Genomic DNA, 142,531 nt, shown 5'->3' with positions numbered 1-142,531 from the left:
GAGGGGGCAGTTGCCCAGGGCCCCACGCTCTGAGGGGACCAACCCGGAGCTACGCTACTGTAACTGTATCGGCCTGCGCAGCTCGCCGATACAGTTACATTCTGCGGCAGAGCAGGGAGAATCGATCTCTGCCCAGCCGCTATGGGGCCCCGGTGCCAGCAGTGGGCCCCCTGCCCGTTATCAGGAGGAAGAGGCTGCGGGGATGTGCTGCTGCTGTGGGGAGGTGAGCTGTGCTGTGTGCCTGCGTGTGTGTGTGTGTATGTGGTGCGGTGCTTTGTGTGTGTGTGCGTGTGTGTGAGAGGGGTGGTGGGGAAGGACAATGATATTAGTGGGGGAGGCAATGATGCGGGTGATGGGCAATGATGGTGGGGGAGGCAATGATGGAGGTACTGGGCAATGATGGTAGGGGAGGCAATGATGGAAGTGATAGGCAATGATGGCAATGATGGGCAATGATGGTGGGGGAGGCAATAATGCAGGTAATGGGCAATGATGGTGGGGGAGGCAATGATTGAGGTAATGGGCAATGATGGTGGGGGAGGCAATGATGGAGGTGATAGGCAATGATGGCGGTAATAGGCAATGATGGTGGGGGAGGCAAAGATGGCGGTGATAGGCAATGATGCAGGTGATAGGCAATGATGGTGGGGGAGGTAATGATGGTGGTGATAGGCAATGATGGTGGGGGAGGCTATGATGGAGGTGACAGGCAATGATGGCGGTGATAGGCAGTGATTGGGGGCAATTATGGCGGTGATAGGCAGTGATTGGGGGCAATGATGGAGGTGATAGGCAATGATGGTGGGGGAGGCAATAATGGAGGTGATGGAGGTGATAGGTAATGATAGTGGGGGAGGCAATGATGGAGGTGATGGGCAATGATGGAGGTGATTAGGCAATGATGGTGAGGGAGGCAATGATGGAGGTGATGGGCAACGATGGAGGTGATGGGCAATGATGGAGGTGATGGGCAATGATGGTGGTGGGGGAGGCAATGATGGAGGTGATGAAATGTATAATGATGGTTGTGGGGGAGAATGATAGGGGTGGTGGGAGAGAAAGCAATGATGGAGGTCGTGATGAGGGCAATGATGGGGTGGAGAGGGGTGTATTGTACTTTATGAAGGGGCTACATTATATTCTGTGGGGGGCAGTAGCGTAGCTACCGGGGGGCAGAGGGGGCAGTTGCCCAGGGCCCCATGCTGAGGGGGTCCACCCGGAGCTACGCTACTGTAACTGTATTGGTCTGTGCTGCGCGCCGATACAGTTACATTCTGCGGCAGAGCAGGGAGAATCGATCTCCCTGCTCTGCCACCAGACCGCTATGGGGCCCCTGAGCTAGCTCTCTCCTGTAAACTGGATACAGTCCAATTTCTGTACTCACTCTGTTGGTGGTTCTCCATTAGGTTACACTCTGTTGAACCCACTGCTGCCACCAGTTGTCACGGGGTCCTTCTCTGATACCACACAATCAACAGAGCGAGGGAAGTGTGAACAATCTCAAGACCTTTATTGTAGGCAAAACTAAAAGGTCCATAAACAATCAACCACACTGAGGATACAATAGTCCAGAACACGAATGCAGTTCAGTAACAGGATAAAATGTCCAAGAAGATGAGAGTCCAATAATGCAGCAGACAGAGGATAAAAATGGTCCATATGCTTCCCTTTCTCTCTGACGTGCTGTGTTCACACCATCCTCACCACACAGGAACGAACTTTCAGCTCCTGTCCTCCCCAGCCCCCTCCTTATGTCCAGGAGTAGTCAGACAGGTTGATGTGGTTTACAGGCCTCCCAGACCTGACAAAGGTTCCTCAGGGATTAAGGCACTACAGGGGGTCATCAAGAGGCATAGATACAGTCAGGCTGCAGACAGTAAGTGAGCTAATTCAATTATCAGCCTTTTGGAAGGTAATTGAGACTCTAGACAATATGGGGAATACACGGAATGATGCAGGGCATCAAGAGAACTATATGAAAATCAGTAAAGTATAAATATACACAAAATGATACCCACATAACATATCACACCATCACACTGACACTACATTGTTGCAGCTCCCTCCAATCTCGTCACTGAGCACTGGTTTTAAGTTAGATTTAATAAAAATACACACCCCTCCATCTTTTCTGTCTTTCCTGTCCTTTCTTCAGTGAATATTATATCAGTTCACATTATTTGTGGCATCTTTGTCATTTTCTCATTGATTTCAAAGCCTTACAATCATGTAAAAAAACGCCATAGCAGCAGCGCTCCCTGAACTGACAAGTCTCATTGAAGTCACCCTAGAACGTGTTTCCATCCTCAGTGTCGTCCAATCACATCGACCTTCTTGTCCGCACATGAAATTCTCATTTAACACCAGGGAAAAGTTCTTTGTGGATTTGATTTATTGAAATTCTTCACTGCACTTAATTACGGCTTCGCTGTGACGGACGTCCGGACGCCACATGAAGGAATCTAGAATGAAAAATGAGATGAACGTTTCATCGTGACAAAATCTTATTGAAAAAAATATAATTGAAACTTCAGTCCCTGCGCCTTGTGAATTACTATAGAGGGGCTGGGAAGTCTGGCGATTATTAGAGGCTCGCGCTGTAATTTATTGACGCGGGTTATCGTATCCGGCAGTCATCGCGCAGTGCGGGAGAAATCACTTATAATATAGGACATATGAGCGTCTTGTATCATCGGCAATGTATCTTTTTCTAAAACTTAAGGTTTCCAGTCAAAAATAAATATAGTGGAAAAAAAAACATGTAAAAGAATCATCCTGTTATGAGAAACAGAAGCTGAGTGACAACTGCTGATAATCACTACCAAAGACCCCAAAGATAGTCACCCATTACTCTGCAGTGAAGCAAAGATGCATTTGGTGTGCTAGGGTTACACTCCCTCTCCTCCTGTTCATTATTTGTGTCAGTCTTTACTATAATTCTTTCATTCTAGTCATGAATCAGAACAAAATACCATTGATATTCCCAGATACAAGACTCCTGCACTGCAAAGATTTCCAAAAGAATCAAGAAGCTGAATATTACAGTGCCCTGTGATCAGGATTGTGCTCAGTAACTGCACAGTGTCAGGTCAGTGTCGTTATACTGATTACACTGATACCTGTGATCAGGATTGTGCTCAGTAACTACAGTATCTGGTCGGTGCAGTTATACTGATTACAAAGATACCTGGTGATGAAATCCATCTTGTGGTTGTTTTTTAATCTTTATTTCAGTTTTCAGTTAATGATCTTCTCAAGCTCAGGGGCAGCCTGTGGAGGGGCTGTGGGAGAGACTATGGGGGTCTTCAAGTGGTGCTTGTCATGATCTAGTCAGGAGTTTGTTTTCTGCTATCCTCTCTCTGGACTGGTCATGTGGGGGTTAACCCCCTCTGCCTCCTTTTGGAGCTGTCTGGGCTTTTTTAGTCCTCTGCAGTCTGCTGGCCAGCGTCAGTGATAGTTCATGCTTCCAGGCTAGAGAAGCTGACCCGTATACCCTGGTGATCCTTCTGCCTCTGACTTCCCATATTTGTGTGAGACCGTTCCCTATCCCTGACTTAGTGTTCGTCTGCTGGTTTTCCTTACAATGTATGACTCGGCCTGATCTCTGAACCCCGCCTCTTGCTTTCCATCTCTGATACCTCGTTCCCCAACCGGCTTTGACTTCTGGCTTGTACCCCGACTTCCTCTTATTCTTATATCTCATGTTTTGGATACCGCGCTCCCATTTGGCTCAGACTTCTGGCTTGTTTCTGACTTTGTGCATTGCTGTGACATCTGGTACCTCTGATCCTGACACTTTCTGACTCTGCTCGTCTGAAGACTCTTTCGTTACCTGTGATACCTATGTGGCTGTTCAGTGTTGCTGCGCTGTGAGTGTGCAACCTCTCTTCCCTCACCAGCACCCCCTGGTGGAGGTTGAGGTAAACTGCACTGCAGCCGCAATACAGTGCTCATGCAGGGCCGGCCTTTGCCCTGTGCGACCTGTGCGGCCGCACAGGGCGCCAAGGCTCGTTAGCATACAAGGGGCGCATTTATTGAGCTCAGCAGATTAATGTCACATTACATCAAAATCAGGGGTGGGATTCAGCCAGTACGACCCGGTACGGGGCAGCCGTTTTCTAAAATTTCCATCTGCCAGCGTTCCGGTTACCACGCCCCCGGTCATCGGGCCCCCCCTGGCAGTGGCGTAGGAAGGGGGCGGCACAATGCGGGGGGCGGCACAATGCGGGGGGGGCGGGTCGCCGGCGGCGCAGAATTTACCTGGCTGTTCGCTTCTCGGCTTCAGAAAAATGGCCGCCGCGATCTCCATCTGCGCATGCGCGGCATCCCGCGGCCATTTTCCTGAAGCCCCGGGCAGCAGAGCACTCCACCTGCGCACGCGCGGCCTCAGGAAGATGGCCGCCCCCACCGATAAGCAGATAGAGCAGGATCGCGGTCAGGTAAGAAGAACTTGTTTTTTTTTTTTAATTATTATTGAGAGCGGCGATCGGGAGGGGGGGGCAGGGCAGAAAGCTGGACACAGGGAGGCAGAACGCTGGACACTGGGGCAGAAAGCTGGACACTGGGGCAGAAAGCTGGACACTGGGGCAGAAAGCTGGACACTGGGGCAGAAAGCTGGACACTGGGGCAGAAAGCTGGAGACGGGGCAGAAAGCTGGACACAGGGGGGGCAGAGCGCTGGACACTGGGGCAGAACGCTGGACACTGGGGCAGAACGCTGGACACTGGGGCAGAACGCTGGACACTGGGGCAGAGCGCTGGACACTGGGGCAGAACGCTGGACACTGGGGCAGAACGCTGGACACTGGGGCAGAACGCTGGACACTGGGGCAGAACGCTGGACACTGGGGCAGAACGCTGGACACTGGGGCAGAACGCTGGACACGGGGGCAGAACGCTGGACACTGGGGCAGAAAGCTGGACACTGGGGCAGAAAGCTGGACACTGGGGCAGAAAGCTGGACACTGGGGCAGAAAGCTGGACACTGGGGCAGAAAGCTGGACACTGGGGCAGAAAGCTGGACATTGGGGCAGAACGCTGGACACTGATGCAGAACGCTGGACACTGGGGCAGAAAGCTGGACACGGGGGCAGAAAGCTGGACACGGGGGCAGAACGCTGGACACGGGGGCAGAAAGCTGGACACGGGGGCAGAAAGCTGGACACGGGGGCAGAAAGCTGGACACTGGGGCAGAAAGCTGGACACTGGGGCAGAAAGCTGGACACTGGGGCAGAAAGCTGGTGTTATGACCCCAATGGCGAGGGTCTCAGAGGAACGTGGAAGTCTGCAGAATACAAAAATCCAGCTCATAGGGCAGTGGTAACTGGGTTGACCATATATCTACTCCTAACGCCAACACTAGAAGTAGCCGGGGATCATTCCTACGTTGATTCTAGATGACACGCGCCAGCCGGAGAATCTAGCTACCCCTAGTAGAGGAAAACAAAGACCTTTCTTGCCTCCAGAGAAGGGGACCCCAAAGCTGGATAGAAGCCCCCCACAAATAATGACGGTGAGGTAAGAGGAAATGACAAACACAGAAATGAACCAGGTTTAGCACAGAGAGGCCCGCTTACTGATAGCAGAATAAAGAAAGGTAACTTATATGGTCAACAAAAACCCTATCAAAATCCACACTGGAAATTCAAGAACCCCCGAACCGTCTAACGGTCCGGGGGGAGAACACCAGCCCCCTAGAGCTTCCAGCAAAGGTCAGGATGAAGATTTGGAACAAGCTGGACAAAAATACAAAACCAAAACAAATAGCAAAAAGCAAAAGGCAGACTTAGCTGATATAACTGGAACCAGGATCAGTAGACAAGAGCACAGCAGACTAGCTCTGATAACTACGTTGCCAGGCATTGAACTGAAGGTCCAGGGAGCTTATATAGCAACACCCCTAACTAACGACCCAGGTGCGGATAAAAGGAATGACAGAAAAACCAGTGTCAAAAAACTAGTAACCACTAGAGGGAGCAAAAAGCAAATTCACAACAGTACCCCCCCCTTAGTGAGGGGTCACCGAACCCTCACCACGACCACCAGGGCGATCAGGATGAGCGGCATGAAAGGCACGAACTAAATCGGCCGCATGAACATCAGAGGCGACCACCCAGGAATTATCCTCCTGACCATAGCCCTTCCACTTGACCAGGTACTGAAGCCTCCGCCTGGAGAGGCGAGAATCCAAGATCTTCTCCACCACGTACTCCAACTCGCCCTCAACCAACACCGGAGCAGGAGGCTCAGCAGAAGGAACTACAGGCACAATGTACCGCCGCAACAAGGACCTATGAAATACATTGTGAATAGCAAACGACACAGGAAGATCCAGACGAAAAGATACAGGATTAAGGATTTCCAATATCTTGTAAGGCCCAATAAAACGAGGTTTAAATTTGGGAGAGGAGACCTTCATAGGAACAAAGCGGGAAGAAAGCCATACCAAATCCCCAACGCGTAGTCGGGGACCCACACCGCGGCGGCGGTTGGCAAAGCGCTGAGCCTTCTCCTGTGACAACTTCAAGTTGTCCACCACATGATTCCAGATCTGCTGCAACCTATCCACCACAGAATCCACCCCAGGACAGTCAGAAGGCTCCACATGACCCGAAGAAAAGCGAGGATGGAAACCAGAGTTGCAGAAAAAAGGCGAAACCAAGGTGGCGGAACTAGCCCGATTATTAAGGGCAAACTCAGCCAACGGCAAGAATGTCACCCAATCGTCCTGATCAGCAGAGACAAAACACCTCAAATAAGCCTCCAAAGTCTGATTGGTTCGCTCCGTCTGTCCATTAGTCTGAGGATGGAAAGCAGACGAAAACGACAAATCAATGCCCATCCTACTACAAAAGGATCGCCAGAACCTGGAAACGAACTGGGATCCTCTGTCTGACACAATATTCTCAGGGATGCCGTGCAAACGAACCACGTTCTGGAAAAACACAGGAACCAGATCGGAAGAGGAAGGCAGCTTAGGCAAAGGAACCAAATGGACCATCTTGGAGAAGCGATCACATATCACCCAGATAACGGACATGCCCTGAGATAGCGGAAGATCAGAAATGAAATCCATGGAGATATGTGTCCAAGGTCTCTTCGGGACAGGCAAGGGCAAGAGCAAACCGCTGGCACGAGAACAGCAAGGCTTAGCTCGAGCACAAGTCCCACAGGACTGCACAAATGACCGCACATCCCTTGACAAGGAAGGCCACCAAAAGGACCTGGCCACCAGATCTCTGGTGCCAAAAATTCCCGGGTGACCTGCCAACACCGAGGAATGAACCTCGGAAATGACTCTGCTGGTCCACTTATCCGGGACAAACAGTCTGTCAGGTGGACAAGACTCAGGCCTATCAGCCTGAAATCTCTGCAACACACGTCGCAGATCCGGAGAAATAGCTGACAAGATAACTCCATCTTTAAGAATACCAACAGGATCAGCGACTCCAGGAGCATCAGGCACAAAGCTCCTAGAAAGAGCATCGGCCTTCACATTCTTTGAACCTGGTAAATACGAGACAACAAAATCAAAGCGGGAGAAAAACAATGACCAGCGGGCCTGTCTCGGATTAAGGCGTTTAGCAGACTCGAGATACATCAGATTTTTGTGATCAGTCAAGACCACCACACGATGCTTAGCACCCTCGAGCCAATGACGCCACTCCTCAAATGCCCATTTCATGGCCAACAACTCCCGATTGCCCACATCATAATTTCGCTCGGCAGGCGAAAACTTCCTAGAGAAAAAGGCACAAGGTTTCATAACAGAGCAACCAGGGCCTCTCTGCGACAAAACGGCCCCTGCCCCAATCTCCGAAGCATCCACCTCAACCTGAAAGGGAAGTGAGACGTCAGGCTGGCACAAAACAGGCGCCGAAGTAAACCGGCGTTTCAACTCCTGGAAAGCCTCCACGGCAGCAGGAGCCCAGTTAGCTACATCGGAGCCCTTCTTGGTCATATCCGTCAAAGGTTTCACAATGCTAGAAAAATTAGCGATAAAACGACGGTAGAAGTTAGCGAAGCCCAAGAACTTCTGAAGACTCTTAACTGACGAGGGCTGAGTCCAATCAAGAATAGCTCGGACCTTGACTGGGTCCATCTCCACAGCAGAAGGGGAAAAAATGAACCCCAAAAAGGGAACCTTCTGTACACCAAAGAGACACTTTGAGCCCTTGACAAACAAAGAATTTTCACGCAAAATTTTAAAGACCAACCTGACCTGCTCCACATGCGAATCCCAATTATCAGAAAAAACCAAAATATCATCCAGATAAACAATCAAAAATTTATCCAGATACTTCCGGAAAATGTCATGCATAAAGGAATGAAAAACTGAAGGCGCATTGGAGAGCCCAAAAGGCATCACCAAGTACTCAAAATGACCTTCGGGCGTATTGAATGCGGTTTTCCATTCATCACCTTGCTTAATGCGCACAAGGTTGTACGCACCACGAAGGTCTATCTTGGTGAACCACTTGGCACCCTTAATCCGGGCAAACAAGTCAGACAACAGCGGTAAAGGATACTGAAATTTGACAGTGATCTTATTTAAAAGCCGATAATCAATACAAGGTCTCAAAGATCCGTCCTTTTTTGCCACAAAAAAGAATCCCGCACCAAGAGGGGAAGAAGACGGACGAATATGTCCTTTCTCCAGAGACTCCTTGATATATGAACGCATAGCGGTATGTTCAGGTACCGACAGATTAAACAGTCTTCCCTTAGGAAATTTACTGCCTGGGATCAAATCTATAGCACAGTCACAGTCCCTATGAGGAGGCAGTGCACTGGACTCAGACTCACTGAAGACATCCTGATAATCAGACAAATACTCCGGAACTTCCGAAGGCGTAGAAGAAGCAATAGACACAGGCAGGGAATCCCCATGAATACCACGACAGCCCCAACTTGAGACTGACATAGCCTTCCAGTCCAGGACTGGATTATGGGTCTGTAACCATGGCAGCCCTAAAACAACCAAATCATGCATTTTATGTAAAACCAGGAAACGTATCACCTCGCGGTGTTCAGGAGTCATGCACATGGTAACCTGTGTCCAATACTGCGGTTTATTTGCTGCCAATGGTGTAGCATCAATACCCCTAAGAGGAATAGGATTTTCTAATGGTTCAAGAGTAAAACCACAGCGCTTAGCAAATGAGAGATCCATGAGACTCAGGGCAGCACCTGAATCTACAAACGCCATGACAGGATAAGATGACAGTGAGCAAATCAAAGTTACAGACAGAATAAATTTAGGTTGCAAATTACCAACGGTGACAGGACTAACAACCTTAGCTATACGTTTAGAGCATGCTGAGATAACATGTGTAGAATCACCACAGTAGTAGCACAAGCCATTCCGGCGTCTATGAATTTTCCGCTCATTTCTAGTCAGGATTCTATCACATTGCATTAAATCAGGTGTCTGTTCAGACAACACCATGAGGGACTTTGCGGTTTTTCTATCACATTGCACCGAATTAGGTGTCTGTTCAGACAACACCATGAGGGAATTTGCGGTTTTGCGCTCCCGCAACCGCCGGTCAATTTGAATAGCCAGTGCCATAGTATCATTCAGACCTGTGGGAATGGGAAAACCCACCATAACATTCTTAATGGCTTCAGAAAGGCCATTTCTAAAATTAGCGGCCAGTGCACACTCGTTCCAATGTGTCAGCACGGACCATTTCCGAAATTTTTGGCAATACACTTCAGCCTCGTCCTGCCCCTGAGACATAGCCAGCAAGGCCTTTTCTGCCTGAATCTCAAGATTGGGTTCCTCATAAAGCAAACCGAGCGCCAGAAAAAACGCATCAAGATCAGCCAATGCCGGATCTCCTGGTGCCAGCGAAAAAGCCCAATCCTGAGGGTCGCCCCGTAAGAACGAAATAACAATTTTTACTTGCTGAGCAGAATCTCCAGATGAACAGGGTCTCAGGGACAAAAACAATTTACAATTATTCACGAAATTCCTAAACTTAAACCTGTCTCCGGAAAACAGTTCAGGAATCGGTATTTTAGGTTCTGACATAGGATTTCTGATAACATAGTCTTGTATGCCCTGCACACGAGTAGCCAGCTGGTCCACACTTGTAATCAAGGTCTGGACATTCATGTCTGCAGCAAGCATAGCCACTCTGAGGTAAAGGGGAAGAAGAAAAAAAAAAAAAAAAAACTCAGAATCTTCTTTCTTATAATCCCTCTTCTGCAATGCATTAAACATTTAATACTGGCCTGGCAAACTGTTTGTCCCCAATGGCGAGGGTCTCAGAGGAACGTGGAAGTCTGCAGAATACAAAAATCCAGCTCATAGGGCAGTGGTAACTGGGTTGACCATATATCTACTCCTAACGCCAACACTAGAAGTAGCCGGGGATCATTCCTACGTTGATTCTAGATGACACGCGCCAGCCGGAGAATCTAGCTACCCCTAGTAGAGGAAAACAAAGACCTTTCTTGCCTCCAGAGAAGGGGACCCCAAAGCTGGATAGAAGCCCCCCACAAATAATGACGGTGAGGTAAGAGGAAATGACAAACACAGAAATGAACCAGGTTTAGCACAGAGAGGCCCGCTTACTGATAGCAGAATAAAGAAAGGTAACTTATATGGTCAACAAAAACCCTATCAAAATCCACACTGGAAATTCAAGAACCCCCGAACCGTCTAACGGTCCGGGGGGAGAACACCAGCCCCCTAGAGCTTCCAGCAAAGGTCAGGATGAAGATTTGGAACAAGCTGGACAAAAATACAAAACCAAAACAAATAGCAAAAAGCAAAAGGCAGACTTAGCTGATATAACTGGAACCAGGATCAGTAGACAAGAGCACAGCAGACTAGCTCTGATAACTACGTTGCCAGGCATTGAACTGAAGGTCCAGGGAGCTTATATAGCAACACCCCTAACTAACGACCCAGGTGCGGATAAAAGGAATGACAGAAAAACCAGTGTCAAAAAACTAGTAACCACTAGAGGGAGCAAAAAGCAAATTCACAACAGCTGGACACAGGGGCAGAACGCTGGACACAGGGGCAGAACGCTGGACATTGGGGCAGAACGCTGGACACTGATGCAGAACGCTGGACACTGGGGCAGAAAGCTGGACACTGGGGCAGAACGCTGGACACTGGGGCAGAACGCTGGACACTGGGGCAGAACGCTGGACACAGGGGCAGAACGCTGGACATTGGGGCAGAACGCTGGACACTGATGCAGAACGCTGGACACTGGGGCAGAAAGCTGGACACTGGGGCAGAACGCTGGACACTGGGGCAGAAAGCTGGACACTGGGGCAGAAAGCTGGACACTGGGGCAGAAAGCTGGACACAGGGGGCAGAAAGCTGGACACAGGGGCAGAAAGCTGGACACTGGTGCAGAATGCTGGACACTGGTGCAGAATGCTGGACACTGGTGCAGAATGCTGGACACGGGCAGAATGCTTGACACAGGGGCAGAATGGAGACACGGGGCAGGATGACAGACATGGCGTCATGACTGGAGACACTGGAGGCAGGATTGGAGACAGATGGGGCAGGATGGATACGATGGAGACAGATGGGGCAGGATGGGAAGATCATATGGGGCAGGATAGATACTCATTAGGGCAGGATGGGAGAATATATGGCTGACGCCAGGAATGAGACACACGGGGGCCAGGATGGCGAATATTATTACCATAGGGGCTAATTAAGGGATATTATTACTGCAGTGATGTATTTATTTTATTTTTTGAGTATACTGTTTTAAATGGAGGGGCGGTCCTATTACTGTGTAGAGTGACACTATGTCGCCTTCTTCATGTGGTGTAATGTAGAAGTTGGGAAAATTAAGTAATGTGTTCTGCAAGTGGAACTCGAGATAACTGTGTTATTTCCTGCAGAGACGAGTCCTGGCTGGATGAAGTGATGGCGGTCTGTGCGGGATGAAAGATGAAGGACTTCACCTAGAGATGTCACTGGTGAGTCAGTGTGTTACCTATACACTGACACTATACACTGTATACTATATACTGAGGTCCTGTGTATGTCACCGGTGATCACTGTATTACCTATACACAGACGCTGCATACTAAGTACAGATCTCCTGTGTATAATGGCACTTATGGTGATAGTATTGTGGTTTTTTTTATTATTGATCAGTATTGTAGTATTCAGTCACTATGTGGTGGTAATATGTGGTCTGGTCATGATGTTGTGGTATTCGTTCCTTGTATTTGATATTATTCGATCACTGTGGTGGTAATATGTCATCTGGTCATGGTGTGGCGGTGTTTGGCCTTGCAGGCCGCCGCTCTGCACTCTGATTGGCTGTCAGCCCATATGGCTTTGGACCAAGCGTCATTTTTTCCTTTTGGTCCGCTTTAAAGCACTTTATAATTCCCGTTATTGCAATATTAGTGTTTCTTCAAGTGTTTTGCAGGGAAACACAAGTTTTCTAAGTAAACGTGTTGTTGTGAATATTAAAGAGTTATTGTTTTCTTTCAAAGTTTGGAGGGGGGGGGGCGCCGTCCTGCAGTCTCGCACAGGGCGCCTTTTGGGCTAAGTCCGGCCCTGTGCTCATGTGTATGGTTTCTGACAGGTCATTGATCCCTCAGTGGCCCGCCCCCTAGTTTACATGATGAATTATATATATTGGGGGGAAAAAACCCTTCTGCATGCAGGTGCCGGCAGTGGCCCCTACGCTTCAACCTGATTGCATGTGTAATGTGTATATGATTAATTTCTTCATATTTCTAAAAAAAAAAAAGTTTGAAAATGGCGCCGGCCGTGCTTGCACAGTAGCAGCTATCGGTGTATATAGAGGTGACCCGATAGCTGCTATTGTGCAGGCGCTGGCGGCACCATCTTGCTAGAAAAGAAAATCCTCCTCCAAGATGGCGCCCCTGGCACCCTCGCAGTAGCAGCTAACGGCGATCGCCGGGGTTGTTCACTACTTTATATTTGATGACCTATCTTAAGTAATGGGTCATCAGCCGGAAATGCTGAATTTACCCCTATTTATTTGATTTATAGGAGTATGTGCAGTACCCTTCCGCGGCCACTATCAGAAGACGGAGCAGCTCAAAAATCGAGCAGTTCTGGTCCAGCGGCCACCGCCCAACCCCCCCCCCAACACCAAGACCAGCTAATTGGCAGGGGTGTCAAGTGCCGGACTCTGGCCAATCAGACATTGATGACCTATCCTAATTACACGTCATCAGTGAAAAAGTATTGGACAGCCTCTATAAGTAACTTCCTCCTATTCCCTGCACTGCAGCACTAAAGGGTTTCCAAATGCAGAATGATGATTGTTAGAAAACCGAGAACTGACTCAGTCTCTGGCACTGGAACATTCTGAAATACAGTTCAGCACCAGTGACTTCTATTACACAGATCTGTCACATGCATTCTGCCGTATATCATGGATGAGAGCGGGGATGAGCTGCGAGATTAAAAATCAAATATCGGACAGACAGGAACGGAGAAAAGAAACCTGAAGAATGTGGAGAAGTAGCAGCACACAACATTGTCCTGACCAAATAAGTAAAAACTGCCCATTTAATATGTACATTAAAAATACTGCCTTCAATGTACCAAAATATAACTACTATAATACTGCTCCTACGTACAAGAATATAACTACTATAATACTGCTCCTATGTACAAGAATATGACTACTATAATACTGCCCCTATGTACAAGAATATAACTACTATAATACTGCTCCTATGTACAAGAATATAACTACTATAATACTGCTCCTATGTACAAGAATATAACTACTATAATACTGCTCCTATGTACAGTACAAGAATATAACTACTATAATACTGCTCCATAAGAATATAACTACTATAATACTGCCCCTATGTACAAGAATATAACTACTATAATAGTGCCACCTACTGTATATACAAGAATATAACTACTATAATACTGCTCCTATGCGCTAGAATATAACTACTATAATACTGCCCCTATGTACAAGAATATAACTACTATAATAGTGCCACATATTATTATTATTATTATTATTATTATTATTATTATTATTCATTTTTATAGCGCCATTTATTCCATGGCGCTTTACATGTGAAATACGGGGCAAATATAGACAAATACATTAAACATGAGCAAAAACAAGGCACACGGGTACATAACCCGCGAGGGCTCACAGTCTGCAGGGGATGGGTGATGATACACTAGGAGAGGGTAGAGCTGGTTGTGCGGCGGTTCAGTAGGTTCAGGATCACTGCAGGCTGTAGGCTTGTCGGAAGAGGTGAGTCTTCAGGTTCTTTTTGAAAGTTTCTATGGTAGGCGAGAGTCTGATGTGCTGGGGTAGAGAGCTCCAGAGTGTGGGGGAAGCACGGGAGAAGTCTTGGATGCGGTTGTGGGAAGAAGAGATGAGAGGGGAGTAGAGAAGGAGGTCTTGAGAGGATCGGAGGTTGCGTGTTGGTAGGTACCGGGAGATCATGTCACAGATGTATGGAGGAGATAGGTTGTGGATGGCTTTGTAGGTCATTGTGACGGGTTTTGAACTGGAGTCTCTGGGCGATAGGAAGCCAGTGAAGGGCTTGGCATAGGGGAGAGGCTGGGGAATAGCGGGGAGACAGGTAGATTAGTCGAGCAGCAGAGTGTAGGATGGATTGGAGTCGTGCCAGAGTGCTAGAGGGGAGTCCAGAGAGTAGGAGGTTGCAGTAGTCGAGGCGGGAGATGATAAGGGCATGCACTAGTGTTTTTGCGGTGTCGCGGTCAAGGAATGCGCGGATCCGGGAAATGTTTTTGAGTTTGAGGCGGCAGGAGGAGGCAAGGGCTTGGAAATGTGGCTTGAAAGAGAGGGCAGAGTCGAGGATCACCCCGAGGCACCGGGCGTGTGGGACTGGGGAAAGTGAGCAGCCATTGACATTGATGGATAGGTCTGGTGGAGGGGTAGAGTGAGATGGGGGAAAGATGATGAATTCTGTTTTGTCCATGTTCAGTTGTAGAAAGCGAGCAGAAAAGAAGGCTGAAATAGCAGATAGACAGTGCGGGATTTTGGTAAGTAAGGAGGTGAGGTCAGGTCTGGATTGGTAGATCTGCGTGTCATCAGCATAGAGATGGTACTGCATACCGTGGGATTCTATGAGCTGTCCCAGACCGAAGGTGTAGATGGAGAAGAGTAGGGGTCCTAGAACAGAGCCTTGAGGAACACCGACTGACAAGGGGCGAGGTGAGGAGGTGGCGTGGCGGAGGGAGACACTGAATGTCCGATCTGTCAGATATGATGAAATCCAGGAAAGGGCCAAGTCTGTGATGCCAAGAGATGAGAGGATTTGTAGCAGAAGGGAGTGGTCCACAGTGTCAAAGGCAGAAGACACAAGAATATAACTACTATAATACTGCCCCTATGTGCAAGAATATAACTACTATAATACTGCGCCTATGTGCAAAAATATAACTACTATAATACTGTTCCTATGTACAAGAATATAACTACTATAATACTGCCCCCTATGTACAAGTACATAACTACTATAATACTGCTCCTATGTGCAAGTATATAACTACTATAATAGTGCCCCTATGTACAAGGATATAACTACTATAATATTGCCTCTATGCACAAGAATATAACTACTATAATACTGCTCCTATGTACAAGAATATGACTACTATAATACTGCCCGTATGTACAAGAATATAATTACTATAATACTGCCCTATGTACAAGAATATAACTACTATAATACTGCTCCTATGTACAAGAATATGACTACTATAATACTGGTCCTATGTACAAGAATATGACTACTATAATACTGCCCCTATGTACAAGAATATAACTACTATAATACTGCCCTATGTACAAGAATATAACTACTATAATACTGCTCCTATGTACAAGAATATAACTACTATAATACTGCCCCTATGTACAAGAATATAACTACTATAATACTGCCCCTATGTACAGGAATACACTACTATAATACTGCTCCTATGTACAAGAATATAACTACTATAACACTGCCCCCTATTTACAAGAATATAACTACTATAATACTGCCCCTATGTATAAGAATATAACTACTATAATACTGATCCTATGTACCAGAATATACCTACTATAATACTGCCCCCTATGTACAAGAATATAACTACTATAATACTGCTCCTATGTACAAGAATATAACTACTATAACACTGCCCCTATGTACAAGAATATAAGTACTATAATACTGCCCCTATGTACAAGAATATAACTACTATAATACTGCTCCTATGTACAAGAATATAACTACTACCAGAAGGTGGCCCGATTCTAACGCATCGATATTCTAGAATATGCATGTCCACGTAGTGTATTGCCCAGTGACGTAGTATATTGCCCAGTGACGTAGTATATTGCCCAGGTTAAAAAATAAAAAATAAACATATACTCACCTTCCGAGGGGCCCCTTGTAGTTCTGTCGCCTGTGTTCGGTTCAGGCGGCAGCTTTGGGTCCAAGGGTGTGATGACGTCACGGCAGGTCCTTCTCGCGCAGGCGCGCAGGGCCTGAGATGACGTTGCGGTCACATGACTGTGACGTCATGGCAGGTCCTTCTCGCACAGGCGCGCAGGGCTTGTGATAACGTCGCGGTCACATGACCGTGACGTCATGGCAGGTCCTTGTCGCACACCAACCTTAGCACCGGAACCTGCCGCTTGCATGGACCGGTCACCGGAGCGTCGGAAAGGCGGCACAAGGTGAGTATATAATGATTTGTTATTTGTTTTTATTATTTTTAACATTAGATGTTTTTACTATTGAGGCTGCATAGGCAGCCTCAATAGTAAAAACTTGGTCACACAGGGTTAATAGCGGCGGTAATGGAGTGAGTTACCCACGGCATAACGCGGTCCGTTACCGCTGGCATTAACCCTGTGTGAGCCGTGACTGCGGGGAGTATGGAGCGGGCGCCGAGCACTTACTGCAGGGGAGTAGGGAGGGACTAATTGGACTGAGCCCGTTGCTGATTGGTGGTGGCAGCCATGACAGGCAGCTGGCGAGACCAATCAGCGAATGAATATCCGTGACGGAAGTTGCCGACAGAAAGACGGAACTACCCCTTAGACAATTATATATATAGATAATACTGCTCCTATGTACAAAAATATAACTACTATAATACTGCCCCCTATGTACAAGAATATAACTACTATAATACTGCTCCTATGTACAGTACAAGAATATAACTACTATAATACTGCTCCATAAGAATATAACTACTATAATACTGCCCCTATGTACAAGAATATAACTACTATAATACTGCTCCTATGCGCAAGAATATAACTACTATAATACTGCCCCTATGTACAAGAATATAACTACTATAATAGTGCCACATATATACAAGAATATAACTACTATAATACTGCCCCTATGTGCAAGAATATAACTACTATAATACTGCCCCTATGTGCAAAAATATAACTACTATAATACTGCTCCTATGTACAAGTATATAACTACTATAATAGTGCCCCTATGTACAAGGATATAACTACTATAATATTGCCTCTATGCACAAGAATATAACTACTATAATACTGATCCTATGTAAAAGAATATAACTACTATAATACTGCTTCTATGTACAAGAATATAACTACTATAACACTGCCCCTATGTACAAGAATATAACTATTATAATACTGCCCCTATGTACAAGAATATAACTACTATAATACTGCCCCCTATGTACATGAATATAACTACTATAATACTGTCCCTATGTACAAGAATATAACTACTATAATACTGCCCCTATGTACAAGAATATAACTACTATAACACTACACCTATGTACAAGTATATAACTGCTATAATACTGCTCCTATGTACAAGTATATAACTATTATAATACTGCCCCTATGTACAAGAATATAACTACTATAATACTGCCCCCTATGTACATGAATATAACTACTATAATACTGTCCCTATGTACAAGAATATAACTACTATAATACTGCCCCCTATGTACATGAATATAACTACTATAATACTGTCCCTATGTACAAGAATATAACTACTATAATACTGCCTCTATGTACAAGAATATAACTATTATAATACTGCCCCTATGTACAAGAATATAACTACTATAATACTGCCCCCTATGTACATGAATATAACTACTATAATACTGCTCCTATGTGCAAGAATATAACTACTATAATACTGCCCCTATGTACAAGAATATAACTACTATAATACTGCTCCTATGTACAGAATATAACTACTATAATACTGCTCCTATGTACAAGAATATAACCACTGACCTGACCTCACCTCCTCACTCACCAAAATCCCACACTGTCTGTCTGCTATCTCAGCCTTCTTTTCTGCTCGCTTTCTAAAACTGAACATGGACAAAACAGAATTCATCAACTTTCCCCCACCTCACTGTACCCCTCCACCAGACCTATCCATCAATGTCAATGGTTGCTCACTTTCCCCAGTCCCACACACCCGATGACTCAGGGTGATCCTCGACTCTGCCCTCTCTTTGAAGCCACATATCCAAGCCCTTGCCTCCTACTGCCGTCTGAAACTCAAAAATATTTCCCGGATCCGCGCATTCCTTGACCGCAGCACCACAAAAACACTAGTGCATGCCCTTATCATCTCCCGCCTCGACTACTGCAACCTCCTACTCTCTGGCCTCCCCTCTAGCACTCTGGCACCCCTCCAATCCATCCTACACTCTGCTGCCCGACTAAACTACCTGTCTCCCCGCTATTCCCCAGCCTCTCCCCTATGCCAGGCCCTTCACTGGCTTCATTTCGCCCAGAGACTCCAGTTTAAAACCCTTACAATGACATACAAAGCCATCCACAACCTGTCTCCTCCATACATCTGTGACATGGTCTCCCGGTACTTACCTGCACGCAACCTCCGATCCTCTCAAGATCTCTTTCTCTACTCCCCTCTAATCTCTTCTTCCCATAACCGCATCCAAGACTTCTCCCGTGCTTCCCCCATACTCTGGAACTCTCTACCCCAACACAACAGACTCTCGCCTACCATAGAAACCTTCAAAAAGAACCTGAAGACCCACCTCTTCCGACAAGCTTACAACCTGCAGTGATCCTCAACCTACTGAACCGCTGCACAACCAGCTCTACCCTCTCCTAGTGTATCCTCACCCATCCCCTGCAGACTGAGCCCTCGCGGGCAGTGTCCTCCCTCCTTATGTACCTGTTTGCCTTGTTTATTGCTCATGTTTAATGTACTTGTCTATATTTGCCCCCTTTTCACATGTAAAGCGCCATGGAATAAATGGCGCTATAAAAATGCATAATAATAATAAATAATAATAATAACTACTATAATACTGCCCCTATGTACAAGAATATAACTACTATAATACGCTCCTATGTACAAGAATATAACTACTATAATACTGCCCCTATGTACAAGAACATAACTACTATATATACTGCTCCCATGTACAAGAATATAACTACTATAATACTGCCCATATGTACAGGAATATAACTACTACTAGATGGTGGCCCGATTCTAACGCATCGGGTATTGTAGAATATGTATTTATGTATGTAAATAGCAGCCACATAGTATATAGCACAGGCCACGTAGTATATAGGAGCCATGTAGTATATAGCAGACAAATACTACGTGGCCTGTGCTATATACTATGTGGCTGCTATATACATACATATTGTAGAATACTCGATGCGTTAATACAGGCCACGCAATATATAACAGTGGCCACGCAGTATATAACACAGCCACATACTATATAACACAGCCCACGCAGTATATAGCAGCCACGCAGTATATAACACAGGCGACGTAGTATATAACACTGGCCACGTAATATATAGCACAGCCCACGCAGTATATAGCAGCCACGTAGTATATAACACTGCCCACACAGTATATAGCAGCCACGTAGTATATAACACTGCCCACGCAGTATTTAGCAGCCACGTAGTATATAACACAGCCCACGCAGTATATAGCAGCCACGTAGTATATAACACTGCCCACACAGTATATAGCAGCCACGTAGTATATAACACTGCCCACGCAGTATATAGCAGCCACGTAGTATATAACACTGCCCACGCAGTATATAGCAGCCACGTAGTATGTAACATTGCCCACGCAGTATATAGCAGCCACGTAGTATATAACACTGCCCGCGCAGTATATAGCAGCCACGTAGTATATAACACAGCCCACGCAGTATATAGCAGCCACGTAGTATATAACACTGCCCAGGCAGTATATAGCAGCCACGTAGTAAGTAACACTGCCCACGCAGTATATAGCAGCCATGTAGTATATAACACTGCCCAAGCAGTATATAGCAGCTACATAGTATATAACACAGCCCTCGCAGTATATAGCAGCCATGTAGTATATAACATTGCCCACGCATTATATAGCAGCCACGTAGTATATAACACTGCCCGCGCAGTATATAACAGTGGCCACGTAATATATAGCACAGCCCACGCAGTATAGAACACAGCCCACATAGTATATAACACTGCCTATGTAGTATATAGCAGCCACGCGGTATCTAACAGCCCACGTAGTATACAGCAGTGTGGGCACCATATCCCTGTTAAAAAAATAATTAAAATAAAAAATAGTTATATACTCACCCCCTGGGATCCACCAAAGCACTGGCGATACGCGCGCGGCTGCCGCCATCTTCCGTTCCCAGGATGCATTGTGAAATTACCCAGATTACTTAGCGGTCTCGCGAGACCGCTAAGTCTTCTGGGTAATTTCGCAATGTATCGCCGGGAACGGAAGATGGCAGCAGGTGCGTGCGGCTCGGCGGACTACGGAGGGTGAGAATAGCAGGTTTTTTGTTTTTTTATTATTTTTAACATTACATTTTTTTACTATTGATGCCGCATAGGCAGCATCAATAGTTAAAAATTGGGGACACACAGGGTTAATAGCAGTGGTTACGGAGTGCGTTACCCACGGCATAACACAGTCCGTTACCGCCGGCATTAACCCTGTGTGAGCGGTGACTGGAGGGGAGTATGCGGGCGCCGGGCACTGACTGCGGGGAGTAAGGAGCGGCCATTTTCTTCCGGACTGTGCGCGTCGCTGATTGGTCGTGGCTGTTTTGCCGCGACCAATCAGCGACTTGGATTTCCATGACAGACAGAGGCCGCGACCAATGAATATCCGTGACAGACAGAAAGACAGACAGACAGACAGACGGAAGTGACCCTTAGACAATTATATATATAGATAATACTGCCCCTATGTACAGGTATATAACTACTATAATACTGTCCCTATGTACAAGAATATAGTTCCTATAATAATGCCTGTCACGGATTCCCACCGTGCTGACACCACTTTGTCACGGATCGGGGGAGACCTTTGGCCAGCACCCGGCTATCACATGTGCAAGGGGGCTTATCTTAGTTATCCCTCCACTGCTACAATGTGATGAAAATACAAACAAAGCCTATTAACCTATCAATTTACCGCAGGGGCTTATTTTTGTTATCCCACTGCTGCTACAAGATCACGAACTGCAGGGATTTATCTATATCCCGCTTTCCAGTTCCGGTTTGGACTTTGCAGCTCTCTGTTGCCCACCTTACCCTCAGGTCAGTCTAGGTACTGCACCTAGGGTAATTAGTCGCCAGAAAGGCTGCCTGCTATGTACTGGCTATTGGGCACACTGCAGCAAGGGCGATATAACTACTCCCACTCAGGCAGGAACAATAATTATCAACGCCACTGTCGCTACAACGACTCCCAAATGCACAGAACAAGTATGCTGCCACCAGTTCCGATTAAAAGGGTCTGAAGCTAACCCAATTCAGTAGCGCAATTCACATCAGAAGACTTAAGGTACCTTCACACTAAACGACTTTGCAGCGATAACTACAGCGATCCGTGACGTTGCAGCGTCCTGGATAGCGATATCGTTGTGTTTGACACGCAGCAGCGATCTGGATCCTGCTGTGATATCGCTGGTCATTGCTGAAAGTTCAGAACTTTATTTGGTCGTCAGATCGGCGTGTATCGTTGTGTTTGACAGCAAAAGCAACAATGCCAGCGATGTTTTACAATGGTAACCAGGGTAAATATCGGGTTACTAAGCGCAGGGCCGCGCTTAGTAACCCGATATTTACCCTGGTTACCATTGTAAAAGTAAAAAAAAAAACAGTACATACTCACCCTCTGATGTCTGTCACGTCCCCCGGCGTCCGCGCTGCTGCTCAGAGCTTCCTGCACTGAATGTGTCAGTGCCGGCTGGAAAGCAAAGCACAGCGGTGACGTCACCGCTGTGCCCTGCTACTGCCGGCGCTTACACAGTGCAGGGAAGCGGACGACGGGGGACACGAATGTAAGTATGTAGTGTTTGTTTTTTTACATTTACACTGGTAACCAGGGTAAACATCGGGTTACTAAGCGCGGCCCTGCGCTTAGCAACCCGATGTTTACCCTGGTTACCCGGGGACTTCGGCATCGTTGGTCGCTGGAGAGCTGTCTGTGTGACAGCTCTCCAGCGACCACACAGTGACGCTGCAGCGATCGGCATCGTTGTCGATATCGCTGCAGCGTCGCTTAGTGTGAAGGTACCTTTAGGGTACGTTTTAGAGCAGGAGAACAAAGCTAGTATTTTATATATTTTACTCCATAAAAGATTAGATGTTACAATATGTGACAATTTAACGTATGTACAGCAATTATAAAATAAACAGGGATTAAACGAGAAATTAACACTTACATGCGCTCAGATCATTTCAGGCAACCATGCTGGTGGGCGGACGTTGACTTTGAACGAGCCCACCGTCATCAACCCCATCAACCACCACCCGCTGAGTCAAGATTTTGAGCAACCTCAGAACCTAAGTCACCTAAGAAGGTGAGCGCGAGCACCCAGACCAGTACACCACATCCCTTTCAGGCCGAAGAAGGAAAGAGCTCTGGAACTAAAAACCCCAATGGCCGTCCCAAGAATTCTCTGAATGGCTCTCACTGGGCGCATAATTCCCAAGTTCGGCAGATGTAACCCTGCCCACCTGAGATAAACCCCACCCATTCATCAAATTCATTGGCTGGCTGTACATGGGTGTGGTTTCGACCTCTGGTTGGCAGAGTTTAAGCCATATTGACATCACCTTAAATATGTGCTGTTCACCTATGGTTGTAAACTATTTAACCCCTTGAGATGGATTCCAGCATGGGACTTGACTGTACAGTGGACAGGTATGGGATATTGTTGCTTTTTCATTTTGGAATTTTTTAGAGAAAAACGAGGGCTTCGCTTGGATTGAGAGTGTAATAAAGATTTATTCTTAATGTGTATGTGTGTTTTTAACTCTTTCATACTATTGGATTAGTAATGGATAGGTGTCTTATTGACACCTCTCCATTATTAGCCAGGCTTAATGTCACCTTACATTAACCCCTTATTACCCCATATGCCAATGCTACAGGGCAGTGGGAAGAGAGAGGCTAAGTGCCGGAATAGGTGCATCTTACAGATGTGCCTTTTCTGGGGTGGCTGCGGGCAGATGTTTATAGCCAGGTGGGCCAATAACCATGGTCCCTCTCTAGGCTATTAATATCTGCTCTCAGTCACTGGCTTTCCTACTCTGGCGGAGAAAATTGCGCGGGAGCCCACAACAGCTTTTTCCTTGAATTAATCTTTTAATTCAACACCTAGAGTTCCCAAATTTTACACACAGACACTTCTAACATTAGTAATGAGGGACATATAAAAATCTAACGGATATGAAATGGTTTACTGTATGTAACCATGTCTCATATCCTGTCCGGTTCTGTAATGATTATGCAGATGCCGACAAATGAATTATCGGCTATTCTGCTGTCTAGCACTGTATGAAATATTAAAGGGAGTCTGTCACCCCATTTTTCAACGATAAGCTGCGGCCACCGCCTTTAGGGGCTTATCTGTTGTGAATTCCGCTCTTGGGCTCTCTCCGGTGGTTATAAGTAGCATTTTTGTGAGTTCTGCTCTTGGGCTCCCTCCTGTGGTTTTGAGTAATTGGCAGCAATTTTCAGAAAGGGTCTTTCTGAAGCCCTTAAAGATGTTATGGTGGGGTTCCCCACGCCTGTTGGTTAAAGCGAATCTATGTCTCTGGCCATTCAGATTGATCGGCGCCTGCGCGAACGCAAAGTGGTGCACCATATGGCAGCGTCCTCGGAGCAGAGTCCTGAGCCTATGCAATGTGATAGGATTTTGACTAGAGCGGAACAGAGGGGATACAGACGTCAGAATGGGCTGTGTTTTTACTGTGGGGATTCTGCTCATGCTATTTCTGATTGCCCTAAGCGTATTAAGAGGGTCGCTAGATCTGTTACCATTAGTACTGTGCAGCCTAAGTTTCTCCTATCTGTGACCCTGATTTGCTCATTGTCATCTTTTTCTGTCATGGCATTTGTGGATTCGGGCGCTGCTCTGAACTTAATGGACTTAGAATTCGCTAGGCGCTGTGGTTTTTCTTTGCAGCCTTTGCAGAGTCCCATACCCTTAAGGGGTATTGATGCTACACCGTTGGCCAAGAATAAACCTCAGTATTGGACTCAGCTGACTATGTGCATGGCTCCAGCACATCAGGAAGATTGACGTTTTCTGGTGTTGCATAATTTACATGATGTTGTTGTACTGGGTTTTCCATGGTTACAAGTACACAATCCAGTGCTGGATTGGAAATCAATGTCTGTGACTAGTTGGGGTTGTCAAGGGGTACATAGTGACGTTCCTTTAATGTCAATTTCCTCTTCCCCCTCTTCTGATGTTCCTGAATTTTTGTCAGATTTCCAGGATGTATTTGATGAGCCCAAGTCCAGTTCCCTTCCTCCACATAGGGACTGTGATTGTGCTATTGACTTGATTCCTGGCTGTAAGTTCCCTAAGGGCCGACTTTTCAACCTGTCTGTGCCTGAACATACCGCCATGCGGAGCTATGTAAAGGAGTCTTTAGAGAAGGGGCATATTCGGCCGTCTTCATCACCATTGGGAGCGGGATTCTTTTTTGTTGCCAAGAAGGATGGCTCCTTGAGACCCTGTATTGATTATCGCCTTCTTAATAAGATCACGGTCAAATTCCAATACCCTTTACCTTTGCTCTCTGATTTGTTTGCTCGGATTAAGGGGGCTAGTTGGTTTACCAAGATTGACCTTCGAGGGGCATATAATCTTGTTCGTATTAAACAGGGTGACGAATGGAAAACTGCATTTAATACGCCCGAAGGCCATTTTGAATACCTGGTGATGCCTTTCGGGATTTCTAATGCTCCTTCTGTATTTCAGTCCTTTATGCATGATATTTTCCGCAATTATCTTGACAAATTCTTGATTGTGTATTTGGATGATATTTTGATTTTTGCCAATGATTGGGAGTCTCATGTGAAGCAGGTCAGGATGGTATTCCAGATCCTTCGTGATAATGCTCTATTTGTGAAGGGGTCTAAGTGCCTATTTGGAGTTCAGAAGGTCTCTTTTTTGGGGTTTATTTTTTCTCCTTCGTCTATAGAAATGGATCCTGTTAAGGTCCAAGCCATTCATGACTGGATTAAACCCACATCTGTGAAGAGCCTTCAGAAATTTTTGGGCTTTGCTAATTTTTATCGCCGTTTCATTGCCAACTTCTCTAGTGTGGTTAAACCCCTGACCGATTTGACGAAGAAAGGCGCTGATGTGACTAATTGGTCCTCTGAGGCTGTTGAGGCCTTTCAGGAGCTTAAACGCCGATTTACTTCTGCCCCTGTCTTGCATGAGCCGGATGTTTCTCTTCCTTTTCAGGTTGAGGTTGACGCTTCTGAGATTGGGGCAGGGGCCGTTTTGTCACAGAGGAATTCTGATGGTTCCTTGATGAAGCCATGTGCCTTCTTTTCCCGAAAGTTTTCGCCTGCGGAATGCAATTATGATGTCGGCAATCGGGAATTGTTGGCTATGAAGTGGGCATTTGAGGAGTGGCGACATTGGCTTGAGGGAGCCAAGCACCGCATTGTGGTCTTGACCGATCATAAGAATCTGATTTACCTCGAGTCGGCCAAGCGGCTGAACCCTAGACAGGCTCGGTGGTCCCTGTTTTTCTCCCGTTTTGATTTTGTGGTCTCATATCTTCCAGGATCTAAGAATGTTAAAGCGGATGCCCTCTCTAGGAGTTTTCTGCCTGATTCTCCTGGAGTCCTTGAGCCGGTTGGCATTCTTAGGGAAGGGGTGATTCTGTCTGCCATCTCCCCTGATTTGCGGCGGGCGCTTCAGGAATTTCAGGCTGATAAACCTGACCGCTGTCCTGTGGGGAAGCTGTTTGTTCCTGATAGATGGACAAGTAAGGTAATTTCTGAGGTCCATTGTTCTGTGTTGGCCGGTCATCCTGGGATTTTTGGTACCAGAGATTTGGTTGCTAGGTCCTTTTGGTGGCCTTCCTTGTCGCGGGATATGCGTTCTTTTGTGCAGTCCTGTGGGACTTGTGCCCGGGCTAAGCCTTGCTGTTCCCGCGCTAGTGGGTTGCTTTTGCCTTTGCCTGTCCCGGAGAGGCCTTGGACGCATATTTCCATGGATTTTATTTTGGATCTGCCTGTGTCCCAGAGGATGTCTGTTATCTGGGTGGTTTGTGACCGGTTCTCTAAAATGGTCCATTTGGTACCTTTGCCTAAATTGCCTTCCTCCTCTGATTTGGTTCCATTGTTTTTTCAGCATGTGGTTCGTTTGCATGGCATTCCAGAGAATATTGTGTCTGACAGAGGTTCCCAGTTTGTTTCCAGGTTTTGGCGGGCCTTTTGTGCTAAGATGGGCATTAATTTGTCTTTTTCTTCGGCGTTCCATCCTCAGACAAATGGCCAAACTGAGCGAACTAACCAAACCTTGGAAACCTATTTGAGATGCTTTGTGTCTGCTGATCAGGATGATTGGGTGGCTTTCTTGCCGTTGGCCGAGTTTGCCCTTAATAATCGGGCCAGTTCGGCTACTTTGGTTTCGCCTTTCTTTTGTAATTTTGGTTTCCATCCTCGTTTTTCTTCAGGGCAGGTTGAGCCTTCTGATTGTCCTGGTGTGGATTCTGTGATGGACAGGTTGCAGCAGATTTGGACTCATGTGGTAGACAATTTGACGTTGTCTCAGGAAAAGGCTCAGCGTTTTGCTAACCGCCGTCGGTGTGTTGGTCCTCGGCTTCGTGTGGGGGATTTGGTCTGGTTATCCTCTCGTCATGTTCCTATGAAGGTTTCTTCCCCTAAGTTCAAGCCTCGGTTTATTGGTCCTTATAAGATTTCTGAGATTATTAATCCAGTGTCTTTTCGTTTGGCCCTTCCAGCCTCTTTTGCCATCCACAATGTTTTCCATAGATCTTTGTTGCGGAGATATGTGGTACCCGTTGTTCCATCTGTTGATCCTCCTGCCCCGGTGTTGGTTGAGGGGGAGTTGGAATATGTGGTTGAGAAAATTTTGGATTCTCGTTTTTCGAGGCGGAGGCTTCAGTATCTTGTCAAGTGGAAGGGTTATGGCCAGGAGGATAATTCTTGGGTGGTTGCCTCCGATGTCCATGCCGCCGATTTGGTTCGTGCTTTTCATTTGGCTCGTCCTGATCGGCCTGGGGGCTCTAGTGAGGGTTCGGTGACCCCTCCTCAAGGGGGGGGTACTGTTGTGAATTCCGCTCTTGGGCTCCCTCCGGTGGTTATAAGTAGCATTTTTGTGAGTTCTGCTCTTGGGCTCCCTCCTGTGGTTTTGAGTGGTATGGCTGCTTCTTGGATTTAGCATCAGCAGCTGTTTTCACTGATTGTCTTTCTGGCTCTGCTATATTAGTCTGGCCTTTTCCCTAATTCAATGCCAGTTGTCAATTGTTGAGCTTGGAGTCATGGCTCTCTGAGGATTTCCCTGTCACTCTGACCATTTCAGCAAAGCTAAGTCCTTGCTTGTCTTTTTGCTGTTCACTTGTTGTGGACTTTGTTGTTTAGCACTTTCTATGTTTTGCTCATTTGTCCAGCTTATCAGTATGTATCTAGTCAGCTAAGCTGGAAGCTCTGGGCAGCAGAGTTTGCCCTCCACACCTTTAGTCAGGTGTGGAGATTTTTGCATTTCTCTGCGGTGGACTTTTTCTAGTTTTTATTACTGACCGCACAGTGTTCTGTCCTGTACTAATTCTTTCTAGCTAGTAGTGGCCTCCTTTGCTAAATCTTGTTTCATACTACGTATGTCATTTCCTTCTCCTCTCACAGTCATTATTTGTGGGGGGCTGTCCTATCCTTTGGGGATTTTCTCTGAGGCAAGATAGCTTTCCTGCTTCTACCTTTAGGGGTAGCTAGATCTCCGGCTGTGACGAGGTGTCCAGGGAGTGACAGGAACATCTCACGGCTACTGCTAGTGTCTGTGTTAAGATCAGGAACTGCGGTCGGTATAGTTACCACCTGCCCAGAGCTAGTCGCATGTCACTCCTAAATCACCAGACCATAACACTTATCTACAGCATTCTGTAATGCTGTAGATAAGCCCCTGATGTATCCAGAAAGATAAGAAAAAGAGATTAGATTATACTCACCCAGGGGCGGTCCGATCCGATGGGCGTCGCGGTCCGGCGCCTCCCAACTTCATAGGATGATGTCCTCTTCTTTGCTTCCTGCCGCGGCTCCGATGCAGGCATACTTTGTCGGCCCTGTTGAGGGTAGAGCAAAGTACTGCACTGCGCATGTGCCGGGAAAGGTCAGAGAGGCCCAGCACCACAGCGGGACCGCCCCTGGGTATGATCTAACCTGTTTTTCTCATCTTTCAGGTAACATCGGGGGCTTATCTACAGCATTACAGAATGTATTACAGAATGTTGTAGATAAGCCCCTGATGATGGTGGCCGCAGCTTATAGGCCAAAAATGGGGTGACAGATTCCCTTTAAGATGGGGTGCTGCCTTATACTTCAGAGTCTGCCTATGGGGAGTGTATTACACTATATTGATGACTATTTGGTGCATTATACTATAAAGAGGCTATCTAGAGGGGCATCATACAGTGTGGGGATTACAGTGCTGGAGCCATCGAACAGTTTGGACGCTACTAAGGGGTCAGTACACTGTGTATAAGAGAGCTGTGTATAGGGGAGCTGTACAGGGGGAGACTTGGGACATTATTAAATGTAAAGTGGGCTCTTATTGTTATAGGGGAACTCAGGTTACTGTGACTGTCAAAGGCGCACACAGGGAAATATTACTTTCTAGGGGGAAAAATATGGGCACTGTTTTCTAGGGCACTTGCACCCGGAATTACTATATTATAGAGGGATGCTTTAGAATCGGAAATCGCATGACACTTGTCCGTTTTTTCAGTCAGGGAATCGGACCGTTTTTTTTTCTTGGAAATGGGTATGAGCCCTTTCGCTTTGTGTAGTGTCCTGGGATTTTCTTGGACGCAGTGACTGGATCCATCAGCCCATAGATTCCATAGCCTTCTCCTCTTCATGACACCAGCGCCCTCTACCCGCCAGTGATGGAATGACGAGCGCTGTTATCTTCCTGCTTCTTGGCGCCCTCGCGCGGTCATAGTCTATCCGCGCACGCGCTATTCAGGGTCACGTGGTCCGCGTCACCGTGAGGGCAGTCATGCAGTAGGTATCGCGACAGTCCTGGCAGATCAGGAAGTGGAAGCGCTTTACGGCGTGAGGCGCACGTGTTGTCGCGCAGGAGACATGAACCCGACTAGGAAGAAAAAGCGAGCGGCTGCGACAGAAGCGCAGAAACGGCGCAGGTCCGAGGGGTGCTGGGACTTGTGGTGTAGGACGGGGCAATTTGATGTGTTTTTTTTTTTTTTTTTGGGGGGGGGGGTGTTAACCTGGACTGTGAGGGGGGAGTTCACCCTGGACTGGTTTAGTCTCACCCCAGACTGTGTGTCTCAGTGTGTGTTAGGACCGCGTGTGTGTGTGTATGTGTGTGTGTGTGTGTGTGTGTTCTCACCCCGGACCTTGTGAATATGTGTGTGTGGGGGTCTCACCCCGGACCTTGTGAATATGTGTGTGTGGGGGTCTCACCCCGGACCGTGTATTGGGGGGGTCTCACCCCGGACCGTGTGTATATGTGTGTGTGTGTGGTCTCACCCCGGACCGTGTATTGGGGGGGGTCTCACCCCGGACCGTGTATTGGGGGGGTCTCACCCCGGACCGTGTGTATATGTGTGTGTGGGGGTCTCACCCCGGACCGTGTATTGGGGGGGTCTCACCCCGGACCGTGTGTATATGTGTGTGTGTGTGGTCTCACCCCGGACCGTGTATTGGGGGGGGTCTCACCCCGGACCGTGTATTGGGGGGGTCTCACCCCGGACCGTGTGTATATGTGTGTGTGGGGGTCTCACCCCGGACCGTGTATTGGGGGGGTCTCACCCCGGACCGTGTGTATATGTGTGTGTGTGTGTGGTCTCACCCCGGACCGTGTATTGGGGGGGGTCTCACCCCGGACCGTGTATTGGGGGGGTCTCACCCCGGACCGTGTATATATGTGTGTGTGTGTGGTCTCACCCCGGACCGTGTATTGGGGGGGGTCTCACCCCGGACCGTGTATTGGGGGGGTCTCACCCCGGACCGTGTGTATATGTGTGTGTGTGGTCTCACCCCGGACCGTGTATTGGGGGGGGTCTCACCCCGGACCGTGTATTGGGGGGGTCTCACCCCGGACCGTGTGTATATGTGTGTGTGGGGGTCTCACCCCGGACCGTGTATTGGGGGGGTCTCACCCCGGACCGTGTGTATATGTGTGTGTGTGGTCTCACCCCGGACCGTGTATTGGGGGGGGTCTCACCCCGGACCGTGTATTGGGGGGGTCTCACCCCGGACCGTGTGTATATGTGTGTGTGTGGTCTCACCCCGGACCGTGTATTGGGGGGGTCTCACCCCGGACCGTGTGTATGTGTGTGTGGTCTCACCCCGGACCGTGTATTGGGGGGGGTCTCACCCCGGACCTTGTGTATATGTGTGTGTGTGGTCTCACCCCGGACCGTGTATTGGGGGGGTCTCACCCCGGACCGTGTGTATATGTGTGTGTGTGGTCTCACCCCGGACCGTGTATTGGGGGGGGTCTCACCCCGGACCGTGTATTGGGGGGGTCTCACCCCGGACCGTGTGTATATGTGTGTGTGGGGGTCTCACCCCGGACCGTGTATTGGGGGGGTCTCACCCCGGACCGTGTGTATATGTGTGTGTGTGTGGTCTCACCCCGGACCGTGTATTGGGGGGGGTCTCACCCCGGACCGTGTATTGGGGGGGTCTCACCCCGGACCGTGTGTATATGTGTGTGTGGGGGTCTCACCCCGGACCGTGTATTGGGGGGGTCTCACCCCGGACCGTGTGTATATGTGTGTGTGTGGTCTCACCCCGGACCGTGTATTGGGGGGGGTCTCACCCCGGACCGTGTATTGGGGGGGTCTCACCCCGGACCGTGTGTATATGTGTGTGTGTGGTCTCACCCCGGACCGTGTATTGGGGGGGTCTCACCCCGGACCGTGTGTATGTGTGTGTGGTCTCACCCCGGACCGTGTATTGGGGGGGGTCTCACCCCGGACCTTGTGTATATGTGTGTGTGTGGTCTCACCCCGGACCGTGTATTGGGGGGGTCTCACCCCGGACCGTGTGTATATGTGTGTGTGGTCTCACCCCGGACCGTGTATTGGGGGGGTCTCACCCCGGACCGTGTGTATGTGTGTGTGGTCTCACCCCGGACCGTGTATTGGGGGGGTCTCGCCCCGGACCTTGTGTATATGTGTGTGTGTGGTCTCACCCCGGACCGTGTATTGGGGGGGTCTCACCCCGGACCGTGTGTATATGTGTGTGTGTGGTCTCACCCCGGACCGTGTATTGGGGGGGTCTCACCCCGGACCGTGTGTGTGTGTGTGGGGGTCTCACCCCGGACCGTGTATTGGGGGGGTCTCACCCCGGACCGTGTGTATATGTGTGTGTGTGTGGTCTCACCCCGGACCGTGTATTGGGGGGGGTCTCACCCCGGACCGTGTATTGGGGGGGTCTCACCCCGGACCGTGTATATGTGTGTGTGTGGTCTCACCCCGGACCGTGTATTGGGGGGGGGTCTCACCCCGGACCGTGTATTGGGGGGGTCTCACCCCGGACCGTGTGTATATGTGTGTGTGTGGTCTCACCCCGGACCGTGTATTGGGGGGGTCTCACCCCGGACCGTGTGTATGTGTGTGTGGTCTCACCCCGGACCGTGTATTGGGGGGGTCTCACCCCGGACCTTGTGTATATGTGTGTGTGTGGTCTCACCCCGGACCGTGTATTGGGGGGGTCTCACCCCGGACCGTGTGTATGTGTGTGTGGTCTCACCCCGGACCGTGTATTGGGGGGGTCTCACCCCGGACCGTGTGTATATGTGTGTGTGTGGTCTCACCCCGGACCGTGTATTGGGGGGGTCTCACCCCGGACCGTGTGTATATGTGTGTGTGGTCTCACCCCGGACCGTGTATTGGGGGGGTCTCACCCCGGACCTTGTGTATATGTGTGTGTGGTCTCACCCCAGACCTTGTGTATATGTGTTGAGGGGGGTCTCACCCCAGACCTTGTGTATATGTGTGTGTGGGGTCTCACCCCAGACCTTGTGTATATGTGTGTGTGTGGGGGTCTCACCCCAGACCTTGTGTATATATGTGTGTGTGGGGGTCTCACCCCAGACCTTGTGTATATGTGTGTGTGTGTGTGTGTGGGGGTCTCACCCCGGACCTTGTGTATATGTGTGTGGGGGGTTTGAAGAACAAGACGAGCACTCTCGCTAATGGTGGTGCAGACTGTACATGGAGGGATACTCCAGACTGTAGTTATATAACAACAGTCGCACTCACTATTGTGTGTGGGGGGTCTCGCCCTGGATCGTGTGTGGGGTCTCACCCCGGCTTTTATTGATCAGAGGTGTCACCATGTTTTGCAGCGTTCTGCCCGTGGACGAGGAGGATCTGTTTGTGACGGAGCAGCCTGTGAGCGCCAGCGAGGACGAGGTACGGACCCCGATGTGTGGTCAGACGGGTGGGAGCCGTGCTGTCTGCTGGGGGCGCTCCCAGCCCTGACCGCACGTCTCCTTCCTGAGGTGTCGGTGTATTCCGAACTATCAGGCGTCGCGCCGGCCCTCGCTCCCGTTAATTCATATGATGCTTTGCCTTGTTCCATTACATAGTATTGCAGTAAAATTTCGATAATCCGTCATTCTGAACCATCAGACCTTACTGGGGGTCAGTGGACTTGTGTGACGACTTTCTTTCCTTTCCACAGGATGACGAGGATGCGGAGCGGAAACACCAGAAGCTGCTGGAGGCCATCACTGCTCTGGGCGGCAACAAGAGGTCTGTGCAATCGCCTGACACATAGCGAGGTCCAGCCACCTGCTGCCGGACTATCAGATGTTCCAGATTATTGGGCCGGGACAAAAGTCATTGTCCCGTTACTATCCGGCTTATTGCGCAGGGGGGCGCTGAATTCTTGGGTCAGAGTCGGAGCGTCACCGGCACAATTTACTCTGCGTTGAGATCAATGGGATGAGAAACGCTGCGATCTGTCACAGAAGCGCCCCGTACACAGCATGGCACAGAAGCGGCACAGCCCCAGAGCCAGAAACAGCGCGAAACTCGCTGCCCTGGAATAAGTGTTGGACAAGAAAGGCTGTTATCTGGGGGCAGCGTCTGCGCATCGTCAGCTTCATGTTACATCGGACGACCTCCAATGAGATCCGATCCTGGCCAGTTAACCCCTCAGATGCTGCTTCCATTAGTGACTGCAGCATCTAAGCGGTTGGTCGTAGATGGGAGACGCTCACTGTATATCAGCAGGATGACAACAGCTTTTCATGGCATCCGGGCTGTGAAGTGCGGAGCCTCTGCCGTCCTAGGACACCTGCCAGGCCTGCGGAGGCCAATGCTGCTGGGTTGGGAAGAAGTGCGGAGCCTCTGCCGTCTTAGGACACCTGCCGTCTTAGGACACCTGCCGTCTTAGGACACCTGCCGTCTTAGGACACCTGCCGTCTTAGGACACCTGCCGTCTTAGGACACCTGCCGTCTTAGGACACCTGCCGTCTTAGGACACCTGCCGTCTTAGGACACCTGCCGTCTTAGGACACCTGCCGTCTTAGGACACCTGCCGTCTTAGGACACCTGCCGTCTTAGGACACCTGCCGTCTTAGGACACCTGCCGTCTTAGGACACCTGCCGTCTTAGGACACCTGCCGTCTTAGGACACCTGCCGTCTTAGGACACCTGCCGTCTTAGGACACCTGCCGTCTTAGGACACCTGCCGTCCTGCGGAGGCCAATGCTGTCGGACAGAGGGCAGAGTCTTTGTTTTTTTGTTTTTCAAAACTTTTTGCACTTATTTTCCCCTACAATAGTTCCTGTAAACAAGGAAACTTGTCCTGTGAGACTGAATTGTTCACGTGGCCGCAGCCCCGGAAACAGAAAAGCTTAGGGCCCGATTCACTGTTTGCGTGATTTAGTTTTTCTCTTGATAGTTTTCATTTTTTTACACCGAATTCTTCAAAATGCCCCAAATGATTCATAAATCTTGTGTAAAATTAAAAAGGTCTTTTATTCTATTTTTTTTTTTTTTTTTTTGTATAGAGTGAAAAGTATCATGTTTTGCTAAAAGTTGTTCAAAAATTACTGGCATTCATAAAAATCTCCATGGGGAGGGGGAATGACCGGATAACATTTGTGCAACATTTTGTGACCTTTTGAAAAGTCACAATTGATGAATTTGCCAAAAACCTCTGGAAACCTCAAATCCCATCTACAATGACTAGAAAAAAAACAAGTGAATGCGCAGAGAATGGGCTGTAAAGAGGCCAAATGGAAAGATAAATGAGGTGCAAATGAAAAACTGGTGACGAACATTAAAAAGTAGTAAAAAAAAATGCAAATAATGAAGCCCTCTCCATTGTTTTCAAGTCGAGACCCTTAACATGCTCTTAAAGCTCGCAGTTATCAGCCACTTTGCTGCATGTATAGTAAATGATCCCGCACTCTGCTTAGGGGCGCTGTTCCCCGGCCGGCGCCTCCGTGTGATTGGCGGCACGTGTGCTGAGCATTTTCTCTTTCTTTTGCAGGAAGAAGTTGTCGGAGCGGACGGAGGCCGGCCTCCAGGTGTCGGAGTTCAGCATCAGCGCTGAAGGTGCCACTTATCTTCTATCTTCATTTATTTTTCACTGTTTGATATTTACAATAAAAATAAACGAAACATAATAACACTTCTGTTCTATCTGCCCTGCGGAAAGCTGGGTGACAACTATAGGTGACTGCCATTGGTGCTTCCCCCCCACCCCCCACCCCTCCCCCGGGGCTTTGAGAAGAGGTGTGTGACCAGTCAACGTGACAGACCACCACTGTAATACGACGAGCCATGCTACTCGGGATCCCTGCAGAGCTGGGTGGCAGCCTCCCTGGCCGCAGCCATATTGGATGTCACTCAGCTTTTCTAGTAGCGTTCTTCCTGAACTGTGATGAAATAATGGCGGGCTGTCTAATCGCTATGCAGGAGCGTGGGAAAGCTGGGTGGTCGCTTCAGAGGGAGAGGTGATTGTGGCATTGGCAGTTGTCACTGCTTTCTTAAGGTGCTGAATGGTAAATATGCTTTGTTTTATCGGAGCAGGGGTCTGTCACCTCAGCGATACCATTCAGGAGCATAAGAAAGCAGAGTGACTTCTAGAATTACTGATGTCGGGGCAGCAGTGACAGTGGGTACATTCACTGCACTCTGCTCTACTAGAGTCTTGAAGAATAAATCTGCCTCATTCTGCAGAGATTCCTTTTCTGTCATGTAGCGAGTAGAGATGAGCGAATTTCCTCGTTTCCCTGCAAGCTATAGCACTTGCTGAATAAGCTGCAGAGGGAACACGGATACCTGGAGCGCACCGGCTGATCAGCTGTCTGGCTCCGCAGCTGCATGTGTTAAGGCTGTGACAGGCACGACACATGCGTGGAGATCCAGTGTGTTAGGCTGTCCATGCATGTGTCGTGTCTGACACATGCAGCTGATCAGCCAGCGCGCTCCATGTATCCGGGTTCCTTCTGCAGCTTATCCGGTAAGCGCTATAGCTTGCTGAATAAGAGGAAATTCGCTCAACTCTAGTAGTGAGACCAAACCGCAGGTTGGGACTCTGGGAAAGCTGGGTGCCCATCTGTCTCCTGTTCATGTCTTCCTGGACTCTGCCTGTAATCCCTGCTGATTGCGCCTGTGTTTTTTTTTTTTTTTTTTTCCAGGCGCGGGTGAGAAGATCAGCCTCACGGACCTCATTGCCCCCATTAAGAAGGTGACGCCTCTGTCCAACGTGAAGAAGCAGCTGAACAAACTCAAGGAAACGAAGAGCGTGGAGCTGCCACTGAGCAAGGAGGAGACGCAGAAGGTGCTTGCAGCGTGGGGGTCTGCAGACCATCGCACCGCATGATGACCACCTGCCATATATCATCCTGACACAAGAGGGAGCCATAGATCACTCCCCCTGCAGGGGCTGCATCATGCTGGATGGGGCCCCCACCATGGCAAATGTCGTACACCCGCCATGTAGTGTTAATGCTTCCCACTCTAATATGACTATGAATTGTATTGTATGTAATGGGCCTTAGGTAATTGGCGCACCTTGTCGTAGTGTTAAAGATTAGGTGGGCGATGCCGCTTGTGGATGCACAATTAATGTTTAGAGCAATGGCGTGCACACTGAAAAAAAGACACCAGGTGCAGGCTGAACTTGGAGTAGATCCAATTAAATCATAAATTTGAAGAAACAGTCGCCCTCTAAATTTGGATTTTCAAATGCGTATCAAAAGCAAATATTTACTGAAATCACCACAGTAGAACATAAGGGTGTTGAGGTAACGTTTCGACCCGATAGCGGGTTTTTTTCAAACCTCACTTAAAGGAGAATAGTTTAAGAAAGAGAAAAAACCGCAGTGCGAGATACTCAGATGTAGACTCCTGGAAAGAGCAATTGGCTTTGAAGACAAGAATCTGGAAAGGCACGGGAAGGGATTACGGTCCCTATAGAGACTGCAGGTCCAGACTGCCGAGTTCCCTGTGTCTCTATAGGGACCGTAATCCCTTCCCGTGCCTTTCCGGATTTTTGTCTTCAAAGCAAATTGCTCTTTCCAGGTGGATACACGATGGCAGTACAAAGTCTGGAACTGAATGTTTGGCGATTCTCTAATCTCCTTTCTTGCAATGGATCCTCCTTACACACTTTTTGTATTTTGTTCTTCACAGATCCAGAGAATCCTGTCCTACAAGAACGCCTCCGAAGAGGTATCGAAATGGGACACCATAGTGAAGGAGAATCGGAGGGCCGAGCAGCTGGTGTTCCCCCTGATGGAGCCACCGCTGAGGACGGCGCCCATAGAGGAAACCATGGTGGGATGGAAGGTGAGTGACGCACACACTTTGGTTGTCTCCATCAGAAAAGGGTAAAATTGCAAAGTTTTTGTGAAAACAAACAACTGTGCAATTTGCCTGATATTGAAAATTCTATATTTTCTCAAAAACAAACTGTGAAATCTGCAGGAAAGGACCATAAAGGGGAGAGCGTGGCGCTCAGTGCAGAATGCTCGTCTTCCCAGTGTGCTAGCATAGACGCGGCGTGAGCCTTATATGCGGCCCATCGTCCGTCTCCGGTGGTCTTGGATGGCTGTGGTGCTACCACGGCACTGAAGACCACATAGCGAATTACAATGGAACTCGAGAGGACGTGCAAAATGGCGCAGCCAAGTGTTGGAGTTTAGTCTAAAACATGTCGTGTTTCGAAGTCGTCTGCTCCTTTCCCAAAAAGCAAAACTGTATGATCCAGTGAGGCGGTGTCATCATTGGAGAAAGGATCAGGCCGCTCTGAAACTCCACGTTAGTCTAAACTTCATGAGTGAAGGACGCTTCTTCAGCAGATCGTCTGGGTGGATTTTACACCTGACCGGTGATTGTCTGCGCCACTCTGCAGGTCCATTTGGTAGCGGTCTGTCAGCGGAGGCTGCGCTTCTAAACAAGCAGCGAGTGCTGGCAAGATATTATCTATTCAGCCTGTGAGCGCTGCTCTGAAGCCGGACTGCTGCATCCAAGCTCTTCCAATGCTGCAGAGGAACAGCTGCGTCCGCTTACAGCAAGGAAGAGCGCACAGTTTGGGCGAGTACTAAACCGGAGCTCCCCACCCCGGAGAGCAAGAAGAGGAGCGCTGCATTGCTACAGAAAAAAAATCATCAAAAATACACCATAAGACCCCATAAACATAGGACGAGTCGGCCAAAATTACTGTATCGGCTGAAAAATCACAACACTTCCAGTGCAGGCTGCCAGGGATTATTTCTGCTGAAGATCGACTGTTAATTACTGCAGGAGACGGGTTGTCAGCTGGGGCCGTATGGGAATGGGTGACTACAGGAGACGGGTTGTCAGCTGGGGCTTTATGGGAGAGCTGGACGTGGCGCAGCAGCATCGCTGGACGCGGCGCCGCATCGGACATCGGAACACCCCCTCATCCCAGCCTGCGGCCTGCAACATCATCCCACTCCTGCCTCCACCACCACCCCCGGTAATCAATAAGACGCATGGATTATAAGAAGCGCCATCTTTTTATTAAAAAAAAAAGGTTTTTTTCCCATTTTTCTCCTCAAAATTTAGGGTGCGTCTTATAATATGAAAAATACGGTACTTCGTCCCAGCAACCGTTAGCTTTCAATCAAATAAACGTGTCGGCGTGACTATAGCTCAGTACGCAACTGTGGGCACAGCCCGGCACTATGATTGGCAGCTTCGCTGTGCGGCAGCGCATCGGTTGGCAGCTTCGCTGTGCGGCAGCGCATCGGTTGGCAGCTTCGCTGTGCGGCAGCGCATCAGTTGGCTGCTTCGCTGTGCGGCAGCGCATTGGTTGGCAGCTTCGCTCTGTGCTCACTGTGAGCAATGTCTGTAACGGCTCCGGATACAGCTCTATGGCTGAGAGCCGACGCTCCGGGGGAGCAGTGTAACGCTGTGAGCTCGTAGATTCGCTGGAGTATGTAACATTTTGGCATGTGGCGGGTCCCGATTAGGCAGTGACATTCATAGTGCAGAAATCTTCACAGTGAGGAAGGAGGTGAACACCTTCACAGAACTTAATTATTTCATAAAGTAAAACTTTCCCAATCCTTCTAAAGATGTACACATGGTATTAAAACTATTTTGCTTTTTTGCCACCTTAGGCGAAGACTCCCCTGGAGATGGAGATATTCGGCATCCTTCATAAGAATAAACAGCCCATCACGGATCCGTTGCTGACACCGGTGGAGGAGGCATCGCTGAAAGCCATGAGCCTGGAAGAGGTAAGAGGGATGCAGGAGTGCGGCGGTGTACAAACTGGAGGAGCCGAGATCGGTGCACGTGCTGACAAGTCATGTATGTCTTCATTTAGGCAAAGGAGCGCCGGGCAGAGCTCCAAAAAGCAAGAGCCCTCCAGTCCTACTATGAGGCAAAAGCACGAAGACAAAAGAAGATCAAAAGTAAAATGTAAGAAACTTCATCTGTACTGATCCTGAGTTACCTCCTGTATTATACTCCATAGCTGCACTCACTATTCTGATGCAGTCACTGTGTACATACATTACATTACTGATCCTGAGTTACATCCTGTATTAAAGGGGTTGTCCACTACTTTCAGTTAACCCCCCACTGTATCCCCCCGGGGCCCCTGATGAATTGTGTAAATACCTTCCGTTGCCGTTTTCGCCTGTGAGTCCTGGTCACGTGACCCCCAGGCTGCAGCCACCGCTTATTTCCGCCGACGTCAGTCAATTTCCAGATTCTGGAAATTGACGTGACGTCATGAGCAGGCATGACCCCAGGCTCACAGTCAGCAGTCACTCATCAAGAGTGACTGGGCTGTGGGCGGTGCTGGGATGTGCGGGCGGGGCTGTGCTGGGATGTGCGGGCGGGGCTGTGCTGGGATGTGCGGGCGGGGCTGTGCTGGGATGTGCGGGCGGGGCTGTGCTGGGATGTGCGGGCGGGGCTGTGCTGGGATGATTGTGCGGGCGGGGCTGTGCTGGGATGATTGTGCGGGCGGGGCTGTGCTGGGATGATTGTGCGGGCGGGGCTGTGCTGGGATGATTGTGCGGGCGGGGCTAGGCAGGGATGATTGTGCGGACGGGGCTAGGCAGGGATGATTGTGCGGGCGGGGCTAGGCAGGGATGATTGTGCGGGCGGGGCTAGGCAGGGATGATTGTGCGGGCGGGGCTAGGCAGGGATGATTGTGCGGGCGGGCCTAGGCAGGGATGATTGTGCGGGCGGGCCGGCGCTGGTATGTGCGGGTGGTGTGCGGGCCGGCGCCGGTATGTGTGGGCGGTGCGCGGGCCGGCGCCGGTATGTGTGGGCGGTGCTGGGGTCTGCTGCGGGGCTGTGCGGTGGTGGCGGGGGTGTCTCTGTGTGCAGGCTTCATCCGATGGGACTTCAAGTCCCATCGGGCTCTGCCTGCTACAGTGACAGTAAGTGACACATTAGCCAATGATGGGACAGTAGTAGTCCCATCATCCGGCTAATGTGTTGAATGTAAAAAAAACAAAAAAAACACATACACACATATATACACTACATACATACATACATACATACATACATACATACATACATACATACATCACACTATGTGACATGTAACATGTGACAACATGCGAAAACATACGACATGCGACATGTGGCACCATGCGACGATATGCACCATGCGATATGCACCATGCGGCGACATGCACCATGTGGTGACATGCACCATGCGACGACATGCAACATATGACATGCAACATCCGATGACATGCAGTATGCAATGACATGCGACGACATGCACCGTGCGACGACATGCAACATATGACATGCAACATCCGATGACATGCAGTATGCAATGACGTGCGACGACATGCACCGTGCGACGACATGCGGCGACATGCACCGTGCGACAACATGCGGCGACATGCACCGTGCGACGACATGCGGCGACATGCACCGTGCGACGACATGTGACATGCAACATGCCACATACAGTACTTACATACATACAACATACATAGACATACAGTACATATAACATAGAGTACATACTCACCATCACTTGTCACTTTGATCCCCGAAGCCAGTGTCATCTGTAAAAAATATTAAAATAATAAACAAACACTATACTCCCTGATCTGCAGAAATCCAATTAAAACGAGTGTCCCTCGACGATCTCCCGTGGAGAGCAGGAGCATCAGCTGATGCGACCGCTCTCCAGGGGCTCCATGAATACAATGATGGAAGGTATCCTTCCACAATGTATTACTCATAATGTATTCCTACGCCCCTGTGAGAAAATAGTCCCTAGTCTCACTTTATGCCATTGCTGTTTGAGAAATTTTCCCAGGCAGCAATTGCCATAAAGTGAGACTTTATAGTAATTTATATAAGCGGTGCACCCCTGCTAATCTCATGAAAATGGGGTGCAAAACCTGGTCAGTAAAATGAATACTAGAAATACCAGAGAAAGAGACTAGGCCAATAACGATGCACACCCATAGAATATACAAAAAATCTCAAAAATGTTTATTATACCTCAAAAAAGACAAATACAATAAAACCATAAAGTGAGACTTTGTCCTAATGTAACCTCTCAGTGATGCACTGCAGGAGCCATTGGCTCCTGTCAGTGTGTCACTGAGGGTCCCATAGAGCAGTGACATCACCCGATGTCACTGTTCTATAGGGGAGATCGTCGTGGGACACTCGTTATTAATTGGACTTCGACGGACAGGTAGTATACGGTTTATTTTACGTTTTTTACAGGCGCTGAAGTATGGTTAAATGAAGAATATTAAAATACTTTTTTCCTAATGTGTGTGTGTTTTATTAACCCTTTATTACTATTGGATTAATAATGGATAGGCGTCTTATTGATGCCTCTCCGTTATTAACCCGGCTTAATGTCACCTTACAATAGCAAGGTGACATTAATCCCTTATTACCTCATATCCCACCGCTACACGGGAGTGGGAAGAGAGGGGCTAAGGGCTGGATTTGGTATAGAGGATGTTCAGCACAGCCTAAGAGGGGAGGTGCACAGTTATAGTTTCCCAAACCTTGATATATAGAATATAGACAACTAGCACACTCCAATAAATTGTGATGCAAAAAAAGGGGGGGTTTATTTACATACAGTAGTCACAAACGTTTCGGTCTGTACTGGACCTTCATCAGTGTGCTAAGTATAGTGGTACGCTTGGTAGGACCCCGGTGGTAGTTACTTATATTGCATCCATATAAAGCGAACTTAACTTGGAAATATATATGCCAGTACTGGGCAAAAGAGCAATCGACTTGCGGGAGGGAAGGAAGTCTAGACGTTACGCGGTGTCCACCGCTAGCGGTCGATTGCTCTTTTGCCCACGCCGTTTTTTTCCGTTTTTTTTATTAAATTCAACGCTGCTTAAGGCCTCTTTCATACTTGCGTCGGTACGGGTCCGTCGCTATGCATCGGGCCTACGTACCGACGCACATTGTGAAATTTGTGCACGAAGTGGGCAGCGGATACAGTTTTTCAACGCATCCGCTGCCCATTCTGAAGTCCGGGGAGGAGGGGGCAGAGTTTTGGCCGCGCATGTGCGGTAGAAAATGGCGGACGCGACTGGCAAAAAAACGTTCACTTGAACTTTTTTTCGTGCCAACGGTCAGCCAAAATACGACGGATCCGTTGCACGACAGATGTGACGTGTGGCCATCCGTCGCTAGTACAAGTCTATGGGTAAAAAAACGCATCCTGCGAGCACATTTACAGGATCCGTTTTTTTCCCAAAAAGACGGATTGCTAAAAACGCAAGTGTGAAAGTAGCCTTGGAAACATCGGCCTTTCTATTATATATCTATGGATATATTTATAGATAGATAGATATATCTATAGATACATAGATGTATCTATCCATATATCTGGCTGCTTTCACACATCAGGTTTTTGCCGTCAGGCACAATCCGGCGAGTTTTGTAAAAAACGGATCCATTTTTTCCGCCGGATCCGTTTTCTTCTCATAGAGTTGTATTAGCGCCGGATTGCGCCTGATGGCCACACGTTTCATCCGTTTTTTGCCGGATCAGTCAAAAAAGCTGTTTCCGCCGGACGGAAAACACATACAGAGGAACGTTTTTTCTGTCCGGCAAAAAAACGCACAGTGACGGATCCTGCAAAAAACGTATGAAACTGAGATGTGAAATGATGAATCCGGCCTCCGAATCCGTTTTTTCATGCATGTTTCCATTCAAATCATGCACATTTTCCATTTATTTATTTCCAAAAACTGCATCAAAACCACGCAAAAACCGCACCAAAAACAGCATCAAAACCACCAAAAAATTCATCAAAACTGCACCAAAAACTGCATCAAAACCTAGTGCAGTTTTGCAGTTTTTGCGCGGTTTTGATGCAATTTTGATGCCGTTTTTGGTGCAATTTTGATGCGTTTTTGGTGTGGTTTTTGCGCGGTTTTGATGCAGTTTTTGGTGCGGTTTTGTTGCAGTGTTGATGCAATTTTGGTGCAGTTTTGATGCCGTTTTTGATGCAGTTTTTGGTGTGGTTTTTGCGCGGTTTTGATGGTTTTTGTGCAGTGTTGATGCAATTTTGATGCTTTTTTTATGCAGTTTTTTGCGCGGTTTTGATGCATTTTTTAATTCGCTTTTGGTGCGTTTTTGAAAGCTAAATAAAGATGTATTATTGAACAAAAAAAAAAAGATTTGTGATGTCATTATTGTCCAACCTCCTCTTTTACATTTGTCCAACCCACACTCCATTACACACACAGATAGGCAGATAGATGATGGGTGAAATGGATAGACAGATCTACATATAGATAGATCTATAGATGCATACATCTATCTATTCCTATATCTATCTATAGATATATCTGGATAGATATATCTATTGATAGATGTATGGATAGCGTAGGGTGTGTGTCCACTGTCCAGATTACATCCGAATGAGCTGCAGATTGGATGCTGCGTACTTGTAGTCCCATCGGATGATGCCTGCACACACACCCCAAAAGACCCCCCCGCACAGCCCCACACACACCCGAACAGTCCCGCACACATCCGAACAGCCCGCAGACCCAGCACACACATACACGCACACAGTCACCGCCCACATTCCGCCCACACACTTCCCTCCTCCCGAACTGCAGCATTTCTTGAACCCACATCCGCAGCAAAACTGCAGATCTTTTTTACATCTGCGGTTTTGCTGCGGATGTGCCCGACTCAATGAAAGTCTAAGGGTGCAGAAACGCTGCAGTTCCACACAAAAGAAGTGACATGCTGCGAGAAAAAAAAGCTGCGTTTCGGTGCGGCCTTTTTCGCAGCATGTGCACAACAAGTCTGCGGCTCCCATAGACTTACATTGGTTGTGCACTACACTGCGGATTTGATGCAATTCATTGCGGCAAAAAACCCTGCGGATCTGCAATCAAATCCGCAACGTGTGCACACAGCCTTAGCATTTAGTGAACCTAGCAAAAAAGCCAAGCAAAAAACAAGTGTGGGATTGCATTTTATTTGCAATTTCATTGCACTTTGAATTTTTTTCACATTTTCTGTTACACGACATGGTAAAACCAATGGTGTCGTTCAAAAGGAGAACTTGTCCCGCAAAAAATATGCCCCCACATGGCCATATTATCGGAAAAATTATGGCTCTGGAAAGAAGGGGAGCGATAAATGAAAACAAAAAAGCTCAAGGGTGTGATGGGGTTTAGAAACATGGATATGGACATACCTATGGAAATAGACATAGATCTATCTATCTATCTGTGTGTAATGGAGTGTGGGTTGGACAAATGTAAAAGAGGAGGTTGGACAGAAATGACATCACAAATCTTTTTGAAGATAGAGGGGGGAGAGGAGGGAGGGGTTGGGTGTGTTTTGGAGTGGGTGTGGTAGGTGCAGAGTTACAGGCGAGTGCAATGCATCATGGAACTTGTAGTATTAGAGCACAATAACTCAGGAGAAAGGAAGTTGTCGATTAACCCCATGAGAGCTGGATCCAGCACTAAAGATGTGCTGCTACAGCATGATAAAAGGGAATATTGCTAAAATAAAAACAGATGTTTTCAGTGGCATATAATGGCAAGATTTATGAAAAAGAAAAAAAAAAACGTTGTAGTAGTGGACAACTTCTTAACACTCCAGAGCTGCACTCACTATTCTGCTGGTGCAGTCACTGTGTACATTACATTACTGATCCTGAGTTACATCCTGTATTATACCCCAGAGCTGCACTCACTATTCTGCTGGTGCAGTCACTGTGTACATACATTACATTACCGATCCTGAGTTACATCCTGTATTATACCCCAGAGCTGTGTTCACTATTTTGCTGGTGCAGTCACTATGTACATACATTACATTACTGATCCCGAGTTACATCCTGTATTATACCCCAGAGCTGCACTCACTATTCTGCTGGTGCAGTCACTGTGTACATACATTACATTACTGATCCTGAGTTATATCCTGTATTATACCCCAGAGCTGCACTCACTATTCTGCTGGTGCAGTCACTGTGTACATACATTACATTACTGATCCTGAGTTATATCCTGTATTATACCCCAGAGCTGCACTCACTATTCTGCTGGTGCAGTCACTGTGTACATACATTACATTACTGATCCTGAGTTATATCCTGTATTATACCCCAGAGCTGCACTCACTATTCTGCTGGTGCAGTCACTGTGTACATACATTACATTACTGATCCTGAGTTATATCCTGTATTATACCCCAGAGCTGCACTCACTATTCTACTGGTGCAGTCACTTTTGCACTCTTCTCTCACGCCTCTTCCCTTACACATCGCTGGTGTCCGGTGCAGGGATTTCTGCTCTTACCTCTGCTCTGATTCTTTCAGGTATCACCGTCTGCTAAAAAAAGTTAAGAAGAAGGAAACATTGAAGAAGTTTGAGGAGCTGCGGAAGATTGATCCTGAAGCGGCCCTTGAAGAGTTGGAGAAGCTGGAGAAAGCCCGGATGATGGTGATTGTGGGGTGCAGTGTTTCGGGGGGCTGCTATTGTCGGGATTTCCCTGTCCGCTCTCTTTTCCTGACCACTCTCCTCTCTCTCCAGGAGCGGATGTCTCTGAAGCACCAGAACAGCGGGAAGTGGGCGAAGTCCAAGGCCATCATGGCCAAGTACGACGAGGGGGTGAGCGGCTCCTATTGGTCTTTGTGTACAGGTGTTTGCCACTTATGGATCCTGATCCATCGACAGGAGCCCTGCAGATATCTGATGATGATGGCGACCACAGCAGCACAGAGTGTTTATGTTCTAGGAGCTTTCTGTGGGGAATGTTAGTGATGAATTCCCAGCTGTGCAGAGTATTTCAGATGAGGAGTTTGCTGATCTCATAGACCCAGTAGTGTGAGCCCCAGCAGCACAGAGTATGTCAGGAGAGCATTGCACTGGTCCTGTGGGGGTTCATAGACTGAGTAACGTGGCAGAAAGAGGGGGGTCCTCCAGCAGCACAGAGTATTTTATAAGGGCGATGTACAGGTGATCTGCGGAGTCGTAAGTGACAATTTTAGCAGCACAGAGTATTTGAGGCAAGGTGTGGCCATGGTTGCTCTTGTGCTCTGCAGCGCCCCCTTTGCCTGCATTTGGTCAGTCACGTGCTCTCCTTTTACCATCTTTTAGGCCCGTAAAGCGATGCAGGAACAGCTGCACAAACACCGGGAGCTGACCCGAAGAATTGAGGTGGTGTCCGAGGAGGAAGAGGAGGACGAGGCAGAAGAGACCGTCCCAGACTTCGTCAATGAGGCACAAATGAGTCTCCAGGGAGCGAACCCCTGGATGTCTGGAAAGCTGCGAAGTGATACACATAAGGCCGGGGGTCTGCAGGAGACGCGGATGGAGGAAGAGGTGAACACGAAGACCGAGGAGCAAGAGGATGACGAGGAGGAGGAAGAGGAAGAAGAGACATTGCTGCAAGAGTTCGCAGACAGAAGACTTGTACGCCAAGAAATGGCAGAGCAGGAGTCTGCGGACCCAGAGCAGGGTGAGTACTGGTCCTACTGGACCACTGATGAATTGGCCATCCTGTGGAGGGTGCGGACCCATGCCCTTAACGAAGGGTCCCGGCACAGTCTATATAATAGCTTTATACATCTGTATGTTACTTGGAGGAATAAAACAACATACAGTTATATGAAAAAGTTTGGGCACCCCTATTAATCTTAAGCTTAATGTTTTATAAAAATTGGGTTTTTTGCAACAGCTATTTCAGTTTCATATATCTAATAACTGTTGGACACAGTAATGTTTCTGCCTTGAAATGAGGTTTATTGTACTAACAGAAAATGTGCAATCTGCATTCAAACAAAATTTGACAGGTGCATAAGTATGGGCACCCTTATTTTCTTGTTTTAAATACTCCTACCTACTTTTTACTGACTTACTAAAGCACTTTTTTTGGTTTTGTATCCTCATTGAGCTTTGAATTTCATAGCCAGGTGTATGCAATCATGAGAAAAGCTACTTAAAGTGGCCACTTGCAAGTTGTTCTCCTGTTTGAATCTCCTCTGAAGAGTTGCATCATGGGCTCCTCAAAACATCTGTCAAATGATCTGAAAACAAAGATTATTCAACATAGTTGTTCAGGGGAAGGATACAAAAAGCTGTCTCAGAGATTTAACCTGTCAATTTCCACTGTGAAGAACATAGTAAGGAAATGGAAGAACACAGGTACAGTTCTTGTTAAGGCCAGAAGTGGCAGGCCAAGAAAAACATCAGAAAGGCAGAGAAGAAGAATGGTGAGATCAGTCAAGGACAATCCTCAGACCACCTCCAGAGAGCTGCAGCATCAACTTGCTGCAGATGGTGTCACTGTGCATCGGTCAACTATACAACGCACTTTGCACAAGGAGAAGCTGTATGGGAGAGTGATGCGAAAGAAGCCGTTTCTGCAAGCACGCCACAAACAGAGTCGGCTGAGGTATGCAAAAGCACATTTGGAGAAGCCAATTTCTTTTTGGAAGAAGGTCCTGTGGACTGATGAAACCAAGATTGAGTTGTTTGGTCATACAAAAAGGCGTTATGCATGGCGGCAAAAAAACACAGCATTCCAAGAAAAGCACTTGCTACCCACAGTAGAATTTGGTGGAGGTTCCATCATGCTTTGGGGCTGTGTGGCCAATGCCGGCACCGGGAATCTTGTTAAAGTTGAGGGACGCATGGATTCCTCTCAGTATCAGCAGATTCTTGACAATAATGTTCATGAATCAGTGACAAAGTTGAAGTTACGCAGGGGATGGATCTTTCAGCAAGACAATGATCCAAAACACCGCTCCAAATCTACTCAGGCATTCATGCAGAGGAACAATTACACTGTTCTGGAATGGCCATCCCAGTCCCCAGACCTGAATATCATTGAACATCTGTGGGATAATTTGAAGAGGGCTGTCCATGCTCGGCGACCATCAAACTTAACTGAACTGGAATTGTTTTGTAAAGAGGAATGGTCAAAAATACCTTCATCCAGGATCCAGGAACTCATTAAAAGCTACAGGAAGCGACTAGAGGCTGTTATTTTTGCAAAAGGAGGATCTACTAAATATTAATGTCACTTTTCTGGTGAGGTGCCCATACTTATGCACCTGTCAAATTTTGTTTGAATGCAGATTGCACATTTTCTGTTAGTACAATAAACCTCATTTCAAGGCAGAAACATTACTGTGTCCAACAGTTATTAGAAATATGAAACTGAAATAGCTGTTGCAAAAAAACACAATTTTTATAAAACATTAAGCTTAAGATTAATAGGGGTGCCCAAACTTTTTCATATAACTGTAAGTCTCAGAACAGGTTCTGCAGAATGGTCCGGTGCCCGCAGCAGGAGCGGGGTCATCCCTCCTCTGTCTCCACGCCCCATAACCTCTGATTGCTTGTGCAGGGTCGGTGGTGGGCAGCGCAGCGGAGGACAATGCCCGGGAAGTGTCGCAGTTCAATAGATTATTCCAGGGGATGTTGGAGCAGAACAAGAAAGAAGAGACCCTGCAGGCAAAGAGCGCCGCTCCGGAGGAAGAGGAGCAGTCAGGAGCTGCACACACAGAAGAGAAGATGGAGCAGAACCAAACCGAGGAAGAAGGTCCGTTACTAATAGAGAGTCTGGAGCGGACCAGGACCCTGGAAGACCTTGAGGATCTCGGGGAGCCGGAGATGCTGCTGCAGGAGACGACCGAGAAGATCTCACAACCGAGCGGGAAAAATCCAGCCAAGAAATCAAAACTCATCAATTCCCAGGACATTCTACCGGCAAAGGTGCGAGCGGTGCAGGCGCCGCTGATTCCTACCACTATGGAGACGGAGGATGAGGAGGAGGTGAGTGGTCGAACTTTACACGTTACACATGACTGTACACACTTAGAATCTCCTCCATTCACAGCCAAAGCTGCACTCACAAGTCTGCTGCAATACTATTTAACCCTTTCCCGACATAAAACGTAGGATTATGTTGTGTATAATGTTCACAAGTATGTAGTGGGCCCTGGATCCGTGTAACACCCGGCATCTGCAGCAGCTCCGATCACTGCTGGATAACCATTTATAGGCTGCGGTCAGTCTCTGACCACAGCAACTCCCATCTCACCGACCTGGAGACTCATGGGACCAGGTCACTACCAATGCCGCAAAAATAAACCTCAAAAAGGCAATAGTGGGATTTTATTTTCCTCTCCTTTTCACCACAGTTAGCCTACCTCCCCCCCGTTTTCAATACTGTATGGTCACTTGACACTACAAAATAATGGTCCTTGACGGGGTTACTCTGCCAGAGCGTGCGCCTTGCTGCTGCACCCTGCCTGTACTTGCTGCTCTGCTGCGGGGATGTGACTGTTGCATCTGGCTTTTAAGTAGGTGGCGCTGTAGAGTTTAAGTCCTCTTTTTCTCAGAAGAGGCAATTTGCATATTTAAATTCCCAGAGGAGCATTGTACGGCAAATAAGCCTCCTTACCTTGACAAGCCAGAGCTGGTATGTCACTCTCCATAAGGAGAAACGTTACCCCTTAGACCCCATGTCCAGAGCCTCTCACCTAGCCAAATCAGTTCTCATGCTTCGCACTGACGAGGGCCAACAGCCCGAAACACCGTGTCTGCGAATTGAGATACTGATTTGGCTTTTATCCTAAGTCATATTGTACGACTCGTTAAAGGGTTGATTGTGACTTGTAGGATCGCTACTTCCAATAGGTGGCGCTGTAGAGTTTAAGTCCTCTTTTTCTCAGAAGAGGCAATTTGCACCTTTTAAGTGAGCAATGCAGAAAATACTACATGTCCCAGAATGCATTGTAGCATCAGTAACTGCCAGCAGAAAGTAGTAGCATTTTAACCCTCGGCATCCGGTTTCGGTAGTCACGTTTAGCTTTTCGTTCCCTTTCGATATTTAGGTTGATGACCTTGAAACGAGGCAGAAAATGATGATCCAGGAGGCGTTTGCTGGGGACGATGTCGTCAATGATTTCCTAAAGGAGAAGCGCAAAGCAGAAGAAGCCTCGGAGCCCAAAGACATCAGCTTGGTGCTGCCGGGCTGGGGGGAGTGGGGCGGGACCAACATTCAGGTCAACCCACATAAACGACGCAGGTGAGTGCCCGCCACCTACATAGACCGCACCGAGGACCCCACAAAGCGATATTCGCCCAAAGAAATAATAATAATTTCCGCAAACTTACATAATATAACACATGAGCAAGCCTTTATAGAAGCTCCAGTATAAGCATTTGACAAGCCCTTATAGAAGCCCCAGTATAAGCATTTGACAAGACCTTATAGAAGGTCAAGTGCTTATACTGGAGCTTCTATGGGGTCATACCAAATGCTTATGCTGGAGCAGCCCTTGTAGAAGCTCTATTATAAGCATTTGCCAAGCTCTTATGGAAGCTCCAGCATAAGCATTTGGTATGCCCCCATAGAAGCTCCAGTATAAGCATTTGACAAGCCCTTATTCAACCCCTGGCAAAAATTACCGAATCACCAGCCTTGGAGGATGTTCATTCAGATGTTTAATTTTGTAGAAAAAAAAGCAGATCGCAGACAATGGTACGAAACTACAGTCATTTCACATGGAAATTTTCTGGCTTTAATAAACACTAAAAGAAATCAAGAACAAAAGATGTTGTAGTGAGTAATGGTTACTTTTTTAGAACAAGCATGTGGGAAAAATTATGGCCTCACTCAATTCTGAGGAAAAAATTATGGAATCACCCTCTAAATTTAAATTCCCAAAACTAACACCTGCGTCAAATTAGATCTGCTCGTTGTTCTGCATCTAAAAAGGAGTGATCACACTTTGGAGAGCTGCTGCACCAAGTGGACGGACATGAATCATGGCTCCAACACGAGAGATGTCAATTGAAACAAAGGAGAGGATTATCAAACTCTTATAAGAGGGTAAATCATCACGCAATGTTGCAAAAGATGTTGGTTGTTCACAGTCAGCTGTGTCTAAAATCTGGACCAAATACAAACAACATGGGAAGGTTGTTAAAAGCAAACATACTGGTAGACCAAGGAAGACATCAGAGCGTCAAGACCGGAAACTTAAAGCAATATGTCTCCAAACCCGTAAATGCACAACAAAACAAATGAGGAATGAATGGGTGGAAACTGGAGTCAACGTCTGTGACTGAACTGTAAGAAACCGCCTAAAGGCAATGGGATTTACATACAGAAAAGCTAAACGAAAGCCATCATTAACACCTAAACAGAAAAAAACAAGGTACAATGGGCTAAGGAAAAGCAATCGTGGACTGTGGATGACTGGATGAAAGTCATATTCAGTGATGAATCGTGAATCTGCATTGGACAAGGTGATGATGCTGGAACTTTTGTCTGGTGCCGTTCCAATGAGGTTTATAAAGATGACTGCCTGAAGAGTACATGCAAATTTCCACAGTCATTGATGACATGGGGATGCATGTCAGGGAAAGGCACTGGGGAGATGGCTGTCATTACAACTTCAATAAATGCACAAGTTTATGTTGATATTTTGGACACTTTTCTTATCCCATCAATTGAAAGGATGTTTGGGGATGATGAAATCATTTTTCAAGATGATAATGCATCCAGCCATAGAGCAAAACTGTGCAACAATTCCTTGAAAGAAGACACATAATGTCAATGTCATGGCCTGCAAATAGTCCGGATCTCAATCCAATTGAAAATCTTTGGTGGAAGTTGAAGAAAATGGTCCATGACAAGGCTCCAACCTGCAAAGCTGGTCTGGCAACAGCAATCAGAGAAAGTTGGAGCCAGATTGATGAAGAGTCCTCTGTGACCCTCATTAAGTCCAGGCCTCAGAGACTGCAAGCTGTTATAAAAGCCAGAGGTGGTGCAACACAATACTAGTGATTAGTGATGTGTTGGAGAGTTTTTTTTGTTTTTGTGTTTCATGATTCCATAATTTTTTCCCTCTGCTTGTTCTAAAAAAGTAACCATTACGGACTACCACATTTATTGTTCTTGATTTCTTTTAGTGTTTCTTAAAGCCAGAAAGTTGTCATTTGAAATGACTTTAGTTTTGTGCCATGTCTGTGATCGGCTTTTTTTTCTACAAAATTAAGCAACTGAATGAACATCCTCCAAGGCCGGTGATTCCATAATTTTTCCAGGGGTTGTAGAAGCTCCAGTATAAGCATTTGACAAGCCTTTATAGAAACTTCAGTATAAGACTTTGTCTTCCCCTATTCTTTTCTGTTTGATTTTGTAAAGCCTTCCAAATTAAACCATGAATGACACACTATAGATGTACTTGGACGGCATACATACACCTTCTCCACAGCAGCGAGCTGTAAATAAAAAAAAAAAAAAAGTTGATATATGAAGTACAGTTGAAAAATGTAATAAGCAGTAAATTGCAAAATTACTTAGAATTTATAATTATTATTATTATTATTATTATTATTATTATTTATTGTTATAGCGCCATTTATTCCATGGCGCTTTACATGGGAGGAGGGGTATACATAATAAAAACAAGTACAATAATCTTAAACAATACAAGTCATAACTGGTACAGGAGGAGTGAGGACCCTGCCCGCGAAGGCTCACAATCTACAAGAGATGGGTGAGAATACAGTAGGTGAGGATAGAGCTGGTCATGCAGCGGTTTGGTTGATCGGTGTTTAGTGCAGAATTTGTAAATATATCTGACAATACCCAATTTCTGGAGATGGAAACATCCCTTTAATGATCATACAATCAGATCTCCCCTTCGGCCTCGCACCGCTATACACCATTGGTTCCTGCGTCCCTCAGTGCAAAGTCCGATAGATACTGGTTAGCGCAAATGCCTGAGATTTTGAGTTTTGGTCTTTATTATATCCACCCAAACACTGCTGCGATGGGGGCAGATGCAGCTCCTTGCTAGCAGCTGTCAGCAGGGCAGTGAAGCGTTGGCTCTTGGCCCATGTCATGACCCCTGCGGGCTTCCATTACTGACATCCGATTCTGGGTATGATGTCCACAAGTCTACAGTAATTGAGGTTGCTGCCCACCACCCTGGTGGTGCACGTGGATTGGGCATGGGACAAATTGTTATAAAGGTGTTTTTTTTTGTGTGGGATAACCCATCCCCGACATGCGCAATACATGTACTGCCATGCTGAGCGCTGCAGTATCTGGTGCGGGTGTCAGCTCTGTGACAGTGCAGCGCCCACGATCGGTGCTAGCACCGGTTGCAGGCATTTAATCCCTCCGTTGCCGCTGTCAGTAGTGACATCGAGGAGCATCGAGCAGGGAATGAGTTCCCTGCACGCTTCCAACAGGACATGCAATTGCGTTGTCCTGATGGTCTCCATGGAGATGCCCGTCCGCAAGATGGCCGAGGGGGCCTTCAGGGTCCTGCAGGGAAGGTGGCTTGTGCGTACCTGCTTAGAGCAGGATCTGAAAAGCCTCCTTCCCTGCCTGTCATATGCTGATGTGATAGTATCAGATCAGCGATCTGACACCATACAATGGTCTCCCAGGATGGGACAATGTAAAAAGTAAAAAAAAAATATATAAAGTATAAATTATTTTTTTTAAATCCCCAAATTAAAAAAAAGGACCAAATATTTTTCCAATAAATACATTTATGTAAATAAACAAACTAAACGTACACATATTCGGTATCAACAAGACCTATAAAACTATCCCACTCATTAACAACCCCTTCAGTGAACACCGTAAGAAAAAAAAATAGGCAAAAAACAATGCTTTATCATACTGCTGAACAAAGAGTGCAGTAAACTGTGGTCAAAAAGATGGATATGAATAAAAATGGTACCACTGAAAACGTCATCTTGTACCCCAAAAGCAAGCTGCCATACACCTCCATCAGGAGATAAATACTGTTAGCTGTGAGAATAATGTGTTGCAAAAATAATTCGTTTTTCTATAAAATAGTTTTCATTTTTAAAAAGTGCCAAAAAACATAAAAAGAATCTATAAATTGGGTATTGCTGTAATCGTACTGACCAGAAGAATAAAGCTGACATAAATTTTACCACGCAGAACGGTATAAAAAAAAAAACAAAAGCAATTCCTGAATTGCTGGTTTTTGTTCATTCTGTCTCACTCAGAATAGAAAGCGATCAAAAAATGTCATGAGCCCGAACATGGTACCAATAAAAACATCAACTCATCCTGCAAAAAACAAGCCATAACATGACTGTTGGCCGAAATATGGAAAAATGATAGCTCTCAGAATGTGGTGATGCAAAAGCTAGTTTTCGCAATAAAAATCGTCTTTTAGTGTATGACAGCAGCCAAACATACAAACCCGATAAAGATCTGGTATCGCTGTAATCGCACCAGCCCAAAGAATAAAGTCGCCTAATCAATTATACCATTATGAGGAACGGCGTAAAAAATAAAACCAATTCTTCACACTGTTGATTTTTTTTCATTCTGCCTCCCAAAGATTGCAGTAAGGCTTTGTCGCACATTTATCCTGCTCTCTGCATTGAGCGCTTTCACCAGGGTTTCCGTGTAAATCTCTCAATATGTGATTCAGATGAAACCTCTGGCAGAAGATTTGCGATAATGAGGCAGAGGCACTGTGTACCCTTTGGATGTGGGCCTTCATTGCCCGTCCTTTTAGGATTGCATAAAAGTGCCGTCGGTCATAATTTTGTGCAGTTCTGAAAAGGACACCGCTGACCAGAGGCCAGACAGAGTCCTGAGTAACTCTGCTGCCTCATTATAGTGAATGGATCCATCGGGGGTTTCGTCTGTCACGTCACTCAGAGATTTAGATGGAAACCCCGATGTAAGTGCTCGGCATAGAGTGCCGGGTAACTGTGATCATAAATGTTATGTACAAAATGTTCCCAATAAAAGATATAAAGAAAGCTATAAAGATACATAGGAGGCTTCCACGTTACTGGCAGCACAAAGGCTATGGAAAAGCGAAATGGCTCCTTGACCCCAAAAGAAATTCAGCAAATTTACAGGTGTGTGTCTCCAGAAGCATGAGCCGGTTATAATGTACTGGTAACTGCAATGTACTGGTCACTACAACGGCAGTTTGCAATTTTCAGTGAGCAACATTCATTGCTGCTTGTTTCTGGAAATCACACATGGAGTCAAAATCCTCACATCTGTAGATAAATTCCCGAAGAGTTAGAATTTCAAAAATTGGGTCACTTGAGGGGGATTCTCCTCTTCTAGCATTTATGGGTACTTTATATGGAATCCTCAAACTATTCTGGGAAAATCTGCTCTCCAGGAGGCAAATGGCGCTCCGTCCCTCCCTAGTTTCTACATATGGCAAAGTAGTACTGTACAGCCACATATCGAGTATTTCTACATTCAACAGAAATGGTGGGACAAATTCTGGTGCCATTTTTACCCATTTCACAGTGTGAAAATGTAAAACAATTTTGTTGGTAAAACTTTAAATTATTTTATCTTAACTGCCCAGTGGTATAAAAGTCTGTTTCATACCTGTGTTGTCAATATGATCACTGCGCTCCTAGATGAATTTGAGAAGTTTAGTTTGTATAATGGGGTCACTTATGGGGGGTTCTGCTGTGTTGGCACCTTGGGGGCTCTGCCAATGTTACATGGCACCCTCAAGCAAAATCTGGACTGTAATATGGCGTTTCTTCCCTTCTGAGCTTTGCACTGTGCCTCAAAAGTAGTTTTTGATAACATATGGGGTATCTGTGAACTCGGGAGAAACTGCACAACAAACTTTGGGGACCATTTTCTCCTGTTGCCCTTGTGACAATACAAAATTTGGAGCTAAAGATTTTTTGGGGAAAAATAATTTTTTTTTTTTTTTTTTGTTAATTTTCACGGCTCTACGTTATAAACTTCCGTGAAGCATCGGTGGGATCAAGGTGCTCGATACACATCTAGCTTATTTCCCTAAGGGGTCTAGTTTCCAAAATGGCATCACGTGTTGGGGGTTTCCACTGTTTAGGCCCATCAGGGGCTCTCTAAATGCGACATGGCGTCCACTAATTATGCCAGCAAGCTGTACCTTCAAAAACTGAAATGGCTCCTTCCCTTCCAAGCGCTGCCGTGCGCCCAAACAGTAGATTTCCCCCTCATATGGAGTATCGGCATACTCAGAAGAAATTGCACAACAAAATATATGGTCCATTTTCTCCTGTTACCATTGTGAAAGTTAAGAAAAAAAAAATTTAGGTCTAAAGAAAAAATTTTGTGAAAGAAAAGTAACGTCTATTTTTTCCTTCCACATTCCAAAAATTCCTGTAAAGCACCTGAAGGTTTAATAAACTTCTTGAATGTGGTTTTAAGCACTGTGAGGGTGCAGTTTTTAGAATGGTGTTAATTTGGGGTATTTTCTGTCATATAGGCCCCTCAGATGTGAGGTGGTCCCTAAAAAATATGGTTCTGCAGATTTTGCTGTAAAGATGAGAAATTGCTGGTCAACTTTTAACTCTTATACATTCCTAACAAAAAAGTTTAAAAATTGTGCTGATGTAAAGTAGGAATGTGTAAAGTAAATGTGGGAAATGTTAACTATTTTGTGAGATATGACTGATTTAAGGGCATAAAAATGAAGTTTGAAAATTGCTACTTTTTTGACAAATTTCCGTTTTTTTTTCCACAAACGCAAGTCATATAAAAATTTTTTACCACTAACATGAAGTACAATATGTCACGAATAAAACCATGTCAGAATCACCGGCATCTCCGTTTTAGAGTTATGACCTCTTAAAGTGACAGTGGTCAGAATTGTAGAAATTTACCTGGTCAGGAAGGTGAAAACAGGCTTCAGGGTGAAGGGGTTAAAATAAATAACCGTCCTGATTCTTCTTCCCTGGAGGATGTTGTTAGTGGACCCCTTGTCTTTCACAACCCTCAATAAAATCCCGCCTGTCCGATATCCGGGGATGGACATCGTCCTCAGCCTCGTTTCTTTCTGTGACTTTTCGTTCCTGTTCTTACCCCTTTGATGCAAATTATTGTACCAGAAGCCAATTCTTTTTTAATAACCAAAATTTAAAAAAAGTTTTTTTTTTTTTTTTTTTTTTTTTCCCCAACCATTTATTTTTTTTAATGTGCATTTAAAAGCGAGCGCTTGCCTCTGCGGGAGCACATAAATATGAACACTGCTCGTTCTTGGAAGCACTTTGGGGACCAGAGAAGCTGCTAACGCTTGTGTTTTGCTTTGGAAATAACTTGAAGAGTGTTAGCCCTCCCCCGTCAATAATAGCAAAATTATAGGGGGGGTCTCATGGCCTCACAGGCCCTGAAGGAAATTTTATGAGTCAGTTTTAATGTTATGGTTGGTTACTGTGGTATTTGAGGTAAGCTTTGGTGTTTTCTCGCCAGAAGCGGTTTAATCTGGTTTTTAATGAAATTCAGGCGCTCAAATAAGAGCTTCCTATTGGTCAATCTGGGCTTTGGCGGTTTTTTCCAGCATTATAAAAGCCCTGGAGTTTGAATTTTCACCTCAGACGTCGGTGAAAGTGAAGAAACTGAAGATACAGCATGGAGGATCTTTTACAGCAGCTTCTGTCACGAGCCAGCAGAGAAGACGGAGCTGAATGGCTGAAGAGCTGTTTAGCTTCCAATCCCTTACCTTCTCCTCAGAGTGTCAGCGCAAGTTCCCCGTTTCCGAGCCCTCAGTTACAGCCTCCGGTACTTGAAATGAGCCCAGCGGTGATTTCAGGCAACCGCTCCAGAAGGAAGACGCCGCAGAGGACCTTATCGCCGCCCCTTCCGTCTTCATGTCGCAGTGACAGCGCACCGGATATTCGTAAGAGGTCACGCCGCCCAGCTGCTAGCAAATCCCGGAGTCCGGTTCGGGATTCACAGCGCCAGGAGAAGGCGGCGCCATCACAGCATATCGCCAGGAGACCCCCTCCCGCTAACAGCCGTAAAAGCGCTGCAGCGGCTCCAGCTTATAGGGTGTCAGCGGCGCTGCCAGCCTCTCCTCCTTCTTTGAGACAGGCTGCGACGTCGACCTGCATTCAAACAGAAGAGCTGGAAGAAGAACAAGCATCCACAGCTCCAGAGGAATCCCAGCTGCGTTCGCCTTCTGTACAAGGCTTGAGCGCAGGCTGTTCAGAAGACCTGTTACAGAGAGGAGGATCGTCCAGAAGGGGTGAGATGAATGTTATGCCCCTGTCTGTGCATCCTAACCAGCTTAGGGATTTAATTAAGAGTGTGCTGGCAGAGTCTTTAGGGGATTCTCTTAGTAATTCTGCTTGTACTTTGCCACCCATTAACTCTGAGGTTACCCCTATACATCAGAACCCATATAAGGAGGCTCTGACATGCGAAATTACCCCTCTTGGATTCCATTTGAGCTCTGCGGTTAAAGAGCTCATCTGGAATAACAGCTATGTTGATTTGTTTTCTTTACTCCTCGGAAAGAGCATTCATTTAGGTCTGATAAGGACTTAAAAACTGAAGATGATACTAAACGTGGCCCATTGAAGTCCTTCAATAACTGGCTTCAAGCATTTTGTATTTACGCAGCGGTTTTAGGGGAGAAATACCCCAATCTATGTAGCAAGCTCTTTCAGCACATAGACATCATTTTGGAAGCCTTCCGCAATTTCGGAGGCCTTGCCTGGTTCCATTATGATGAAGCGTTCAGACAAAAATTAGCAGTACACCCCAATATTTCTTGGGGTGTAAAGGACGTAGGTTTGTGGATTAACCTGATGCTTCCACAAAGACAATACCCTAATAGACAACCAAATGCTAGTTTTCCAAAAAAAGGGGTCTGTTTTTCATTCAATGATTCCACATGCAAATGGGGCAACTCGTGCAGGTTTCGGCACGAGTGCTCCTTTTGTGGGAACCAACACCCTGGTTCCAAGTGTTTCCGGAAACAAATCACCCAAACAGCTTCTAGGGATACAATATCAAAAAGCGCAGACCCCGGTGAGGCTATCAGAAATGCTATGGTGGCTAAACATTTACCCAAACAAAACGATCAGTAATTTATTATTTAATGGTTTCTGTTATGGCTTTGAGGTCCCTCAATTTAAAGGCCCGGGTTGTGTGCTGGTAAAAAATCTGGCATCTCTCTATTCGCAACAAGAAGTTGCTAGAAAAAAGATTTTGGAAGAATTGGGTTTGGGTAGAATAGCTGGCCCCTTTTCTTCCCCCCCATTTGAGAATTTTCGGATTTCTCCCTTAGGGATTGTACCAAAAAAAGAATCGGGGAGTTTTCGCATGATCCATCATTTATCTTATCCTCCTGGTTCCTCACTGAATGATGAAGTGGATAAATCCCTATGTTCTGTTTCTTATTCTTCATTCGACTCGGCAGTAGATCTTCTTAAAAAATTTGGCAGGTTATCACTGATGGCTAAATCTGACATCAAGTCTGCATTTCGGTTGCTCCCTGTGCATCCGTTAGGTTTCAATTCCCTGGGTTTTCAATTCAATAACCAATTTTTCTTCGATATGTGTTTACCCATGGGTTTTTCCCTTTCCTGCTATTATTTTGAGAGTTTTTCTTCTTTTCTCCACTGGGTAGTCGAATACAGCTTGCAGGACGCTGGAATTCTACACTACCTGGATGATTTCTTGTTTATCGGTCCTTCTTCATCGAATGCTTGTTTGGATGCATTGAATTGCTTCATAGCCATGTGTAAAAAGTTTGGGGTTCCATTAGCGTTCGACAAGACTTGCTTACCTACAAATGTGATAGATTTTTTTGGGTATTACACTGGATTCAGTTGAGATGGAATGTAGACTTCCTGAGGATAAGATTATTAAATTGATGAATTCTTTGGACAAATTTTTGACCAAAGAAAAGGTAATTTTGAAGGACATGCAATCATTGCTGGGCCTGCTAAATTTTGCTCTTCGTGTGATCCCGATGGGAAGAGTTTTCTCTAGGCGTCTTTATAACTCTACTATAGGAATTTCTTCTCCTAATTCACATATTAGAGTCACGTCAGATTTGAGAGAAGATGCCAAAATTTGGCGTGCATTTTTGTCAAATTACAACGGTAAATCTTGTTGGCAATCGGATTTTGTTTCGGCTGATACTCTTAATTTTGCGTTTTCTTGCGATCCTGATACGGGTTTTGGTATCCTTTTTTCTTCTCATTGGGTGTCCCACAGATGGCCAGATTCTTGGATTCATAGCAATTTGAATGTTAATACTATGGTTTTGGAACTATTTTCTATTTTTTCAGGTCTCTATTTGTGGGGTCATTTAATGAGAGATAATAGGATCATAATTTTGTCAAGCAACAAAGGCGTTTTATTCGGGATTAATACACTTACTTCAAAAAACCCTTGGGCCATGAAAATTTTGAGGCAGTTAGTGCTGTTATGCCTTAATTTAAATATATGGCTGAAAGCCAAAATGGGTAAGAATAGTTTAGAATCAATATCGGATTCTTTGTGCCATCAACAGTGGGAAATTTTTTACCAACAGGTACCCACAGCAGATATGGACCCGACGCCTTTCCCACAGGAGCTTTGGGACATGATTTTGAGTTAATTCCGCATTTTATTGAAAATTCTTTATCATCAAGATCATGGGCTGATTATTCAGCCGCATGGCAGCAATGGATTAATTTTTGCAATTCGAATAATTTTGATTATAGCCTCTCCAGTCCCATTTCCGGTCTGCGATTTGCTGAATTTCTTTGTAAAAAAGGGTTATCTTATTCCGCAGTTGCAAAATCCTTGGCTGGGGTATCTTTCTTTTTTAAATTGTTTGGTAAAATTCCGCTAACAGGTATGTTCCCTATTAAACAGTTTTTGAAGGGGTTTAGACGAACCAATTTTAAACCAGATACTAGACGCCCAATTTCCCTTCCGCTCTTAGGGGATCTTTGTGTATCCCTTAAGAGCGTTTGTATTAATTCCTTTGAGGCATCGTTGTTTTCAGCAGCATTTTCTTTAGCATTTTTTGGAGCTTTAAGAGTCGGGGAACTGGTATCAGCTAAGAAAGATATTATATCGGGTCTAATGGTTTCTGATGTTTCTGTTTTGGATTCTCATCTATTTCTTTTTATAAGAAGATCCAAGACAGACCAATCCGGCAGAGGTGTTAGGTTGAAAATTGATGCCTTACCGGGTAAAGAATTTTGTCCAGTTATAAATATTAAAAAATGGTTGAGTGTTAGGCCTATTATGACAGGACCATTGTTTGTTCATTCGGACGGAAGCCCCGCAACCGTTTTCCAGTTTAATGCAGTTTTTAAAAAATGCTTGCGAATATTAAAAAAAGATCATTTAAGATTTACTTCTCACTCTTTTCGCATAGGAGCGGCAACAGAGGCGGCTAGAGCTGGCCTACAAGATTCTCAGATTATGCGGCTGGGAAGATGGGAATCGGGTAGATTCAAATTATATGTGAGACATGATTTATATGATAATTAAATTTGATTTTACTTTCAGGTTACAAGATTGTATGGATCCTCGGAGACTCATATGTTTTTTGGGCTCAGAAGAGAGCTAGACTACGTTTTTATTCTGAGAATCTTTCTTTTAGTCATGATTTTGTTCAAATTTTTTGGCACAGCCTAAGAGGGATGTCCTGGTACGATCTTCCAGCGGAGTTTAAAAAATGTTTTTCTAGGTTTCCTTCCCCGGACCTGGTAATCTTCCATTTAGGAGGAAATGATCTCGGGAAAAGCAAAACGTTGGATTTATTAGCTTTATTTCGATCAGATTTCATATTTTTCAAGCAGTTTTCTCCTTGTTCTACTTTTGTTTTTTCGGAGATCATTCCGAGGTTGCTTTGGAACAGTGTTGAACTTTCGTTTATAGAAAAGATTCGGAAAAGGGTTAACCGAACAATGTCAAAATTCCTTCCCATGATTAATAGCTTCTCTTTTAGGCATGAGGAACTGGAAGGTTTCTTGCCGGGCCTTTACAGGCGTGATTTAGTTCATCTGTCAGAAATAGGCTTAGACATTTTTAACTTAAACCTTCAAACAATGGTGGAGAAATGGCTGTGTGCTAGTGGAAGGGCCAGGTTTCCTTGAACCCTGGCATGTGGAAAATCGCCCTTACGGGTGGATTGGTTTTATAAAGGTTTAAACTTCTGGTTATTATATGAGTTAAATTTTAAGATCAATATGTTTCTGATGGAATTTTGAGTAACTCAAAAATAAAAGACACGGCCATTTTTCCCACATATTATTTGTAGTGTCTTATTTATTTGTATGAATGGGCCTTGTGTGGCCATGTTAGCCCTCCCCCGTCAATAATAGCAAAATTATAGGGGGGGTCTCATGGCCTCACAGGCCCTGAAGGAAATTTTATGAGTCAGTTTTAATGTTATGGTTGGTTACTGTGGTATTTGAGGTAAGCTTTGGTGTTTTCTCGCCAGAAGCGGTTTAATCTGGTTTTTAATGAAATTCAGGCGCTCAAATAAGAGCTTCCTATTGGTCAATCTGGGCTTTGGCGGTTTTTTCCAGCATTATAAAAGCCCTGGAGTTTGAATTTTCACCTCAGACGTCGGTGAAAGTGAAGAAACTGAAGATCCCACCCTCCCTCCCTTTATTCGGCACCTCCTCCCCTTGTCGTGTCATCTTTATTTTGTGAGGAAAATCGCCCTTACGGGTGGATTGGTTTTATAAAGGTTTAAACTTCTGGTTATTATATGAGTTAAATTTTAAGATCAATATGTTTCTGATGGAATTTTGAGTAACTCAAAAATAAAAGACACGGCCATTTTTCCCACATATTATTTGTAGTGTCTATTTATTTGTATGAATGGGCCTTGTGTGGCCATGTAAATTAGAGAGGGTCCCCTGTGTCGGGCCGGGACGGCGTCTCCGCGCTCCAGTTAGCACGCAGCAGCCGCTGCCGCTCGCTCAGGGACTGCATGTGCTGCCGCCTCCAGGGACGAGCTGTAATATTTTTTTGTAATTAATTAAATAGAGGTGAGTTCATGGTAACGAGGAACAAAAAACGGAAAACCACTTATCTCACCTTAACCCGTCGCTTTGTCAGGAGAGCGCTGAAGATTTTGCTGCAGTGCGGATTATCACATCCAAAAAACATAATTCAGTGACTCGCCGGAGCTCTCGGCACATTGGGAGATCGAAGACCCCCCAGATTTGGTAAAATGGCGGGCGGCGCATTTCTCTCCAACTGTTAGACTTTGTTTTAATCCCGTTGATCTTTTGTCTTTAGGTTTACTATAAAAGCACCTCCTGCGCCTCCACGTAAGGACCAGCACCTCCCGAACGTCATCATAAATGAGAAGAGGAATATAAAGGCTGCGGCCCATCAGGTGGGTGTGGACCCGTGATGGTGGTCCGCCAGGGAGAGTCGAGTGCTTGTAGACCCGCCTCGTGGTCCACTGGGGAGAGTCGGGTGAGGGTGGACCCACTATGTGGTCCACCGGGGAGAGTCTGGTGGGTGTGGACCCGCAATGTAGTCCTCCGGGGAGAGTCGGGTGGGTGTGGACCCACGTCGTGGTCCGCCGGGGAGAGTCGGGTGGGTGTAGACCCGCAACTTGGTCCGCCGGGGAGAGTCAGGTGGCTGTGGACCTATGATGTGGTCCACCGGGAAGAATCGGGTGGGAGTGGACCTGCGACGTGGTCCCCCGGGGAGAGTCGGGTGGGGGTGGACCCGTGATGTAGTCTGCCGGGGAGAGTCGGGTGGGTGTGGACACTCGATGTAGTCTGCCGGAGAGAGTCGGGTGGGTGTGGACCCAATTTGTGGTCCGCCAGGGAGAGTCGGATTAGTGTAGACCCGCAACTTGGTCCACTGGGGAGAGTCAGGTGGCTGTGGACCTATGAAGTGGGCCGGGTGGGGGTGGACCCGCAACGTGATCCCCTGGGAGAGTCACCTGTTATACCATTTAAACTTCTTTATTTCATGTTTTACTCCAGTCACCTCCAAAGCTGTAGTCACAAATGCCTGTTTTTTTTAATACCAATCTTTCTCTGCTGTGTTCACACTTTCATCCATTCCCAAGGTGCACCTGTCCTATCATGCAGAACCTGTAGATAATCTTGGTCTTGCTGCCCTCCGCCGTCACAAGTTAATTTGGTTTATGATGCTGAGATCAGTCCACAAATCATCTCTATTCTCGTGCCCTGTACATTTTTTGAGTTGCTTCCTTTGAAAGAGCTTTCTGCCAGCACTATTGGTGCTGTAACTTTCCTCCCATCACTTCCTAACATTAATTGTATTTGCTGACAAGCATGGAGTATGTGTAAAGGATCGATAGCACAACAGAGAAATGATCGCCCAAACTTCTGCTTATTAGTGACACTAATATCCCCAGTGGATACAAAGAGAAACATGTAGAGAGGAGACGAATAGGGCAGATAGGCGAACATGGACAACCCGCGGTATCTGGCTAATGCGCTACAACAGTCCCCGTTGTCCCTGCATGTGACACTCTGTGACCGCGGAGATCAGCACTCTGCGTCATCTCTCCCTGGAGAACTATAGGATTCCCTGAGGGCTAACAAGCCACCAGATTGGCAACCTGCAGGGTTACGGGACCAGTAGGGCATCGGGGAGAGTCAGGTGGGTGTGGGTGTGACGTGTCCGGTACGGTAGTAACAATTGGTAGCAAATGAGTAGCTGCAGAATTGTGCACGCAGCTCTGGTTGTGGCTGGACTAGAAATGACGAAAGCAACAACCTGCCGAGGGTCGTTTAGCTATAAATCAGTCCGCAAAGGAAATTGGTTGATTCGGGATCAGCTGATCCAACAGAGGCCTCACTGTATAACAGATGACCCAGCAGGGGCGGCACTGAGAAGCAAAGTCCTGCAGAACTATGAACGCAGCTCTGGATGTGAATGCTTTCTAATACTACATTTTTTTTTTCCAGGTTAACGAGCTCCCCTTCCCATTTAATAGTCAGCAGCACTTTGAGAGCAGCATCCGGGCCCCAGTGGGCAACACGTGGAATACCGAGACGGCCGTCCAGAAGCTGACAGCCCCGCGAGTGATCACCAAGCGAGGACACATCATCGAACCCATCACCGAAGACATCTTTCAGAAGCACAGCGCCACCAAGAAGTCCGCCAGAGAAATGGAGACACCGAGGGAGAAACCAAACAAAACACAAAACAATAAGCAAAAAACAAGAAAAAAAAATAAGACCCTGACCGTGTGCTGACCTGCACCAGCAATAATGGTCCGAGACTGATGAGACTGAATGTGACCGCGCTGCCCCACAATGTGTGCGGGAAAGTGCTGAAGTAGCAATCGCCTCGTGTTCCTGTGTAGGAGCGAGAGGCGTCTGTACACACCGAAACTCACAGCCGTCAGAGTGACAAATGCAGGGACCCCAGGATTTCAGAGGGCCACGCGCCGTAATACTCCAGCTTCAATCTACTGTGGAGTTATTTAAGCGATTGGGAGTGTAAAATATTTCCTCTATAAAATAATAAAACCTCGTGTGACGACTGCTTCCTGCAGGAACAAATTCTGCTCTCCGGGCATTAGAAGGATCCGCGAATAATCACACAATCTCAGGGGTTTCTGCTGCCTAGATCTTGGGTGATCAACTCCGAGCAGTGGGAAAACCTGGAAACAAGGGATCTGTTCCCTGCAGCGCCAGCACAGGAAATGGAAGGTACTACTGATCACACTGAATCCAGATAATGCATGAACATTAGTGATGAGTGAATATGCTCGTTACTCGAGCATGCTCGGGGTCCTCTGAGTATTTTTTCGTGCTTGGAGTTTTTTTCTTGCCGCAGCTGAATGATTTACATCTGTTAGCCAGCATAAGTACATGTGGGGGTTGCCTGGTTGCTAGGGAATCCCCACATGTAATCAAGCTGGCTAAGAGATGTAAATCATTCAGCTGCGGCAAGGAAAACTAAATCTCCGAGCACTAAAAAATACTCGGAAGACCCCTGAGCGTGCTCTGGAAATCTCGAGTAACGAGTATATTCGCTCATCACTAATGAACATGTAAGGTCCTTCACCAGCACAGAATAGTGAGTGCAGCTCTGGGGTATAATACAGTATGTAACTCAGGATCAGTAATGCAGTCACTGTGTACATACATTACATTACTGATCCTGAGTTACCTCCTGTATTATACCCCAGAGCTGCACTCACTATTCTGCTGGTGCAGTCACTGTGTACATACATTACACCAGCAGAATAGTGAGTGCAGCTCTGGGGTATAATACAGGAGGTAACTCAGGATCAGTTAATGTAATGTATGCACACAGTGACTGCACCAGCAGAATAGTGAGTGCAGCTCTGGGGTATAATACAGGATGTAACTCATGATCAGTAATGTAATGTATGCATGCAGTGTCTGCTCCAGCAGAATGAGTGCAGCTCTGGAGTATAATATAGTGTGTAACTCCGGATCAGTAATGTAATATATGTACACAGTGACTGCACCAGCAGAATAGTGAGTGCAGCTCTGGAGTATAATACAGGAGGTAACTCAGGATCGGTAATGTAATGTATGTACACAGTTACTGCACCAGCAGAATAGTGAGTGCAGCTCTGGATTATAATACAAGATGTAACTTAGGATTATTATAGGATAAGATCTCTGCTTGTCCATGAGGATAAGAATGTAGAGCTAGGAGGACAATAAGCACAATTGGGTCTTACTCAGATTATTATTATTAAAATGTGGGCAGTTGGGCTTGGCTTGCCCAGTTGGGTTTTTTCCTTTCTCAGTTGGGTTGTGTGATCACAGGCGGCTGCGGCTTCGTGGTTGTGAGAACATCAAGTATTGGGGTGAAATCTGCGCTGCCGGCGGTGAGGAGTCAGGAATCCAGGAATGTGGTTTATTGGTAAACTCTTTTCTTGGTGTCACTTTATCAACACGAACTACGGCGATCACATTTTCACTCCACTCTTTGATGTCCATGAATGAAAACCATTTAATTTTTTTAATACCAATCATGTTGTTAGTACCTGTCCTTTCACAGCTGAGGGTTTTGTTACAATCTGGTGTGTATTCTGAGACCCAGATTTGCACATTGTAGGCTGGGTGTAGACCTTGTGTTTTCTGGACCTTGTCGTTCTCGGCCCTGAAGTTTTTCGTGCACTAGCACTTTCATTATAAATGATATAACAGTGAGCTGTACATTATTTATAGGAAGAAACGGAAGCAGCACTATCTGTGTACCTACATCCTTTATAGAGAGACATGGAGGCAGCACGATCTGTACCTACATCCTTAATAGAGAGAGATGGAGGCAGCATGATCTGTGCCTACATAATTTATAGAGAGACAGAGGCAGCACTATCTGTACCTACATCCTTTATATAGAGATGGAGGCAGTACGATCTGTGCCTACATTATAGGGAGAGACAGGGAGGCAGCACTATCTGTACCTACATCCTTAATAGAGAGGGAGGCAGCATGATCTGTGCCTACATCATTTATAGGGAGAGACAGGGAGGCAGCACTATCTGTACCTACATCCTTTATATAGAGAGATGGAGGCAGCACGATCTGTGCCTACATTTATAGGGAGAGACAGGGAGGCAGCACTATCTGTACCTACATCCTTTATATAGAGAGAGATGGAGGCAGCACGATCTGTGCCTACTTCATTTATAGGGAGAGACAGGGAGGCAGCACTATCTGTACCTACATCCTTTATATAGAGAGATGGAGGCAGCACGATCCGTGCCTACATCATTTATAGGGAGAGACAGGGAGGCAGTATTATCTGTACCTACATCCTTTATATATAGAGAGAGATGGAGGCAGCATGATCCGTGCCTACATCATTTATAGGGAGAGACAGGGAGGCAGTATTATCTGTACCTACATCCTTTATATATAGAGAGAGATGGAGGCAGCATGATCCGTGCCTACATCATTTATAGGGAGAGACAGGGAGGCAGTATTATCTGTACCTACATCCTTTATATAGAGAGATGGAGGCAGCACGATCTGTGCCTACATCATTTATAGGGAGAGGCAGGGAGGCAGCACTATCTGTACCTACATCCTTTATATAGAGAGAGATGGAGGCAGCACGATCTGTGCCTACATCATTTATAGGGAGAGACAGGGAGGCAGCACTATCTGTACCTACATCCTTTATATAGAGAGAGATGGAGGCAGCACGATCTGTGCCTACATCATTTATAGGGAGAGACAGGGAGGCAGCACTATCTGTACCTACATCCTTTATATAGAGAGATGGAGGCAGCACGATCCGTGCCTACATCATTTATAGGGAGAGACAGGGAGGCAGTATTATCTGTACCTACATCCTTTATATAGAGAGAGATGGAGGCAGCACGATCCGTGCCTACATCATTTATAGGGAGAGACAGGGAGGCAGTATTATCTGTACCTGCATCATTAACCCTGCTGTTCTGTTCGGGTCTACGCATATGACCCGAAATGAAATTTGAGACCCTGCAGATTATTTCGTACGCAGATCTGAAACTTGTGATTGACCTTGCCTCATTTGAGGGGTTTTTACTATGAGTGTTTTTTTTTTTGTTTACTTTTTGCTACACACTGATTGTTACACTTGTACTGTTTGGGTCAATATGACCCGATAACATTTTATACTGTTCAACAGGTCACTATTTCTGACGGCAAAATGTATTTGTTTAACTGTGTACTTCATCTCATTATTCATTTATTATTATTATTAACATATAATACAAATGACAAACGTTGAGGGACAACGAGTTTATGGTGATAAATGGAACAAATTAGATGTGACATGCGCACATCAGCCTGCGCATGTCCTGGAAATGATTTCACCACCTCCACTATGCGCATAAACAACGCAAACGCATGCCAAACTCATTTAAACTCATGCACACGCAGCATTTTTTTTTAGTCATGCGCAATATGATGTGGATATAAAATGCTGCGTAAACATGCGCTTTTGCATGCGTTTGCGCATGCAGCTTATACGCTGTGCTCAGAAATGCTAATGTGAACCTAGCCTGACAGGAAAGGAGTGCTATCTACCTACATTGACATTTATATAAAGAGTGAATATGACCATATATTCCAGCAGATTGCTGGCAGCCTCTGGTGCTGGTGGTACTGGGCAGCAGGCGCCCCTCACCCTCCGCGGTGTCCCTTGGCTATTTCTATAATTTTGTACCACAGAATAATCTGCGAGCTGAAAGATTAACTGCGAGAAGCCGAACTCACCGGTCACATCTACGCTGCCATAACACAGTGGTGTCACAGAGAAAACCACACTCTGCAAAGCCACAGCCAGCAGCTGGAGATCACTTTGTGTCCTGCTGACCCAGCACATCCTGCTGACCCAATGCGTCCTAATGTCTCTGGCTGATTTTCAGATGGATGCAAGAAATTAAGAAGATGACCCTAAATCTACTGTCAGATTAACGTCCCCAAGGCCAGAATTTGACAAAAGACCCTAAAATTGTAATGTAAATCAAATTTTAATATTTTTCTACTTTCTGTTTGACATGGTGCAAAGATACAGGAATAATTATCTAATTGGGAGGTGTACTGCGGTAGAAGGGATGGTGCTGCGGTAGAAAGGACGGCGCTGCGGTAGTAGGGACTGCATTGCGGTAGAGGAACTGCGCTGTGGTAGAAGGGGCTGTGCTATGGTAGAAAGGATGGGGCTGTGGTAGAAAGGACTGTAGTGGTAGAAGGGACGGCGCTCTGGTACAAGGTAAGACGCTGTGGTAGAACGGATAGTACTGTGGTAGAAAGCACTTCACTGTGGTAGAAGGGACGGGGCTGGGGTAGAAGGGATGGCATTGCGGTAGAAGGGACGGCGGTAGAAGGGACGGGGCTGAGGTAGATGGGACGGCTGTGGTAGTAGGGACGGGGCTGAGGTAGAAGGGACGGCACTGCAGTTGAAGGGGCTGCGCTATGGTAGAAGATAAGACGCTGTGGTAGAAGGGATGGAGCTGTGGTAGAAGGGACTGCGCTGAGGTAGATAGGACGGCGCTGTGGTAGAAGTGACGGCGCTGTTAGAAGGGATGGGACTGCGCTGTGTTAGAAGGGGTGGGCTGCAGTAGAAGTGACGGTGCTGTGGTAGAAGGGACGACGCTGTGGTAGAAGGGATGGGACTGCACTGCGGTAAAAGGGACGGCACTGCAGTAGAAGGGGCTGCGCTGCGGTAGAAGGTAAGATGCTGCGGTAGAAGGTAAGGCGCTGCGGTAGAAGGGACGGTGCTGTGGTAGAAGGAGCGGCACTGTGGTAGAAGGGATGGGACCGCTGCGGTAGAAGGGGGCGGGGCTGTGGTAGAAGGGACAGCGCTGTGGTAGAAGGGATGGGACTGCGCTGCGGTAGAAGGGACGACGCTGCCGTAGAAGGGACTGCGTGGCGGTAGAAGGTAAGATGCTGCGGTAGAATAGGCTGCGCAGCGGTAGAATAGGCTGCGCTGCGGCAAAATGGGCTGCGCTGAGGCAGAAGGGGTTGCGCTGCGGTAGAAGGGATGGTGCTGCGGTAGAAAGGATGGAGCTGTGGTAGAAGGAACAAAGCTGCGGTAGAAGGAACAAAGCTGCGGTAGAAGGGGCGGCACTCTAAGTATTGCAAATGTGAACTGTGTTAGTCTGGTGTATTCTGGAAATGAGCAGCATATTATCTGCGGTGGATACACCTGGAGGGAATCCTATGCAGGCATCGGTGGAGCCCCATGATTCCACCATTAGGCAGGGTAAGAGGTGATTCACTGCTGCGAGTCACTTGATCAGTCTCAGAAATTGGGCTGAATAAACCTGCCTGAAAGTGAGCCTTCCTGACTTGTTTCATGGGGTACAGGCTTTCCGGCGGTGGGTATAAAAGGGACGCAGTGCTTTTAGAACATTGGTCGATGTAGATCCATAATGTTCTGACTGGTCGTCAGCAGCCGAACCACTAGTCACCAACTTAATACATCGATCGCTTGGTCCAACTGTTCTGTGAGCAACATGAGTCGCCCCACGGGCTAGGGGTACTCGGTACCGGGTCCTGCGGTTCACGGGGATGTCACGGTGGCTGTGACCCAGTCCGTGGCCCTGGGTGCCCATGTGAAAGAGAAAGGTCTTTAAAGGGATAAAGTTTATGTTCGTGATGCCACCTGTGGTATTCGGTCAGGGTGACCAACACTGCTTTAAGGGGTCCGCTGGGGTGATGTTATGGCAGCTAGATGGTATACCTTCCCACAGGTGAAGTATATCCCCAGGGCTCCCGGTGTGTAGATGGTGAGAGGTGCAGTGAAGAACGAGGACACAGGATTGCAGTCTCTTTACCTCATAACGAGTTTAGGGGCATTGCGCCTGTCCGGCACAGGCTAGAAAATTGGCTAAATTTTCCTTTTTAAAAGTGTTTAATGCTCTAAAAGTGATCAGTTACCTTAACAGGAATGTAATAAATGAGAATACACATAATCAGGTGGAAAAAAAATGTTTAATAACCAGAAAAGTAATATGTTTCTATGTCTTGAGCATCCTCCTCACTCTCCATCTTGATCTGTATCAGACACATCTGGACATTCTTCCACATCATCTTCTGAATCAATGTCGCTTTCTTTTGCACTTGCTCAACATGAAGGGCATTTGACAAGTCAAATATTCTCTTCGCCATTTCAGAAGAAAAGCTGAAGCAAGAGAGAGAATATGTGTTAGGCCGGGGTCACACTAGACCGTAATACGGACGAGTGCTATGCGATAAAAAATCGCATAGCACTCGGCCCAATGTTAATCTATGGTGCAGCTCCCATCATCCGATATTTTCTCCACCGTATTTCGGATCCGAGGGAACTCGCAGCAGGCTGCGATTGTCAGCGTATCTCGGCCGAGACTCGCCAATGCAAGTCTATGGGTGCGAGAAAAAATCGGATTGCACACGGACCATGCGTGTGCATTGCGAGAAATACGCAGCGGTGTTCTATAGAAAAGCCGGTAATTCAATTGCCGGCTTTTCATTTCTCCTTCACAAACCCGACAGGATATGAGACATGGAATATTTCTTATTTTTAGGGACTCTATAGCGACGGGGTCTGTTCCGCAGGACTGGCGCATAGCAAATGTGGTGCCAATATTCAAAAAGGGCTCTAAAAGTGAACCTGGAAATTATAGGCCAGTAAGTCTAACCTCTACTGTTGGTAAAATATTTGAAGGGTTTCTGAAGGATGTTATTCTGGATTATCTCAATGAGAATAACTGTTTAACTCCATATCAGCATGGGTTTATGAGAAATCGCTCATGTCAAACCAATCTAATCAGTTTTTATGAAGAGGTAAGCTATAGGCTAGACCACGGTGAGTCATTGGACGTGGTATATCTCGATTTTTCCAAAGCGTTTGATACCGTGCCGCACAAGAGGTTGGTACACAAAATGAGAATGCTTGGTCTGGGGGAAAATGTGTGTAAATGGGTTAGTAACTGGCTTAGTGATAGAAAGCAGAGGGTGGTTATAAATGGTATAGTCTCTAACTGGGTCGCTGTGACCAGTGGGGTACCGCAGGGGTCGGTATTGGGACCTGTTCTCTTCAACATATTCATTAATGATCTGGTAGAAGGTTTACACAGTAAAATATTGATATTTGCAGATGATACAAAACTATGTAAAGCAGTTAATACAAGAGAAGATAGTATTCTGCTACAGATGGATCTGGATAAGTTGGAAACTTGGGCTGAAAGGTGGCAGATGAGGTTTAACAATGATAAATGTAAGGTTATACACATGGGAAGAAGGAATCAATATCACCATTACACACTGAACGGGAAACCACTGGGTAAATCTGACAGGGAGAAGGACTTGGGGATCCTAGTTAATGATAAACTTACCTGGAGCAGCCAGTGCCAGGCAGCAGCTGCCAAGGCAAACAGGATCATGGGGTGCATTAAAAGAGGTCTGGATACACATGATGAGAGCATTATACTGCCTCTGTACAAATCCCTAGTTAGACCGCACATGGAGTACTGTGTCCAGTTTTGGGCACCGGTGCTCAGGAAGGATATAATGGAACTAGAGAGAGTACAAAGGAGGGCAACAAAGTTAATAAAGGGGATGGGAGAACTACAATACCCAGATAGATTAGCGAAATTAGGATTATTTAGTCTAGAAAAAAGACGACTGAGGGGCGATCTAATAACCATGTATAAGTATATAAGGGGACAATACAAATATCTCGCTGAGGATCTGTTTATACCAAGGAAGGTGACGGGCACAAGGGGGCATTCTTTGCGTCTGGAGGAGAGAAGGTTTTTCCACCAACATAGAAGAGGATTCTTCACTGTTAGGGCAGTGAGAATCTGGAATTGCTTGCCTGAGGAGGTGGTGATGGCGAACTCAGTCGAGGGGTTCAAGAGAGGCCTGGATGTCTTCCTGGAGCAGAACAATATTGTATCATACAATTATTAGGTTCTGTAGAAGGATGTAGATCTGGGGATTTATTATGATGGAATATAGGAATATAGGCTGAACTGGATGGACAAATGTCTTTTTTCGGCCTTACTAACTATGTTACTATGTTATATCCCCTTTTTTTTTGCATATTCCACACTACTAATGTTAGTAGTGTGTATGTGCAAAATTTGGCCGCTGTAGCTGCTAAAATAAAGGGTTAAATGGCGGAAAAAATTTAACCCTTTCAAACAATTGGATTAATAATGGATAGGTGACATAATTGACGCCTCTCCATTATTAATCTGGCTTAATGTCACCTTACAATAGCACTGCAAATAGATAGGTAGCCACCACCAATATGGCGATTTCAGACGCAACTGCGCATGCGCTGTGTGTAAATTGCCACACAGACCGTGTGATTGGACCATGAGACTTCCTGGCATGGTTATGTAATTGAGACATGCGCAGTGTGCAATAGGGAACGCCGAATTCTAAATATAGCGTCCTCCATGAGCCTACTAACAACCGGTGGTGAGTGTGCAATAGTTACAGTATTAAAATAACGGATTAATTAATAATGAGGTATACACCATGATAGAGACAGTAAATAAATAAGTCAGACTACCAGATGGGGTATATGGAGTTCTAAGTTTATTGCACATAAGCACAAAGCACTTTATATAGGCACGTGCATTGTTATTAGATTAGTAATGTATACACATTTTTTAATGATTATGAAATGTAAAATGTAATTAACTTCAATGTAACACTTGTTGAAGCACCTATAAATAAGTAACAGGTATGGTTACTCACTGCTTGATAAAGGCTCAGATAGAGCTGAAACGTCGCCCGGCTATGTGGGTCGATTAAACCTACCACATGTTTCACCATGAGTATGGAGTGCTGCCTCTTTTTTGAGTCTCTCTCTCTCTCTCTCTCTCTCTATATATATATATATATATATATATATATATATATATATATATATTGTATATATGTTTTCCCGAACATTTGAGCACATAAATCCATTAGATGTCGGTTTTGCAAGTTTGCGAGAAAATCTCGGCATACGGATGCCATACGGATGTCACACGGATCATTTGATGCGAGGAAATCGCATCCTCGCACTGCACACGGATCACTGTTTTTTAAACATTTGTGCGATTCTCGGCCGTGAAAAACGGACCGTTTTTTTATACGTTAAGTGTGTCCCCGGCCTTAGGGCGCAATGTGCCTGAGAAGCACACTCTTATTTCTAACAAAACCTTCTATGACAAGTCCACAAATTTAGCACTAGCTATTCATAAAACAAGCTAAAACAAAAAAAATGGGATGAATAAAAACAGCAAATTCTAACCGTCAAAGGTGTGACGCATTCAGGGGCAATGAGCCGGAGAAGCCAAAACACTGATATCTGATCTCCTGCAGCTCCGCAGCACAAGAGGCTTCTCAGGTTTCACACAGCCTTTAAAGTTAGGAAGGTACTGGGAGGATGGTGTTTCCCAGACAAACCACTGAAAATAGAGAAATTAAGCTAAGTGAACTGCGCCTGTCAGATCAGTTGCCCCTGACGGAGGGTTAATGTTGGCTTCAGCAGCCACAGTCCAGGGCAAGAGACCACAGGGCAGGTAGGGTCCAGCCGGTTTGGAGGCAAGTTCAGAGTACCCTTGTCCAGGTGGAAAGTATAAGCCTTCCTTTGCGCTGTAGTGGTGTAGTCCCTTACTGCTAAGCTTCACATAAGGTCCTCACAGATGTTATCTCTCTCTCTCTCTGTCCCCCGGATAGGATAGGACAAAACCCGTATGACTGGTGACTTAAGCCTGTTTATAGGGTCTCTTAGATGACCCGGCTCTGTGGGGTGTCACCATGCCTCCTGGGTGTGGGTGCGGACAGGTAACGTGCAATTAGCTGTCCTGTCAGTCTCTGATGCAAGGCGTGGAGGTCCTCACAACCTCGGTGTTCCGGCTACCGGTGTTTCTGTGCCGCAGAAGGAGGCAAACTGGTCCCCTTCTGGTATCCTCTCCTGTGCTTCCTCTCCTGCACGCTCGCTGCAATCAATTCTGCTTTCAAAATGTCTCTTTCTGGGAGCTGCATCTCTGGGGGCATGCACAGCTCTGTAAACCCTCTGTCCTCCTCAGACGGATGTCTGGAACGAACTAACTTTTCCTACAGCAGTGTTCCCCAACTCCCGTCCTCAAGATCCACCAACAGGTCATGTTTTCAGGATTTCCTTAGTATTGCCCAGGTGATGGAATTGTTGCCTGTCTAGATGATGGAATTCTCACCTGGGCAATACTAAGGAAATCCTGAAAACACGACCTATTGGTTGCTCTTGAGGACCGAACTTGGGGAACACTGCCCTACAGACTACCAGTTATATATATATATATCACCTAGTAAATAGGATCAAAAGCTCCCCCTGGTGGCCTGGAGTGTGAATGTGTTGCATGTTTGTGGTACCTGGTTACAGTTATCCTTTCTTGCCTCCGAATGTAGCATCACTCTCCCTGGGAGGAAAGCAATGCCACTGTGACGACCAGGACCCCGGGGCGCCACACTCTCCCGACCCCCGTTAAATCCAGTACTCCCGGACTCAAAAAAGAGGAACAACCATACATGTTAATGCAAAAAGACATACAATTTTTTAAAATGCTATAAAATTAGTGAACAAGTTAATGCAAACTGATGCTTCCCTTTATGGGAGATAAGGACACTTGAACTTTGCAAAAACATATTTACATGGTATGCATACTTTTGGGAAAAGAAAACAATATAACAATTAACTAACTATGAAGTGCTATTACCTGCTACGGGTATACGATCTTAAGGCTTCAAAGTGCAAATCAAGCATTTTATCTTTACTCTTCTTCAAGTGCAAAACTTTCAACTAACCCCCACGAGTTTACTATATCTTCTAAATTTTATTCAAAAGTGCATCATCATAACTATCTGTCTAAATTCAAGTCTCAACTTTTTATTTTTATTTACTATATTAACTCTTTAATATACTAACTTTCTAGCATGCAACATACAATTCTAACTAGCAAGGTGCATTACTACTATCAAAGTTTCCATTTACTCTAGTTCGGTGTACTAGCTTACGAACTGCTATATAAAATGTAACGTTATCTAAAGGTACCTTCACACGAAACGACGCTGCAGCGATAGCGACAACGATGCGATCGCTGCAGCGTCGCTGTTTGATCGCTGGAGAGCTGTCACACAGACCGCTCTCCAGCGACCAACGATGCCGAGGTCCCCGGGTAACCAGGGTAAACATCGGGTTGCTAAGCGCAGGGCCGCGCTTAGTAACCCGATGTTTACCCTGGTTACCAGCGTAAAATGTAAAAAAAACAAACAGTACATACTCACCTGCGCGTCCCCCGGCGTCCGCTTCCTGCACTGACTGACTGAGCGCCGGCAGTAGCAGGGCACAGCGGTGACGTCACCGCTGTGCTGTGCTTTCACTTTCACTTTGCGGCGCTCAGTCAGTGTGGGAAGCAGACGGCGGGGGATGCGAATGTAAGTATGTACTGTTTGTTTTTTTTACATTTTACACTGGTAACCAGGGTAAACATCGGGTTACTAAGCGCGGCCCTGCGCTTAGTAACCCGATGTTTACCCTGGTTACCAGTGTAAAATATCGCTGGTATCGTTGCTTTTGCTGTCAAACACAACGATACACGGCGATCGGACGACCAAATAAAGTTCTGAACTTTATTCAGCGACCAGCGACATCACAGCAGGATCCTGATCGCTGCTGCGTGTCAAACTAAACGATATTGCTAGCCAGGACGCTGCAACATCACGGATCGCTAGCGATATCGTTACAAAGTCGTTTCGTGTGAAGGTACCTTAACTTTCAAACATTATCACTTTAAGAAAGTGCAACAAGTAAACATTCCCTTTAAGGGCTCAGACAGTATTCAAGTCTTTCACTGAGGTAGTGCAATTAATATTCAAGTCAATCATTAACTCTAAAACAGCAGCAACAATGCGAGGGACCCGTCATTAACCCCCAACGTTGGTCTTTGGTGGGCTATAAGGCTTATATCCAGACCTGGAATCCTGCCAAGCGGGTTTTTCTTCAGGTCTCTGGAAAACAAAGCAGTTCTCACAACAATGTTAGTCTTTTTAAAACTTCTTTGTAAAACCAGTAGGAAGCACCTTTAAGAAGGTGCAAACTATTTACACGACAGTTTGTGGATCATTCACTGTCCATGATTCAAATGTCTTTGAAGCAGAACAAAACTCTTGAAATAAACGAACGTTGTAAACAGAGGATCCCTTTAAATGGGACCCCTTTAAGAAGAAGCCCTGGTCAGGTTTATTGAACCTTTAAAGGTGGCAGTCATTTTTAAACTGGTAGAAACAATGAACAAACTTTTAACTATTTACAGTCATATTCCTTTTCTCATTTACTTTCTCTTATGCTTGCTGGGCCAGGCTTTGCTGTTTCTCCATATCAGAGTTCTGGTCCCAGGGAACATTGTAATGGCCCCAACCAGGTCGGGGGTCTGATGGTACTGAGAGCTGGCCCACCAGTGACTCGTCGGTCTGCAGCGTGGTACAGTCAGGGGCTGCGGTAAGATCAGTCACTGGAGCGGGGTTAGTAGCTGGGGCTGGAGCAGGGTTGGTCACCGGCGCAGGGTCGTTCCTCATACCTGCTTCAGACACGGTCCCTCCGGTGCCGATCTGCTCCTCTGCTGGGGTCAGGATCACTTGTTGCGGTGCTTGGTCAACGGGCTGCAGGGCCTTGTCATCTCTGTTTGCAGCATCTCGATTTCCGGCGGTGTCTTACTTTCTGGCTCCGTCGGGGTTGTGAGCGCTGGTGGTAAGTTTTGTCGCTGTGCGGTCGTCATCTTTTTAGTCAGGGACTCCTTCCGTGCGGTCACCGCTGTCATCTGGGTCTGCAGGAGTCGTCGGGTCAGCTCCTTCATCTCTCTCCGCAGGAGGTCCGGGCTCATCGTCGGTGACAGGTGCAGTTCTTGCAGGTCCCGGCTGGGAGAGTTCTCTTACTCCATCCCACGCTCCGGGGTCCGCTCACCTCCCTCTGCCATCTTGATTCCCGGTTCTCCCTCCTTCTTCACATCACAGTGCTGGCAGAGGGCGAACATGATCTTCGCGCCGCTCTGCTGGACCCACCCATGATGGCACGCCCTTTTCCGGCGCTCCTTGTGGCGCTGTAATTGCGGCGGTTTTGGCGGCAATTTTTCTCGGTATTTTACAGCAAACAGTCTCTCAATAAAGCACAATTCAGGCACAATCTTTTAGGCGCACATGACCCAATTCGCTGGGTCCGTCCTGTTCATGATGCCAAGATAAGTCGCCACACGGGCTAGGGGGTACTCTGTACCAGGTCCTGCGGTTCACAGGGGGATGTCACGGTGGCTGTGACCCGGTCCGTGGCCCCGGGCACCCATGTAAAAGGGATAGGTCACTAAAGGGATAAAGTTTGTTTGTGACGCCACCTGTGGTATTCGGTCAGGGTGACGATGCTGCTTTAAGGGGTCCGCTGGGGTGATGTTATGGCAGCTAGATGGTATACCTTCCCACAGGTGAAGTATATTCCCGGTGTGTAGATGGTGGTATGGTGAGAGGTGCAGAGAAGAATGAGGACACAGGATTGCAGTCTCTACCTTGTTTACTGTTGGTTTCAGCAGGCACAGTCCAGGGCACCAGACTACAGGGCAGGTAGGGTCCGGCCGGTTCGGAGGCAAGTCCAGAGTCCCCTTATCCAGGTGGAAAGTAGAAGTCTTCCTTTGCGCTGTAGTGGTGTAGTCCCTTACTGCTAGAAGCTTCACATAAGGTCCTCACAGATGTTCTCTCTCTCTCTCTCTGTCCCCCGGATAGGATAGGACAAAACCCATATGACAGGTGACTTAAGCCTGTTTATAGGGTCTCTTAGATGATTTGGCTCTGCGGGGTGTCACCGTGCCTCCTGGGTGTGGGTGCGGACAGGTAACGTGCAATTAACTGTCCTGGCGGTCTCTGATGCAAAGTGTGGAGGTCCTCACAACCTCGGTGTTCTGGCTATTGGTGTTTCTGCGCCTCAGAAGGAGGCAGCCTGCTCGGGGCTGGTCCCCTTCTGGTATCCTCCTGTGCTTCCTCTCCTGCACGCTCGCTGCAATCAATTCTGCTTTCAAAATGTCTCTTTCCGGGAGCTGCAGCTCTGGGGGCATGCACAGCTCCGTAAACCCTCTGTCCTCAGATGGATCTCTGGAACTAATGAACTTTCCCTACAGACTACGTTATATATATGGGGAGTCACCTAGTAAATAGGAGCAGAAGCTCCCCCTGGTGGCCTGGAGTGTGAATGTGTTGCATGTTTGTGGTACCTGGTTACAGTTATCCTTTCTTGCCTCTGAACGTAGCATCACTCTCCCCGGGAGGAAAGCAATGCCCAGGACCCTGGGGCGCCACAAACACACAAGAGAGCGTGACCCCGAGGGTGACAGCAGCCCAGAAGAGTGATAGCATGCCCACAAATGTGACAGTGTGCCCACAAGGGTGATGGCATGCCCACAAGTGTGAGCATAGCCCCAAAAGGGGATAGCAGCCCAGAAGCATGACCATGTACTCATAAAAGCGATAGCATGCTCACAATGGAGAGAGCAGCACAGGAAGGTGAGAGCTGCTTCCAATCTGGGGCCCAGAACCCTGTGGAGCATTGTTTGCACCTTAAAGTGTCTGCGACATTCCAGCGCGGTGTAGTGCCCATCCGATAGCAGTTAAAGCTGTGGCATGGATGAGTGGGCCACGGGGATCACCTGATTACTTGCATGTTAGGCTAGTTTCACATTTGCATCTGTGCGCAGCTTATCATCCTCAAATGCATGCAAAAACGCAGTGTTTTTATCTGCATCAGCTTACGCATGACGGCAAAAACGCACCGTTTGCATGCATTTTTGCCTGCGTTTGCATTTTTTATGCACATGTGGAGCGCCCCCGTAGGGCAGTGGGGTACTCGGTACCAGGCCCTTCGGTTCTCAAGGGGGATGTCACGGTGGCTGACCCGGTCCATGGCCCTAGGGACGTCCGTTGTAAATGGGGAAAGGTCTTTAAAGGGATAATGTTCGTGACGCCACCTGTGGTATTCGGTCAGGGTGACCGACGCTGCTGTGAGGGGTCTGCTGGAGTGAGGTTATGGCAGCTAGATGGTGTACCTTCCCACAGGTGAAGTGTATCCCCAGGGCTTCCCAGTGTGTGGATGGTGAATGATGTTAGGCGCAGTGAAGAACGAGGACACAAGGTTGCAGTCTCTTTACCTTTACTGAAGGCTTCAGCGTCCACAGTCCAGAGCACCAGATCACAGGGCAGGCAGAGTCCGGCCGGTCTGAAGGCAAATCCAGAGTCCCCTTATCCAGGTGGAAATCAGTAGCCTTCCTACTATCGCCTGGATGTTGTAGTACCTTACTGCTGAGCCTCTCATAAGGTCTTTGGAGCAAGGCATGGAGATGATTGCTCCCTCGGTGTTTCGGCTACCAGATCCTGCGCCTCAGAAAGGAGGCAGCCTTTTGCAGGGCAGAACTCCTTCTGGTTTCCTCTCCTTGTGCTATGACTTCGTTTCTCACCCTCCGCAATACAATTCTCTTTCGTGTCCTTTCTTAGGATGCTGCCGCACGTGGGGCAGGCGCAGCTCCGTGGCCCTCTGGCTAGGCCTCTGACAAGATCCCACCCCTGTCAGGGACCTCTCTGTCTGCAGCTCCTAGATGTTCCTCCTTCCCCTCTGGCTGCCTGACAGGTGCTGCCTGGGTGAAGCCCAGTCAGCTTCTGCCTAACTTCCTATCCAGACCACCAGTTTTACCTAATTGTGAAGAGTGCCCTAATAGATAGGAGCATAGCTCCCCCTGGTGGACTGGAGTGTGAAGTGTGTTGTGCTGCTTGTGATACCTGGTAAAGAGATCTCCTTTATTACCTTCAGACGTAACATCACTCCCCCTGGTGGAAGAATGCCATTACTGCAACGACCAGGACCCTGGGGCGCTGCACATGCATTTGATATTTCCCGGACGGTGTGTCTAAATCAGTTCCTGGACATGTGCAGTCCAAAGTACGCAAGCGCATCAAACGTTCCCAGAGACAGTAATGCGTATTTTTAACACTCATCCGCATGCGCATATTTGATGGAAATTTGCAGCCTCAAAAATGCCAACATGGTTCGTTAGCCGCACCCCGCCGCACACTGCGAAAAAACGCATGCACCTGCGTCTACAATGTTAAAGATAGGAAATCAAGGCGCATGCGGATGTATGTGTCAGAAATGCTGCGGACACAACCACAAATGTGAAACCAGCGTAAGTCTTAGAATTTAGCGGTCTGCAATGTTGGATTTGGGGAAATATTGGGAACAATTGGATGGTGATGGATGCATGAAAAGCTGCTTGGTGCAATCTTGTGGATGTCTTGAGGTTGAAATGCAATAAACTCCTCCTGGTACTTCTCACAGCTGAGGTTTGCTACAGTTACATCCATTCTTGACATGTTAGATAGACATCATTACTAGTGTTGCGCAAAAATACTCGCAGGACCAGAAGTCACTTTAGTAGTCTGGCCCTTGGACCAGAGCCCTGGGAACCTCCCCCGGCTTCAGTACTGATCACTGGGCCCTTGTGAGGTCATGTCACGCTGCAATGATGACGTGCCGGTCTTATCGGGGATGCTGGCAGATAGGAGAGCAGGGCTCAGGTCCGGGGGCCACGGACCACCCATGTGGCTGCTAGAACACTCAACTGTAATCCACACAAATGTTGCTTTTCTCCTGATTGTTTGGTACAATGTATCAGTGCAGGTAAAATGTATCAGTCTGGAGCTCAGTCTACTCAATTTACGAAGTATAGCGTCCACACTGCAACCATTGTAACAAACCCTCAGCTGTGATACTAGGTAAGGACAGAATTGCAGCCTCTTGATGTAAAGAACTTCCATTTACTGACAGCAAGCAGAGATTTTGAAAACAAAGTGTGTGAGAAAGTTCCAGACCGTTTCTTGCTACAAAGAATAAACCTTATTTCTGACCCCTGTGAGCTGAATGTGGACTTCAGCCTCCTGGTGACGGATCTTTAGCTGCTGATGTCTTGGGGTGGGATCACGGTTGTGAGAAATACTAAGATGCGGCTGTCGTCATCGCACAATTCCTGCAGTTTGGTCGGGTGAGCTGTTGCAGGGCGCGAGGTGCTGGACGCCTGCACGGTGCATGCGGCGACGTCTGGCTGCGGTAATTACACGCCGCACACATTACCCTGAGAAGACGTTTTCTTCCTTGTGTGATATTGATCGCTGTCTCTTTGGACTTCATCTTTCCGTCCGTCACAGCGCGGGGTGAAAGGTCCTTTCATTAGAGAGATTTGCCGCTGACTCAATTAGCGCCTTTATTTTGATTTTTTTCCCTTTTCTTTTTTGCTTTCCTTTCATGTCTTCTGCTCACAGTTGGGTTTCTCCGCTTTATCCTGGCGTATCGGTTCTGCATCGTGATGAGTTCTCACACAAACAAACCCTGAAATCCAATGTGTAATCCGTACACCCCAGAGAGGTGCAGGGGTCACTTTACGGTACGGGCCGTGACCTCGGGGCCAGGGGCAAGTTGCAGAGGGGAATTGAAGGGATTGCCCATTGCTGGAAAGCTTCGATTGCAGCGCTCATGCTCGGCTGCAGTCCCAGGAGACGGCCTGTGGATGGCACTGTTGCTCTGTGGTGAAGCCCTGCAAGAGGCAAATGTGAAAATCCTGCAAATAGAAGTGATTGGAATAAAGACAGAAATCTGTGGTTATACAAGTGTCCATAATTCTGCATCCTGCCTGAAAACACCATCTTCATTTCTCCAAACACAGAAGAATATATCGCTATTGTGAGGCTACAAGAAGCATCACGGTGTCCAATAATTCGACCCCCGGCCTCCCCGGGCAGATATATTGCATCCACGTCCACATGTGCAATATATTATAAATAGGTGACATCCTAATCATAGAGGGACACGAAACAATGTAACGCATGTAGGTCAGTGGGATCTGCTGCTACAATCCGTACCTGCGCTTTCCTCGCTATCGGCCACGCTTCAGGTGTAAGGGAGGACTGTGGCCTTATGAGGGCGCTGCATCAGCCCCCGTAATGTGCAGAATATTTCTATGTGAGGTGGGTGTGAAGGGACAATTCTATCCTTGCCATTATTATGTCTCACCTGGTGCGGTGGATCCTTGGAGCCCTTGGGCTGGATGAGCAGCAGCTTCTCAGCAAAGACTGATGGCGTTGGTGCAGCAGAGAATGATGGCGTTGGTGCAGCAGAGATTGGTTTGGTGGCGTTGGTGCAGCAGAGACTAGTGGCGGTGGTGCAGCAGAGACTGGGGGCGTTGGTGCAGCAGAGAATGATGATTTTAGTGCAGCAGAGACTGATGGCATTGTTGCAGCAGAGACTGGTGGCGTCGGTGCAGCAGAGACTGGTGGCGTTGGTGCAGCAGAGACTGATGTCATTGGTTCAGCAGTGACTGATGCCGTTGGTTCAGCAGAGACTGGTGGCGTCGGTGCAGCAGAGACTGGTGGCGTTGGTGCAGCAGAGACTGTGGGCGTTAGTGCAGCAGAGACTGGTGGCGTCGGTGCAGCAGAGACTGGTGGCGTCGGTGCAGCAGAGACTGGTGGCGTCGGTGCAGCAGAGACTGATGGCATTGGTGCAGCAGAGACTGACGTCATTGGTTTAGCAGTGACTGATGGCGTTGGTGCAGCAGAGACTGTGGGCATTGGTGCAGCAGAGACTGGTGGCGTTGGTGCAGCAGAGGCTGATTGCTTTGGTGCAGCAGAGAATGATGGCTTTGGTGCAGCAGATAATGATGGCGTTGGTGCAGCAGAGAATGATGGCGTTGTTGCAGCAGAGACTGATGGCGATGTTGCAGCAGAGACTGAGGGCGTCGGTGCAGCAGAGACTGAGGGCGTCGGTGCAGCAGAGACTTGAGGGCGTCGGTGCAGCAGAGAATGATGGCATTTGTGCAGCAGAGAATGATGGTGTTAGTGCAGCAGAGACTGATGGCATTGCAGCAGTGACTGAGGGCATTGGTACAGCAGAGACTGATGGCGTTGGTGCAGCAGAGACTGATGGTGTTGGTGCAGCAGAGACTAGTGGCGTTGGTGCAGCAGTCACTGATGGCATTGGTGCAGCAGAGAATGAGGGCATCAGTGCAGCATAGACTGATGGCGTCGGTGCAGCAGAGACTGATGGCATTGGTGCAGCAGTGACTGATGGTGTTGCTGCAGCAGAGACTGATGGTGTTGGTGCAGCAGTCACTGATGGCATTGGTGCAGCAGAGACTGAGGGCGTCAGTGCAGCATAGACTGATGGCGTTGGTGCAGCAGAGACTGGTGACGCTGGTGCAGCAGAGACTGATGGCATTGGTGCAGCAGTCACTGATGGCATTGGTGCAGCAGAGACTGAGGGTGTCAGTGCAGCATAGACTGATGGCGTAGGTGCAGCAGAGACTGGTGGCGTTGGTGCAGCAGAGACTGATGGCGTTGGTGCAGCAGAGACTGATGGCATTGGTGCAGCAGTGACTGATGGCGTTGGTGCAGCAGAGACTGGTGGCGGTGCAGCATAGACTGGTGGCTTTGGTGCAGGAGAGAATGGTGGCGTTGGTGCAGCAGTGACTGGTGGCGTTGGTGCAGCAGAGACTGGTGGCGTTGGTGCAGCAGAGACTGGTGGCGTTGGTGCAGCAGAGACTGATGGCATTGGGGCAGCAGATACTGGTGGCGTTGGTGCAGCAGAAACTGGTGGCGTTGGGGCAGCATAGACTGATGGCGTTGGGGCAGCATAGAGATCCAGATGGAATAACTGAATCTTTTAGGGAAAATGGCAACAGGAAGAAAGTACAAGAAATCAGAGGAAACTCAATGAAGAGCTGGTCTAGCAAAACTCAGTAAAACAGGCTAGACTAGACCAGCAGTATAGCAGGTCAAGTCAGTGATACAGCAGAGCTGAGTTTGTCATGGAGTCCAATGCAGAGCTAGCAGCAGTAAGGCAGTGTAGACTTAGCAAAATAGCAGAGCTTAGTTTGTCACAGAATACAATTATAAACCACAGGAGTATAGCAGAGATGACACAACAATAAAACAGAAATGAGTTTGTCACAGTGTCCAATGCAAAACGTTAGGAGTAAAGTAGCGTTGATTCAGCAATATTGCAGAGTTAAATTCGTCACAGAATCTAATGCAGAGATAGCAATATTAGAGCGTAGTTGACTCAGCATTACTGCAGAGCTGAATTTGTCATAGATTCCAGTTATGAAACCGCAGGAGTACAGCAGCATTAATTCAACAATATAGCAGAGGTGGGTTTGTCACAGAGTCCAGTAGAACAGAAGCTGGGCAGCAGTATAGCAGACTATCAATGAATAAAGCAATGTTGGCTTTATCAAGTAATCAAAGAATCCAGAACTAATCAAGCCGTTCTACAGTCCACATGAGTCAGCCTTATAAGTCCAGAGGGCACAATGTCACTAGCGAGAGTCAGGTTGCTATGGCAACCCAAAAAAAGAAACAGAGGCAGAAGGGATACACTGTGTCAGGCACTGGATGCAGGACAGATTAATAACAGGCAAACTGCACATTTTCCTTTTTTTTTCCTTTGCCACATAACAGCAGATTTACTAAATGCTACCTTAAATTTAGAAATTGGACTGAACTCTCCAAATGTATCACTATGTCTCATGCTGGGTGACACATTTTGTCTTTGCCTAACTATATGCCATTCTCTTGTTATCTTACTTTTGTGAGGCAGTGAGGGGGATCATATACGAGGGCCGGTATGTGACCCCCCATGATGCGCACAGAGACATACTGAACCCAATGGAGCGCATTGTAATGGAGCGCATTGTAATTACAGCTACACCTCTGATTACAAGGCAGAATCAAAGGGAGAGTGGAATTGGTCAAAGTAGTTGACCAAGTCAGATTTTAGGAAAACCCAACATGGGCTTTTAATTTTGGAAAGATTTGCAGGTTTGGTAGTGGGGCGAATCCCATCCTCCACTCCGGGTTTTGAGAGTGACCCATGTCCACGACACCCATTTAAACTTTCAGTTTTGTGTATGGTGTGTCAGTGTGTTGTTTGCAAGTTGCAGATCAGGAGGCTCGGTGTGATACAGGCCTGTGTGAGGTTACCACAGAGCCAAGGACAACAAAGCTTCTGATGCACCCAAGAGGTATACGGTGGTGCAGTCACCCACGGCAATAACTTGTGATACCGACTGTTTGAATGACCCGGCTGGGATCCGGAATGATAACATTTACTTTAAATTGCAGATTTTTGGAAAATAAGGATGTTTTATGTTAAACTTTCTTGGGTCACGGCCTCTCTGTAGCACTGTGTGAACACCGCTGCACTACATATGGTGGAGAATGCGAGCAGTGTGAACTAAGGCATACCGTAATGCAAGCTGCATGTCAGTTATTAGCTCTGCAACATTTCAACCCAGGCCTGGTGACAAGATGGAGGAAATCCTGAAACAAGTGGTCCTCAACAGCAGCAGCTACAGTTTCAGCGGCAACAAACAACAAGAGTTGCTGCTGTAGCACCAGCTACAGCAACAGCAGATGAATAACCTGTTAATGCAGCAGATTGTGGCCTTGCAAGAGGCGGCCCCACCACTGACCCTGACCCGTCCCAAGGCCCGGGACAAAATTACAGCGGTGCTGAGGAAAATGAGTCCAGAGGACAACCTAGAAGCCTCCCTCACCTTCTTTGAAAGAACTGCGGGACGGGAGAACTTGCCAGATGATCAGTGAGCTGAAGCGGTGGCTCCGTTTCTGATGGGAGATGTCAAGAAAGTGTACTTCAACTTCAGCAGTGAGGATGCTTAGGACTATACACTGTGTTCCAAATTATTATGCAAATTGGATTTAAGTGTCATAAAGATTTAATTGTTTTGTTTTTCAAATAAACTCGTGGATGGTATTGTGTCTCAGGGCTCAATGAATCACTGAAATCAATCTTAAACACATGTGATAATTAGTTTTCCAGGTGATTCTAATTAAAGGAAAACTACTCAAAAATGATGTTCCACATTATTATGCAGGTCACAGGTTTCAAGCAATATGGAAAATAAAAAGGATCTCTCTGCTGCTGAAAAGCATTAAATAGTGCAATGGCTTAGACAAGGTATGAAAAAATTAGATATTTCACGAAAACTTAAGAGTGATCATCATACTCTGATGAGATTTGTGACTGAAACAGAGCACAGACAGAGTTCATGCAAATAAAGGCATAATGAGGAAGTTTTCTGGCAGACAAATTCATTGGATTAAGAGAGCAGCTGCCAAAATACCATTACAAAGCAGCAAACAGTTATTTGAAGCTGCTGGTGCGTCTGGAGTCCCTCGAACCTCAAGGTGTAGGATCCTTCAAAGGCTTGCTGTGGTGCATAAACCTACTATTCGTCCACTCCTAAACAGTGTTCACAAGCAGAAACGGTTGCAGTGGGCCCAGACATACATGAAGACTAATTTTCAAACAGTCTTGTTTACTGATGAGTGTCGAGCAACTCTGGACGGTCCAGATGGATGGAGTAGTGGATGGTTGGTGGATGGCCACCATGTCCCAACAAGGCTGCGACGTCAGCAAGGAGGTGGAGGAGTCATGTTTTGGGCTGGAATCATGGGGAACCAGCTGGTAGGGCCCTTTAAGGTTCCTGAAGGTGTGAAAATGACCTCAGCAAAGTAAATAGAGTTTCTGACTGACAACTTTCTTCCATGGTCTAAAAAGCAGAAACGTGCCTTCAGGAACAAAATCATCTTCATGCATGACAATGAATACCTCTGAGTAATTGGCTGCTATGGGCATAAAAGGAGATAAACTCATCTTCCCCTCATCTTCCCCTGACCTCAACCCTATAGAGAACCTTTGGAGTATCATCAAACAAAAGATCTATGAGGGCGGGAGGCAGTTCACATCAAAACAGCAGCTCTGGGAGGTTATTCTGACTTCATGCAAAGAAATACAAGCACAAACTCTCCATAAACTCACAAGTTCAATGGATGCAAGAATTGTGAAGGTGATATCAATGAAGGGCTCCTATGTTAACATGTAACTTGGCCTGTTAGAATGTTTTGGAGTTAAATAGCTTTTTTGATCAGTGTATGTGACCTCCTAATGCTGCAAATTCCACAAATGAGCATTTTCAGTTCTTTAAAACATATCAAATGTTTAGAAATACTACTGTGCCTAATAATTTGGAACAGTGCATTTTGAGTTTTTATTCATTTTGGAGATTATACTGTTATCATTGGGAGGTTTCTTAAATAAAATTCGATGTATACTCTAACGGGTGATGACTTTTATTAGACTGACTGTCATTTGCACTGACCATTTAGGAAAATCCGAGAAAAATGTCATTTGCATAATAATTTGGAACATAGTGTAGACAACTCAAAGGTGAAGGTGAATTCCTTGCTCAGATGAGGGTCAACACCTATGTACGAGCACAGCGGACATTTGTGGAAGCCCGACTCGCTAGATCTCAGGCATTTGACTTATCACACCTGGTAAAAAAAAAATGGCTCCGATCTCAGACCTTGACCCCAATCCAAATGATAGACCGTAGTGGTCAACCGGCTTGTGAGAGCTCTGCCAGCCGCCATGCAACGTTGGATGGTGCTAGGGGACCCAGGCAACCTAGACCAGGTGGTTAGCCTGAATGATTGGTATATGGCCACCAAGGATTTAATTCGGGACTCTGCCCCACTACGGTTATCATGCTGGCTCCTGTCAGCCCAGGAGCTTTGGAAAAGGACACGACCCTCTGCAGGGGTTAGTTACGACTGAGCCCGAACTGAGGGTTTACCCCAGAGTGAAGGGGATAGGGGACCAGTTCTCCTTAAATTGATCTTGTGGACTAGTGGTGCAGTGGTTATCAGGTGTTGGTGGTGCCAAGGGCCAGGAAATGTGGCTTTCAACTGCCCCCTGACTGATGAACCCATCAACTGTGGGTATACTTGCCGGGTATCAATGTACGCCCAGACCATGTACACCGCGGATGCTTTCATATTAGTGGTAGGCAGAGGCGTAGCTAGGGTTTTGGTTCAGGGGGGCGAAACTTCCGAGTGGGCCCCTAACTAGGTAATGTTGATTACAACTCGGTGACGTACCCTAATAGTGGAGGAGAACTTCAGCAGATGACCGTGCTGTTACTGAAGATAATCTCTATATAAAGACCAACATGGATATTACCGCCATATGGTCAGTGGTAGATACCAGCCCTGCAGAACATATAACAGATCACTGCACAGTTACAGATCATGTCTTACCGCTGATGTTCTTTCTGATGGAATCGTTCACTTTTCACGTCTTATCCATCTGGCCCAGGCCGACACGACAACTTCTTCCAACCACGACTCGGCTGCAGAGAATACAACAAAGACACGTTTCACTTCTCATATTCCAGCCATCACCATCTATCTCCAACCTACACAAATGCCTCATCCTGCTGATACCCCAAATACTGAGCCGCTGCTGCCATATGTGACCCTTTTACTGCACCTGATATCCCAATACTGACCCGCTGCTGCCGTATGTGACCCTATTACTGCACCGGCTGTGTGTTTCTCTGTGCCCTCTAAATTCTAAAGCACCCCTCTATAATATAGTAATGCCAGGTGCAAGTGCCCCAGAAAACAGTACCCACAATTTGTGCTCTAGAAAGTAATAATGCCCTGTGTGTCCCTTTAACAGTCACAGTAATCTGAGTTCCCCTATAACAATAAGTGCCAACTTAACACTGAATAATGTCCTGAGTTTCCCCCCCCTTACGGCTCCCCTATACACAGTATAATGCCCCCTCACTGTATAATACCACCCACCCAGTATACTGACCCCTTAGTAGCCCCCAAACTGTTTGACGCCTCCTTTACTGTAATCCTCACACTGTACTATGGCCCACTAGATAGCCTCCATATAGTATAATGCACCAGATCGTCCTAAATATAGTATAATGCACTCCCCATAGGCAGACTCTATAGCACAAGGCAGCACCCATAGGTAGACTCTATAGCACAAGGCAGCACCCATAGGCAGACTCTATAGCACAAGGCAGCACCCCATAGGCAGACCCTGTAGTTTACGACAGCACCCCATAGGCAGACTCTGTAGTATAAGGCAGCACCCTATAGGCAGACCCTGCAGTATAAGACAGCACCCCATAGGCAGACCCTGTAGTATAAGACAGCACCCATAGGCAGACCCTGTAGTATAAGGCAATACCCCCATAGGCAAAACCTGTAGTATAAGGCAGCACCCCATAGGCAGACCATGTAGTATAAGGCAGCACCCCCATAGGCAGACCCTGTAGTATAAAGCAGCACCCCCATAGGCAGATCCTGTAGTATTTGGCATATTTGGCAGCACCCCCATAGGCAAATCCTGTAGTATATGGCAGCACCCCCATAGACAGACCCTGTAGTATAAGGCAGCACCCCCATAGACAGATCCTGTAGTATTTGGCATATTTGGCAGCACCCCCATAGGCAAATCCTGTAGTATATGGCAGCACCCCCATAGACAGACCCTGTAGTATAAGGCAGCACCCCCATAGACAGACCCTGTAGTATAAGGCAGCACCCCATAGGCAGATCCTGTAGTATATGGCAGCACCCCATAGGCAGATCCTGTAGTATATGGCAGCACACCCATAGGCAGACCCTGTAGTATAAGGCAGCACCCCATAGGCAGACCCTGTAGTATAAGGCAGCACCCCATAGGCAGACCCTGTAGTATAAGGCAGCCCCCATAGGCAGACCCTGTAGTATAAGGCAATACCCCCATAGGCAGACCCTGTAGTATAAGGCAGCACCCCATAGTCAGATCCTGTAGTATAAGGCAGCACCCCCATAGGCAGACCATGTATTATAAGGCAGCACCCTCATAGGCAGACCCTGTAGTATAAGGCAGCACCCCATAGGCAGACCCTGCAGTATAAGGCAGCACCCCCATAGGCAGACCCTGTAGTATAAGGCAGCACCCCATAGGCTGACCCTGTAGTATAAGGCAGCACCCCATAGGCAGACCCTGTAGTATAAGGCAGCCCCCATAGGCAGACCCTGTAGTATAAGGCAATACCCCCATAGGCAGACCCTGTAGTATAAGGCAGCACCCCATAGTCAGATCCTGTAGTATAAGGCAGCACCCCCATAGGCAGACCATGTAGTATAAGGCAGCACCCTCATAGGCAGACCCTGTAGTATAAGGCAGCACCCCATAGGCAGACCCTGCAGTATAAGGCAGCACCCCCATAGGCAGACCCTGTAGTATAAGGCAGCACCCCATAGGCAGACCCTGTAGTATATGGCAGCATCACCATAGGCAGATTCTGTAGTATATGGCAGCACCCCGATAGGCAGACGCTGTAGTATAAGGCAGCACCCCCATAGGCAGATCCTGTAGTATAAGGCAGCACCCCCATAGGCAGACCCTGTAGTATAAGGCAGCACCCTATAGACAGACCCTGTAGTATAAGGCAGCACACCATAGGCAAATCCTGTAGTATGTGGCAGCACCCCCATAGGCAAATCCTGTAGTATGTGGCAGCACCCCCATAGGCAGATCCTGTAGTATGTGGCAGCACCCCCATAGGCAGACCCTGTACTATAAGGCAGCACCCCCATAAGCAGACCCTGTAGTATAAGGCAGCACCCCCATAGACAGACCCTGTAATATAAGGCCGCACCCCCATAGGCAGATCCTGTAGTACATAGCAGCACCCCCATAGGTAGATCCTGTAGTATAAGCCAGCACTCCCATAGGCAGATCCTGTAGTATAAGGCAGCAACCCATAGGCAGACCCTGTAGTATATGGCAGCACCCCATAGGTAGATCCTGTAGTATAAGGCAGCACCCCAATAGGCAGACCCTGTAGTATAAGGCAGCAGCCCCATAGGCAGACCCTGTAGTATAAGTTAGCACCCCCATAGGCAAACTTGGTAGTATATGGCAGCACCGCTATAGATGGACCCTGTAGTATAAGGCAGCCCCCCCCAAAAATACTCACCTCTCTTCCTCCTTGTTCCAGCAGTGCTCCGAGCTCCCGCTCATCTCCGGACCGTGGGTGCTGGGTGATGACATAATCGCGTCCCTTGTCAGTATCGGTGTCGGTGACATCAGACATTGACAGGGGGATGATGGGAAAAGGAGCGTAGAGCTTCTCTCATCGATCCAGTCAGCTGTATCAGCTAAATGCTGAAACAGCTGACCTTGCGGTGACGGGCGGGGGCACACTGCTGGCACCCCCCCCGGCCTGCTCAGGGGCCCATAGCTGCCGGGCAGCAGAGCAAGGAGATCAATTCTCCCTGTTCTGCCGCAGAATGTACAGTTACAGTAAAGTAGCTCCGGGTGGGTCCCCTCAGAGCGCGAGGCCCTGGGCGACCGCCCCCTCTGCCCCCCCGGTAGCTACGCTATTGGTAGTACGAGATTATGCCACCCATTCGGCTAAACTAATTGCCCGGGAGCTGTTAGCCATGTTCTGTCGCCTTGAGCTGCCTAAGGAGATCCTCATGGATCAGGGGACTCCTTTTATGTCCAAGGTGACTAAGGAAGTGTGTTAGCTGCTCCAGATAAAACAATTACGCACGTTGGGGTACCATTCACAGACCGACGGATTAGTTGAAAGAGTTCACAAAACCCCTGAATTCATGCTAAAAAAAGGTTGTTTCCATGGATGGATTAGCAGTATTATAGTAGTCATATTCTTGTTCATAGGATCAGTATTATAGTAGTTATATTCTTTTACATTGAAAGCAGTATTATAGTAGTTATATTTTTGTACAAGGAGCAGTATTATAATAGTTATATTCTTGTACATAGTACATAGGAGCAGTATTATAGTAGTTATATTCTTGCACACAGTGGGCAGTATTATAGAGATTATATACTTATACATAGGGTGCAGTATTATAGTAGTTATATTCTTGTACATAGTGGGCGGTATTATAGTAGTTATATACTTGAACATAGGGTGCAGTATTATAGTAGTTATATTCTTGCACATAGGAGCAGTACTATAGTAGTTAGATTCTTTTACAGAGGGGCAGTATTATAGTAGTTCTAGTCTTGTAAATAGGCACATTATTATATTAGTTATATTCTTCTACATAGGAGCAGTATTATAGTAGTTATATTCTTGTACACAGTGGGCAGTATTGTAGTGGTGATATACTTATACATAGGGTGCAGTATTATGGTAGTTATATTCTTGTACATAGTGGGCGGTATTATAGTAGTTATATACTTGAACATAGGGTGCAGCATTATAGTAGTTACTGTATATTCTTGCACATAGGAGCAGTACTATAGTAGTTAGATTCTTTTACAGAGGGGCAGTATTATAGTAGTTATAGTCTTGTACATAGGCACATTATTATATTAGTTATATTCTACATAGGAGCAGTATTATATTAGTTATATTCTTCTACAAAGGAGCAGTATTATAGTAGTTATATTCTTCTACATAGGAGCAGTATTATAGTAGTTAGATTCTTTTTACATAGGGGCAGTATTATAGTAGTTATATTCTTGTACATAGGAACAGTATTATAGTAGTTATATTCTTCTACATAGGAGCAGTATTATAGTAGTCAAATTCTTGTACATAGGGGCAGTATTATAGTAGTTATATACTTGTACATGGGAGCAGTATTGTAGTAGTTATATTCTTCTACATAGGAGCAGTATTATAGTAGTTAGATTCTTTTACATAGGGGCAATATTATAGTAGTTATATTATTGTACATAGGGGACAGTATTATAGTAGTTATATTCTTGTACATGGGGCAGTATTATAGTAGTTATATTCTTGTACATAGGGGACAGTATTATAGTAGTTATATTCTTATACATAGGGGGCAGTGTTATAGTTGCTATATTCTTGTACATAGGAGCAGTATTATAGTAGTTATATTCTTGTACATAGTGGCAGTACTATAGTAGTTAGATTCTTTTACAGAGGGGCAGTATTATAGTTGTTATATTCTTGTACATAGGCGCAGTATTATAGTAGTCATATTCTTGTACATAGGGGCAGTGTTATAGTAGTTATATTCTTGTACATGGGGCAGTATTATATTAGTTATATTCTTGTACATAGTGGCAGTATTATAGCAGTTATATTCTTGTACATAGGGACAGTATTATAGTAGTTATATTCTTATACATAGGGGGCAGTATTATAGTTGTTATATTCTTTTACATAGGAGAAGTATTATAGTAGTCATATTCTTGTACATAGGGGGCAGTATTATAGTAGCTATATTCTTGTACATAGGAGCAGCATTATAGTAATTATATTCTTAAAACATAATGACCCCCTCTCAGAGGATCAAGAAGTGTTACCAAAACACAATTTTTGTAAAACATATAACAATTTATTTATTTAAATACAAATAACCAAACATTAAAATCAGATGGTGCCTCAAACCAAGCAAAACCAAGGGCCAGGCAGGCAGAATGGAACTCAAATGGAAAAAGATTTTTTTCACAGATAAATTTCTTTAAAAATTATTATAGAGGTATATAATTATAAATCTAATGAATGACATATTCCAATCTTCTTCTTTAAACATTAATAGTAAAATCACTATGCCAAACACCCTATCCGCATAAGCATTGGAAGGAAGGAGAGCATGAAACCGGAAATCATATCCGCAGTTTAGCGCAAGTGCTAAGGGCACAATTAACCCATATAGCAAAACACCCCTAATCAATCTAATACTATATAATTCCTCCAACCTCCCACAAAATATGAAGTGCACAAAGTCAGATCCTCCACATATTACCTCTACGTGAGTCCCACAAAGATTCCACTGCCAAGTGACAAGCCGAACCTCCGGACCCCAACGCACGTTTCGCTGTTGCTTCTTCCTGGGGGTGTGTCTATGGACAGGCGTCATATGACTTTATATAATCCCACAGCCAATCAAATTGACCTGGGAGGAGCTATACCATCAGGAAACCAGTGCCTATACAGGAGCAAGTATGTGGGCGGAGTTAAGTGACAAAGCCGCTGAGCGGCCAATCCATTTCAAATAGGAGGAACCCTTCAGAGATATAGACCACCCACCCATACGCACGAATCATTATGAATAAATAAATATCGGGCGGACTTGAATGAATACCAGCGCCGCAGCGCAGCCAATCAATTTGAAATTTGAAATAGGAGAAACCCTCCAGCGATATATACTGCCCTCATATAGGCGCATGGGTGATTATAAATGCCGAGCGGAATTGAATACCAGCGCCGCAGCGCGGCCAATCAGTAAAGAGTAGGAGGAACCTTAGACACAAACCAACGCCGTAGCGCGGCCAATCAGTTTAGAGTAGGAGGGACCTTCAGCAAATACCAGCGCAATCAAATTAGAGTGGGAGGAACCTTCAACACATACCAACGCCATAGCGCGGCCAGTCAATTTAAAGTAGGAGGAACCTTCCCGCAATACAAACCGCCCACCTAAAAACACAATATTGAATATCAGTGACTAACATAAATAACCCAAAGAGCTATCTCCTAATAGTTACCACAGGAGAAAACCACAATAGGGTTATCCAGACACATAATTAATTAGTCATACGTAGGATGTATTGTTTGACGTGGAAGGCATTCCACAAATATTACAAATCAATGGGCGGAATTAACTAAACCACACTGTCGTGCAGCCACTCCTGTTCAAATAGGAGAAATAATCCAGCAACCTAGACCAATATAAAACAGGCGCACAGATGATTGTAAAATAGCGCATCAAACAATAATTACTAAAAGGAAAAGGAAAACGGCAATCACAATCGGTTCATCCAGACACATACTAGATAACCAACAAGTGGACATATTATTGCTGGTAGAAGGTTTTTCACAGATTCAAACAGGAACATAGTCTCCAAACAACATGAAATAACACCCGAGATAAGGGGAGTGAAGAGACCATACAGACACAACATACACATAGGAAAACCCTATCACATACACTACTGTGAGAAAATTATAACCTTGTGTGTTAATATACATATAAAGAGTCAAGTACTCAATATGGAAAAAAAAAAAAAAAGGGAATAATTTGCACAAGGGGACCATAAAACATGCATAGAACAGCACCACACTAACCCTGCGGCGACCATAAAAAAACAACAAATCTGACATTTAGTCTTAAACCCAAGGTGGACATACACTAAAGTGACCCGTGCTTTCAATGTATAAGCAGTAATAAATGTGCTGAAAAGAACAATATCAAAATCATACTAAAAATTATCAGTGGCATATAAACCATATATTTAATGTCTGGTTAAAATTAAAAAGGACAGAGCCAAAAGGTGAAGTATCATATGATAAATGCATCAAGTGCCCAGACAATGATACATCTAATGTGAAAGAAATGAATGGTGAGCCTAAACCAAAATCAAGCTAACCAGTGAGAACCGTCCGTCATCCCCCCTGCAGGATAGGGGACAACAGAAGGAGCACCACCCTGCGAAATTTGGCAAGGACAAAAGAGCCCAGATAATAACGACATAGAACCCAAGACAAAATAAATCTTCTTTATAGAAAAATTCATATACACATATAATTAGTTCAACATTACTCATATTAGTGAAACAGCAATGTGAAGTCCCACATCTTTTAACAATGTTTTTTTAAACAATATCAAACACAAAACTAAAACACCTAGCTATATTCTTGTATATAGGGGCAGTATTATAGTAGTTATATTCTTGTATATAGGGGCAGTATTATAGTAGTTATAATCTTGTACATAGGAGCAGCATTATAGTAGTTATATTCTTGTATATAGGGGCAGTATTATAGTAGTTATATTCTTGAACATAAGAAGCAGTATTATAGCAGTTATATTCTTGTACATAGAGGGCAGTATTTTAGCAGTTATATTCCAGTACATAGGAGCAGTATTAGGCTGGGATCACACACAGCGAGATACGGCCGAGTCTCGCAGGTTAAAACCAAGCTCTGGCACCGGTACTCCAGATCGGAGCGTGCGGCTCCATGTATTGCTATGCGGCCGCATGCTCCGCTCTGGAGTGCCAGTGCCAGAGCTTGGTTTTAACCTGCGAGACTCGGCCGTATCTCGCTGTGTGTGATCCCGGCCTTATAGTAGTAATATTCTTGTACATAGGAGCAGTATTATAGTAGTTATATTCTTGTACATAGGAGCAGTATTATAGTAGTTATATTCTTGTACATAGGGAACAGTATTATAGTAGTTATACTCTTGTACATAGGAGCAGTATTATAGCAGTTATATTCTTGTACATAGGAGCAGTATTATAGTAGTTATATTCTTGTACATAGGAGCAGTATTATAGTAGCTATATTCTTGTACATAGGAGCAGTATTATAGTAGTTATATTCTTGTACATAGGGAACAGTATTATAGTAGTTATACTCTTGTACATAGGGAGCAGTATTGTAGTTATATTCTTGTACATAGGAGCAGTATTATAGTAGTTACAGTCATATGAAAAAGTTTGGGCACCCCTATTAATCTTAAGCTTAATGTTTTATAAAAATGGGTTTTTTTGCAACAGCTATTTCAGTTTCATATATCTAATAACTGTTGGACACAGTAATGTTTCTGCCTTGAAATGAGGTTTATTGTACTAACAGAAAATGTGCAATCTGCATTCAAACAAAATTTGACAGGTTGCATAAGTATGGGCACCCTTATCATTTTCTTGTTTTAAATACTCCTACCTACTTTTTACTGACTTACTAAAGCACTTTTTTTGGTTTTGTAACCTCATTGAGCTTTGAACTTCATAGCTAGGTGTATGCAATCATGAGAAAAGCTACTTAAAGTGGCCACTTGCAAGTTGTTCTCCTGTTTGAATCTCCTCTGAAGAGTGGCATCATGGGCTCCTCAAAACAACTGTCAAATGATCTGAAAACAAAGATTATTCAACATAGTTGTTCAGGGGAAGGATACAAAAAGCTGTCTCAGAGATTTAACCTGTCAAATTCCACTGTGAGGAACATAGTAAGGAAATGGAAGAACACAGGTACAGTTCTTGTTAAGGCCAGAAGTGGCAGGCCAAGAAAACATCAGAAAGGCAGAGAAGAAGAATGGTGAGATCAGTCAAGGACAATCCTCAGGCCACCTCCAGAGATCTGCGGCATCAACTTGCTGCAGATGGTGTCACTGTGCATCGGTCAACTATACAACGCACTTTGCACAAGGAGAAGCTGTATGGGAGAGTGATGCGAAAGAAGCCGTTTCTGCAAGCACGCCACAAACAGAGTCGGCTGAGGTATGCAAAAGCACATTTGGAGAAGCCAATTTCTTTTTGGAAGAAGGTCCTGTGGACTGATGAAACCAAGACTGAGTTGTTTGGTCATACAAAAAGGCGTTATGCATGGTGGCAAAAAAATACAGTGCGTTGTATAGTTGACCGATGCACAGTGACACCATCTCCAGCAAGTGGATGCTGCAGCTCTCTGGAGATGGTCTGAGGATTGTCCTTGACTGATCTCACCATTCTTCTTCTCTGCCTTTCTGATGTTTTTCTTGGCCTGCCACTTCTGGCCTTAACAAGAACTGTACCTGTGTTCTTCCATTTCCTTACTATGTTCCTCACAGTGGAAATTGACAGGTTAAATCTCTGAGACAGCTTTTTGTATCCTTCCCCTGAACAACTATGTTGAATAATCTTTGTTTTCAGATCATTTGACAGTTGTTTTGAGGAGCCCATGATGCCACTCTTCAGAGGAGATTCAAACAGGAGAACAACTTGCAAGTGGCCACTTTAAGTAGCTTTTCTCATGATTGCATACACCTAGCTATGAAGTTCAAAACTCATTGAAGTTACAAAACCAAAAAAAGTGCTTTAGTAAGTCAGTAAAAAGTAGGTAGGAGTATTTAAAACAAGAAAATGATAAGGGTGCCCATACTTATGCACCTGTCAAATTTTGTTTGAATGCAGATTGCACATTTTCTGTTAGTACAATAAACCTCATTTCAAGGCAGAAACATTACTGTGTCCAACAGTTATTAGATATATGAAACTGAAATAGCTGTTGCAAAATAAACCATTTTTATAAAACATTAAGCTTAAGATTAATAGGGGTGCCCAAACTTTTTCATATGACTGTATATTCTTGTACATAGGGGGCAGTATTATAGTAGATATATTCTTGTACATAGGGGCAGTATTATAGCAGTTATATTCTTGTACATAGGGGGCAGTATTATAGTAGTTATATTCTTGTACATAGAAGCAGTATTATAGTAGTTATATTCTTGTACATAGGGGGCAGTATTAGAGTAGATATATTCTTGTACATAGGGGCAGTATTATAGCAGTTATATTCTTGTACATAGGAGCAGCATTATAGTACTTATAGTCTTGTACATAAGAGCAGTATTATAGTACTTATATTCTTGTACATAGGAGCAGTATTATATTAGTTATATTGTTGTACATAGGAGCAGTATTATAATAGTTATATTCTTGCTCATAGGGGCAGTATTATAGTAATTATATTCTTGTACATAGGGGCAGTATTAAAGTAGTTATATTCTTGTATATAGGGAGCAGTATTATAGTAGTTATATTCTTGCAGCTAGAGGCAGTATTATAGTAGTTATATTCTTGTACACAGGGGCAGTATTATAGTAGTTATATTCTTGTAAATAGGAGCAGTATTATAACAGTTATATTCTTGCACATAGGGGCAGTATTATAGTAGTTATACTCTTGTACATGGGAGCAGTATTATAGTAGTTGTATTCTTGCACATAGGGGCAGTATTATAGTAGTTATATTCTTGTACACAGGAGCAGTATTATAGTAGTTATATTCTTGTATATACGGAGCAGTATTATAGTAGTTATATTCTTGCAGCTAGGGGCAGTATTATAGTAGTTATATTCTTGTACATAGGGGCAGTATTATAGTAGTTATATTCTTGTACATATGAGCAGTATTATAGTAGTTATATTCTTGTACATAGGAGCAGTATTATAGCAGTTATATTCTTGCACATAGGGGCAGTATTATAGTAGTTATATTCTTGTACATAGGGGCAGTATTATAGTAGTTATATTCTTGTACATATGAGCAGTATTATAGTAGTTATGTTCTTGCACATAGGAGCAGTGTTATAGTAGTTATATTCTTGTACATAGGAGCAGTCTTATAGTATTTATAAACATGTACACAGGGAGCAGTATTATAGCAGTTATATTCTTGTACATAGGAGCAGTATTATAGTAGTTATATTCTTGTACATAGGAGCAGTATTCTAGTAGTTATATTCTTGTACATAGGGGCAGTATTATAGTTGTTAGATTCTTGTACATAGGGGACAGTATTATAGTAGTTATATTCTTGTACATAAGGGCAGTATTATAGTAGTTATATTATTGTACATAGGGGCAGTATTATAGTAGTTAGATTCTTGTACATAGGAACAGTATTATAGTAGTTATATTCTTGTACATAGGGGCAGTATTATAGTAGTTATATTCTTGTACATAGGAGCAGTAATATAGCAGTTATATTCTTGTACATAGGGGCAGTATTATAGTAGTTATATTCTTGTACATAGGAGCAATATTATACCAGTTATATTCTTGTACATAGGAGGATCAGTACAGAAGAGGTATAATTTTAAAATTTAAATACATAATGTTGGAATACATCTTTTCTTATCTGCCTTTTTATTGCATGCAATGACTCCATTTTGCATTTTCTATTAATGCTCAGGTTTCTAGTTTAATGGAGGTTGCAATGAGTTAATACAGCGAATGCTTCTGTGTTTTTTCTTTTGTTGATTGGCAATGGTTCATCAGTCGATTTGTATAAACTAGTTTCAGTTTTCTCAAAATGACTTTGAGTCTTAAGCTTCTGAGACATCTCAAGTATCCTTCTTTTTCCATTAAGCAGCTCAAGGACACTGGTGTATGTCTTCCCTCCATGTTTGTGAGCCATCACTGTATAAAAGATACAATGTTCCCCGATCTCAACTCACTTGAAAGTCGAGATTTATAAAACCGCAAATAGTGGCCCCCACTATGCTGCAGGGGCTACTGTTCACTTCTTAACCTGAGACCATGGTCAAAACCTCTCTGTAACCGCTATGAATTGCAAATTGAATGGTATACTGAACTTGTATTTCTCATGATCTATCTATCTGTCTATCTATCTATCTATCTATCTATCTATCTATCTATCTATATATATATATCTATATATCTATCTATCTATTATCTGTCTATTATCTATCTGTTATCTATGATCTATCGATTATCTATCTATCTAGCTAGCTATTTTCTAGCTATCTATTATCTATCTATCTATTTGTTATCTATTATCTATCTATTATCTATTATCTGTCTTATGTATTTATCTATATCTATCTATCTATCTATTATCTATCTATCATCTATCTATTATCTGTCTTTATCTATCTATCTATCTATCTATCTATCTATCTATCTATCTATCTATCTATTTGTCAAGATGACTGTCAATCTTCCTTGGCCTGGGGCTCCATGCAAGGTCTTGCCTCGTTGGGTAACGATTCTTAGAAAGGTCAGGAGTAGAGATAAGTGAACCTAAAGGTTTGGTTTGGCTCGGATTGGCGAACTTCCCAGTGGTCACCGAACAGTTCGCTGAACTTATCCTAAAACCATTGAATTCAATGGGAGGCAAAACCAAACACATAGACAACACCTTCAGGGGTGGGGGCAAAAAGCTGCCAAAACAACGCAGTATAGGGGCAGACATCAGGAAGAGTGTCATTAATTGACCCAGAGTACAAATAGTATAATTGCTCAGCATGGATCGACAGGGCCTGGGACAGAGCTTGGACCAGTATATCTAGCTTAAACATTGATCATTAACAGGTGGATGAGTGACAGGTGTAGGCTTGGTGCTCTGAGACCCCTTCCACTACAGGCAACACACAGCGAGAAGACCCAAATAAGAGTCTCCATTTACCAAAAATTTGGCTTGTCATGACTCACTAGGAAGCAAAAGGAGGAGGAATTTTAATTAGGTGCTTTAAAAAAAAAAGGCAAATTGTAAAAGTAACAGTGGTGGACATACCTGATTGTTGCGTCACCAAGGCACTTGTTAGTAACATCAGCAGCAGTAGCAAAAGCAGGCAGATAATCCATCACAAAGGTGTCACAGACTGCAATAACGTGAGATCGATGCAGCCACTGAAAACGACACCATTGTCTAGTTTGCCCATTCTTCACCTGGGGTGCAAAAGTAATTGTGAATCCATGACTTGTTCATCTTGACGAAAATTAGGTGGTCTGTACTTTCAGGGGACAGCTGGATGCAGTTATCTGTCACGACACCACCAGCAGCGCTGAAGACACGTTCTGAGACAACGCTGGCTGCCGGGCATGACAAAACCTCCAAGGCATGTGAGGCGAGCTCAGGCCACTCATCCATTTTAGAAAACCAAAATACAAAAGGGTTCAAACTCCACCTGATGGCATCGATATTGAGCTCCAGACACTCCTGCACCATCTTCTCCAGTCGTTCACGACGTGTAAGACTTGGACTCTGTTCTCGTGGTGCTTGGTATGATCTAAAAAATGTGTGAAATGGCTCATAGAAATTGCTTCTGCCACTTACACTGCTGCTGCTGCTAATGATTTTAAGTCGATGCCTCGAAGTTCTCGGGTTTGGAAGCAAGAAGGAGCTCATGTGTTGCGCGCTTCCATGAGGTCCAAGTCCTTGGTGTGTTGATTGGCGGCAAAACGCTCAAGTTTGATTCCTTCATCCCCTCCCACCAACCATGGACAACAGAGAGGGGATCACAATCCTCTTCATCTCCTGACTGTTGCCCATCCATCACCTCTTCCTCCTTGTCCTCCTCCATTTGTTCCTCTGCTCCTGCACCTTCACTAACAGTTTGTCTGGTACCATGAGCCTCCTTTGATCACTGTAATCCACCCTCCCATGGCACCCACTTGTGCAACGAAAGTCCGGAACTTAGAGATACTGTTATCCCTTCCACATCCTCCTTTGCTTCCTCCTTTTCCTCTGTGACCACCACCTCCTCCCGCAGATTATTCAAAGTGTGCTCCAGTGTGTTAATGACTGGAATCGTGATGCTGATGACGGCATTTTTAGTGCAAACCATCTTAGTAGCAATTTCAAAACTGTGCAGAAAGGTGCAGAGGTCCTTCACCTATGCCCACTCTGCAAGCGTGACTTGCACTAAGTCCGTACTATGTTGGGCAGGCTATGCAAAATTACATACTGCACCAGGGCTCGTTGTTGCTGCCACAGTTGCTGCAACATGTGTAGTGTCAGCACATCGCATATCAACCGGTTAACCGGTAGACCGAAAGACCTCTGTCGTGACGCAATTCGATGACCCGCGAATTTCAAGACTCGGGGAGCAGCCCCTTCCCCCACAGCCACCATAGTCATCCAGTGCCCAGTCAATGAGATGTAACATCACTGGCAATATACTACGTCACTGGGCAATATACTACGTGGCTGGGCAATATACTATGTGGCTGGGCAATATACTACGTGGCTGGGCAATATACTACATGGCTGGGCAATATACTACGTGGCTGGGCAATATACTACATGGCTGGGCAATATACTACGTGGGCTGTGCAATATTCTACGTGGACATGCATATTCTAGAATACCCGATGCGTTAGAATCGGGCCACAATCTAGTAGATATATAATCACTTTAATAATAAATAATTTTAAGAGAAATAATCATTAAAATAAATACAAAATAGCTGGGGTAGTCACACCTAAGTGCCACGTCCGATGAAGTTGGTATGCATGCCCACACAACAAAGTCAAATACTGTCCCAATGGTGTTATAATAAAGATCTTCTGTGCACTGATACAAAGGTGACCAAGTAATAGTAAAACATAATAAATACGTGGTAAGATTTAAAGCTGAATATAAGCTCACACAGAATATTTAAGTGCAATGCACAATATTGTATGTAAGTAAGTACAAAACCAATCAGCACAATAAAGTGTGAGGAGCCATCTTCAACACGGGAGGACCTGAAACCTGAAAGATCTGGAGAAGATCTGTATGGAACAGAGGGCCAAAATCCTTGCTGCAGGGTGCGCAAACCTGATCAAGAACTACAGGAAACATCTGACCTCTGTAATCGCAAACAAAGGTTTATGGACCAAATATTAAGTTCTGTTTTTCTATTACATCAAATACTTATGTCATGCAATAAAATCCAAATTGATTATTTAAAAATCCTACAATGTGATTTTCTGGGTTTTATGTTTAGATTCTGTCTCCCAGGTGAAGTGTACCTCCGATAAAAATTACAGATCTCTCCATTCTTTATAGGTGGGAAAGCCTGGAAAATCAGCAATCAAATACTTATTTTCCCCACACTTATGTATTCGCTATTGCAGCGCCCCAGAGTCCTGGTCGTTGCAGTACTGTGGCTCCGCCACTATGGGGAGCCATGGTGCGTCCGATGGCACTGAAGGAGTTCATCTGATCAGGTATCACAGACACCAATACATTTCACAGCCGGGCCTCCGGGGGGAGCTAAGGGTTCTATTCATTAGGCCACTCCCCACCATAGTGGGTAAACTGGGGGTCAGGCAGGAAGTTAGATTAGAAAGCTGACTGGATTGGACGAAGCAACACCTAGTGGCAGAGGGTGTTGTGGAGGAAGAGACAGTAGGGTCTCTGTCAGGGGTGGGATCCTGACAGAGGCTTGGCATTGGAAAGAACGTAACGGGTCCGCGCCAGCTCCGGGAAGCGGCGGGGCCCCAAGAAAGGACTAGAAGCGAGATAGATTGTGCTGAGTGAGAAACGAGATCAAGCGATAGGAGAATTCCAGTAGGGGTCGTGCTGTAAGACCGGAGCAACACCCTACTGAGGCGCACTACCGGTGGCCGGAACGCCGAGGGAGTATTATACCATTCAGCTTCAAGCAATACTCTAAACAGCGGCAGGACAGTCAGTTTAAGGCGGGCTGTCTAACACATATCACCTATGAAGTCTTGGGAGGCAATTGCGGGAGAGGGGCGTCTCTAGGGTCCCGGAAGAACTCCAGGCCTACCCGACAAACGGGTGCCGTTCTAACTGTAACATCAGGAAGGGACGGACGATTAGAAGAACATCATTTAATCGAGTTGTGAGGGAACTTAAGAAACAGACACAACAGTTGTGGGGTACTTTCCGTAAGCACAGCAGGGAAGGACTACAACACATAGCGCTAAGAAGGAAGGCACCGATTTCCACCTGTGAAGAGAACTCTGGAGGTGCCATTGGACCGGCCGGACTTGCGCAGCTTGGTGAACCGTATTCTGGACTGAGGACTCAGAGATCTCCAGTAAAGAGGTAAAGAGACTGCAACCTGGTGTCCTCGTTATTTACCGCGACCTGCACCCCACAACTGCACCGTTACAACACCACTTACTGCACCGGACGTCCCCCACTGACAGACAGGGCCACGGACCGGGTCTAGCCACCGTGACAACCCCAGGACTGAGATCCCAGAGGCCCGGCTCCGGGTACCCCTAGGCCTGCGGCGGTGTGGGGGCGCTCCAATAGCGCTGAGGAGAGCGCAGGAGAAGAAGAGGGGCGTGGAGTGGGCGTAGGCAAGCTGAAGAGCGCGAAAAGCAATGGCCGCCCAGTCTAAATATTTCTGCACCGTGAGGACGTGTCCGTCAGCAGCAGAGATCCGCCTCCTAATCCTCAATGGAGGGCGGAGACTGAGAAAACGACACCACCCACGAAGGAGAGAGCGGGAAAAAGACCAGGAAGTGACCCACGTGGAGGACGCTATGGCCAGCAGCTCCGAACTCGACAGTGGGGTTGAAGTGGAAGTCTCCCCCAACTACCCGGATGAGCCCAGCAGCCCGTTCTCCGTGGACAGCACTGAACTTCTGCGGGTCGAGATGGAGAGCCTGATCGACCAACTCCTTCAACTGAACATGAAGGCCCAGGCCCCGCACCAGGCAGCGCCGGAAGAAGGTCCTCAGGCGTCGGATCCTGCACCGTTACCGGAGCAACCGCTGGGATCCTCGCCGACACTGCCGGAAGAACCCGCCTCGGAGGAGGAACCTGCATCGGCTGGTGAGTCCGCCGACCCCGTCCCGTTGGCCGAGGGTTTGCTGGTGGGTCCCGTAGCAGCACCACCTCTCCCGGGAACCCATAGACTCCAGCGCCTGCTACCGTGGGAGGAAGTCACGGGCATGGAACACCGTATGCGAGCCCCAATCAACCCTACTCCCTTGCTGTGTGAGGTCTACGCGGAGCGCACAGTGTGCCGCTGGGTGAACCCCGGATCCAATCTTATGGGGTTCCCCGGGGTGGAGACCCAAGAGGGGGAGATGGTACAGGCCCTAAGCTGGGAGGAATACCGGGTCCAGCTAGAACAACAGTGGAAAGAGGAGGAGAAAACACACCAGGCCGGGCGGGAGGCCCACCATCAAAAAGACTTGGCAGTCAAGGACCGGGCCCGCAAGAATCCCACTGCTCAACAGGCCCCGCGCAGGCAGGGCACCGTCATTGACTTTAAGCTCCGCGGGGGCTGGGGCTTTATAAAGGAGCCGGGTCTATATGCTGAAGTTTTTGTTAACCGGCGGGATGTAGAGTCGCATCTTAGAGAGGGCCACCCAGGCCGAGATCTGTATCCAGGGGATAATGTCAGCTACACCCGGCACCTTGGAGAGAAGGGGTGGTTTGCCTTGAACGTCCACAAGAGGCACAGTCCCATGTCCCCCGTGGCCAGGGTGCCCCCTTGCGACCGGCCTACGATTACCACTGAGACCACCGTGGTCACCCCAACGGGCACAATTGTGAAGACCACGACTTGCCGCGTCATGACCTCCACCGCTGTCGTGGCCACGCAGGCACCTCCTCAGGTGACCAGCGTGTCTACTGCCCGTGCTGCTGCAGAGCTGAAGACTGTGGGTACACAGACCCCCAGATGGGACGACAGACCCCCTTATGCAGTACCAGGCGGTTCACAATACCCAAAGGGGTTGCCTCCGCCGGTGCTGCCTCCCGAGTGGTTTAAGTAAGCATGACTGCTTTAAAGATGTACATAGTTCTTAACTGTTTGTTGGTTTCATGATTTTTGCTGCTGAACCCGTCCAGGGTTAACTCTTAAGGGGATCCTTCTGTTGACCTGGGATCCCTATTGTTTGTTTTGTTTGTTTTCCTAAAGTTTTGCACAAGTTTCTAGTTAAAAAGAACTGCTGAAATCATGAACAATGCATGATCCGAACTTCTTGTACATAGTTTGCACCTTATTAAAGGCGCTCCCTACTGGTTTTACTTAAAGAAGGACTCTTTGTGAAGATACCACACTGGAACCTTTGCTGAGTATGGACTGGTAGCTTGAGAAGATATGCTACCTCATAGAGACTTGTTCCTCTCTTAAAGGGGATGTTCATTTGTTGTGCTTGAACCGTGATATTGCTTTAAGACTGGAAGCAATAATGTCTTGACCAAAGAAAGTGATGATAATGTTTATGTGAGTAAGTTATATGTATTTAACCAGTTGATTGTGAAGAAATGCTGATGATGTTCTCTGAAAAGAAAAAGTGAAAGATAGAAGAAGGATGCAGTGGGCCCGTAGGGATAGACGGGATGTCCAGCATGCATGATAGAGAGAAAGATAATGAGAAGGCTTAATGTTCAATAGAAAATGTTTTAATAATGTTGATAGATAGTTAGGATAGAAGGTAAACCCTGAGTCCTCATAGGAGTCATGTAGAGATGGCTCAGTGCTCTTAAACTGAAAGTAATGTTATGTTCTATACTGTGTATAGTAGTTGAAAAGGCAGTAGGCCCGGGCTGAACGGGGCGGTCCTGCATAGAAAGGAGAGGCAGTAGGTCTGGCGCCGTTAGGACAGGCGGTCCTGCAGATTTAAAGAAGGAGAATGAAAAAGTTAAATTACCTTATAATGTGATTATAGGAAGGTCTTTAGTGGATTCAGAGTGTATGTCCTTAAAGGCAATGTTAAATTATTGTTCAACAATTTTGCACTTAGTAGAATACCCGGTTGGGTAAGAAGAGTTATTTATAGCATGTTGCTATGATATTTAACCATGTTTGTAACGTTCAAGTGTCCTTACCTCCCATAAAGGGAAGCCTGTTCAAGTATACTTATTGTTATTGCACTCAACAAAACTGTATGTCTTTTTGCTAACTTGTATTGTTGTTTTCTTCCCAGTCCCGGAGTACTGTGTTTAACCAGGGGGGAGTGCAGCGCCCCAGAGTCCTGGTCGTTGCAGTACTGTGGCTCCGCCACTATGGGGAGCTATGGGGCGTCTGATGGCACTGAAGGAGTTCATCTGATCAGGTATCACAGACACCAATACATTTCACAGCCGGGCCTCCGGGGGGAGCTAAGGGTGCTATTCATTAGGCCACTCCCCACCATAGTGGGTAAACTGGGGGTCAGGCAGGAAGTTAGATCAGAAAGCTGACTGGGTTGGAACCAGGCAACACCTTGTGGCAGAGAGTGTTGTGGGGGAAGATACAGTAGGGTCTCTGTCAGGGGTGGGATCCTGACAGAGGCTTGGCAACAAGAAAGAACGTAACGGGACCGTGCCTGCTCCGGGTAGCGGCGGTGCCCAAGGAAGGACTAGAAGAGAGATAGATTGTGCTGAGTGAGAAACGAGATCACGCAAAAGGAGAAATACCAGTAGGAGTCGTGCTGTAAGACCGAAGCAACATCCTACTGAGGCGCACTACCAGTGGCCGGAACGCCGAGGGAGTATCATAACATTCAGCTTCAAGCAATACTCCAAACAGCGGCAGGACAGTCAGTCTAAGGCGGGCTGTCTAACTTATATCACCTATGCAGTCTTGGGGGGCAACTTGTGGAGAGGGGCGACTCTAGGGTCCCGGAAGAGCTCCGAGCCTACCCGTCAAACGGGTGCCGTCCCAACCAGAACAGCAGGGAGGGACGGAGGATTAGCAGAACATCATCTAATCGAGTTGTGAGGGAACTTAAGAAACAGACACAACAGTTGTGGGGGACTTTCCGTAAGCACAGCAGGGAAGGACCACAACACATAGCGCTAGAAGGAAGGCACAGATTTCCACCTGTGAAGGGAACTCTGGAGGTGCCATTGGACCAGCCGGACTTGCGCAGCCTGGTGAACCATATTCCGGACTGAGGACTCAGAGATCTTCAGTAAAGAGGTAAAGAGACTGCAACCTGGTGTCCTCGTTATTTACTGCACTGCACCACTACAGCGTCACCACCATCATCCATATCTATTATTCACTGTACGCCCCACGGCAGGGTCACGGACCGGGGCCTAGCCGCCGTGACAACCCCAGAGCAGAGACTCAGAGGCCCGGTACCGGGTACCCCTCGGCCCTGCGGCAGTGTGGGCGCTACAGCTATCATCTATCTATTATCTATCTATCATCATTTTTCTAATGCTATCTATCATCTACCTATCTATTATCTTTCTATCTATCTATCTATCTATCTATCTATCTATCTATCTATCTATCTATCTATTATCTATCTATTGTCGATCTATTATCTATCTATTATTTATATATCTATTATCTATCTATTATTTGTCTATTATCTATCTATCTAGTATCTATCTATTATCTATCTATGATCTATCTATTATCTATCTATTTATATATCTATCTATTATCTATTTATCTATCTATTATCTATCTATCTGTTATCTATCTATTATCTATCTATCTATCTATCTATCTATCTATCTATCTATTATCTATCTAGCTATTATCTATCCATCCATCCATCCTGCCGCCTGACGTCTTTCCTTGATGTTCCATTTCTCATCACTTTTGCTGGCTGGATATTACATTTTAGTCTTTTCATAGTGAGATATTATTCTGTTTGATGCTTTCTCACTTATTTTCAGTACGGTAATTTCTCCAGAATTAAATAAAATGTGTTAAATACTCTATTAACATTAATGACTTAATTAAGTTCAGGTTAATGCAGCTGGAGAACGGGCAGGAATCAGCGGGAGGGATCGCGCCGGATGTCAGACATTGAGCTGAGCGATGGTAAATGGTGCAATATTCTCGTGTGGAGAATGACCCTCTATATTCATAGGGTCAATGGTTTCTGTGTATCCTGGGCTGCCACAGCCTGACCAGCACCATCTCCAGCAGGAGGGAGATCCGAGACATGGGGGGGACTCCTGTTTTTATTATAGTGCTTTGGAACAAAGCACTATACTGTTATTCCACCGTGGATAACTTCTTCTTCTTATTATTCTTATTATAGTGCTTTGGAACAAAGCACTATACTGTTATTCCACCGTGGTAAACTTCTTCTTATTCTTATTATTCAGTCCGCACGTAATGCGGCCCGAACCGCTAAACTCACAGACTCCAGTGAGGTGTCATTTCGAAGCCAGCGTCCCCAAGAGGTGTGCTAAGTATTTTTCGTGCCGATCGGATTTGTAGTTTTTGCGCAATTTGTGTTTGAAAAAAGTCTTTCAATGCGTTTCAATGGAGAAATTTTCCTATACGTTTATAATGGGCTGGTTTCTGAGGCAATTTCTAAAAATAACTGCCACCTGGCTGATTAGCTCATTGATATGCGCAGTCAGACACAGTTACTATGCCAACGCCTATGAAATCTACATCAGCTCACCAGGTCACAAGTTTTGTCAGATAATATCAGCTCTTAAAGTGACAGTACAGCACAATTCCAAACCACTATCTGTAGTCTTATAATTATTAGATGGTGGCCCGATTCTAACTCATCGGGTATTCTAGAATATGCATGTCCACGTAGTATATTGCACAGCCACGCAGTATACAGTGCAGAGCCGCGCAGTATAAAGCGCAGAGCCGCGCAGTACACAGCGCAGAGCCGCGCAGTACACAGCGCAGAGCCGCGCAGTACACAGCGCAGAGCCGTGCAGTACACAGCGCAGAGCCGCGCAGTATAAAGCGCAGAGCCGCGCAGTACAAAGCGCAGAGTCGCGCAGTATAAAGCGCAGAGCCGCGCAGTACACAGCGCAGAGCCGCGCAGTACACAGCGCAGAGCCGCTCAGTACACAGCGCAGAGCCGCGCAGTACACAGCGCAGAGCCGTGCAGTACACAGCGCAGAGCCGTGCAGTACACAGCGCAGAGCCGCGCAGTATAAAGCGCAGAGCCGTGCAGTACACAGCGCAGAGCCGCGCAGTACACAGCGCAGAGCCGTGCAGTACACAGCGCAGAGCCGCGCAGTATAAAGCGCAGAGCCGTGCAGTACACAGCGCAGAGCCGCGCAGTACACAGCGCAGAGCCGCGCAGTACACAGCGCAGAGCCGCGCAGTACACAGCGCAGAGCCGTGCAGTACACAGCGCAGAGCCGCGCAGTATACAGCGCAGAGCCGTGCAGTACACAGCGCAGAGCCGTGCAGTACACAGCGCAGAGCCGCGCAGACCCACGCAGTACACAGCGCAGAGCCGCACAGTATAAAGAGCAGAGCCGCGCAGTACACAGAGCAGAGCCGCGCAGTACACAGCGCAGAGCCGCGCAGTACACAGCGCAGAGCCCTGCAGTACACAGCGCAAAGCCGCGCAGTATAAAGCGCAGAGCCGCGCAGTACACAGCGCAGAGCCGCGCAGTACACAGCGCAGAGCCGCGCAGTATAAAGCGGAGAGCCGCGCAGTACACAGCGCAGAGCCGAGCAGTACACAGCGCAGAGCCGCGCAGTAGACAGCGCAGAGCCGTGCAGTACAGAGCGCAGAGCCGCACAGTATAAAGCGCAGAGCCGCGCAGTATACCGCGCAGAGCCGCGCAGTACACAGCGCAGAGCCGTGCAGTACACAGCGCAGAGCCGCGCAGTATAAAGCGCAGAGCCGTGCAGTACACAGCGCAGAGCCGCGCAGTACACAGCGCAGAGCCGCGCAGTACACAGCGCAAAGCCGCGCAGTATAAAGCGCAGAGCCGCGCAGTACACAGCGCAGAGCCGCGCAGTACACAGCGCAGAGCCGCGCAGTACACAGCGCAGAGCCGCGCAGTACACAGCGCAGAGCCGCGCAGTACACAGCGGAGAGCCGCGCAGTACACAGCGCAGAGCCGAGCAGTACACAGCGCAGAGCCGCGCAGTACACAGCGCAGAGCCGCGCAGTACACAGCGCAGAGCCGCGCAGTACACAGCGCAGAGCCGCGCAGTATACAGCGCAGAGCCGCGCAGTACACAGCGCAGAGCCGCGCAGTACAGAGCGCAGAGCCGCACAGTATAAAGCGCAGAGCCGCGCAGTACACAGCGCAGAGCCGCGCAGTACACAGCGCAGAGCCGCGCAGTACACAGCGCAGAGCCGCGCAGTACACAGAGCAGAGCCGCGCAGTACACAGCGCAGAGCCGTGCAGTACATAGCGCAGAGCCGCGCAGTATACAGCGCAGAGCCGTGCAGTACACAGCGCAGAGCCGCGCAGTACACAGCGCAGAGCCGCGCAGTACACAGCGCAGAGCCGCACAGTATAAAGAGCAGAGCCGCGCAGTACACAGCGCAGAGCCGCGCAGTACACAGCGCAGAGCCGCGCAGTACACAGCGCAGAGCCATGCAGTACACAGCGCAAAGCCGCGCAGTATAAAGCGCAGAGCCGCGCAGTACACAGCGCAGAGCCGCGCAGTACACAGCGCAGAGCCGCGCAGTATAAAGCGGAGAGCCGCGCAGTACACAGCGCAGAGCCGAGCAGTACACAGCGCAGAGCCGCGCAGTAGACAGCGCAGAGCCGTGCAGTACAGAGCGCAGAGCCGTACAGTATAAAGCGCAGAGCCGCGCAGTATACCGCGCAGAGCCGCGCAGTACACAGCGCAGAGCCGTGCAGTACACAGCGCAGAGCCGCGCAGTATAAAGCGCAGAGCCGTGCAGTACACAGCGCAGAGCCGCGCAGTACACAGCGCAGAGCCGCGCAGTACAAAGCGCAAAGCCGCGCAGTATAAAGCGCAGAGCCGCGCAGTACACAGCGCAGAGCCGCGCAGTACACAGCGCAGAGCCGCGCAGTACACAGCGCAGAGCCGCGCAGTACACAGCGCAGAGCCGCGCAGTACACAGCGCAGAGCCGAGCAGTACACAGCGCAGAGCCGCGCAGTACACAGCGCAGAGCCGCGCAGTACAGAGCGCAGAGCCGCACAGTATAAAGCGCAGAGCCGCGCAGTACACAGCGCAGAGCCGCGCAGTACAGAGCGCAGAGCCGCACAGTATAAAGCGCAGAGCCGCGCAGTACACAGCGCAGAGCCGCGCAGTACACAGCGCAGAGCCGCGCAGTACACAGCGCAGAGCCGCGCAGTACACAGAGCAGAGCCGCGCAGTACACAGCGCAGAGCCGTGCAGTACATAGCGCAGAGCCGCGCAGTATACAGCGCAGAGCCGTGCAGTACACAGCGCAGAGCCGCGCAGTACACAGCGCAGAGCCACCCAGTATATAGCGCAGAGCCGCGCAGTACGCAGCGTAGAGCCAAGCAGTATGCAGCGCAGAGCCGCGCAGTATACAGCGCTGAGCCGCGTAGTATACAGCGCAGAGCCCCGCAGTATACAGTGCAGAGCCCCGCAGTATACAGCGCAGAGCCGTGCAGTACACAGTGCAGAGCCGCGCAGTACACAGCGCAGAGCCGCGCAGTATACAGCGCAGACACGCGCAGTACACAGCACGGACACGCGCAGTACACAGCGCAGAGCCGCGCAGTACACAGCGCAGAGCCGCGTAGTATACAGCGAAGAGCCACGCAGTATATAGCGCAGAGCCGCGCAGTACAAAGCGCAGAGCTGCGCAGTATACAGCGCAGAGCCGCGCAGTATACAGCGCAGAGCCGCGCAGTATACAGCGCAGAACGCGCAGTACACAGTGCAGAGCCGCGCAGTACACAGCGCAGAGCCGTGCAGTACACAGCGCAGAGCCGCGCAGTACACAGCGCAGAGCCGCGCAGTACACAGCGCAGAGCCACGCAGTACACAGCGCAGAGCCACGCAGTATACAGCGCAGAGCCGCGTAGTATACAGCGCAGAGCCGCGTAGTATACAGCGCAGAGCCACGCAGTATACAGCACAGAGCCACGCAGTATACAGCGCAGAGCCACGTAGTTATACTGCCCAGTCACGTAGTATATTGTCCAGTCACATAGTATACTGCATATCCCTGTTAAAAAAAAAAAAGAATTAAAATAAAAAAGTTACATACTCACCTCCTGGAGCGGCCGGTATCTGATGGTTGTTGCACCTCCTAGAGCGGCCGGTACACGATGCTTGTTGCACCTGGAGTGGCCGGTACCCGATGCTTGTTGCGCGCTCCGGTCCCAAGAGTGCATTGCGGTCTCACGAGATGATGACGTAGCGGTGTTGTGAGACAGAAAGACGGAAGTGCCCTTAGACAATTAGATAGTAGATTACCCCGCTCACCAATTCGGAACCCGAGAGGCCCGGCCCACCAAATCGGACCCCGAGGGGCCCGGCCCACCAAATCGGACCCAGAGTGACCCCGCCCACCAAATCGGACCCAGAGTGGCTCCGCCCACCAAATCGGACCCAGAGTGACCCCTTCCACCAAATCAGACCCAGAGTGACCCCTTCCACCAAATCGGACCCAGAGTGGCCCCTTCCACCAAATCGGGCCCAGAGTGACCCCGCCCACCAAATCGGACCCAGAGTGACCCCACCCACCAAATCGGACCCTGAGGTGCCCAGCCCACCAAATCAGACCCTGAGGTGCCCAGCCCACCAAATCGGACCGAGTGACCCCACCCACCAAATTGGTCCCTAAGGTGCCCCGCCCACCAAATCGGACCCAGAGTGGCTCCGCCCACCGAATCGGACCCAGAGTGGCCGCGCCCACAGAATCGGACCTAGATTTACCCCGCCCACAAAATCAGACCCAGATTGACCCAACCCACCAAATCGGACCGCCTGAGGGGCACCCAAGTGTCAAAGTCTTGCAGGGGCAGCCCGGGCACCATTCCAAAGCACTATCTGTAGTTCCTTCAGGAAATACCCATCTAGTTATAGTGCTTTGGAACAAAGCACTATACTGTTATTCCACCGTGGTAAACTTCTTCTTATTCTTATTATTCAGTCCGCACGTAATGCGGCCCGAACCGCTAAACTCACAGACTCCAGTGAGGTGTCATTTCGAAGCCAGCGTTCCTGAGAGGTGTGCTAAGTATTTTTCGTGTCGATCGGATTTGTAGTTTTTGCGCAATTTGTGTTTGAAAAAAGTCTTTCAATGCGTTTCAATGGAGAAATTTTCCTATACGTTTATAATGGGCTGGTTTCTGAGGCAATTTCTAAAAATAACTGCCACCTGGCTGATTAGCTCATTGATATGCGCAGTCAGACACAGTTACTATGCCAACGCCTATGAAATCTACATCAGCTCACCAGGTCACAAGTTTTGTCAGATAATATCAGCTCTTAAAGTGACAGTACAGCACAATTCCAAACCACTATCCGTTGTCTTATGATTATTAGACTGTGGCCCGATTCTAACTCATCGGGTATTCTAGAATATGCATGTCCACGTAGTATATTGCACAGCCACGCAGTATACAGTGCAGAGCCGTGCAGTACACAGCGCAGAGCCGCGCAGTACACAGCGCAGAGCCGCGCAGTACACAGCGCAGAGCCGCGCAGTATAAAGCGCAGAGCCGCGCAGTACACAGCGCAGAGCCGCGCAGTACACAGCGCAGAGCCGTGCAGTACACAGCGCAGAGCCGCGCAGTATAAAGCGCAGAGCCGTGCAGTACACAGCGCAGAGCAGCGCAGTACACAGCGCAGAGCCGTGCAGTACACAGCGCAGAGCCGCGCAGTATAAAGCGCAGAGCCGTGCAGTACACAGCGCAGAGCCGCGCAGTACACAGCGCAGAGCCGCGCAGTACACAGCGCAGAGCCGCGCAGTACACAGCGCAGAGCCGTGCAGTACACAGCGCAGAGCCGCGCAGTTTAAAGCGCAGAGCCGTGCAGTACACAGCGCAGAGCCGCGCAGTACACAGCGCAGAGCCGCGCAGTACACAGCGCAGAGCCGCGCAGTACACAGCGCAGAGCCGCGCAGTACACAGCGCAGAGCCGCGCAGTACACAGCGCAGAGCCGCGCAGTACACAGCGCAGAGCCGCGCAGTATAAAGCGCAGAGCCGCGCAGTACACAGCGCAGAGCCGCGCAGTACACAGCGCAGAGCCGCGCAGTATAAAGCGCAGAGCCGCGCAGTACACAGCGCAGAGCCGCGCAGTACACAGCGCAGAGCCGTGCAGTACACAGCGCAGAGCCGCGCAGTATAAAGCGCAGAGCCGTGCAGTACACAGCGCAGAGCCGTGCAGTACACAGCGCAGAGCCGCGCAGTACACAGCGCAGAGCCATGCAGTACACAGCGCAAAGCCGCGCAGTATAAAGCGCAGAGCCGCGCAGTATAAAGCGGAGAGCCGCGCAGTACACAGCGCAGAGCCGAGCAGTACACAGCGCAGAGCCGCGCAGTACACAGCGCAGAGCCGCGCAGTATAAAGCGCAGAGCCGCGCAGTACACAGCGCAGAGCCGCGCAGTACACAGCGCAGAGCCGTGCAGTACACAGCGCAGAGCCGCGCAGTACACAGCGCAGAGCCATGCAGTACACAGCGCAAAGCCGCGCAGTATAAAGCGCAGAGCCGCGCAGTACACAGCGCAGAGCCGCGCAGTACACAGCGCAGAGCCGCGCAGTACACAGCGCAGAGCCGCGCAGTACACAGCGCAGAGCCGCGCAGTACACAGCGCAGAGCCGCGCAGTACACAGCGCAGAGCCGCGCAGTACACAGCGCAGAGCCGCGCAGTACACAGCGCAGAGCCGCGCAGTATAAAGCGCAGAGCCGCGCAGTACACAGCGCAGAGCCGCGCAGTACACAGCGCAGAGCCGTGCAGTACACAGCGCAGAGCCGCGCAGTTTAAAGCGCAGAGCCGTGCAGTACACAGCGCAGAGCCGCGCAGTACACAGCGCAGAGCCGCGCAGTACACAGCGCAGAGCCGCGCAGTACACAGCGCAGAGCCGCGTAGTATACAGCGAAGAGCCACGCAGTATATAGCGCAGAGCCGCGCAGTACAAAGCGCAGAGCTGCGCAGTATACAGCGCAGAGCCGCGCAGTATACAGCGCAGAACGCGCAGTACACAGTGCAGAGCCGCGCAGTACACAGCGCAGAGCCGTGCAGTACACAGCGCAGAGCCGCGCAGTACACAGCGCAGAGCCACGCAGTATACAGCGCAGAGCCGCGTAGTATACAGCGCAGAGCCGCGTAGTATACAGCGCAGAGCCACGCAGTATACAGCACAGAGCCACGCAGTATACAGCGCAGAGCCACGTAGTTATACTGCCCAGTCACGTAGTATATTGTCCAGTCACATAGTATACTGCATATCCCTGTTAAAAAAAAAAAGAATTAAAATAAAAAAGTTACATACTCACCTCCTGGAGCGGCCGGTATCTGATGGTTGTTGCACCTCCTAGAGCGGCCGGTACACGATGCTTGTTGCACCTGGAGTGGCCGGTACCCGATGCTTGTTGCGCGCTCCGGTCCCAAGAGTGCATTGCGGTCTCACGAGATGATGACGTAGCGGTGTTGTGAGACAGAAAGACGGAAGTGCCCTTAGATAATTAGATAGTAGATTACCCCGCTCACCAATTCGGAACCCGAGAGGCCCGGCCCACCAAATCGGACCCCGAGGGGCCCGGCCCACCAAATCGGACCCAGAGTGACCCCGCCCCCTAAATCAGACCCAGAGTGACCCCGCCCACCAAATCGGACCCAGAGTGGCTCCGCCCACCAAATCGGACCCAGAGTGACCCCTTCCACCAAATCAGACCCAGAGTGACCCCTTCCACCAAATCGGACCCAGAGTGACCCCTTCCACCAAATCGGACCCAGAGTGACCCCTTCCACCAAATCGGGCCCAGAGTGACCCCGCCCACCAAATCGGACCCAGAGTGACCCCACCCACCAAATCGGACCCTGAGGTGCTCAGCCCACCAAATCAGACCCTGAGGTGCCCAGCCCACCAAATCGGACCGAGTGACCCCACCCACCAAATTGGTCCCTAAGGTGCCCCGCCCACCAAATCGGACCCAGAGTGGCTCCGCCCACCGAATCGGACCCAGAGTGGCCGCGCCCACAGAATCGGACCAAAAGTGACCCCGCCCACCGAATCGGACCTAGATTTACCCCGCCCACAAAATCAGACCCAGATTGACCCAACCCACCAAATCGGACCGCCTGAGGGGCACCCAAGTGTGAAAGTCTTGCAGGGGCAGCCCGGGCACCATTCCAAAGCACTATCTGTAGTTCCTTCAGGAAATACCCATCTAGTATTATTATTGTAATCCAAACGTAGTAAACTTATTATTCAGTTTGTTTCCGCAATTAATGCGGCCCGAACCGCTGCATGCACAGACTCCAGTGAGGCGTCATTTCGAAGCCAGCATCCACGAGTGGTGTGCTAAGTATTTTTCGTGTCGATTCGATTTGTAGTTTTTTTAAAAATTGCATTTTTTTAAAAAAAAATTTCCCATAGGAAATAATGGCGAACTTTCCATTACCCCCAACTTGACATTCCAAAGATGGCAGCTATGCAAATGTACGGTGTCAATTTTAGGACATCATCATTTATCAAAGTCAAACATCAGAATAAAGTGGCTATGACACCCTCTTGTCCCGTGTGTGAAAAGTAAGTGCCCCCCCCGGTCCCGTGGGTGAAAAGTGCACCCCAATCCCGTGGGTGAAAAGTAAGTGCACTGAGTGGTCCCGCCCCCCAAATCGGACCCCGAGTTGCCCCGCCCACCAAATGGGTCCCAGTGTGACCCCGCCCACCAAATGGGTCCCTGTTGTGAATTTGGATTCTGGGCTCCCCCGGTGGCTACTGGTGGAATTGAACTTGTGACATCATCTTCCCTGTTCACCTGTTCTGATTAGATCTGGGTGTCGCTATATAACCTGGCTTCTCTGTTAGATGCTTGCCGGTCAACAATGTTATCAGAAGCCTCTCTGTGCTTGTTCCTGCTCCCAGACATCTACTAGATAAGTTGGACATTCGTCCATGTTTTGTTTTTGTATTTTGGTTCCAGTTCACAGCTGCAGTTTCGTTACTGTGTCTGGAAAGCTCTTGTTGATCAGGAATTGCCACTCTGGTATTATGAGTTAATGCCAGAGTCCTAAAGTAATTTCTGGATGTGTTTTGTTAGGGTTTTCTACTGACCATGAAAGTATGCTTTCTGTCTTCTGCTATCTAGAAAGCGGACCTCAAATTTGCTAAAACTATTTTCCTGCTGCGTTTGTTGTTTCATCTCATATCACCGCCAATATATGTGGGGGGCTTCTGTCTCCTTTTGGGCATTTCTCTAGAGGTGAGTCAGGTCTTATATTTCCCTCTGCTAGCATTATTTAGTTCTCCGGCCGGCGCTGGGCATATAGGGATAAAAAATAGGACATGCTACCTGGCTACTTCTAGATGATGCGGTAGGTTTAGTTCATGGTCAGTACAGTTACATCTTCCAAGAGCTTGTTCCTATAGAGGCTTATGCTAGTTCTCTGGCCATGGAGATCATGACAGTTTGACCGGCCCACTAAAGGGTTAAAATCCTTGGCTGAGAAAGGAGAGAAATAAGAAGTCTGCTGAGAGTTTTTTTTTTTTTTTTTTTTTCCTCTGTGCTCTTAATTGGATCACTTGCCAGTCTGTCTATGCTGCAGTCTTTCTTTTTTTTCTCTCTCCTTATAATCTTTGAATGGCTTTGTGTTCACCTGTTAATAATGGATCTTCAGAGTGTAACTGCAGGTTTGAATAATCTCACCACGAAAGTACAAAATTTGCAAGATTTTATTATTCATGCTCCGGTATCTGAGCCGAGAATTCCTTTGCCGGAATTCTTCTCAGGGAATAGATCTAGCTTTCAGAATTTTAGAAATAATTGTAAGCTATTTTTGTCCCTGAAATCTCGTTCTGCTGGAGACTCTGCACAGCAGGTTGGGATTGTGATTTCCTTGCTCCGCGGCGACCCTCAAGACTGGGCTTTTGCATTGGCACCAGGGGATCCTGCGTTGCGCAATGTGGATGCGTTTTTTTGGGCCTTGGGCTTGCTGTATGAGGAACCTCATTTGGAACTTCAGGCAGAAAAAACTTTGATGTCCCTATCGCAGGGGCAAGATGAAGCTGAAATTTACTGCCAAAGATTCCGTAAATGGTCTGTGCTTACTCAGTGGAATGAGTGTGCCTTGGCGGCTACTTTCAGAGAGGGTCTCTCTGATGCCATTAAGGATGTTATGGTGGGGTTCCCTGTGCCTGCAGGTCTGAATGAGTCCATGACAATGGCCATTCAGATCGATAGGCGTCTGCGGGAGCGCAAACCTGTGCACCATCTGGCGGTATCCACTGAGAAGACGCCAGAAAGCATGCAGTGTGATAGAATTCTGTCCAGAAGCGAGCGGCAGAATTTTAGACGGAAAAATGGGTTGTGTTTCTATTGTGGGGATTCTACTCATGTTATATCAGCGTGCTCTAAGCGTACTAAAAAGCTTGATAAATCCGTTTCCATTGGCACTTTACAGTCTAAATTTATTTTGTCTGTGACCCTGATTTGCTCTTTGTCATCTATTACTACTGACGCCTATATCGACTCTGGCGCCGCTTTGAGTCTTATGGATTGGTCCTTTGCCAATCGTTGTGGGTATGATTTAGAGCCTTTGGAAACTCTTATTCCTCTGAAGGGGATTGACTCCACCCCATTGGCTAATAATAAACCACAATACTGGACACAAGTGACTATGTGTATTAATCCGGATCACCAGGAGACTATTCGTTTTCTAGTGCTGTATAATCTACATGAGGATTTGGTGCTGGGATTGCCATGGCTGCAGTCTCACAACCCAGTCCTTGACTGGAGAGCTATGTCTGTGTTGAGCTGGGGATGTAAGGGGACTCATGGGGACGTACCTTTGGTGTCCATTTCATCATCTATTCCCTCTGAAATCCCTGAGTTCCTGTCTGATTATCGTGACGTCTTTGAAGAACCCAAGCTGGGTTCACTACCTCCGCACCGTGAGTGCGATTGTGCTATAGATTTAATTCCGGGTAGTAAATACCCAAAGGGTCGTTTATTTAATCTGTCTGTGCCTGAACATACTGCTATGCGAGAATATATAAAGGAGTCCTTGGAAAAGGGACATATTCGTCCATCGTCATCTCCCTTAGGAGCCGGTTTTTTCTTTGTGTCAAAAAAAGACGGCTCTTTGAGACCATGTATTGATTATCGGCTTTTGAATAAAATCACGGTTAAATATCAATACCCATTGCCGTTGCTGACTGATTTGTTTGCTCGCATAAAGGGGGCCAAGTGGTTCTCTAAGATTGATCTCCGTGGGGCGTATAATTTGGTGCGGATCAGGCAGGGGGATGAGTGGAAAACCGCATTTAATACGCCCGAGGGCCACTTTGAGTATTTGGTGATGCCTTTTGGTCTTTCTAATGCCCCTTCAGTCTTCCAGTCCTTTATGCATGATATTTTCCGCGATTTTTTGGATAAATTTATGATAGTGTATCTGGATGATATTCTGATTTTTTCGGATGACTGGGACTCTCATGTCCGGCAAGTTAAGAGGGTTTTTCAGGTTTTGCGGTCTAATTCTCTGTGTGTCAAGGGTTCTAAGTGCGTTTTTGGGGTTCAGAGAATTTCCTTTTTGGGATATATTTTTTCTCCCTCTTCCATTGAGATGGATCCTGTCAAGGTTCAAGCTATTTGTGATTGGACGCAGCCCTCTTCTCTTAAAAGTCTTCAGAAATTTTTGGGCTTTGCCAACTTTTATCGTCGATTTATTTCTGGTTTTTCGGATGTCGTTAAGCCATTGACCGATTTGACTAGACAGGGTGCTGATGTTGCTAATTGGTCCCCTGATGCTGTGGAGGCCTTTCAGGAGCTTAAGCGCCGTTTTTCTTCTGCCCCTGTGTTGCGTCAGCCTGATGTGACTCTTCCTTTTCAGGTTGAGGTCGACGCTTCTGAGATCGGAGCTGGGGCAGTGTTGTCGCAGAAAAGTTCTGACTGCGCCGTGATGAGGCCTTGTGCCTTCTTTTCCCGTAAATTTTCGCCCGCTGAGCGGAATTATGATGTTGGGAATCGGGAGCTTTTGGCCATGAAGTGGGCGTTTGAGGAGTGGCGCCATTGGCTCGAGGGGGCCAGACATCAGGTGGTGGTATTGACTGACCACAAAAATTTGATTTATCTTGAGACCGCCAGGCGCCTGAATCCTAGACAGGCGCGCTGGTCATTATTTTTTTCTCGGTTTAATTTTGTGGTATCGTACCTACCAGGTTCTAAGAATGTTAAGGCGGATGCCCTTTCTAGGAGTTTTGAGCCTGATTCACCTGGCAACTCTGACCCCACAGGTATTCTTAAGGAGGGAGTTATCTTGTCAGCTGTTTCTCCAGACCTGCGGCGGGCTGTCATGATCTCTGCAGGCAGAGATCATAGCAAGCCTATAAAGGGACAAGCTCTCGGAAGATGGAACTATACTGACCATGAACTAAGCCTGCCGCGCAACTAGAAATAGCCAGGTAGCATTTCCTATTTATCGCTAGATGCCCAGCTCTGGCCTAAGACCTAAATAGCTAGCAGAGGGAAATATAAGACCTGGCTCACCTCTAGAGAAATATTCCAAAGAAGACAGTAGCCCCCCACATATAATGACGGTGAGTTCAGATGAAACAACAAACGCAGCAGGAAAATAGTCTTAGCAAATTTGAGGTCCGCTTACTAGATAGCAGAAGACAGATAGTATACTTTCATGGTCAGCAGAAAAACACTAACAAAACACCATCCAGAGATTACCTTAAACTCTGGCATTAACTCATAACGCCAGAGTAGCAATCCCTGATCAACGAGAGCTTTCCAGACACAGTAACAAAACTTCAGCTGTGAACTGGAACAAATAGGCAAAACAAAACATGGACAAAAGTCCAACTTATCTAGTAGTTGTCTAGAAGCAGGAACAAGCACTGAGAGGCATCAGATAACATTGTTGACCGGCAAGAAACCACCAGAGAAATGAGCTTAAATAGCGACACCCACTACTGATGGAACCAGGTGAAACAGGAAAGAGGATGACAAGTCCAATTCCACAAGCGGCCACCGGGGGAGCCCAGAATCCAAATTCACAACAGTACCCCCCCCTCAAGGAGGGGGCACCGAACCCTCACCAGATCCACCAGGGCGACCAGGATGAGCCCTATGGAAGGCACGAACAAGATCAGAAGCATGAACATCAGATGCATTGACCCAAGAATTATCCTCCTGGCCGTAACCCTTCCAGTTGACCAGATACTGGAGTTTCCGTCTGGAAACACGAGAGTCCAAAATTTTCTCCACAACGTACTCCAACTCACCCTCAACCAACACCGGAGCAGGAGGCCCAACTGAAGGTACAACAGGTACCTCATACCTGCGCAATAACGACCGATGAAAAACGTTATGAATGGAAAAGGACGCAGGGAGGTCCAAACGGAAAGAAACAGGATTAAGAATCTCCAATATTCTATAAGGGCCGATGAACCGAGGTTTGAACTTAGGAGAAGAGACCCTCATAGGGACAAAACGAGAAGACAACCACACTAAATCTCCAACACAAAGCCGAGAACCAACACGACGATGACGGTTGGCAAAACGCTGAGTCTTCTCCTGGGACAACTTCAAATTGTCCATAACCTGCCCCCAGATGTGATGCAATCTCTCCACCACCGCATCCACTCCAGGACAATCCGAGGATTCCACCTGACCGGAGGAAAATCGAGGGTGAAACCCCGAATTACAGAAAAACGGGGACACCAAGGTGGAAGAACTGGCCCGATTATTGAGGGCGAACTCTGCCAATGGCAAAAAAGCAACCCAATCATCCTGGTCAGCAGAGACAAAACACCTCAGATATGTCTCAAGGGTCTGATTAGTCCGCTCGGTCTGGCCATTAGTCTGAGGGTGAAAAGCAGATGAAAAAGACAAATCTATGCCCATCCTAGCACAGAATGCCCGCCAAAATCTAGACACAAATTGGGTACCTCTGTCAGAAACAATATTCTCAGGAATACCGTGCAATCGGACAACATTCTGAAAAAACAGAGGAACCAACTCAGAAGAAGAAGGCAACTTGGGCAGAGGAACCAAATGGACCATTTTAGAGAAACGGTCACAGACCACCCAGATGACAGACATCTTCTGGGAAACAGGCAGATCTGAAATAAAATCCATCGAGATGTGTGTCCAAGGCCTCTTAGGAATAGGCAAGGGCAACAGCAGTCCGCTAGCCCGAGAACTACAAGACTTGGCCCGAGCACAAACGTCACATGACTGCACAAAGACTCGCACATCTCGTGACAGGGAAGGCCACCAGAAGGATCTTGCCACCAAATCCCTGGTACCAAAAATTCCGGGATGACCTGCCAATGCAGAAGAATGTACCTCAGAGATGACTCTGCTGGTCCAATCATCCGGAACAAACAGTCTATCAGGCGGACAACGATCCGGTCTATCCGCCTGAAACTCTTGCAAGGACCGCCGCAGATCAGGAGAAACGGCCGACAAAATTACTCCCTCCCTAAGGATACCTGTGGGTTCAGAATTACCAGGAGAGTCCGGGTCAAAACTCCTAGAAAGGGCATCTGCCTTAACATTCTTAGAACCCGGTAGGTATGACACCACAAAATTAAAGCGAGAAAAAAATAAAGACCAGCGCGCCTGTCTAGGATTCAGGCGTCTGGCAGTCTCAAGATAAATCAAATTTTTGTGGTCAGTCAATACCACCACCTGATGCCTAGCCCCCTCGAGCCAATGGCGCCACTCCTCAAACGCCCACTTCATGGCCAAAAGCTCCCGATTCCCAACATCATAATTCCGCTCTGCGGGCGAAAATTTGCGAGAAAAGAAGGCACAAGGCCTAATGACGGAGCAGTCGGAACCTTTCTGCGACAACACTGCCCCAGCTCCGATCTCCGAAGCGTCAACCTCAACCTGAAAAGGCAGATTCACATCAGGCTGACGCAACACAGGGGCAGAGGCAAAACGGCGCTTAAGCTCCTGAAAGGCCTCTACAGCATGAGGGGACCAATTAGCAACATCAGCGCCTTGTCTGGTCAAATCAGTCAGTGGTTTAACGACATCCGAAAAACCAGCAATAAATCGGCGGTAAAAGTTGGCAAAGCCCAAAAATCTCTGAAGACCCTTAAGAGAGGAGGGCTGAGTCCAGTCACAAATAGCTTGCACCTTGACGGGATCCATCTCAATGGAAGAGGGAGAAAAAATATACCCCAAAAAGGAAATTTTCTGGACCCCAAAAACGCACTTAGACCCCTTCACACATAAAGAATTAGACCGCAGAACCTGAAAAACTCTCCTGACCTGCTGGACATGAGAGTCCCAGTCATCAGAAAAAATCAGAATATCATCCAGATATATTATCATAAATTTATCCAGAAAATCGCGGAAAATATCATGCATAAAAGACTGGAAAACTGAAGGGGCATTAGAAAGACCAAAAGGCATGACCAAATACTCAAAGTGGCCCTCGGGCGTATTAAATGCGGTCTTCCACTCATCCCCCTGCCTGATCCGCACCAAATTATACGCCCCACGAAGATCAATTTTAGAGAACCACTTAGCACCCTCTATACGAGCAAACAAATCAGTAAGCAATGGCAATGGGTATTGATACTTAACAGTGATCTTATTCAGAAGCCGATAATCAATACATGGTCTCAAAGAGCCGTCTTTTTTTGAGACAAAGAAAAACCCAGCTCCCAAGGGAGAAGAAGATGGACGAATATGTCCCTTTTCCAAAGACTCCTTTATATATTCCCGCATAGCAGCATGTTCCGGCACAGACAAATTAAACAAACGACCCTTTGGATATTTACAACCCGGTATCAAATCTATGGCACAATCGCACTCACGGTGCGGAGGTAACGACCCAAGCTTGGGTTCGTCAAAGACGTCTTGATAATCAGAGAGGAACTCAGGGACTTCAGAGGGAATGGACGACGAAATAGAAACCAAAGGTACGTCCCCATGAATACCCTTACATCCCCAGCTCAACACAGACATTGCTCTCCAGTCCAAGACTGGGTTGTGAGACTGCAACCATGGCAATCCCAGTACCAAATCGTCATGTAAATTATACAGCACCAGGAAACGAATAATCTCCTGGTGATCCGGATTGATACGCATGGTTACTTGTGTCCAGTATTGTGGTTTATTATTAGCCAATGGGGTGGAGTCAATCCCCTTCAGAGGAATAAGAGTCTCCAAAGGCTCTAAATCAAAACCACAACGATTGGCAAAGGACCAATCCATAAGACTCAGAGCGGCGCCAGAGTCAACATAGGCGTCCGTGGCAATGGATGACAAAGAGCAAATCAGGGTTACAGACAAAATAAACTTAGACTGAATGGTGCCAATGGAAACAGACTTATCAAGCTTCTTTGTACGCCTAGAGCATGCTGATATAACATGAGTAGAATCCCCACAATAGAAACACAATCCATTCTTCCGTCTAAAATTCTGTCGCTCGCTCCTGGACAGAATTCTATCACACTGCATACTTTCTGGCGTCTTTTCCATAGACACCGCCAGATGGTGCACCGGTTTGCGCTCCCGCAGACGCCTATCAATCTGAATAGCCATTGTCATGGACTCATTCAGACCTGCAGGCAAAGGGAACCCCACCATAACATCCTTAACGGCATCAGAGAGACCTTCTCTGAAAGTTGCCGCCAAGGCGCACTCATTCCACTGAGTAAGCACAGACCATTTACGGAATTTTTGGCAGAAAACTTCAGCTTCGTCTTGCCCCTGAGATAGTGCCATCAAAGTTTTTTCTGCCTGAAGTTCCAAATGAGGTTCCTCATAAAGCAAGCCCAAGGCCAGAAAAAACGCATCCACATCGCGTAACGCAGGATCCCCTGCTGGCAATGAGAAGGCCCAATCTTGAGGGTCACCCCTGAGCAAGGAAATCACAATCCTAACCTGCTGAGCAGGGTCTCCAGCTGAACGAGACTTCAGGGACAAATAAAGCTTACAATTATTTCGGAAATTCTGGAAGCTAGCTCTATTCCCTGTAAAGAACTCCGGCAAAGGAATTCTCGGCTCAGATACCGGAGCATGTACCACAAAATCTTGTAAATTTTGTACTTTCGTGATGAGATTATTCAAACCCGCAGTTACACTCTGGAGATCCATTATTGTCAGGTGCACACAGAGCATACAGAGATTAGGAGGAGAGAGAGAAAAAAGACTGCAGCAAGGCAGACTGAAGGAAAAAAAAAAAAAAAATTCCAGCAGACTTCTTATAACTCTCCTTTCTCAACCTGGGTCTTTAACACTTTATTGGCCGGTCAAACTGTCATGATCTCTGCAGGCAGAGATCATAGCAAGCCTATAAAGGGACAAGCTCTCGGAAGATGGAACTATACTGACCATGAACTAAGCCTGCCGCGCAACTAGAAATAGCCAGGTAGCATTTCCTATTTATCGCTAGATGCCCAGCTCTGGCCTAAGACCTAAATAGCTAGCAGAGGGAAATATAAGACCTGGCTCACCTCTAGAGAAATATTCCAAAGAAGACAGTAGCCCCCCACATATAATGACGGTGAGTTCAGATGAAACAACAAACGCAGCAGGAAAATAGTCTTAGCAAATTTGAGGTCCGCTTACTAGATAGCAGAAGACAGATAGTATACTTTCATGGTCAGCAGAAAAACACTAACAAAACACCATCCAGAGATTACCTTAAACTCTGGCATTAACTCATAACGCCAGAGTAGCAATCCCTGATCAACGAGAGCTTTCCAGACACAGTAACAAAACTTCAGCTGTGAACTGGAACAAATAGGCAAAACAAAACATGGACAAAAGTCCAACTTATCTAGTAGTTGTCTAGAAGCAGGAACAAGCACTGAGAGGCATCAGATAACATTGTTGACCGGCAAGAAACCACCAGAGAAATGAGCTTAAATAGCGACACCCACTACTGATGGAACCAGGTGAAACAGGAAAGAGGATGACAAGTCCAATTCCACAAGCGGCCACCGGGGGAGCCCAGAATCCAAATTCACAACAGCGGGCCTTGCAGGAGTTTCAGGCGGATAGACCGGATCGTTGTCCGCCTGATAGGCTGTTTGTTCCTGATGATTGGACCAGTAAAGTCATCTCTGAGGTGCATTCTTCTGCGTTGGCAGGTCATCCTGGAATTTTTGGTACCAGGGATTTGGTGGCAAGATCCTTCTGGTGGCCTTCCCTGTCACGAGATGTGCGAGGCTTTGTGCAGTCTTGTGACGTTTGTGCTCGGGCCAAGCCTTGTTGTTCTCGGGCTAGTGGATTATTGTTGCCCTTGCCTATTCCTAAGAGGCCTTGGACACACATCTCGATGGATTTTATTTCAGATCTGCCTGTTTCTCAGAAGATGTCTGTCATCTGGGTGGTGTGTGACCGTTTTTCTAAGATGGTTCATTTGGTTCCCCTGCCCAAATTGCCTTCTTCTTCCGAGTTGGTGCCCCTGTTTTTTCAAAATGTTGTTCGTTTGCATGGTATTCCTGAGAATATCGTTTCTGACAGAGGAACCCAATTTGTGTCTAGATTTTGGCGGGCATTTTGTGCTAGGATGGGCATAGATTTGTCTTTTTCGTCTGCTTTTCACCCTCAGACTAATGGCCAGACCGAGCGGACTAATCAGACCCTGGAGACATATCTGAGGTGTTTTGTGTCTGCTGACCAGGATGATTGGGTTGCTTTTTTGCCATTGGCGGAGTTCGCCCTCAATAATCGGGCCAGCTCTGCCACCTTGGTTTCCCCGTTTTTCTGTAATTCGGGGTTCCATCCTCGATTTTCCTCCGGTCAGATGGAATCCTCGGATTGTCCTGGAGTGGATGCGGTGGTGGAGAGATTGCATCATATCTGGGGGCAGGTGATGGACAATTTAAAGTTGTCCCAGGAGAAGACTCAGCTTTTTGCCAACCGTCACCGTCGTGTTGGTCCTCGGCTTTGTGTTGGAGATTTGGTGTGGTTGTCTTCTCGTTTTGTCCCTATGAGGGTCTCATCTCCTAAGTTTAAGCCTCGGTTCATCGGTCCGTATAAAATATTGGAGATTCTTAACCCTGTTTCCTTCCGTTTGGACCTCCCTGCATCCTTTTCTATTCATAACGTTTTTCATCGGTCGTTATTGCGCAGGTATGAGGCACCGGTTGTGCCTTCCGTTGAGCCTCCTGCTCCGGTGTTGGTTGAGGGTGAGTTGGAGTACGTTGTGGAAAAAATCCTAGACTCCCGTGTTTCCAGACGGAGACTCCAGTATCTGGTCAAGTGGAAGGGATACGGCCAGGAGGATAATTCTTGGGTCACTGCATCTGATGTTCATGCCTCTGATCTGGTTCGTGCCTTTCATAGGGCCCATCCTGATCGCCCTGGTGGTTCTGGTGAGGGTTCGGTGCCCCCTCCTTGAGGGGGGGGTACTGTTGTGAATTTGGATTCTGGGCTCCCCCGGTGGCTACTGGTGGAATTGAACTTGTGACATCATCTTCCCTGTTCACCTGTTCTGATTAGATCTGGGTGTCGCTATATAACCTGGCTTCTCTGTTAGATGCTTGCCGGTCAACAATGTTATCAGAAGCCTCTCTGTGCTTGTTCCTGCTCCCAGACATCTACTAGATAAGTTGGACATTCGTCCATGTTTTGTTTTTGTATTTTGGTTCCAGTTCACAGCTGCAGTTTCGTTACTGTGTCTGGAAAGCTCTTGTTGATCAGGAATTGCCACTCTGGTATTATGAGTTAATGCCAGAGTCCTAAAGTAATTTCTGGATGTGTTTTGTTAGGGTTTTCTACTGACCATGAAAGTATGCTTTCTGTCTTCTGCTATCTAGAAAGCGGACCTCAAATTTGCTAAAACTATTTTCCTGCTGCGTTTGTTGTTTCATCTCATATCACCGCCAATATATGTGGGGGGCTTCTGTCTCCTTTTGGGCATTTCTCTAGAGGTGAGTCAGGTCTTATATTTCCCTCTGCTAGCATTATTTAGTTCTCCGGCCGGCGCTGGGCATATAGGGATAAAAAATAGGACATGCTACCTGGCTACTTCTAGATGATGCGGTAGGTTTAGTTCATGGTCAGTACAGTTACATCTTCCAAGAGCTTGTTCCTATAGAGGCTTATGCTAGTTCTCTGGCCATGGAGATCATGACAGGTCCCAGTGTGACCCCACCCACCAAATGGGTCCCAGAGTGGCCCCGCCCACCAAATTGGACCCCAAGGGGCCCCGCCCATCAAATCGGACCCCGAGGGGCCCCGCCCACCAAATTGGACCCAGAGTGGCCCCGCCCACCAAATCGGACCCCGAGGTGCCCAGCCCACTAAATCAGACCCTGAGGTGCCCAGCCCACCAAATCCTCAACCCTGAGGGCACCCAAGTGTGAAAGTCTTGCAGGGGCAGCCCGGGCACCATTCCAAAGCACTATCTGTAGTTCCTTCAGGAAATACCCATCTAGTTCTTATTATTATTCAGTCCGCACGTAATGCGGCCCGAACCGCTTCACTCACAGACTCCAGTGAGGTGTCATTTCGAAGCCAGCGTCCCCAAGAGGTGTGCTAAGTATTTTTCGTGTCGATCGGATTTGTAGTTTTGGCGCAATTTGCGTTTGAAAATGTTTTTTTCCCCTCATTGTAATGCTTTTCAATAGGGAAATTTTCACATAGGTTATAATGGCCGGGTTTCTGAGGCAATTTGAAATGTACCTGCCACCTGGCTGATTAGCTCATTGATATGCTCAGTCAGGCCCAGTTACTATGCCAACGCCTGCGAACTGTACATGACCCTAGCAGGACAGTTTTGGCAGATAATATCAGCTCTTAAAGTGATAGCACAGCACAATTTCAAAGCACTATCTATAGTCTTATTATAATTATTGCCCCGCTCACCAAATCGGACCCAGCCCGCCAAATCGGACCCAGAGTGGCGCCGCCCGCCAAATCGGACCCAGAGTGGCGCCGCCCGCCAAATCGGACCCAGAGTGGCGCCGCCCGCCAAATCGGACCCAGAGTGGCGCCGCCCGCCAAATCGGACCCAGAGTGGCGCCGCCCGCCAAATCGGACCCAGAGTGGCGCCGTTCGGCCAAATCGGACCCAGAGTGGCGCCGCCCGCCAAATCGGACCCAGAGTGGCGCCGCCCGCCAAATCGAACCCAGAGTGGCGCCGCCCGCCAAATCGGACCCAGAGTGGCGCCGCCCGCCAAATCGGACCCAGAGTGGCGCCGCCCGCCAAATCGGACCCAGAGTGGCGCCGCCCGCCAAATCGGACCCAGAGTGGCGCCGCCCGCCAAATCGGACCCAGAGTGGCGCCGCCCGCCAAATCGGACCCAGAGTGGCGCCGCCCACCAAATCGGACCCAGAGTGGCGCCGCCCGCCAAATCGGACCCAGAGTGGCGCCGCCCGCCAAATCGGACCCAGAGTGGCGCCGCCCGCCAAATCGGACCCAGAGTGGCGCCGCCCGCCAAATTGGACCCAGAGTGGCGCCGCCCGCCAAATCGGACCCAGAGTGGCGCCGCCCGCCAAATCGGACCCAGAGTGGCGCCGCCCGCCAAATCGGACCCAGAGTGACCCGGGCCACCAACTCGGACCCAGAGTGACGCCGCCCGCCAAATCGGACCCAGAGTGACCCGGGCCACCAACTCGGACCCAGAGTGACCCGGGCCACCAAATCGGACCCAGAGTGACCCGGGCCACCAACTCGGACCCAGAGTGACCCGGCCCACCAAATCGGACCCAGAGTGACCCGGCCCACCAAATCGGACCCAGAGTGACCCGGGCCACCAAATCGGACCCAGAGTGACCCGGGCCACCAAATCGGACCCAGAGTGACCCGGGCCACCAAATCGGACCCAGAGTGACCCGGCCCACCAAATCGGACCCAGAGTGACCCGGCCCACCAAATCGGACCCAGAGTGACCCGGGCCACCAAATCGGACCCAGAGTGACCCGGGCCACCAAATCGGACCCAGAGTGACCCGGGCCACCAAATCGGACCCAGAGTGACCCGGGCCACCAAATCGGACCCAGAGTGACCCGGGCCACCAAATCGGACCCAGAGTGACCCGGCCCACCAAATCGGACCCAGAGTGACCCGGGCCACCAAATCGGACCCAGAGTGACCCAGGCCACCAAATCGGACCCAGAGTGACCCGGCCCACCAAATCGGACCCAGAGTGACCCGGCCCACCAAATCGGACCCAGAGTGACCCGGCCCACCAAATCGGACCCAGAGTGGCCTCAACCCTGAGGGGCTACAACTACCAAACCAGCGCCTGAGGGGCACCCAAGTGTGAAAGTCTTGCAGGGGCAGCCCGGGCACCATTCCAAAGCACTATCTGTAGTTCCTTCAGGAAATACCCATCTAGTTATCATTGAGCTTCCAGTGGTCAGATATCCAGAAATCAGTTTTCACCTATCCTGTGTAATCACATAACAGACTGCCTCTGCGCACTGCTCAGGCTTGTGTTAGGCTCCTCCCATGTGGAGAACAAAAGGCAAAAAAATATTGTATAAGAATTAATGGAGCCGCCAGGGGAAATACAAGTCTGCAAAATATGAAGAGGAGACGAAATAAGAACAAAATAAATAAGAACGTCATGGGGGCTGGAGAAGTTATTATGGTGCCAAGGCTCTGGGCAGCACTGAGTCTCAGTAATTAGCACTGCAGGGTGGCTCAGTAGTTAGCACTATAGCCTTGTCGTGCTGGGGTCCAGGGCACATATCCCACCAAGGACCTTGTTGGTTGGAGAACTACAAGTTTCAGTGACTCTAAGTGAGCCTTTTGAGTGGAGCAGGGGCTGCATTTTAAGTGCCGTTAAAGTTTCCCTGAAGCCAAAGAGGGTGCCCTGGGCGGGAGCTACAGAGCATCAGGGACAGAGGAGATAAGTACCGGCCATATTGGAAATATAGCTCCCTAGAGGGGAAAGATGACGCAGAACCGCACGTACAGAAGGGACTTTTACTAACTGGACTGCGGTACGGAGCGGGGCTGTGCTGGAGTAGAGAGGAACGGTGAAGATAGAGGAGTAAAGAAGAAGAAATAGAAACCGTGTGGAAAATGCTTGGTATTGTAGAGGAACGTTCATCAGATTGTGAGCCCACTATCTTCTCTATATAATCCCTCTGAGTCATTGTGGAGTTAATTATTTCTGACTGCCGGCCTTCCCCATTAAACTGGTAAACATCTGGTCCTGGTCAATCAAAGTCATCGGTTGCATGCTGCCTGCAAGGGTGTAGCTCCCCCATAGCACAAGTCCACACACCCGGCCAGGACCCCCACCACGGTTACTGCCCCACGGCACGTTACAATATCATCAGACTGGGAAGTTCTACTGTTATTGGTCCCTTCCCAGCCTAAAAATACCAGTCCGCTGCCGCCCCAGAAGTGGCGCATTACATGAGATGCTCCAAGTCTGGCGCCTTGCCTTCACTCTTCCCGATTGCCCTGGTGCAGTGGCAATCACAGTAATGGGAGTTGGAGTTGATGCCAGCTGTGATTAGTCCAAAAACATAGCTGGTATCAAGCCCTGGTGTTAGTAATAGAGAGGTGTCTATCAGAGATCCCCATTACTAACCCAGTACTTAAAATTAAAAAAACACAAAAATACTTTATTTTGAAATACAATCTCCGACTCTTTCACTGGTTCACCAATTTATTTGTAAAAAAAAACAAAACACAGTAGTAGCAATTGGAAAGTAAAATCTAACTTTTAATGCATATTAGTTAAAAAGGTTATAGACTGCAGTAAATCTTAAGACCAGACAAATAAAGTGCACGTGTGCCAACAATGAACGTAACACCAACAAAAATAGGCAGCGTATGTTCAGTGCTACTAAACCTATTGCTCTATGTCACAGACTGCTTATAGGCCGCTGGACATAATAGATACAGTGTTAACCTTGCAAACAGTCCAATCCGTTGCCCCTTTAAGCAGATGTTCTGGACATGAGATCAAAATACAACAGCCATTCATCAGCTAAACTAAATGACCCGACTTATTGGATTCATATCCGGAACAGACCACCTCCAACCATATATATAGAATCCGTTACACCCTGATTTAAAAAGGCCCAATGTAGGGGAGTGGGTGCATTAACTAATCCTAGCAGGTAATGTCATTCCAGATGCAAAAGTATGGGCTTATAGCCTAGAGTCAAATGAGCCCTATATAAGAAATCGGATGACGCAAAGATCCTAATAATATAGGGACTCTTTTTCTCTGTATTAGGCCCCAAAACAAATGTACAGTGTGTACGGAAAGTATTCAGACCTCTTTTAAATTTTTCATTGCAGACATTTGGTAAATTCAAAAAAGTTCACATTTTTCTCATTAATGCACCCTCTGCACCCCATCTTCACTGAAAAAAACAGAAATGTAGAAATGTTTGCTAATTTAACAAAGAAAAACTGAAATATCCCACGGTCACAAGTCTTCAGACCCTTTCCTTAGACACTCCTATTTAAGTCACATGCTGTCCATTTCCTTGTAATTCTCCTTGAGATGGTTCTACTCCTTCATTGGAGTCCAGCTGTGTGTAATTAAACTGATAGGACTTGATTTGGAAAGGTGCACACCTGTCTATATAAGACCTCACAGCTCACAGTGCATGTCAGACCAAATGAGAATCATGAGGTCGAAGGAACTGCCAATGAGCTCAGAGACAGAATTGTGCAAGGCACAGATCTGGCCAAGGTTATAACAGAATTTCTGCAGTACTCAAGGTTCCTAAGAGCACAGTGGCCTCCATAATCCTTAAATGGAAGAAGTTTGGGACCACCAGAAGTCTTCCGAGACCCGGCTGTCCAGCCAAACTGAGCAATCATGGGAGAAGAGCCTTGGTGAGAGAGATGAAGAAGAACCCCAAGATCACTGTGGCTGAGCTCCAGAGATGCAGTAGGGAGATGGGAGAAAGTTCCACAAAGTCAACTATCACTGCAGCCCTCCACCAGTTAGGCCTTTATGGCAGAGTGGCCCGACGGAAGCCTCTCCTCAGTGCTAGACATACGAAAGCCCACATAGAGTTCGCTATAAAACACATAAAGGACTCCCAGACTATGAGGAATAAGATTCTATGGTCTGATGAGATGAAGATAGACCTTTTTGGTGTTAATTCTAAGTGGTTTGTGAGGAGAAAACCAGGCATAGCTCATCACCTGCCCAATACACTCCCAACAGTGAAACATAGTGGTGGCAGCATAATGCTATGGGGGTGGTTTTCAGCTGCAGGGACAGGATGACTGGTTGTCATTGAAGGAAACATGAATGTGGCCAAGTACAGAGATATCCTGGATGAAAAGCTCTTCCAGAGTGCTCTGGACCTCAGACTTGGCTGAAGGTTCACCTTCCAACAAGATAATGACTAGTGTTGAACATTCCGATACCGCAAGTATCGGGTATCGGCCGATATTTGCGGTATCGGAATTCCGATACCGAGATCCGATACTTTTGTTGTATCGGGAATCGGTATCGGGATCGATATAATGTGTAAAATAAAGAATTAAAATAAAAAATATTGATATACTCACCTCTCCGACGCAGCCTGCACTTTACCGAGGGAACGGGCAGCCTTCTTTGCTTAAAATGCGCGCGTTTACTGCCTTCCGTGACGTCACGGCTTCTGATTGGTCGCGTGCTGCCCATGTGACCGCGACGCGACCAATCACACAAGCCGTGACGTAATTTTCAGGTCCTGAATGCCTAATTCTAGGCATTCAGGACCTGAAAATTACGTCACGGCTTCTGATTGGTCGCGTGCCGCCCATGTGACCGCGACGCGACCAATCACACAAGCCGTGACGTAATTTTCAGGTCCTGAATGCCTAATTCTAGGCATTCAGGACCTGAAAATTACATCACGGCTTGTGTGATTGGTCGCGTCGCGGTCACATGGGCGGCACGCGACCAATCAGAAGCCGTGACGTCACGGAAGGCAGTAAACGCACGCATTTTAAGCAAAGAAGGCTGCCGGTTCCCTCGGTAAGGTGCAGGCTGCGTCGGAGAAGTGAGTATATCAATATTTTTTATTTTAATTCTTTATTTTACACATTAATATGGATCCCAGGGCCTGAAGGAGAGTTTCCTCTCCTTCAGACCCTGGGAACCATCAGGGATACCGTCCGATACTTGAGTCCCATTGACTTGTATTGGTATCGGGTATCGGTATCGGATTAGATCCGATACTTTGCCGGTATCGGCCGATACTTTCCGATACCGATACTTTCAAGTATCGGACGGTATCGCTCAACACTAATAATGACCCTAAGCACACAGCTAAAATAACAAAGGAGTGGCTTCAGAACAACTCTGTGACCATTCTTGACTGACCCAGCCAGAGCCCTGACCTAAACCCAACTGAGCATCTCTGGAGAGACCTGAAAATGGCGTCCACCAATGTTCACCATCCAACCTGATGGAACTGGAGAGGATCTGCAAGGAAGAATGGCCGAGGATCCCCAAATCCAGGTGTGAAAAACTTGTTGCATCATTCCCAAGAAGACTCATGGCTGTACTAGCTCAAAGGTGCTTCTACGCAACACTGAGCAAAGGGTCTGAAGACTTATGACCATGGGAGATTTCAGTTTTTCTTGTTTAATAAATTTACAAAAATTTCTACCTTTCTGGTTTTTTTCAGTGCAGAGTGTACATTAATGAAAAAGAAATGGCTGCAATGAAACAAAGAGTGAAAAATTTACAGGGGTCTGAATAGAATCATAGAATGGTAGAGTTGGAAGGGACCTCCTGGGTCATCTGGTCCACCCCCCTGCTCAAAGGAATACTCTCCATACCCACTGTATTACACTGGATGGAGGCCTCTCCTATATTACACAGGATGGAGGCCTCTCCTACATTACACGGGATGGGGGCCTCTCCTATAAAAAAAAGTACAATAATCTTGAACAAAATGAGTCTACGACTGGTCCCGGAGGAGAGAGGACCCTGCCTGCGAGGGCTCACAATCTACAAGATTGATTTACATGTATACATACGTGTGTGGTCAGTACAGAGGACAGCATATAATTTATTTCTTCCAAGGACCATACTAAGGACTGGGGGCACTCATTACGGGTGGAAGAAAGGCGGGTGCGGCAGCTGTAAGGAGTTCCTATGTTCTGCCCATGTTTGCTCGGGCTTCTGCTCATACTCCTGATAGGAAACGTTGATTGTGTTCCCCAATGGGGACAGTGATGATGTCTGTAAAGTGCTATGGAATTAATTACACTTTATAAGGAAGAACAAGAAATAAGTGACTGGCTCTCGTGAAAGTAGCCTTCCTGGTTAGGAAGGTCTATATTACTGTACGACTAAACATGGCTAATTCCTGCCGTCTCTGCTCCTCAGCGTTGATGGGAATCACCGGTGCGGAAGAGTCACGTCTATATGTTAAGCATTGCTGTTAAAGTGTCTTGTTAGGTGGAACATGGCGACGCAGTGAATTGTAACCCTCCGGGTAATTACATGGAGCCATGCCTGTTAGGTCATGGTAAATGATGTGCATTATGCTCAGGATCTGTCATGGAGCCGCTCGTGCAGTGGATTGGTTGCAATGTAATTTTCATCTGTCTTCTAAAGATTTGGTTTTACTGGAAATATCAAATGATGGGGCTTTTTTTTTTATTAATGGTAAGTTTTCCAAACTGTAGTTTGACAATAAATGTGGCGATTATCAGAACACTTCCTTTCATTTACAGGACCATTAACCAAAAAATGAAAGTGAAGATCAAATCATTTATTCTACAGTAAAGTTTCCAAATGTCTGCTTTGAGGTGTCTATAGGAAGAAAAGCTGCTCAGATTCTGGAAGATAACTGACATTCAGGTCTGTCTTACTGAAAAATAATGCCTTACTAGCTCAATATACAGTTTTACAGCAAAGAAGTATGACCATCAAAAGAGAAAAATATAAATTATTATATTAATACTGTAACTATAAAAACAGGGTGGACAAATTACATTACTGACCCTGAGTTACATCCTGTATTATACCCCAGAGCTGCACTCACTATTCTGCTGGTGCAGTCACTGTGTACATACATTACATTACTGATCCTGAGTTACATCCTGTATTATACTCCAAAGCTGCACTCACTATTCTGCTGGTGCAGTTACTGTGTACATACATTACATTACTGATCCTGAGTTACCTCCTGTATTATACTCCAGAGCTGCACTCACTATTCTACTGGTGCAGTCATTGTGTACATACATTACATTACTGATCCTGAGTTACCTCCTGTATTATACCCCAGAGCTGCACTCACTATTCTGATGGTGCAGTCACTGTGTACATACATTACATTACTGATCCTGAGTTACATCCTGTATTATACTCCAGAGCTGCACTCCCTATTCTGCTGGTGCAGTCACTGTGCACATACATTACATTACTGATCCTGAGTTACATCCTGCATTATACCCCAGAACTGCACTCACTATTCTGCTGATGCAGTCACTGTGTACTGTAAGAATCATGTCGGTCTGGTAGTCGGGGGCAGGTATATCTCGCCCAGGTATTTGTCCTATGTGAATTAGGCCGCTCAGTATCTTCAGGATACCGAGGGGTTAATAAGTGCAGGAATAAAGGCTGACCAGCTGGAGGTTTCAGGTGTCAGCCTGGGGCACACAGATTGCCTGTCTATGTGAGACAAACGTGAGTGAGAGCGGTGCTCAAGGACTGTATGTTGTTAGCTGGGTGGGAGAAGCCCCCCCAGTTGTTAGATAGCAGCTTATTTGTTTAGTTAGTGCCGGACAGGCTAGGATTTATTTTTATGTTTTGTTTTTTCCTATGTTGCTTTCACGTTAATAAATCTGACCTGAGGTCAGTCATCTTGGAAACCTGCTGTCGCCTCAGAGTTCAATGCACAAACCACATGACCTTTGACCCCAGCAAAGGCGATCCCGGAGTGTTTTGTTACATTGTGGTGGAGAACGCGGGCATCACGTGGCACAGGTGACAGTATGGAAGACGTGGTGAAAGCCCTAGTACAGTCCACTGCTGTACAGCAGCAGGCCACTGCCGCACAGCATGAAGCTAATCGCTTGATGGCCGCACAGCTGAAGGAGTTATTGGACATGATGGTTGCAGACTGCCAGCTTCTCCAACAGGTGGTGCAGCACCTGGTGAGCATGCCTGAGGTAGACCCGGAAGCAGAGTCCAGAAGGATCCATGTGAGTCGGTACTGGCAAAAGTTGACTGCAGAAGATGACGTCGAAGCATACCTGACAACGTTCGAGCGGACGGCGTTGAGGGAGAAGTGGCCGAAGGCACGATGGGCCGATTTGATTGCTCCGTTTCTCTCCGGCGAGGCCCAAAAAGCTTACCATGACTTAGACCCGGAAGTCGCTCAGGACTTTGAGAAGCTGAAAGTTGAGATCCTGGCCCGGCTAGGTGTGACGACGGCTGTCCGTGCGCAGAGGGTACACCAGTGGACCTACCAGCCAGATAAACCGCCGCGGTCTCAGATGTTCGACCTGATCTACTTGACAAAGAAATGGCTGCAACCCGAGGTACTGACAACCCCAGAAATAATTCAGCGGGTTGTCCTGGACAAGTATCTGAGAGTGCTACCTCCAGCGCTGAAAAGGTGGGTAAGCCAAGGAAATCCCACGACAGCGGATCAACTTGTGGAGTTGGTCGAGCGTTATTCCGTGGCAGAAGGACTTCCCGACGAAACCACTGGCACCCGGTCTGTGCCTTCTCCTCGTGGAACTGGTAAGACTGTTCCAGCGACTACGGGTGAAGGAAAATCTCCAAAAACTATGGGGGAGGAATACAGGGCTGCTCGCACTCCGAGACCGAGAGTGATGGATGGTGGGCTCAAAAGGGGGCCTGTTAGGTGTTTCCGCTGCCATGAGAAGGGCCATATTTCTGCGAACTGTCCTGTTACCACTGAACCCATGCAGTGCGATGTTACAGACTCTAACAAAAAGCATGTCTTTGGTTACACGGCTAGTGAATGTGAATGCGGGTCAAAATGATATAGCGAAACACCTGTGTGAATTGTCTGTTGATGGGAAAAGTGTTGTGGCGTTACTAGACTCTGGAAGTGTGGTGACTCTGGTGAAAGCTAGTCTGGTGGCACTTCCATCGGGTTCGTCTGACAAATTTTCTGTAACGTGTGTGCATGGTGACACCTGTTCGTACCTAACGGCGGTCATATCGATTTCCACTCCCTATGGGTCTGTGCAACACAAAGTGGGACTCGTTCCCGCATTGTTACAGGATGTAATCCTGGGCAGGGATTTTCCCCATTTCTGGCAGTTGTGGGAGAATCAGTTGCTCCTTCACCGTAGCTGTGAATCTTTTCCCATGCCATCTGGAGGTCCCGAACTCCTAGAGGAGGTCCCACAGGCAGACGTTGCTGGGGAGGTTATTGAATCTAACCTTCAGTTCCCCTTCTCAGTTATGGTGGGGGAAACTGAGGAAACTGAGGAAACTCAGCGAGAGGCGGAGGCAGACCGCCATCCAGCACCCTGCCTACCAGATTTGGGAGTCCAGTTGGATGACTTCCACAGCGAGCAAATGAGAGATCCTACCCTGACTCCGGCTAGGAAAAATGTAAAAATGATAGATGGGGTACCCGTAGAACCTGACACTAGGCTAGCGTACCCGTACATGGTTCTTAAAAATGATTTGCTCTACCAGGTAGAGAAAAAAGGGGAAGATATTGTGCAACAGTTAGTGGTACCCAAACCTTATCGGCGGAAGGTACTGGACCTGTCCCACGGACATATAATGGGGGGACATCTGGGGATACAGAAAACCACAGAAAGGATATCGCATTGTTTTGTGTGGCCCGGAATACATAATGATGTGCGTAACTATTGTGAGTCCTGTCCAGAGTGCCAAATCTCTGCGCCTAAAACTCGGTTCTGTAGCCCTTTGGTACCCCTCCCTATCATTGGGGTCCCTTTTGAGAGAATTGGGATGGATCTGGTTGGGCCCCTTCCCCGGTCCGCACATGGGCATCAACATATCCTCGTCATCATGGACTATGCCACTCGTTACCCAGAAGCCATCCCTTTGCGTAACACTGCTACCAAAATGATCGCCAAAGAGTTGGTACAAGTGTTTAGTCGGGTGGGAATTCCAAAACAGATACTCACCGACCAGGGGACTCCCTTTATGTCAAGGGTGATGAAGGAGCTCTGCAGGCTCTTACAAATAGACCAGTTGCGTTTGTCTGTATATCACCCTCAAACAGATGGCCTGGTTGAGCGGTTCAACAAAACCTTAAAACAGATGCTCCGGAAGGCGATAGACAAAGATGGGAAGAACTGGGATTACTTGCTACCCTATTTACTGTTTGCCATTAGGGAGGTTCCCCAGTCTTCCACGGGGTTTTCGCCTTTCGAACTGTTATACGCCCGACGTCCCCGGGGACTGTTGGACGTCGCAAAAGAAACCTGGGAAGGTCAAGTCACTCCCTTTAAAACGGTGATCGACCATGTAACACAAATGCAGGACCGTATTGCCGCTGTCATGCCCTTGGTTAGAGACCATATGTTACGGGCCCAGGGAGCCCAGAGGCAAAGTTATGATAGAGGCGCTAAGGTCCGTACATTTGCATCCGGGGATAGGGTGTTGGTCCTAATCCCTACAGTGGATAATAAATTTCTGGCGAAATGGCAGGGCCCCTTTGAGGTCATGGAAAGAGTTGGTGAAGTGAACTATAAAGTGTACCAGCCCGGTAAGAGAAAACCAGAACAGATTTATCATGTGAATCTGATAAAACCCTGGAAAGACCGCTCTGCCCTAACGGCGGATCTGCCCCGTCCGGTTTGCGCACCTACCGTACCGGAGGTACAGATTGCCGAGACTCTCT

At 47.2% G+C, this 142,531-nt stretch overlaps 1 protein-coding gene across 1 annotated transcript; it reads left to right on the top strand.

Annotated features, from left to right (window-relative positions):
• The first annotated feature begins 29,525 nt into the window (after window positions 1-29,525).
• On the top strand, window positions 29,526-65,819 carry UTP14A (UTP14A small subunit processome component). The gene is made up of 15 exons (XM_077286508.1): window positions 29,526-29,725; window positions 32,902-32,968; window positions 33,240-33,310; window positions 35,061-35,125; window positions 36,214-36,356; window positions 37,211-37,366; window positions 39,166-39,285; window positions 39,375-39,469; window positions 45,870-45,993; window positions 46,084-46,161; window positions 46,651-47,011; window positions 48,905-49,332; window positions 50,397-50,590; window positions 63,590-63,689; window positions 65,248-65,819. Exons 1-15 carry the CDS (start codon window positions 29,667-29,669, stop codon window positions 65,536-65,538), a joined length of 2,352 nt encoding a protein of 783 aa, XP_077142623.1. The 5' UTR covers window positions 29,526-29,666; the 3' UTR covers window positions 65,539-65,819.
• The last annotated feature ends 76,712 nt before the right edge of the window (window positions 65,820-142,531 follow it).

Source organism: Ranitomeya variabilis, chromosome 2, assembly GCF_051348905.1.
Source record: "Ranitomeya variabilis isolate aRanVar5 chromosome 2, aRanVar5.hap1, whole genome shotgun sequence".
Lineage (NCBI taxonomy): Eukaryota > Metazoa > Chordata > Amphibia > Anura > Dendrobatidae > Ranitomeya > Ranitomeya variabilis.
This window is presented reverse-complemented; position numbering and strand designations above follow the sequence as displayed.

Coding starts and splice junctions, on each gene's coding strand:
- UTP14A (XM_077286508.1), top strand. CDS start 29,667: ATGAACCCGACTAGGAAGAAAAAGCGAGCGGCTGCGACAGAAGCGCAG. Junction 36,357..37,210: donor GCAAGGAGGAGACGCAGAAG/GTGCTTGCAGCG, acceptor TGTTCTTCACAG/ATCCAGAGAATCCTGTCCTA. Junction 37,367..39,165: donor AAACCATGGTGGGATGGAAG/GTGAGTGACGCA, acceptor TTGCCACCTTAG/GCGAAGACTCCCCTGGAGAT.